The sequence below is a fragment of the Amblyomma maculatum genome, chromosome 11, assembly GCF_055883805.1.
Source record: "Amblyomma maculatum isolate TAMU_Amacu chromosome 11, ASM5588380v1, whole genome shotgun sequence".
NCBI lineage: Eukaryota > Metazoa > Arthropoda > Arachnida > Ixodida > Ixodidae > Amblyomma > Amblyomma maculatum.
In genome coordinates, this window is record NC_139354.1 from 103,771,456 (window position 1) to 103,915,634 (window position 144,179).

Below are 144,179 nucleotides of genomic sequence, written 5' to 3' on the forward strand. Positions count from 1 at the left end.
TCGTCATTTGTGTTGTTGCAAGGTAATAAGATCGCTAAGAGGCGGACTCGGGCTCATGCAAAGAAGCATTCAAAAGTTTAGCGCCACATGTCACTATCTCATACGTTTTGCGAATACATTCGGAGTATAAAATACACGCCGAGAAGCGGAACATACCCGTGCTATTTTGAGAGCATAGATTTGCAACAGCATTTGGCAGCACTAATTACACAAAACAAATATGCTCTAAAAGAAATATTATCCACGCAATATCACTGAATTATCAAACGCCGCGAATATGAAGGGCAGTGTCAAAATTTATAGGGTATTTGGTCAATACGGTATAACAGTTGAGAGTGAACATATTCCCGATGATGAAGAATCAAAATGACTCACTTCTGTGACCATGCCATGGCTCAAATCGGCGATATCAAAAAAGTCCAAGCACGAGGAAAAGGTGTACAAAAACTCAATAATATAATCTGACTTCGGAACATTTTCCGAGAATGCTATATAGGCCGTTACGCAGGTGTTCCACAGGATGGCGACACCAGAGGCGGCTACTGACCAACCCAAGACGTTGTCAAGCTTAGCTTTTAACGCCAATACCTTCAGAAGATTTAGTCTTATATCCTGTACAACTGCAGTGCGCTGAGGAATAGCGATACCAGCGGTTTTGGCTACCACGCTAGAGCGAAAAACTTCACGCTGATGGGCAATGTACAACATGATCACTTCGGTGCAAGGTCTGATGATAAGAAAGTGAGCCATGTCGTGCACGAAAAAGAGGAAGTTTCCTGCAAAACAGATTCCTTTAAGAAATACTCGTAATGCTTTATTTTCGGCACTGTTGTCAGAGAACTCAGATGAGAAGTAACCGCCAACGCAGACATTTGCGACAAAACACATCCAGAGTAAAGAACGAACGATGCAGCGAACCACCGGCGTCTCTCGTTGGTTTGATGGAGTGAAATTCACTTCCCGTTCATAATTGGCTGCTTCTTGAAAGACAGCGAGAAGATGCCTGGATTTCATGATGGTGCATAGCATGACAACGGCAAGTTTGATGGTGTCTACAGCGCACATGAAGAAGTGAAGAGAACTGGTGAATATTTGGTCATTTTGGACAGTGGCAAAATAAACCTGGTAAAAGTATAAAAACTGAGCTGCTGCGACAGTAACAACGCAAGCGGCGGAGTAGACGAGGTTGCATCTCTTCCAGAGTCTCCGGATGTAAACTTTGTCATCGTAGAGACCACAAGGAAATGGAATTCCAGAAGCTGCACAAATCCACCCATACCACCTGAAATGCTGCCGCATTAACGACTCCATGGGGACGATACTTTTTAGTATTTTTGGAAAAGCGGAATGTTTTGGTCCCTGCCAGTAGCAAGTCGAATTCTTCAGTGCAGAGAGTGGAGCCCTCTGAAAGAAAAAAAACAAGACATTTGTGCACAGATATGTCTTCAACGACCTCAAATAAAAGTTTCTCAGCTGCCACGTGTAAAGAAGATGCGGACAAAATATTCGGTGACGTCTAGTCAAGTTACCAATGAGCAAAACTGAAGATTAGGAGCGGCGAAAACTTTGAATTGGCTTCCACGAAATATATCACAGCCATTCGTAACGCATCTGGTTTGGCAGTAAATACGCATTCTATTCTTTGGCGTCTAAGAAGAAACTGCAAGAAGCCGTAAAAAGGATGTATTTGTGAATGTGAATGTAAATGTGAAGAGTTATCCTAGTTGGTTGGTTTGTGGGGCTTAACGTCCCAAAGCGACTCAGAGTTAACCTAGTAGGTGCCTAACTGCATATTAGTTGTTGCAGTAAGGCTGCTTGTTACGTGTTGTCGCGCTCTATGCATCGTGTACACATTACACCTTTGGCACACTACCCTAACCAGAAAGAGGCATGCACTATCATCATAGGGAATTTAGTTTGTTCATAACCAGAATACCGCATCACCTCTACGTGATGTCTCACGTGGTTAACTACGCCCAGAGAAGGTTCCCCTTCACTCCGACATCAAGCACATTCTGGTGTCCCGGTGGTCGAACGCTTTCCTACGCAAATGTACAGAGCAGGCACTCGCCTTTAGAAGCGCCTATCGCATCCGGTATTAAGTTGGGACTAACTGATCGATCAGAAACACAGATTCAAGTTTGGCGTGCACAAAAAGCGCTAGCTGACTGCCTACCTGTAGGGTGACTTCAACTTACGGTCGGTATGGGAGAGCGTACGGACTCTTCTATTATTGCTTTCCCTTGTTTCTAGGCGGAAGTTAATATTGTAACCCGCGCTAATATTTCCTGTTACCTTTGCCAAGTGTCACGATTGCACAGTAAGCGACATCTACGTTTGCCGGACATTCTGTCTTCACGAGGCTAAAACGATTGCATGCAATGTTCTGCAATCTCAATATAATTTCCTCCCTGCACAAAAAACTCCGCCTTTTCGATAATACATAACACAATACGCTCAATACTTTCCCAACTAGTGAAACGAACGCATTATAAAGTGCACAGCAGCGTTATCAGGCCATAAAAAAGATGGAAATGCTCATTTGTACGGGCGAATAGCAGATGCATACTGGCGGTCAGAGTGATCGAATTCTGAATATTGATTAAAATCTTGCTCGTTGCGCCGCTTTTCAAAACAACAGAAATGCAAAATGGCCTATGAAACCTCCTGTATGGGCATCCCCAAACTCGTCCACTTTAATTAAAACACTGCAACAAACCTGCACATTTATGCAGCAATTTACGTTACGTGCGCTACTTATGCAGTGGGAGGACGGAATAGAACAAGTTATCGATTATGCCAGCTGAACACTGTCGCGATCGGAGGAGAACTATTCGATGACGGAGGGGGAGTATCTTGCGGTAACCTTGCCCACCAGCTAGTTCGAAAATACCTGTACGGACGATCTTACTTTTTTGTCAGTAGCCATCGATCGTCATACTGGCTGGCAAGCCTTAGATACGCATCCAGATGGTTGGCTCGATAGTGCCTTCATTTACATTAGTATGACATCATTGTTGTTTAAAACCCGAGACGGAAGCACCAAAATGTGCATTGCTTGCCATGAGCGCCCGTACACTCAATTGCACAGAAAAGCGACGAAGATGTTCCCTTTACCAGAGCCATTAACCAATCCCGTAGGACAGCTTCAACGAACAGGCCCTGAGAAGCGCTGACCCACCTAGAAAGCAAGGCCAGAGTGCTCCTTTCTGACGTAATTGCATCACTGCACCAGGCCTGCTGTGCGATAAACGGCGAAATTGCTGCCAAATTGGATGCTGCTTTCGTAACGCGTCTGGCTCCACAACGCGTGCTTTACAAGCAACGGATGCAGATGCAGACGCGCGTTTGTAAAATACGCTGTCAAGTTTCGTTACACTAGGTTAACGAACGGACAGTGGACACTGAACGAGATAACCTGCCGTGGCCCCTGGCTAGAGTACCCGCCTCGGCTACGGGAGGTAGTGGGTTCGACTCCCATTGCCGGCCGGACACCCACCGGTTTTCTCAAATGGGTACAACCCACGGCCCGGCCTGGTGCTCGGCTTACCAGGGCTCGTGGCTTGGAAAAGGAGCCCGCGCCTTATAAGCCCAACTCTATGAGCAGTTGAGACCGTTTTCCGAAGGGTACTGGGTACAATCCCAAAAACGACCGATAGATTTGACTTCGGATCCAAGGTCACCCTTTCAAAATAACAGTTATCCAAGTATATGCACCAACCACTACTGCTGAAGAAGCTGATGTTGAGAGATTTTATGCGGACCTACAATGCCTTTTAGACCGCACCCCATCATCCGACGTCGTTTTTCTCATAGGAGACTGGAATGCTAAGGTGGGGAGTGACGAAATATCCGGAATTATAGGCAAGTTCGGTCTTGGCGAGCGAAATGAAGCTGGGCAGAGGCTAGTAGAGTTTTGTCAAGAAAACAACCTGACCATAGCGAATACTCATCTTCAACAGCACAAGAGGTGCCTGTACACATGGACTTCACCGGACGGTCTGTACAGGAATCAGATCGATTATATTCTTTGCCGACAGAGATGGAGAAGCGCCATACAAGCAGTAAAAACAAGGCCTGGGGCCGACTGTGGCACCGATCATCAGCTTCTCGTTGCCAAAATTAAGCTTCGATTGAGTAAAACGCAGAAAACTAGAAGGCCTTTCAGGTATGATCTGTATCAAATGCCATTAGAATATGCTGTGGAAGTGAGGAATCGATTTCAAGAATTAGATCTAGAAGACAGAGAGCCCGTAGAGATGTGGACTGATATGTTCGTGATATAATACAAGAAGTTGCTACTAAGGTAGTTCCAAAGCAAAAGAAATGCAAGAAAGTAAACTGGTTATCTGAAGAGGCTTTGCAAATAGCTGAGGAAAGGAGGATGGCAAAAGTTATGGGGGAAAGAGAATGGTACAAGGTTCTCAATGCGGATTTTCAGAAAATAGCAAGGAGAGATAAGAATGCCTTCCTGAACATACAGTGCCAAGCAGTTGAGGACAACAGCCAATTAAGGAACACAAGAGCTCTGTATAAGACAATCAAAGATATCAAAGGAAGCTTCTGTGCTAAGCTGGGCGTGATAAAGGACAAACGAGGCCAAGGACCTCACTGAAGCCTCAGAAATAAAGAAGAGGTGGCAGGAATACACAGAAGAACTGTACAAGAAGGACCCAAATGCGCAATCCCAACATAAGACGGTTGTGATTACTGATCTCGAGCCGAGCATCCTGAAGAGTAAGTTGAATGGGCCTTAGCCAGCCTTGCTAAGAACAAAGCTAGCGGAATTGATGGCATTACAGCTGAGTTGCTTCAAAACGTCAACCATGACGCTGTTAACATTCTGCATACATTATGTCAGAAGATTTGGACTACACTGCAGTGGCCACAGGTTTGGAAGAGGTCAGTTTACATCCCTATTCCAAAGAAAGGCAGTGCCAAAGATTGTTCCAACTACCGCACGATCGCGCTTATTTCGCATGCTAGCAAGGTGATTTTGAAAATCCTCCAAGGAAAGCTGCAGCAGTATGTGGATCGGGAGCTTCCGGGCGTGCAAGCTGGGTTTCGCAAGGGCAGATGAACTAGAGACCAAATTGCCAACCTTCGCTGGATCATGGAAAAAGCAAGGGAGTTCCAGAAACCCATCTACTTCTGCTTTATTGATTATGCGAAAGCGTTTGACTGCGTAGATCACAGAATATTGTGGCAAGCTCTCCACGAGATGGGAGTTCCAATTCACCTCATCTGTCTCCTCAGGAACCTGTATGAAGGACAAGAGGCCACAGTCAGAACTGGGCATGGTCTTACTGATTGGTTTCCGATTGAGATAGGAGTGAGGCAAGGCTGCATACTGTCGCCCTGGCTATTTAACCTATATGCAGAGTGCATCATGGGGAAGACCGGTCTGGACGAGTCTTCAGCAGGAGTGAAGATTGCTGGAAAACGTATCAACAACCTTAGATATGCGGATGATACCACTTTAATGGCAGAAAGTGAAGTGGAACTCATGAGATTTCTGATGCGCGTACAAGAAGAGATTTAGAAGTTTGGGCTTAAACTGAACATTAAAAAGACAAAGATCATGGCGTCTTGCCCTATCAAGTCCTGGAGCATCAATGGACATGAGTGTAAGCTGTGACAGATTTTCTCTTCTTGGGCTTCAAGATTACCTCGGAAGGAGACTGCAGCCATGAAATTAGGAAACGCCTGCTTCTGGGAAAGAGAGCAAGCGTTAGCCTTGACCGCCTAGTAAAGAGCAGAGACCTTAGTCTGACAACCAAGATCCGTATAACTCGTGCTATGGTCTTTCCAGTTATGATGTATGGATGCGAGAGTTGGACCGTGAAAAAGGCTGACCGCCGAAGAATTGACGCGTTTGAATTGTGGTGCTGGCGAAGACTCTTGAGTGTTCCTTGGACTGCCAGAAGATCAAATCAGTCGATATTGTCGACCATAAACCCTGACTGCTCATTGGAGGGTCAAATTCTAAAGTTAAAGCTCAGCTACTTTGGTCATCTGATGAGAAGAGAGGAGTTGCTGGAGAAAGATTTGATGTTGGGAAAGGTTAAGGGTCGCCGGAGAAGGGGTAGGCAGCGAACGCGATGGTTAGATGGCATCCTAGAGGCACTGCAGATGAAGTTATGTGATGTTAGGAAGATAGTGAGAGACCGGAAAGCGTTTCGTGACATCGTCCATAGGATCACGAAGAGTCGGACACGACTGAACGACTGAACTGAACTGAAATTCCATCAAGATGAGCGGAGAACCATATGGCTTGGCGTCTAATAATGAGAAGATTTCGTCTCCGTTGCATCGCCACGTGAGATAACCCTGCTTTTAAATTTGTGCATGATGAACACAGAGAAGCGAAGTACTCGTTTTTATTCAAGTTTTATTCACAGACCGAACAAAATTCACTGAAGGCTTACCAACTTCAATTGTGTAAAGGTGACCTCTTTCTGGAAGATAATCATACGAACAAACCAGGACCTTTGGGAATTACATGCCTATACCGATATTCGGAGAAATATAGCTGTTAAACTTATTCCTTAGTGGCGCACAAAAATATTTGCTCGAAACCTTATGTGCCCAGAATGAATAAAAAAGGTGTCAGTGACGAAGTTTGTAAATTAAAAGCAAAAACATTAGCTGTGGCTTAGCTCTGATTAAGCCTGAGTGATTGCAAAAGCAATACCTCCCTGGCTGCGCTTGGCTCTGCTGGTGGTTGGGCATGGCTTCGCCTTTTGTGCAACTAAATGATTTATTCTGGACACAACAAATTTCGCTCACTTGTAGAACGCCGCCGGGCTCGCCATTCTGTGGCTTAGGCGCGTTGCTTAGCCCAACCGCTCTTGCTTTTCTTCATCTGTCTCCTCGGCACGGCGCCGGCGTTTGCTAAGCAGAGCGCGCCTGCGGCGCCCCGTTTATCCTCTCCTAGCAAGCGCCCTCACGCGGCGGGCCGAAGAGGCCGTCACGTGGTAGCCGCCGCGCCGAGCGAAGGAACGACTACGGCCGAAGAGACGAGCTGGAGCCCCTGCTCTCCTGTGATCGTGACGTCACGCTGTCACATGGTAGCCACCGCGCCGAGCGAAGCAACGACTATGGCTGAAGAGACGAGATGGGGCCCTTGCTCTCCTCCGGTCGTGACGTCAGGCTGTCAGTGGTCGTGCACCGCAGCTACGCCGGAGCGAAGGAACGACCTTCACCGACGGCACAAAAGTGCTAGCAGTATTGCTTTCGCAATAAAACCTTCTGCACTAAATAAATGGCGATTTATTTTAGTAAATAGGTTCCACAGTCTACAACCGGGATGCCAACACGAGCATTGCTCCTAAAGCCCCTTGATACTTTGAAAGTTACGCCAACGATTGAACTTTGCCGCCGCCGCGCGACCTCCTCGCCTCCTCCTCGCCCCTTGCGTGCCCCTTCGCTGAGGGCCGGCTCTCCGCCCGATTTCCTGAGCGACGATTGGTCTCCCTGCCGTTGCCATTGGAAACCGACGCGCGTCCGGCGTTTACCTTGTGTTTTCTTTTTCCTTCGCGCCATTTTTCTCTTAGTCTCGGCTAGCAAATATTACACGCTGTGCTTTTATTGCAGCGTGCAAGCTCTATAGACCGTTTACAGCGAGTAGTTCAACTCTTCCCTAACAGGTGGCGCCACTAGGACGGCCGTCATTGCTGGCCTTCGGAACGCATCGGCGCGCAGTGCTAACTGCTGCTGTGTATCTTGTGTAAGAATACCAGCTGACTTTTAAACAGCGCTGCTTTGATGCAGGTGTCATGTGTATTATCGAAGTATTCTGCGAGGAAGTAGAGCTAATGACCCTGTTGTTTAATGGCGGAAGAACAGAAGACGCTTTCTACATAAGGTGCACATCATGGCCTAGGCAACCGTTTTTCTGGGAGATGTATCACGAGTTCATGTTCCTTTCTGGGACAAGAAAGCGCCTGTGAATTGAAGAGAATGGCTATACCTCACGCCCCAGCTCTTTTTAGCGCCAGCAGTAGCCATGGCAATGCGAGAACGACCCTGACGTTTTCTCAGGAATTGGATATTGAGTCTTTGCACTGCTGCCGAGTTTTTTTCGCAGGGCGTTAAGAGGTACCTTGACGTTGCTATTAATGTCTATGCAGTTATACGAATTGATTGCGCAGAGAAGGAAAGTTAGTGTGGGCATGTAAGTGAATCTGTTTAATTTAATTATGTACTATTCCCTAGGATATGCGGGATCGAATCTCGGCCTCGGCGGCTGCTTTTCGCTGGAGCCAAAAACCCAGGCGCCCGTGTTTTGTGCGATATCAGTGCACGTTAAAGAACCCCAAGGGGATGGGAATTTCCGCAGTCCTCCACTCATAGCCTGAGTCGCTTTGGGACGTAACACCGCACAAACAAAACCAAACTTTAATTATACAAGTACTGCTGAAATACATGTAATAACTGCTGCTTTTATGAAACTAATGCACGGGCCAATGATGAAATTTACCGTGATAAGATTTTTTTATATCCCCGCTTGCTTGGGCTGCGTACTGTGCGTTCTGAATTCCGGTGCAGTTTCCAGTCACCTTCGCCCGAGGGCAGGTGAACGCCGCTGATCGCCTGATGCGGCCTTCAAGCAGCGTAATAGTCTTTTGAAGCCAGGGCGTTTACAGGAGATAAAATTATATCTTATCAATTGTCGGGGATTACACGCGCGTCCATATTGAGCTGTAAGTATTGTGCACAATGTTAAATGAACATTCATAATGCGTCTCAGCCAGCATAGTCTGAGCATGCGTTCGCCCTTTGCGCAAAAAAATTAAAAAAAAAAGTTTGAGGGGACAATCAGTTTGTAATCTATTCAGTTTTACAGAAAATGTTTTCCACTGAGAGCGCTAGAGAGGGTATTGGTAAAAAAAACAACAAAAAAAAATGAGTCGACGGCTGACGGTTTGTCGAAACGTCTAGCCAATGCAGATAGTTAGGAGGATGCAATAAATGAAATACATGGTTAAATTAAACCTTTTTTAGCACCTACACACACACTATGAGCATTCACAGGAAGTTTTTCGGCTGTCTACAAGCTGGTTGTCCCCAGCGATAGCGGGTACGCCGCACCGTGCAGCCGAGTACTAGCGCGTCGAAAGCCGTCAAACCAGAAGGCCCGAAGGCCAGTGATGGCGGAAGGGTCACATGATCAAATATGGCAGCGCCCATGCGCTCGCGCTGTAAAGGGTCTATAGGCAACCTGCAATGGAGTTTGCTGAGACCTGTGGCGCCACCTGGCGGCCAACGCGAGCTAATACTGAGGCGGCGCAGATGCTGACGTCGTATATGTTGCGGCCGCTGTGTTCCTTCTGCGTTCGCGTTTTGTTATCCCAGTGAGTGTGATTTACAAATTTAGTGACTTCAGTGGTCTCGTGCGATGCTTCGACTACTACGGATGTGAACAAGAATAAAAATAAGCGCAAGGGTGGAGAGAAAGACTGCCACAATCACGAAGGAAATCTAAGCGTACCGCTTGCTGGGAGAACCTGGCGAGAATGATGAAAGAAGGAGATATTGGCTGCGAGAGAGTAATGTGACTGAAATTCATTTTGTTATGTGGCCATTGGCGTACAGACGCCAAGAAGATTAAATAAGACGATTGCCCGTGAGCGGAAGAAACGGCGTATAAACTTCTGACTCGGGGAGTAGCACGCTGGTTGGGGCACACTACTCAGCACGCGCTCCGCGCTGTAAAATTTGGCGTGTACTGGTATATGCTGTGGAAGATCGAGGGGCATACGTCCAGAAAAGCAACTAAGCCGTGCAGCCGCAGCATCGTATTCCAGCCGCATTTCAACGGTGGCGAAATAAAAAAAAGAATGTTCGTGAATCTGTGAACCGGATTTCTAATGCGGTGTCTATTCGGAACCACAAAGCCAAAATATCTTCAGCACTTCCAATTACATATTGCAATAAGCATATGTATTTGTAAATTAGTTCTTAAGGTGCTGAAAAAGTCGAAGTGGCGGAGTGTAGAGGCCCATGATACCGTGTATGCTGAGAATGGAACTTCGTTCTATCGTTCCGCGCCAAATATTTCTTTCACCGACTGCTCAAGCTACTCAAGATTCTCTTGTTCCAGACGATAGACTATTTCATCATTAGTAGCAACAGTAAAAATTCTAACTCTTAGCGACCTCCTTTACGAAAGCTTTGCCATTGAGTGCCAGCATTACCCGCCGGCTTTTCCCAAGATTAAGATACGGAGGTACAAAATGCATGCCAGTTGTTGTTGTTGTTAAAAGTTTTATTTTTCCAACGGTGTAGGAGGCCCCCTACTCCCCGCCTCCGGCACGCACAGTTTTCGTTGGTGACGCACGCTACAACCGCACAGTGCTTGCAATCGCCACATCCGTAGCGGGTACCGCATCATGCCTCCTGTAACTTCCGCGGCACTGTCGAAAGGTGCACCGCGAACAAGTGTTCGTCATGGTATTAAACTGTAAAGCAAAACCTCGAGGAAATTATTATGCTTCTCTAATCAAACAGCAAGAACAAAGAAGAAATGGCGATCAATCTCTTCTCAGGTTCTCTCTGCACTTTCAATGTTTGGGTATGAGGTGTGAACGCAATAGGTAAATGAAAAGCTACGTTTACAACATTTTTCATTCATTTAATTATTTCTTAATTCATCATCAGATATCCGACTGATGCCTTGAGAGAATAAACTTCGTTAAAAAAAAATCTCCGTCTACTCACGCGAAATTCAAAGCTGTGCGCGCGGGTGTTCTGTCGCGAGCGGCACGCACTTCGCGGTGACGTCGACACTGTTCACGTTTTAAACATGAGCATTCTCGAACAGGCGGTGTCCTTTCGTAAGTATTGGTTTTCGGAAGTAGCTCTGAAGACATTCGATTGCCTTAAAACCGCAGAAAATGAGAGCCGAGATGCTTCCAGCCGTACAACGCGAACGCAACCCGACCGCGCCGGCCTACTCAGATTACTCGGCGCCGCCATTGGTGGCGCTGAACGCTGCGCTCCACTAGCGCCGCCTGGCCACTGCAGGTTGCCTATGCCGTGCTGTTGCGCGTACAACTGCAGCAAGCAGCCTAAAGATGGTTATGCGGTATTCATGATATCTCAAGGTAAGCGTGACGGCTTGCGCACGAGTCAATGGATGCACAAGATTAGTCGAAAGGCGTTTATTCCTAGAAGCAACAGAGTTGTTTGCGACGTCGGGTGCCTTTCTCACTCCCCGTAATAACGCGTCACCTGACGCTGCGTTTTTTATTCCTGCTTGCTCCTCAATATTTTTGCGGCGGCAGCATGTTCATTGTATAAAAATAAGGTTGTCCTCTGCAGCATGCTGAATATTCTGCGAGGCTCCTAGGCTCTATCATTTAACACGCTTCGACTTCTGTAGAGTCAGAAACAGGGCGCTATAATCTGCTTTTTGCTGTCAGAACTAACAGGAAAATTACAGTCTCTCGATTGCATTTGTCGCGATTATGCTAGGATCCCTGGCCTCCTTCACTAAAAATCAAAATTCGGGCTTGTAGAGGAGCTAGCCTTTCCAGCTTGTACTTGTAGTGTGCGTCGGTTACTCTGGAGCAATGAATGCTGGCCCTGAAAAACTGTTTGGCAAGTAAACCCGAGGTATTGCGGGTAATCTGCACTAGTTAGATCGTACGGCATTTTTTTTTTCAATTCTTGAATGTGTCTTGCCATGCTTCGACGCACGCGTAGGTTAAAAAATATGCGTTCGTTTTATCAGGGATACGGCCAATGTGCAGGAGGTGTTCATATGATCACACACTTCTCTTTGACCATGACTACAAGGCGTTGGCAGGTTACCTTCGCTTTGAAAGCTGGAGCTCTAAAAGCGCGATTCCGCGTATTCATTTATCGCGAGAAAAGTTATCCCATTGATGTCAAATCAGCCGGAATCATTGCATCAATTTTCTGTATTTACGAAACTTAAACAATCAATAATGATTATAGTTATTATGTAAAAATAGGGGAACATTTTGCGATCAACAATTCTTAACACTGTAACATATTACTCATTTCAATTGTATGCAAGAAGATTTTTTTTTCCCCTAGTCTGAGTAATTATCTCATCGCTCTATGTTCTAGCTACATTTCACTGAAGACCAGTTTGAGCCGCCAGTATTACACGAACTCGGAAAAAAAAAAAACAGGCCAAACGCAGTTCCATCAATTTTCTGTCACCGACCTGTCCTGAAGTAAAGGAAGCCTGCTCGACAGAGACATGAACCTCGCGCTGATAGTAGTCAGTTATTTCTGTGGCTTGCTCTTTTCCCACCTCCATTTATGAGTAAACAAGAAAGTATAAGAATTAAAAGTCAATGTATAGTTGTCTCGTCAGATATTATGAGATAATAGAGATATGGCTGACAACGTAAGTCAATGAAAATTGAAGTACTATATCAGTGGGTCATGGGATGGCATCAGATTAAATAGTGATGGTTATGAATAGTGATAGGTAATGATGGTGACTGTTACGGATAATAATAGTAAATTATAGTAATAGGCCCGGATAGGGAGGTGATAGTGTTCGTTGCGGATAGTGAAAGTTACGATAGGTCTCTGGCATTAGTAGATATAGTGATAGATAGGATAGTGATAGTTAATGAATTGGCAGTTATATGCTTTCTCATTTCCTCACGTTGAAGACCTATGTGCACCTTGTAATTTTTTTATTTCATTGTTGCGTTCAATGAAATCAAGCTCTTTTACACAGCGCATGAGACCACAGCATGCTTGCCCCAGAACTTCAGTGTATCGGCAATAGGGCCCACCACTTCTCCCAGTGTACCCTGCTGTCTTTTAACCACACGCGACATCAGTGAGGGGCCGCGTACTCATAACATTATTTAATTCCTCCATCAGCATCATATCAAGACTGCCGTGGCAAACCTGTTCCTTGCCTCGAAGCAGAAAGGAACAGCTCGAAATTTGGTTTTATACAAAATTAACTAATGAACGCAGATTATCGCGGATCGCTAACTAGCACAGTGCCATTACACTTGGCCTAAGCTTTCCAACGGTATACGGTTCGCTGTTGCAGCTAAAATTTAGATTTTAATTGCAATTTACTAAATATCAATTAATTTTGCCCAGTAATTGATCGAAACACATGTACAATTAACCGATAATCCAATCTCATGGTTGATCACGTGACATATACTATGCTTAGAGAGATAGCTTGACAGTAGTGAAATAGACTAAGTCCTGCTTTAACCTTCTCTAATCTTGAACTTCAAAGCACCAGACTGGATTGTTTTCCGAAGTTTTACCGCGGTGACAGATTTCACGCTCTAGAAAAAACAAACACAAAGTCAGTGGCAGTACTAGATTAGGTGCACAAAGTAAAACCTTATCATGAGACTTAAAAAGTGTCTGTAGCACAGAACTCGCCTGAAAGCTTTGTTTATCAGTATTGCCCTTTCAAACAGTTCTAAGAAGAAACCAATCAATTCATGAACTTTACTTTCGGCATTCTCAATGCTTTTCTCGCAATTTTTCAAAAATTTTGTGCACTCCTGGAGCGCAGACCTGACCCAAAAGCTCGCGCTTCACTCACTGCTGCGGCCGGCCGGCGGGCGTCAAGGGGAAAAAGCGTGTCGTGCGCAGCGCTCGCCGCCGCCGCGCGAGGAGAATCGAGGAAGAAAGCGCGGCGCGGAGGATAGTGTCGCTACTTTGAAATTATCAAGGGACTTTACTTGCTCCTGGCTGAGAACGCCACCTAGTTATGTTGCTGCGTGTAGAAATGCGGCGAAATATTTAACAGTGCAGTTCATCGGTAACCAAAATATTCCAATGTTCTCCAGCATTAATCAACGAATGCCTAACTTATTCACTCATAATCGCACTACGTTTCTTCTTTCAAAATAACTGAAAGCATTTCATTCCTAATGGAACTACATATGATGTATTCCACTATAATTTAACAGCAGTCCAAAGTTCATCTAACGTAACCTATTGCGATCGACGTTAGTTAATCAAATGTACCCTTCATCAAACTAAATACAAATGTAGCCCACCCTCAATTCGCCTGCCGCCGTTTTTCCAGAGCAGTATATTGACAGGAGGGTTTACGTAGAATAATCTAATAAAGCTGTCTCATAAAACATTGCTTTACATCAAGCTATAAGCTCCGGAGTCAATTGCACGCGCAACTCTAAACTCACGCTGCCCTTAATGGCTCACGTAACGACGGGAGCGATCAGACCTTAATTGCTAGGTGATGTTGGCTAGCACTGATCATCAAGAATATGGAAGGTCGACGTATCAGGTTACCTTAGGATATTCCCACCTGTATCCTGGAATCGTGAATTTGGTTTTAGTCTTTTCTTTCTTTCGTATCTCATAAGATTGCTAACTGTTATCATTTTATTTCTCTTGATATGCACGTGTCTCAATTCTGGCTCTTTTTATGTATGTTTTATTGTTTTCGATATTTTTTTCATGACGCTTCGTTTCTGGTGCTTGGTTGCCATGAAAACGAATATATAATGAGTTGCTGTACTTATCAGTGTTCACTGGTAGGTATTTTCGCTGAATTAACTGGAACTGCTATATTGTCACGTTGTGTAGACAATGCCGTTGGCGACAAATGAGGATGCTTGGAATTCACTGGAATAAAAACATTTTTGGACTGACATCCGCCCGCAAAAGAACTAAGTAATCGGTGGCGGCGACACCGACAAGTGTGCTTGGCGGTCGTCTGTCTACGAAAGACCGTCGCATCCGTCAACGCTCAATTTACAAGTGGCAAAGGAACATGTAAATAATGCCGCAACCATTGACTAGAATTTCTTGGAACAATGTAGAAACACACGCGAGTGGCTGTAATATTCGAGATGCATCGCAGGGCCTCTTGCATGGCAATGAAAATGATAAAGCTGCATATAGCGGCAATGAGCATCTGCAGAGTACAGACTCCATCCATGCGCAACATCACAGTGATAAGACCATGTGCGTGCAGTTGCCGAAACATAGCAAGTAGATTTCAAAGCTTAGCGACAATATGTATGTGTGTGTTTGTGCGTATGTGTTTATGTATGTATGTATATACGCACGTACCGTCTGTTGCAGAAGTTTGCGGCCCAACGCGCCGGGCAGAGGAGCAGTATCGCTCCCGAGAGGCGGCGCTGCGCCCGCCGGCGTTGCCTGGTGACGTAGCTATAAAGAATGAGGAGGCTTGCTCTCTTCTCCTCATACCGCGGTTGATATCGCACATCTTTGCTCTCAGCCGCGGGATGAGGGGAAGAGAACAAGCCTCCTCACTCTTTATAGCTGCGTCACCAGGCAGCGCCGGCGGGCGCAGCGCCGCCTCTCGGGAGCGATACTGCTCCTCTGCCCGGCGCGTTGGGCCGCAAACTTCTGCAACAGACGGTACGTAAGTACGTACGTACGTATGTATGTATGTATGTATGTATGTATGTATGTATGTATGTATGTATGTATGTATGTATGTATGTATGTATGTATGTATGTATGTATGTATGTATGTATGTATGTATGTATGTATGTATGTATGTATGTATGCACGTACGTATAGTCTTTGTCAAAAGTGTAGAGCCCAGGGGACATGCGTCTGAGAGCCGTTTAGTGGCGCCTATTCAGCCCTGGAGGATAGGATAGGATAGGAAATACGTTAGTTTCTCTACGAGGGTCTTGTGCTAGTAGCGGAAGAGTTCCATCTTCCGTCTTCTCACAGGGTCGGTGCCCCTATTCCAGGGCTCCGCTGAGCTTCGCTGCTCGCTGGGCGTGCTGGATTAAACCTAGTTGGCAATCCAAATCGCCGCTGGAGAGCCGGCTCTCCCACTGTTCCGCACTCGGGTCTTTACGAAAGCTGTCGTTATTTTTACATTGCCACGTGATGTGGTATAGCGAAGGTTTGCTACCACACCATGGGCAGGTGTCTCGATATTGTGACGGGTAAATTTTGCTCAGGGTATGCAGGTTAGGGAATGTTCCTGTCTGCAGTCTTCGCCAGTACACGGCCTCTTGTTGTTTTAGATCCCGATGAGGCGGCGGATAGCGGATCCGTACCCCCTTATAGTAGTTAAGAATGTCGGAGTACGTAGGGCCGACTCGCTCGGGTAGATCGTCCGATTGGGAGGAAGCTCGGCTCGTGTACCCTCGAGCTACCTGATCGGCGCGTTCGTTCCCCGCTATGCCGGTGTGTCCTGGCACCCAGTAGATGTTGTGTTTGACTTTTGATGGGGTCGTGCTATGGAGGAGCCTGAGGGCGGCGCGACCTATGCGGCCGTTCATGTAGTTACGGCACGCTTCTCTAGAATCTGTAAGAATGGTAAGGGACGTGTTGCATCGATACCCGGCTACCACCGCAAGAGCAACGGCCAGCTCCTCCCCTTCGGTTACCGTGCATTCCCTGACTGAGGCGCTAGCTAGTTCCTTTAGGTTGGAATCAATAGCTACCGCCACGGCGCTATTATGTGAGCTTCCTGTATACGAAGCCGCGTCCGTGTATACCGTGGTGGATCTTGTAGCTAAATTTAGTTGTACATACTTCGCCCGGGCTGCTCTACGGGCCACATGCAAGTTGGGGTCCATGTTCCGGGGAAGGGAGCTAACCTTTAGCGTCTGGCGAATTGCGTCCGGTATGCTCGCAGTACGGTTCTCGATTTCCGCAGTTGCACCTAGCCCCAGTCGCCTAAGAAGCGAGCGCCCCGTAGGAGTCTGCTGGAGCCTGGCTATCTGCGTGACCAGTTGGGCTTCTTTGATCTCTTCGAAGGTGTTGTGAATCAGCCCTGGAGGATTTACTTCCTGTTGCGGAGGGTAGGAACAAAAATCTTGGAATCAAAAGATTTGCAACACTGGAAATGCATTACACGTCACACGAAGTGGCTCAGAAGCAGACCCCCTGGGCTGTATAATTTTTCCAAAGACTGTGTATATATGCACGTATTGCATCATCATCATCATCAGCCTGATTATACCCACTGCAGGGCGAAGGCCTCTCCCATATTTCTCCACTTAACCCGGTTCAGTGCTAGCTGCATCCACTTGACCCCTGCGAACTTCTTAATCTCATCCGCCCACCTAACTTTCTGCCGCCCCCTGCTACGCTTTCCTTCCCTTGGAATCCAGTTTGTTACCCTCAGCGACCATCGGTTATCCTCTCTTCGCACTACATGTCCTGCCCATGTCCATTTCTTCTTCTTAATTTCTACTAGAATGTCGGTAACTTGAGTTATTTCTCTGACCCACTCTGCACGCTTTCTATCTCTTAATGTTACCCCTACCATTTTTCGTTCCATAGCCCTCTGGGTTGTCCTCAACTTAAGTAGAACTCTCTTGGTTAGCCTCCACGTTTCAGCCCCATAGGTGAGTACAGGCAAGATGCAACTGTTGTATACTTTCCTCTTGAGCGATACCGGTAACCTGCTAGTCATAATCTGCGAGTGCTTGCCAAATGCGCTCCATCCCAATCGTATTCTTCTTGTTATTTCCTTGTCGTGGTCCGGGTCTGCGGTTACTACCTGTCCTAAGTGGACATATTCGCCTACTACTTCCAGTATTTCGCTACCTAATGTAAACTGCTGTTCCTTCCCGAGGCTGTTGAACATTACCTTAGTCTTCTGCATATTGAATTTCAAGCCTACCTTTCTACTTTTCCTGTCTAGGTCATCAATCATTATTTGCAGTTCATCCCCCGAGTTGCTTAGAAAGGCAATGTCATCAGCAAATCGCAGATTACTGAGGTATTCTCCATCTACCCTTATCCCTAACTGCTCCCATTCCAAGTCTCTGAATACTTCCTCTAAACAAGCTGTGAATAGTACTGGCGAGATTGTGACTCCTTGCCTAACACCTCTCTTTATGGGAATTTTGTTACTTTCTTTGTGCAGAACTATGGTTGCTGTGCAGGATGGGAGTTTAATACCGGCACCGCGAATCGATCCACAAGCAAAGCAGGAACAGTCAGCGTACAAGCAGGTCTAGCGCACACACCGTTATTGATGTCAGTGGAGACAGCGCACGGAATGTTCTTCACAACTGATCGTACATCATCATTTCAAGGGCCCCGGGGAGAAGAGGAGCCACTCAGGATACTTGTGACGTAGGCTAGTTGGAAGGGTTGTAGTATTGCTTAAGGCGCTGGATGTGAACAGTTTCGCGGCCCCGTCAGCGGAGCTCAGGTGAGGGCGCCATGAGTTCCACAGTGTAATTGGCAGTAAATATTCTCTCCAGGACACGATAGCCCCTAACGTGTCCTGGAAATGCCACGTGGAAATGATTTTAGAAGATAGTCCCGGAGTACCTGATGGAATCCAGAGGCTTACAAGACTGCCAGATGAGAATTGCAGTGTCTTGTGAGGATTGTCTTAGCGGATGTCTGGAGGTACTGAGGTTGTGTCGTGAGAGACAGGGCCATTTGGCGACAATCATCTTTGTGTCGGACAGCTTCAGAAGCAGCGGTATATTCAAATTCGTTTAATTCGTACCGAAAAATGGTATCTGGTGCAGCAGAATGGTGACGGTCGTAGAGAAGATAGAATAGAGAGAAACTGGTAGTTGACTAGGGAGCAATATTGTACGTCTACATCACATATAAGAAGGCGGTCAGAGTGGTCAGTGAAGGCGTACTTAGAAAGCATGCGGCCAAGGGTACGAACGATCCACTGGTATTTTGTGGCGAGTACGTTCAACTTAACGCAGTTATTCTGTTGTGCATTGTATTGTATACCCTCCCTATATCGACCCTCAAGCGAAGGTTAATAATATCAATAAAATGAGTTCGGTGAGTCTGTTAGTCTGTTAGTCTGGGAATGATAGTCGGTAGTGATTCGATGAATTATATGGCACTTCTTCAGTAGAGCTTTAATAACGTCAGATATAAAGTCACACCCTCTGTCACTGAGTAGATTACGAGGTGCGCTTTGGCGAAGGAGGAATCCCTGCAAAAAGAATGAGGCTAATTCTGGCACTGTGGAAGATGGAAGGGGGCGGTTTCTGGCTATCGGTTACCAGCGGCAGTGTAAGTAAGCGAGCCGCATAAATCAATATTGGCGCGAAAACAGGGACGTGATGGGCTAGATAACGGCTCCAACTCGCCAGCAGAACGATGTGGACGGGACATGCGAGTTTTACAGGCGAGGAATGAGAGAACGTATTTGAGGACGAAGTTGTATATGCCCCTCCAGCAGTAACGTAAGCGTAGCCGACGGTATGTTTTGAACACTTCTATACGGCCGCATTGTGGGTCACGCGGAAGCAGTCGCAGACTTGCGAGCGTAGGGGGCGGGGAAAGCCTGGCAACCATTAGTGGCATCAGCACTGTAGTTGCGGGGATAAAGGCGGTTGTCGCGAATGTCGAAGTGTGATGCTTGGCGGCGAAGCGCACGCGATCGAGAAGCAGTCGATGGATCGATAAGGAGATCGATAAGAGAAGCGACCCAGGTGTCTCTCCGCTGCGCGGATGGCGTGTCAGTGATGTAGAGTGACGTTGGAGGGGCGTCCAAGGTGCGAAGACTGGCGACGTCCACTGGAAGGGGACAACGAGAAAGGGCATCTGGGTCTTCATGCTGGCGGCCAGAGCGGTGTACTACGTTCATGTCATATTCCTGTAGAAGAAGAGCCTACCTGACAAGACGGCCGGATGGGCCTTTCAAGGAGGAAAGCCAGCACAACGCAAGGTGGTCCGTGGCCATAGAGTGGCCATACAGGTAAGGGTGGAATTTGGTTAGAGATCAAACTATGGCCAAACAATATTTTTCAGTCACCGTGTAATTTTATTCCGCCTTGTGAGCCTTCGGTTAGCATAGGCGGCGACGTAATCAGCAAAGCCAAATTTCTGCTGATCGAATACAGCGCCGATACGACACCACTGGCGTCGGTGTGTACTTCAGTAGGGGTCGTGACGAAATGACGCAAGAAGGGCGCTGTCGTGAGGATACGGCGCAACGTCACATAATGGTGATCAGGAACAGCTCTACATGAGCTGTGTGAAAGGGGCAGGAATGAAGGCGAAGTTTCGAATGAACCGACGAAATTGGGAGCAACAGCCTAGGAAGCTCCGCGGGTCTTTGATGGATCTCGGCTTGGGAAAGGCAGCTACAGCACGAAGTTCGGACGGGTCTGTAGAACTCATTTCCTGAAGACAAAGTATCCTAAAATGGTCAGTTAACATGCGGCAAAACGACATTTCCTTAAATTAAGCTGCAAGCCGGCATCAGAATTTCCTTCAAGAGGTTTTTAGTTGTTTTTGATATTTTCAGCCTCTGACCCGGCGTTTACAAGATTGCACAGGACTACGACGCATTCGACATAGCTAGTAAAGCCTTTGCCGACCTGCTGTCACCGTTCACGCTGCTCGGCGCACAATTTCCTGAAAGCCGGTCTACCAAAGACATCTGCGAGCATTATTTTTTCACTGTTCTTCCAACGGATGTTGCTTTCATTGCTGCGGTAAAATATTACGTTGCTCAATTTCTTTTCGCCAGCCTATTTATTGTAGAGGATCACTCGTTCGTAAGAAGCGAGCCAAGCTTCGACATCGTGCTCATCAGTTCCGCTGAAGATAACCGTGTCCCTATGGCGAAGGAGCCGGCGCCGGTTACAGATGGACCCGCGGACATGCCTTGATGTTGGACGTTGTCTGGCATTGCAGGTGTTGAAAGAGTGCGGCTATGAAGCTCCAGGACCAACGTTTCTAACCTGACTCTACAAAATGTAGGCTGGAGGTTTATTAGAGGTGCAAGGAATCGATCTAGAAGCGCTGCAAGATTATTCAGCATAGAAGCAGGTCCAGGGCTTACACCGGTAGCGATGTTGTTGTTTTTGGCTTCTTGAAAAATGGCACGTACCCACCATGGGGATTGGCCAAGGTATGCTGTTGTCCACAAACTTAATTACAAGCACAAGTTTGTCGCAAAGCGAGATTGTTAAGAATTATGGGAATGCAGGATAATAATTATGAACCTAAAGAAAAGAATCAGTGATGACACTAGTGACAGCGCACGGAATCTTATATTTCACCTTTGCACGTACAGCTTCATCTTTACAGTATGTACAATTGCGTCTGCTGTCTGCCGTCATTACTCAGTTTGCACTAATTCAATACCCAAATTGTAATATTGCTTAACGACATAAGCATTACAGTAGGCCTCAACATATCGGCTGACGCCCTCTTCATCGACTTCGAGAACCCTTTAGACAAAGCCCCTGAAAAACGCCTACTACTGATACTTTAGCAACTAAACCTTAACCCCCGAGTCTGCAACTGTATTCACGATTTTCTTGCTAACAATCAGCAATTATCAGAGGCCAACCATAAATTTTCTGTGCTCTCTAGTAAGACTCTCTGGTGAGCCTCAAGGCACAGTCCTTGGCTGTCTCTTTATCTTAATATACATCAATGACTTAAATAGTAAAGATTCATCAAGCATTCGCTTATTCGCTGACAATTGTGTCATTTCCCGTTCTATAATAGCGCTGCAGATAAAGATATTCTTCAGTCTGATCTACAAAGTTTTGAAGAATGGTGTCGTAGATGGCTGATGGTCTTGAACACTAACAAAACTGCGCTTGTTTCCACAGACCACAAAATTACCCTACCTTAATTTATCTTCGGAGCGGTTCCAGCGTCCCATCCCTAAACTTAATTAGGTATTTTGTAGTTAACACCTCGGGAAGCCTTAATTTGTCCACAAACATTACACGAATAATAAACAATGCTAATAGAACTCTCGCTATTGTCGTAATTTACGCCTGGCTGCACAAGTGGTTATATTACTAGCTTATAAAACATTAATTCGGCTGAAATTATAGTACGCATTTGCAATCTGGTGCCCCGCTCAACTTAACCTAACCAAAACCTACTGAACTTGCTCCAAACCACGCCGTTCGATTCATGTACTCAAATTGCTTATACTCTACCAGTGTTACTTGTCTAAAAAATATTGCATGCGTAGGTAACCTCCATCAATGCCGTCTTTTTGCAAGACTATGCTTGTACCATAAATATTTCAGAACGTTCCTTATAACTGTCCTATCCAGCCTGCTCATTGTTCATCAGCCCGCAAAAGCCAACACAAGGTCGTTTGAGCACCTTCAGCTTGCACCGTCACCCATTTTTACTTCTTTGTCCAAACAGCTCGCGACTGGCATTTCATAAAACCCTGGACCATTTCAAGAAAGGCATAGAGACACAGTTTTATTAACACCACGTTGTTTGCCCACCCCTGATGTAAAGCCCTCACCCAAGGGCCATTGAAGTATATGAAATAAATAAATAAAATTTGTCTACTTGGCCACTGGCATTGCCTATTTTTCTAGTTTTCTTTCGTTACTTCCTTGGCATCCGTGTTATTACACTGACTACGCCGAGCACAGATATCGAATTTGCCACCAAAGAATGCTTGAATACTTACAAACGAGCTTACCCCTCATACTCGAACAGAGCACCTGTGAAGAAAAGCAGATCATTTCCGACTATCCTATCCTCAAACTGCTTTGATAGTCATGATGTTCACTGAGTAAATTATATTTTGAGTTTCATTTTATATTGTATTAAATTTAGTTGACTAAATGTTTCAAAACATTGTTACGAGCAATGTTATATTGGCCGCAGGACGAAAGTCAAAAACTCGTCTGTGCCAACTGGCGAGTCCCAGCATGACCCGCTTTTTCATCACCCTTATTTTCCATTGCTTTTATTTCTGGGCGTCACACTTCTCCCTATAACGCAGAAGGCCGCATGGCGAATTAAACAGCGCCGCGTGATCTATAGGGCTTTAAACGAGCTAAGTGCGCAACTTCACTTTTCGCAGAGCAATGGTCGTGTGTGGTGAGGCGAGCTATGCTATAATTGAGCTCGCTAAGTTGGGCAAAGACGACGAATGGTCCATCGTTTAGCCACAGCACCTTTTGTGATAGACCCCGCTTCTTGGTAGGCCCCCGCAGCAAGACCAAATCGCCAGGATGGTAAGTAATTTGACAGTGATGGCAATCGTACCAGAGTTTCGAGAGTGCCTGAGAGGCTAAGGTAAGAAGACGGGCAAGCCGGCGGGCGTCTTCGGCAAGGCAACTGTCTAGGCTACCGAGGGATCTTCTTCACTACTAGCTGAAAACGAGAGAATGGTTTCCAACCTATATTGTGGGTGGCGAGCTTAGAGCAGGAATAGCTGACTAAAATCATTTGTCTCATGACGAGCGGTGTTGAAAGCGTAGGTAATGAAGTATAGGACTCTGTCCCAGTTCTTTTGATTTGAATTGGCGTACAGGCAGAGCATGTTAGTGATCACGCGATCGGTGCGTTCAGCTAAGGCGTTGGTTTGAGGATGACAAGTCGATGAATGGCGAAAATGACAAGCAAATAAATGAGCACAGCCACCACCATGACGACGGCGTTAAACTGACGAACACGGTCGCTGATTACTCGTGGCGGTCCGTGGCGAAACACTATCGCCCATAACACGAAGCAGAAAATTTGATACGCGTTGGCCGCGAATATGGCTGCTGTGTAATATTATCGAGTGAGTTATACCGTGCAAGCAACGATCCAATGGTTCCCATTTCGGACAGTGGAAGTGTGCCAAGAAGATCAACGCCCACTTGTTCATGTGGTGCGCAGGGTGGTGTGACGGGGTGAAGCTGCCCCGCTGCCACGCTTGTCCCATGTTTGTAGCGCTATTGCCAGCTGGAGACGTAGCTTGACTGAAGAGTCCCATTTATTCTGACGGCTCACTCGCTGGTAGTGAGTGAGCCACTCATCCACGTCTTTGCTGGATAAGCCCGTGAACGAGCCCGGCTCCCGGTTATGCTGCCATGATCTGCTAGGCACGACCCTCGGAATGTCGCTGTCAACAGACATCGTAGGCACAGATGGCGGCAGGCCAGCAAGACGGCGCTTCTGCGCGGTTCAAGCTGGGGATCCGACGTCGGGGTTTCTAGTGAACGTCTACCCCACACCTCTCAACAAGATGTTACGAGCGAGGTTTCTTTGGCTGGAGGACGAGCATCAAAAAAAAAAAAACTTTGTCAATTTGCCAGTCCCAGGACCAGCCGCTTCTTTGTCATTCTCATCTTGTCATACCTGTATCATTGGGAGTCAATATATTATACAATTCCTGAACATAATGAACAATTTCAAACAAGTTTGGCCAAAAAATTCACAGCACAGTGTTTACTGTGTAATGCGTATTCTTCTGTGGATTCTTTTCGGATGACTGTAATATGACTAAGCGAAACTCAATTATATCAAGGCGAATTTAGATAGTTTAACATACGCCTAGCTTTACAAGCAATTCCTTATTTGGGCGAACGCTTACCCTGTTAAGAAAATATACATTTTGAACCCCTAGAAATATCTATTCTGCCGAGCGATAGGCAATCAATAGTGTTATAAAACTATGTTAATCATTGACAACATACCGCGAAATTTCGATGGGCAATAAACCTTCGCGCATTATAGAGATGCATGCTTATGAGTTTTTATCTGATGTGCTGTGACGAATCCTGAAATGAAACCAAAATATTCAAGGTAAACATTTACCTGAAAATGAATGAACTCAAATGCACTAATGAAAAAAGCTAGATTTGCAAAAATTATGACGCGACCCAATATTTATACAATGTGTTGGAACACACTTCAAAGCAATTTGTGAGATGTTGGAAAGAATTACGTACCCAATATCACGTCGAGCTCTTCTACTTGTGCATTCCTGGTAGTGTAGCTATAGCTCAGTCACTAAAGAGTTGTTGACGTTTCTCATTCAAATAAATCGCATCGACGCTCGCTTTTTTATCACTGAGGAGATATACTACAACGTGTCCACGTATAAGCAGCCTTTGCTAGCTTTCGACAAAAAATTATGTGGACACCTTGCCGACAAGGGTAGTGGCCGATCAAGCCTGCAAAATCGAGCTCCAGAAAAGGCTATCTCCTTCGGCTTTATGGAGTTATGCAAAGATTACCCGCAATGTGTAAACGAAAGTGTCGAAATATACTTCGCCTAACTTCTGTCCATGATTAAACAAAAAAGCGCCGCTTGATGGTAAGAAAACAAACCTAATTTGAATAAGCCTTGCTTCTTCACGAAGTTGGAGCTTTTTGCAATGTATTTTTCAGTTCTCTCTGCTAAAAATAAAAATGATAAGCGGAGACAGTAACAATAAAAATTGCAACTCTACTATTAATTAATGATATGGCATTCAGTAAGCTTTCCAAACACACTTGTTCCAAAAAAATCAAAGGGAACATAAGATTATGATTTAGAACAGCGAAAAGCAGATGAAGAAAACGAAGAAAGGTGCGTTCTAGACGGCGTAGGCAGCTTGACAAGAACCACACTTCAGAAGAGACCTGGGCCAAGAGGGAAAGCCTTGACCGCTAAGGTGATTGCCTATTGCAAGGATAACGGTCTCTCCCTTCTGCAAGCGGACAAAGAAGGGAGCTTTGTTCTCATGCCTTCAGGCCTTTACAACGAGAAAGCTGTTCAAGCGATTTCGAAGAACTTCATGCAAGTAAAACCGTCTGCCACCAGGATAAAAGGCAAAGCTGTTGACTTGTGCAAATCCCTGGAGCTGCAGAGACTGGCAAGAGATGTTTTGAACTCACCTGTGAATAATTTGTCTATCTTCTTTTCATTGAAGACCCATAAACCAGATGCACCGTTTAGGGCCATAGTCAGCGAGAAAGGTACTTGGCAGCAACATATAAGCCGCTTTTTCCTTAAGAACCTGAAGGACTTGCATGTTTCTGACCCTTTTTCCACAAAAAATTCTTTTGATGTAGTCGGTGTGTTGGAGAGGGAAAAGCATGTCGGTTAGGCCTTCTCCGTAGATGTCGTAGACCTTTTTTACTCGGTGCCCTATAGCGACCTGTTCACTTCTGTTCGACAATGCATTGAAGCTAGTGGTACCTTTGCATTTGAAAATAAAGCACGGGTTAGGGTTGACAATTTCATGTCTCTTTTAAGTTTTATATTAAGTCTACTTTCATCCAGTTTGACAACCGGCGGTTCCTACAACGCCAGGGCATTTGCATCGGTTCATGTGTAGCGCCGGTCTTATGTAACATCTTTCTCGCATCTATTGACAACATTTTCGCATCACTAACTGACGACGGAACAGTCCTAAAGATTTTTAGATATGTAGATGATTTTTTTAGTGATTTTAAACAGACATGACACATGCCGCTATGAGGAGACTGCCATGAGAATATTAGAAATGTTTAAGCAACATGGAAAGGGGCTCTCATTCACATTTGAGCTTCCCGAACAGGACTGCCTCCAGTTTTTTGACCTGAACGTTAAGCTGGGGGACAGAAGTGCGCGCTGGCGCTACCTTCCTAGGGCTAAGAAAGATTTCTTACCATTCGATTCGGCCCAATCAGAAACTGTAAAGAGGGCTATTGCCGCCCTCTCTGTGGAATATGCACTCCTCAAGTCGTGCACTCACATGATGAAAGCGAGCTTCCAGGGTGAGGTGAGCAGACTGCGCAAAGCAGGGTTTCCAGACCATGTTTTGGCTAGCGTGACCGAGGCATTGCTACAAAACCTCGAGGGCAAGCCAAAGGGGCAACGTCGAAAACAATCCTTTCGTGGAGCCAAGCCAGTGGTGATACCGTATATACACAAAGTATCCCACAATTTAAAACGAGTTGACAACAAGTACGGAGTCGCCATGGTCTTCTCCGCCCCCTGCAAATTGGCCAAGATGTGCCCCAATGTTACCAGTAGGGCTCAAACAACATCTGGGTGTGGAAAGAAACACTCGAAGCCCTACGTAAAGTGTGCCACGGGAGTGGTCTACGAGATCCCCCTTGCGTGTGGCAAGGTGTACGTCGGTCAGACCGGACGCTGCGTTAACGAGCGTGCCGGCGAGCATAAGAGGTATTTAGGGAACGCATCAGACTCGTTCCAAAACCTACCCGCCCATTGCCGCTCTTGCCTTAATGAAAATAAAAAAAAATCTGTGAACCACAATTTGGAGAGATTAAAATTCTAACCAGAAGTAAAGACAGATTAGCTCGCGAGCTCGCAGAAGCCTTTTTTTATCAAAGTGAGGGGGGGTAAGTGTGTCAGCACGACTTCTGTATCTTTACGCGAAAGTGAATACAGATTGTTAAAGAATACGAGATTATGAGAAGGTTTTTTCCTTAGGGTGTTTGTTCTAAATGGTTTTTTCCTTCTTACTTTAGGGACATGCGCAAGCGTTCACTGTCTTCGGGTTATATATGTGCACATGAATCTTTCAATAAACTTAGTTTGAGTTAGCGCCTGTCCCGTCCGTCTTTCTGTGTGGTTCGTCTAAAACTTAGCGCTGTATTTCCTTTGGTTTAACGCAATGTCACACCAACTAGCCCAGCAAGAGATACTGTTGTCCTTATTTTAGAATTTGTTTTCTGCTCCTGCTTCTGTACTGCAGCCGGTTAAACCGATATCTAGCTGTACCAGCCTTTGCCGCCAATTTACTTCCGAAATGTGCAAATCGGTGTTCGCCGCTTCCTTAAAGGGCAGCAGCATCACTTTTTAAAAAGAAAGAGTTCGGAATACAGATATACAGTTTACGACCCCCTGAACACGAATACGACGGTAAATTTAGTCATAAGTGACCGCAAACTACATTTTAATCAGAAAAACTTGCACCAACGCCGTGGGTCGTTTTGAAAGTGGCGCTCTTGCCTGTGATTGGTCAAGCGCGCCGTGACGCCAATGACGGCGTGCCATTCAGTGGTAGCGGCGGTCCAAGCGCTTGTACATGCACGCGCGTGCTTTTCTGTGGATGTATGCTGCTGAACATGCAACGATCACGCTGCTCAGGGGAATATGATATTGAGCCGTACTTGTTCGAACCAGCGGCGGCTTCGGAGCAAGGTGACACTGGCGGCAGCGGCGACATGACGAGCGAGGAGACAGCGCTAACCTTTTCCCGCTTGGGAAATTCACACTGGTACGTACCGCTGCGCTGCACTGCTGTATGCGCCTGTGATCCGCTCTCAATTGAACATATCTGCGTTACTCGTGCCCTAAATCTCCTGCCAGACTCGAACGAAGCAGTGTCACGTCAATGCGCTTGATGTGACGATTGTAAACAAATGAACTCATCCAGACGAGCCGTCACCCCAGTTTTGTTGCGTGAATTTAGTCATTTATATGTCAACAAGAGCAGCAAAAGTCATGCTCTCAGCTCCCGCAAACTCGAGTACGTATACATTTTATTCTGGCGGGATTTAGCAAATTAACGCGGGAGCGCGGTATCGACGAGAAGCCAGGCCCCTACCTTGCTGCGCGCGCGTAATCCCATTTAGAACACCGGTAAAAATACCGAAACGCTAGGACAGCTATCGGCAGTCACGCGTTGCCATGTCGCGAGTTTAGCACACTTCATTTAGCTGCGCTTAACATCGCGACTTCGACCACAGACATCATGCTGCCCCGATTTCTTTTCTTAATTGGGATAGTTGAATTTCCCAGGAGCTCTCCAAGAACCTGAAAATAAGAAAATGGCCATAAGATGACATAAGAAACTTAATTTAACAAAGTAGAGGCGAGTTTAGGATGTGCGTTCTCCTTTATGACATAGGTTTCTGACTTCCATTTTAATAAGTTCATACTTGGCATGTGCAAGCAGAATCGGATCGCCAAGTGCAAAACGTATAGAGGTCCAAAACTGCTCGTTTACCTGAACAAAACTTTTCATGAGCAAATAAGGGCTGCCTTTCCATTCGTCGATTCAGCAGTGTGATGACTCTTTCTGGATCGCACCGATAGCCTAATCATGAAAAAAAAGAACAAAGTCCTACTCTCTCACAGTTTTCCAGCCGCGTCAGCGGGCGCAAATGCTGAATAGTTTTACTTTCACCTGTGCATTCATCTGCCTGGCCACCTATCTGCCCCACAGAACAAAAACGTAAACAGAACAGAAGAGCAATACGATGTATGGACCTCTTACCTCGAGTTTTCTTCTTTTTGCGAAAGCAGCTCTTGGCGGCGGAGAGGTGGTCTTGTGTTCCAAGACAGAAGACACAGCACCGGTTTTCAATCGCGCAGATTTGATCGGTATCCCAAAAGATCGCATCAACGACAAGCTTTGGTGATAGTCACTGTTGCGAAAATGATCTGAGCAGATCACCGACGATTTTGTAGGCTTGAAATCCTTCCTCTTGACCGCGGCAAACCAAAGCGCCGATAGCTTGCGCTCCTTTGGGAACTTATGAAACGCGACATCCTCTCGGCCGCCAGTGTTCGTGCAGCCATAGGCTGCACAGAACCACGGCATGGTCGTTCTTTTCGTGAAGAACGGTGCAAGATGCACTGAAAAAGCTTGCGGTAACGTTCGCAACAAGAAAACAAGCGCGAGACAAGAAAAAGGTTGCACTGCGTAGCCTGCAAGCGACAGGTGGTGCATGGCCTGCTCGGGCAATAGAAGCGGAAGAGAGGTAGACGCCGTCCTTGACGTCACTACCGCCTGTCGTACTCCTGTCGTCTGCTACTGACATCCCCCCCTCCAGCGCTGTGCACTGCGGAGAAGCCTGAACGGGGTAGCAACTTTAATCGATGATTACGTCACTATTTCAAAAGCTAAAGCCAAAATATTTCGTATACTTAACATACAAACCCTGCAGATTCGACCCTCTGAAGCGCATCAAATTCTAAAACCGGTGCAGCTTCCCTTTAAGGCACCCGTTTTCAACAACCCCCGACGAAGGAATGCGCCTTTGCTTCTGAAGCCCAGAGACTGCTACTCAAACCATACCGCGAATTGTCAACAATATTCAGCTATACGAAGAAAACCTCTTGCAGAAATTTTCTTTTTCATCTGCTGAGCCGCCTACATCCACTTGGTGGTCCCGCCATCCCTGGGCAGAACGGCTGTCGCTGTGCTTCGGGACAAGCCCGTCGAGTGTGTCGATGCAGGCAGAAGAGCTAAGCTTTTCATCAGTCTACGCGAAATGACCCAGCACCCGCCTGTGCCAGCGTGACTGTCGGGTAGTCAGACCCTCGCACATGTGCTCAATGCAAAAGTGCACAATTAGGGCTTTAAATAAACGCCGTGTTTCGATCAATCATTTGTGTTGTTTCCTTCATTATGTACCATGTAACCAACGGGAACCGCTCTCCATGGAACCGCATGGCATCGAGTTTGAGCGCAGTGCATAAAAAGGCAGTACATTAACATTCCTAATCAAGAACCCTGGGCAGCCGTTTTTATGATGAAAGTGATTGCTCATCCCACAGGACTACTGCAGGATCCTGAAAACACTGGGTCCGAAGAGAGACGGCTTTTGGACGTCTTCGCTTTGCTGACAAACTGATTGATTGATTCACTCTTTTTATTCAGATCTCAGAAAAATATACAAGAATTTCGGCCCAATAGCCAGAAGATAGCTGGGGTCCGATTATCAAAAAGTATTCAACAGGCACGACGTTGAATAAGCATTCACAATAAACTAAGATAGTAAAGACGGAATGACAGCACTTGTCACGAGCCGAGGACACATAATATATATGTAAGTGTAAAAAACATCAATATATATTCATGCTGCAATTATGATACTTGTGTTGTACACTGTGTCAGTGGCACTGCTAAAGAAAATGCAATTCAGGTAAATAACACTTCATAAGGAACATAAACTTACATGTAAACACACACACACACACACACACACACACACACACACACACACACACACACACACACACACACACACACACACACACACACACACACACACACACACACACACACACACACACACACACACACACACACACACACACACACACACACACACACACACACACACACACACACACACACACACACACACACACACACACACACACACACACACACACACACATATATATATATATATATATATATATATATATATATATATATATATATATATATATACATGCTGGACAACTGACAGTTCTGTACAGCACTGTGTGAATGTTACTGCTGTAGAATCTACAATTTTGAAAATAATCACTTTATGTACAACCGGTTGAGCTGTTTGTAAGGTAGTAATCCTTCATATTGTTACGGGGGAAATGGGTTTAATATTTACAGAACATTCGGGGAATGCATGAAAGCTACGTACAGTCTCAAGCAGTCTCAGTAAAGCTTGTCCCCGAACTAGTCTACGCGCCACCACTTCGTTCTCCTTTTTCACAAGCGCAACCGTCCACTTTGTCATTCTCTTGCACATGCGCAAAACCGCGCGGCGCAGCGTAATTGGCGTAAGTTTTCCCCGGGACAGATGAAGCTCGTTCTCGAGCGACTCAACCAGATTGGGAATAGCAGCGTTTCAGTCGTGCCACATGAGCCAGCTGAGTCGCCTGCGAGCATATGATTTGTCGTTGTTACTTTAGCGATAACGTAAGTTACTTCACTTAAACGACTTACAACAACGAAGGGTCCGGTTTATTGCCACAAGGACTTCTGGTACAGTCCGCGGCGTCGCAATGGCGTCCAAATCCAAACCGAATCTCCGGGTTCATAAGTTACTGTAGCATGACCCGTATCACACCGAACCTTTGTGCGGTCTTGGGAGGCGATAGTTCGCAAAGCAGCATGACGACGAGCTTCTTCAGCAAGACGAAGATATTGCGACACGGATGGGTTATCGTGCACCGAGAATGGAAGAATGATGTCAAGGAAGGTTGATGGTGAGCGCACGTAAACAAGGAAAAAAGGAGAATATACTGTCACTTCATGCTTAGCTGTGTTAAAAGCGTGAGTTACAAATGGCAAGACGGCGTCCCAGTTCTTGTGATTTGATGTTACGTACATTGACATCGGTAGCGAAGTACTGGAAGTAGTAGGCGAATATGACTACTTAGGACTGGTAGTAACCGCAGATCCGGACCATGAAAAGGAAATAAGAAGAATAAGATTGGGATGGAGCGCATTTGGCAAGCACTCACAGAATATAACTAGCAGCTTACCGGTATCGCTCAAGAGGAAAGTATACAACAGTTGCATTTTACCTGTACTCACCTATGGGGCTGAAACGTGGAGGGTAACCAAGAAAGTTCTACTTAAATTGAGGACAACCCAGAGGGCTATGGAACGAAAAAGGGTAGGGGTAACATTAAGAGATAGGAAGCGTGCAGAGTGGGTCAGAGAAATAACTCAAGTTACCGACATTCTACTGGAAAATAACAAGAAGGAATGGGCATGGGCAGGACATGTAGTGTGAAGAGAGGATAACCGATGGACTCTTAGGGTAACAAACTGGATTGCAAGGGAAGGAAAGCCTAGCAGAGGGCTGCAGAAAGTTAGGTGGGCGGATGAGGTTAAGAAGTTCGCAGGGGTCAAGTGGATGCAGCTAGCACAGAACCGGGTTAAGTGGAGAAATATGGGAGAGGCCTTCGCCCTCCCATATAGTCAGGCTGATGATGATAATGATATTAACATCATGTTAATGAGAGTCCGGTTTAGACGCTCGACGCTCGATAAGGCTGTTTGTCTGAGGGCGGTAGGGAGTAGAATTACGGTATATGGAGCCACAGAGCCGTAAATGTTCTTCCACGATATCTGCAGTGAACTGCCGACCGCGATCACTGATGAACACTCGGAGGGCGCCATGGCGAAGTACGATTTCGTGTAATAAAACGTTCGAGACATCGGCTGCCTTGGCAGAAACAAACGAGTGCAGACGTCTCCACATACCGGGTCAAATAGTCAATACCAACGATAATCCAGCGATGGCCGTCAGACGATTTGGGGAAAGGATCAATCAGTTCAATCTCAATTTTCTCGGAAGGCGACCAGGGGGCTTGACAGATTGAAGGAGGCCAGCAGGTGGCGCGGTGCTTCGTTTGCGACGTTGGCAATGATACAACTTGCTACAAAGCACTTCGTTGTCGTGTACAACCTTGGCCAATAAAATCGTTGTCGGACCCTCGCGAGAGTGCGGGCAAAACCAAGGTGACCTGAAGTGATGTCATGCATCGCATGTACGACAGCACTGTGGAGAGAAGCGGGGACAACAAGCAGAAGACGGCCACAATCAGTTGAGTAGTTCGTTTTGAGGAGTAGACCATCTTGAATAGTTGTAAATGCAGAATTGCGCGCCTTATTATGGTCTTGACTTTGCTCTTGCCGGAACTTTACAAGGTCTGGTAATGTTTCGCTCACAGGCGCCAGGCAGTCGTCCAGATCATATTCCCCGACTGCCGTGCATGGAAGAGGAAATCGGGACAAACAGACAGCATCGGCTTGGCGGCGACCACTCTTACAGGACACAGAAAAGTCATTTTTGTAGACGCAATGCCCAGCGGGCTAATCGACCGGAGGGGTCGCGCCGGCCAACAATCCCACACAGGGAGTGATGGTCGGTGATTACGTTGAAGTGACGGCTGTACAAATATGGATGGTACTTGGTAACGGAGAAGATGACGGCGAGACATTCCATTTCTGTCACTGTGTAGTTGCGTTCTGCTTTCGTTAACATGCGGCTTGCATATGTGATGACATGCTGGGCACCGTTCTGGAGCTGGATGAGAACCGCACCAACGCCCACGCCACTCGAATCGGTGTGAACCCCGGTAGTAGCAGCCGGATCGAAATGGCTTAACACGGACCAGATGTTAGCAGAAACTTCAGCTGTCGGAACGACGACTCGCATTCCAAGGACCAAACAAACGGAGACTCTTTTTGCTGGAGGGAAGTGAGCAGTTGGGCAAATTGGGGGAATCCTTGAATGAAACGGCAGAAATATGAACTTAGCCCCTGAAAGCTTCCCAAATGCTTCACGTTTTGAGGTTTTGCAAGGTCTCGCACTGCAGCAACCTTTTGGGGGTCGGGCCGAATACTTTGCTGATCCACTAAAAATCCAAGTACCAAGGTCTGCCGTTCACTGAAGTGATACGTTTTAGAATTCAAAATTAGTCCGGCGTTTCGGATACAGTCCAGCACAAGACTAAGTCGCTGATTATGCTCCCGAATTGTCCTTCCATAGATGATGACGTCATCTAGGTAGCACATGCATACTTCCCATTTTAAACCACGCAGAATTGTGTCCAAAAATATTTCGAATGTCGCTGGTGCATTGCACAGTCCAAAGGACATCACGTTAAATTCATAAAATTCGTCAGATATCACAAAGGCTGTCTTTTCTTGGTCCGATGGATGCATCGAGATCTGCCAATATCCAGGCCGAAGATCTACTGACGAGAAATAGGATGCAGATTGAAGACAAAATAAGGAATCGTCAATACGTGGAAGAGGATAAGCATCCTTTTTTAAGTGCGTTTAACGAGTGATAGTCCACACAAAATTTCCACTAGTTGCCCTGCTTCACCTAAAATGACAGGGGCTGCCCAAGGACTGGAAGAATCCCGTATGACACCTTTCTTCAACATGTCATGGACTTGTTCGTTAATGGTTCTGAGCTCGACTGTGATACTCAGTAGGGATTCTGTCTGATAGGGATCGCATCACCATTGTTGATCTTGTATGACATACGTGAATTTGGCGGAACCGAAAAATCGGCTTCTTGAGCAAAGTCAAGCACAGAAGGATAAGATGCCAGAACATCACATTACTATTGCTGGTCGGATGACAAAAACGATTTGTTTATCATCCGGGTTATATTCGCGTTCACAAAAATTGGCACTGGCTTAGCTCTGCTATGCCAGGATATACGTAGCGTGAACCTGGTTTACTTATCTCGGCTTCTCATGGTTTATGATAGCCGGTAAACGACCATCGGTGGTTTACGAATGCCGGTCTACGAACTACAAGTTACCAACTCCGAACCACTCTGTCATGGATGCGGTTGCGCTCCCTTTCTCTCTCTCTTTCTCTCGCTTGACACACACAGGTAGAAGCAACACCCTCTTCTTCTAAGTGGAATGTGACAGCGTTCTTCCCCTTCTTTCATCCATGCTAGAAGCGCTAGCATGCTAGAAGGTGTGCGAGCGCGGGTCTGCCAAAACCGGTAGTTTAAGAACGCTGGTTTACAAATGCCGAGCTACCAACGCCGAGCTACTGTCATGGTCACCCATTGCTCTTCGTTTCCTTTTCTATCACTCAGCACAGCCTCTCTCCTATTGCTCCTCTTTAACTATACTGTCATGGGCATGGTGGCTCTCTCTTTCCCTCTCTCTCACTCGACATACCCTTCCTCCTTTTCCTCCGCTGGGATTGCGCCGGCGGCGGTAGCACTTTCTCAGTGTCATAGTGCGACTCTCGCACACGGGCAGCTTGGTCGGCGCACAGGAACGCGAAACCCCTTCCAACCCGCGTAGCGTAGCTCACGCTACAGAATGAGATGATTGTTCCATGTGAAGCGGCGACTCATTCTAAACTTTACGTAGTATTTGCAGCGCGTAGCCGGACAAGCACAAAGACAGAGCAACATATGTAAAACGCAGAGGCGCTGAACTGCAACTATTTTGGTAATCAGCCACCCAGGTCATATATATCACGCAGGAACGCCCACAAATGGGACAAAATCTAAACACGTGACGAAAAACCAGTGCAACAAAATCAACCACGAGTATAAAACTATCTATAAATCTAAATGCCTTACGCACGATTAACATGAGAAAGTGACATAACATGATAATAGTGGCCATGGCGAAATTGCGTGAAAAATCAACAAAAATTTCCAGTCCTTAACAAGCAACAATGGCTTAAAACGTGGAGGCACAGAAAACATTCTATATAAGAGCTTGTTTAAAAACCGCAGATAACTATATGAGATGGACAAAAAAATAGAGAGCGATGAAAATTTTGAAACAGAAATGACAGCCAAACAATAATACTGAAAAACAAAAACCAACAATGAATTCAACAATGTGACTGACATGGGTATATAGAATGAAAGAAAATGAATTATTAAGCAATGAAAGTGAAAGGTTAAAATCTAAAACAGCGAAAAAGCAGACTGCAATGCAAAATGTATAAAACGAAGGCATGTAAGGGGTGCAAATAAAATCAAAGATAAAATCAAACACAATCAGAGAGAAAAGCAATTTATTTGTTGGAAATGAAAACTGAGGATGTGCTGACGCATTCCTACTTGTGCTTCGCATTCAAAGCGGCTTCCACTATTTCGCGTCTAAGCTTGTTATGGGATCTGCTTAGAATGGTCGTTTTCGCAAAGACAAGTGAGCATTTTCTATTGCGGTCGCATGTGCGACAATGCACTGGCAGGTTTTGGACGATGATCATGAAAAATCATTGCTATGCTCCAATAAACGTTTATTGATACATCGGCCGGTTTGGCCGACGTATGCCTTGCCAAAAGATAGGGGGCAAGAGTATATCATCCCTTCTGCGCATGTTACGGCGGGATTCTTGTGATTGTTATGCCTTGTGGTGTAGCCATTGTCTCTCTTTGTCGTTTTGTTCACCATGAGACAAAGTCTTGATAGGCGGTGCGGGGCTGAAAAGACCACATGAACGCCTGCCTTCTTACCAATTTTCTTGATATTATGACAAATCTTGTGAATATAAGGTAACATTGCTACCTTATTCCGCTGTTGGACTTCAGCTGAAGGGCCTGTCATCTTTCCTTTAGAGTCCTTTACATCTTTCTAGCAACAAAAAAAGTTCCTGCGGGTATCCCGACAGCGTCAGCCTGCACACTTGAGCTGAAAACCTATCCTGAAATTTGTGCTTACATGACTTCGTCAAGGCGTTACTAAAACTAGATTGCACAATATTCCTTTTGGCAACTTTGAATGAGCAGAACTATAAGCTAAAATGGGTTTCTTGCTCCTTGGCTCGAATGCCCAGCAAACATGATTAGGAGTAAAAAAAGTCTTAGCTCGAGAAAACGAATGATATTATTGTCTGGCACTTCTTGGGTCAGCTCAAGTGGCGCCATTGTGTTCACAAACACGGTCAGAACTTGGTGTGCCTAACATAAAATGGTTTCAATATTGCAATTTAAGATTACTAAGTAATCATCTACGAACCGGAAGATGTTTAAAACGCGTGAGTTATCAAAGCGTTCATAAAGACCTCTGTCATGCATGGCGGGGTAAAGGTCGCTGAGAACTGGGGAAATGCATGATCCTATACAGATGTATACAGGCTGATTACCAAAATAAAGTTGCAGTTCAGCGCCTGAGCGTCTTACATGTTCCTTCGTCTTTGTCCTTGTCCGGCTACGCGCTGCAAATACTATGGAAAACCAACTAGTTCGACAGCTTATCCTTTTCAAGTTTATTTCTTATTCAACGGGCACTTTCTCTTCGTTCTCCGCTCAACCCTACCATATTGTATCGCTTTTAGCAACTGCCTTTTGCAAAGAACGAATGCTAGGTTTCTGCATTCGCCAAAAAAGTCTATCTCCTGAGCTGTTAAAATTGTTTGGAGGCTTTCAGCCGACATCTGGTCCCGCTTCCCGCCTCTGCAAGATCCTGCGATGCGAATGACAGCACCAGGCTAGTCTTTAGCGGGAACACCTTCGGCTGTTAGTGCTGACATCCTCGCCGGGGTAAACGTCGTCAAGGATGTGGCGTGAGCTGTCCGCCATGGCTGACCGCGCCACTGAAGTTCCGTGGCAGCAGGTCCTTTCAGGACTTCGAGCTCTTGTGCCGAAAAGCAGGAATACTACCAGGAATCTTGTTCATCTCGTCGGAGGTGTCGCGGAAGTTCCTGATGCTGTGCAGCGGATCCTCAGCCATGGACCAAAGTACGCTGTGGAACCTAGGAAGACCGCTCCGGATTTGCTATGGTCAGGCAAGTCAGGCGATATAAGGGGTCGAGATCTGACGAGTACAACTTCACATATCTGTGTGCACCTTTTAATAGAAGACTAACACCGCCGCCGCGATAAGGCTAGTCACGTGGACATCACTCCATTGCATAGCATGATTGCATAGCGGGTGGGACTGCAAGAACGGTCATCATAGCGGAGACAACTGGAGACTGTCCATGATCGTCAATTGCCAGCTTGAAAGTAACTGAGCCATAAACTCACCACGGGGGCTTGTTTGGATGCCAGAGGACTATTCTTTTTATGCTTATGACCGCCGTAGGCGAATGCTCCCAATTTTTCGGCTGAAGTGCGCCTCCTACACTTGTTCCACACCGAGCGATGTGCAGCAGCAGGAGAAGAACACGACTGCGCCAGTCACCACGCCAGGTGGATGATCTTCCGACGCACGAGAGACAAGCGCGCCGAAGAGTTTAGGGGCTCTAAGTTTTGCTCAAATTGGACTTGGACGCCCTGTACATCCTTTTTACGTGAGAGCACAAGGAGACAATTTCGAAGCTGGCATTGCAGTCCTTATTGTCATCAGCACCATCCTGGGCGGTCGAAAAAAATCCGTGATTGCGCGACAGGATATTTAAGTTTATTAAATCTGAAGAATTGAGGGAAGGTGCAGACAGAGCAACAATGGGTGACGAGGATGCATCATAAAAAAACATTTTTCGAATTGGAGTCCCAGCCCACACCTCCTTCATGCTAGGTGGGTGTATAATGTATAGGCCACGAAGACATCTTTGCAGTAAGTGATTTATATAGTCGCGTCGAGCACGCGTTCTACTGCGCATGACTTACGATATTTTTGTTACGGGGATGGGTTTTTTATTTATAGAACAGACAGATGATACACGAATACGTGGAACTGTCATTGTATGGGCTATTACAGTACCAGGCCTCGCACTTCCACTTCGTCCGTCTATATGCGCTGCACTGCACAGCGTAACTGGCATAACAGCTGCCAAAGAGTGCGACCATGCTCTTCCTCGAGCGAGTCAACAAATCTATGATAGCAGCTTTTCTATCTTGCAACATGATTCAGTTCCCTGAGCAGCGATTCGTCGGTGTAACTTTAGTGATCAGAAAGGTTTCGTTATTCTACTGACTTAGAATTGCAAAGGTTCCGACGTAGAATAGCATGACTGGTGCAGCAGATGTTTAGTGCGCACTGATGTTGCAGTGACAATACTTTTAAAAGCATAACAGAATGGTCTAACAGAATTAAGAACGGACATTGCGAATTATTAGGCGGTGTTCAATGTACTACAGCACCTTTTCTTCCTGTGAAGCTTAAGCGTCCTCCCAATTTTTCGAGTTTTTTGTGTAGACAGGCTTTCACCAGTATAGAATATTAACGGTGAAACTACTAAGCGCCAATCATAATCACGAACTCCATGCTTATAAATTATAAATATATGTTGGTCGCTCTAACATCTTAATTAGAGCATTGTCTAACTAAAATTTTCAGGCAGTGAGGAGAGTTTGTTTGCTTTGGAGAAAAAATGCCTCCAATAAAATGTAATTAATGTATTTCTACATATTGCACTCAAACCCTGCCTGCTGCCACGTTGCTCCAATTGCAAACCTACTTTAGTCTGACAACTCATAATATTGCACGAACACAAGATTTAAAGATTCTTTGTACTGAACGAAAAGAGAGACCTAAGTACCACCGTAAGAGTATGAAGGATTGGCTCAGGTCCTGGTGTTATGATTAAAAAATTTCATTTACCAGAGCACACACAATACGACGTGACCAAATACACATTATATCCCTAAGTAATTCGTAGTCAGTCTGTAAAACAAAACCTTGTGACATTCACAACAACTTGCTTCGCAGCAATCGCTTGCTTCGTACAGGTACATGTCAACAGTTACACTCAGCTGGTGACAGATGTATCAAAAGTGACTAAGGTCCGGTCTTTACTGTGCATCAAGAGGTGATTTTCGAAAGAGGTCATTTCTGGAAATTGCAAGTAACAACAGGAGCATACCAAGTAAGGACACAGCAGATGAGGAGCATCGGGGAAGTACTCAGCGCACGCCTGGCATATATCGAAAGGCATGGCACAGTGTTCATTTTGTGTGCCATTTTCTTCTGCTGGATAAGTTTGGCCAACAACAACGGAGGTGTTGTTGGCCAAACTCCCGTCTGCTCTGCAAGTTTGTGAGCGGAGGGGGACTGTCCTGTAAGAGAATATACAAATATATAAAGAAATGCCAATGTGGAATCGAGATTTGTACCTATGTACAACGTTGCATAGGAGGTTCTTAGAATGGCCCGAAACATTACATTACTTGGTCTTTTAAAAATTATATAAACATGAAACTGAAAGAGACCACCAATAATGAAGTCACACTCACTGCCATCTGTGCACCGATAGCGTAACTTATTAACCTTAAAAAAAGTCTTGAGAGCAAGGAATCATCGTTTTTCTACACTTGTAAAAACAATAAATAAATACGCGAACGTAAGGTCTGGCAAGCATGGCTGCACAGGTGCGCTATAAAGCTATTATAGCGCAACCATGCATTCCTCCGTGTCTTAGCTCTAACGGTTAGACCCGCAATCCATCGGTGCAATACCTTCGGCAGCGAAGACGAGGTCGAAGCCGTTGATTACTACCACGCCTCGATATCTCGAGGATTCATGCGCTTTTTCTTCAGTCGAGATCTACATTGTTCTTCTGTTCCGGCTGCAAATATCTCCCGCATACACTTTAGCGATTCTTCACGGTGGGCTTTATGGCCTGGATCGTCAGACGCAGCCTGACAACTAAGTCAAAGACACTCCCGCATGGGTCTGACTCATGTTGATTCTGAAGAGGAAGCGCCAACGCAGTAGCCAAGGTAGTACTATAACCATCTTCTAGCCACTTGTTATCATGCAGAGGAAGCAGGGCTAGAGTAAAACCGATCAATGAACTAACTGTAACGCCAACATAAAAAGATTACCGCCAGCCTCCTCTCCGGCGCTCTCCTTCGGCGTTCGTCCCTCTCTATTGCCGAGCGTACTCACGTGATTGTTGTGCTTGTTGTGTTGGCTACCTCCTTTCCTCATGTGCAAAACAACGCGCGCGCTGCGCGGATCGTCTCGTTTTTTGCTAGGGCTCGCGCCTCTTTCGCGCTGTTTTTTTTTTAAATAGCGTAGTTAGAAATTCTATGCCGCTGCGCTTTTTGGTGCAGCACACGTGGGAATGATGGAATAGGGTTTTTTATTTTTTTTATTTCAGAAATTTACCAACCGGCATAGTGAAAAGGGAGCTGGGAGAAGCACAAAGTTAGAAAAAAAGTGTAAAGAGGACTGTTCACAATACCGTCCGCGAATCGAGATGCGGCGCGGAGGAAGGTTTGGCCGCATCGAATCAGCCAGGCGGACTTGAACTTAAAGCCAAGGACTCGGCTCTGTGAGAAGTGAGAAATTGCTCATCTCTAAACTAATATGCCGCCACACACTGTGTAAGGATTTGTTCATTTTTTAGGCTTGTGTAGTGTCATATGCCCGCGTGTCTAGTGTTTTTTATGCTTGTCGCGTTAGACATCGATTAAGTGTGGAATAAAATCCTTGGTTTGCTGGTTTGGTTTGTGGGGTTTAACGTTCCAAAGCGGCTCAGGCTATGAGAGACGCCGCAGTGGAGGACTCCAGAGATTTCACCCACCTGGGGTACTTTAACGTGCACTGACATCGCTCAGCACACGGACACCACTGCGTTTCGCCTTCATCGAAACGCAGTTGCCGAGGCCGTGATTCAATCCCACATCTTCGGGCACAGTAGTCGAGCGCCGTAACCACAGTGCCACCCCGGCGGGGCGAATAAAATCCTTGGTTTTTATCTTCTCAGCCATGCTTTCTGTGACGTTTTTGTCATGAGTTTAAGCAAACTGCATGTTTTGAGTCTTTCGCTGCATTTAAAGAAATAGTGATGGCTCTTAGGCGACCGGATAAAGCAACATAGTTTGCTTTTTTCTTTCATTTGGTATGCTAGTTCTCGATTTCGCACACAACGCACGCAAACTCTGATGAATCTGCAGCTAAATTTGAAAACACATGGAAGACAACTGCTGCCACGCTTCGCAAGTTTACTGACAGCTCGCAAAACAGTCAAAGCAGCAAAGAAACCATACACAGACTGTTCATAACTGTTTCTGTCTGCTACCTAGCTCAATTTTCTTGCATGCCGCTCAGTTTGGCCAACGGGTGACGGACGGCTCACGCACGGAGGTAAAGGCGAGTTGAACCAACGCCGAAATCGTATACGTGTGGTGTAAGACACTAACAGCTGAAACTATATTGACGGAAACTCTTTCCATATTCTGCATAGATGTTTCAGCAGCGAGTAATATTTTGACGTGAACACACTGCGACAAAAGGCAAGCTGAAATGCTCTGGTGAAACCCAGCGCAAGCGCCTTTACTCGCACCTGCTCCGGAAAGAGCGAGCTAGCCGTGCAAAGCGTAGGTGGAGCCACGGTCGAAAGTTGAAAGGAGGAGCGGCGGCGCCGGAGAAGGAGAGAGGAGTTGGCGCTACGTTTAGTTTATTGAAAGATTTTAGGCTCGACAGCCCATGGGCGCTACCCCACGTCGCGTCAGTTGGTATTACGTAACACATATTCACTCGGCGACTCAAGGGCGAATAGCGCAAATAACCTCGGAAGCTACTGTGAGAAGTGTAGAGCTGAGCTCTAATAATATTAAATATAAAAGCGCTGTGCACCGTGCTGTTCCGCCAGTTACCGGCAGACACTTCCTAGTATGAGGTGGTCTTCATATCAGGCGGCTGACTGCGGTGGGCTCATATAATGAATGGAGTTTTTATGGAACCGCATTGTCTCCTCAAATTCCGACAATAGGGGAGGGTCATGGCCCAATTCTACTAGCGTGGTCGGCGAATAGAGATTTCTGAGCTGGAAACTCAACTTCAACGAATTTATTCCGCTAGCTGAAGTTAGCATGGCAATTATTGTGATAACCAGCTGACACTACCACCTCATTCTGTGGATGTAACCCACGCAAACACAAGCGTCTATGCCCGTTGGATTCAAGGCTTCGCCCTGTGCGCAAAGACGCAGGAATACTGCAATGTCGTAACTAAGCTCTTTACTGCCAACATATTTATGCACCTTTATTTCTAGACGAATACAACACACGTTTAATTTGTTATTGGCGTGAGATCTCTCATGCAGATGTCCTACAACGAGAAAGAAAATTGTCAACACCTGAGCGTAGTCGCTGTACAAACAGTACTTTTTCTGGAATGCACGCCGGCATCTACTGCCGAGTATAGGCGAAGCGAGTGGGATTCGAAGAAGTAGCCCAGAAGAAATATCATGCGCGTAATAGAGAAGCTTCGTCTTGAATTCCAATGACAGGTTTCGAGCGCTCGGCGGCTCACAAACGCAGCATAGCAGCGCTCCGGGGAGCAGAGGTCCTCTCCTTTAAATTTTCCATTAGAATGCTTTCACTTCCGCAGAATCACGCTTTTCGGTTAGGGGCGGACGCATGCCCGCGTTCAGCGGACGTCGCCCAAGCAGCGCACTGAATTAGTTATTGCGAGGACGTCCTGTGCAACGACCGTAATCGCCTTCGCGCTATTGCGAACACGTTATGACAGTTTTCTAAACAAGGATATTTAATTGCTCGAATGTTTGCATTCCTGATATAGGATAACCAAATCTTGGGTCGATGCTAACACAGGGCGTCTGGTGCTCCATTTGGAAAAGCTGTCGTCGCCCAGCGCGAGGACATTATCATAAGCCGGACTACACCCACTGCAGGGCGAATGCCTCTCCCATATTTCTCCAATTAATAAGTTTATGCGCTTGTTGCATTCACTTGACTCATGCAAATTTCTTTACTTCATCTGCACACCTAAATTTCTGCACCCCCCTACTGTGCTTTCCTTCTCTTGAAATCCAGTTTAATACCTAAGTGACCATCGAATATCCTCTCTTCTCATTAAATCTCCCCCCCCCCCAACTGCCCATTTCTTTTTCATCTTCACAATTTCCAGTAGAATATCAGTAACGGGTTATTTCCCTAACCCACTGTGCGCGCTTCCTGTCTCTTAACGTTAGCCTTACCATTTTTTCTTCCATAGCCGTCTGCGTTGTCCTGAACTTAAGTAGAACCCTTTTTTGTTAGCCTCCATGTTTTAGCCCCTAGGTCAGTACAGGTAAGATGCAACTGTTGTATACTTCCCACTTTAGAGATACCGGTGAGCTGTGAGTCACAATATGCAACTACTTTACAAATGCGCGCCTTCCAAATCGTTTCCTCCTTCTTACTTCCCTTTTATTCTCCTGATCTGCTGTTATTACATGTCTTAACTGGACATATTCGTTTACTGGTTCCAGTGGTTCACTACCTTACGTAAGCTGCTGATCGTTTCCGAGGCTGTCGAACATTACCTTTGTCTTCTGTTTATTGAATTCCAAGCTTACCTTTCCGCTTTTCTCCTAAACACGCGGGGTAAATTCAAGTCTCTCCGCCCTGCAGTGATTCAGGCCCTTATGGTTTGTAATACAATTAACTTAAAGACTATTTTCAGGCCCTCTTCAAATGTCGGTTGTTATGCGTAACCATTTACGTGATTGCAGTGCAAAAATAATGTGTGCATTATTCCGCCCTATGGCTTAAAAGATTCTTCTCCTTCGCTGAAACAGCTGCTCACTGTAAGTGGGCGAAGGGTAGGGCGCGGCGGTCTCCACTTCTTCGATGCAGCCCGCCGCGCAAGACGTTTCCTTGCGAGAATGTCGCAGCGAAAGTTCCCTTCTTGGAGGGCAGGAACTATAAAATGCAGCGTTCATGTTATCCGCAGAGGCTCGGATCAATGCCAGAGACAGCAAGAAGCCAGAACGTGCCGGTCGTGACAGGGAACAGGAGCAGAAACAACACAAACGTCGCACGGCCTCCAGAAAAAAATTCACAGATTTTCATGGTGAAAATATCGCTGCTCCAAGGAGCAATCCGGGGTTGATAACCGATCTCAATCTGCATTTGAAACAAAATTGTCTTCTAGTTATAGAACTGCAATATATTTGCCCAAAACCGAAGCGAAAAATTTGAGCCTGATCTGTACCGCAACTGTCAGGATTTGGGTAGAATTTCAATGTATGTGTACCCTATTTTTATTGCAATTCGTTAAATTCTATGGCTCACGAATATCACACTATCAGGTAGAGTTTTGTTAAAGGTAACACAATCTCGAGCCAGGAACTGCGCTAGCATCAATTAATTATGCGCAGAGAAGGCACTATTTTTCGCACGTTATTGCCAGTTAGAACATATGAATATATGGCGTTGTGGCTGCTTACCTTTTTATGGCCAACGTTTTTAACTGATGAGGAAGTGTGTGGAATGAACAAGAAATGAGTTCAGAGAAAACAAAGTACTGTTGCGGGAAACATACATTTGCACCGACGTCTATTCGTTCTAAGTAACCCCAAATCAAAGTTTATTACTATAAGAGCGTGTGAAGTGAACGCCTGTAGTGTCGGGAAAGGCAGGTCTCATCTGGAAATAGCGTCCAGGTGCAAATGAGCAAGTGCTCTCCTTGCCTAGTCTACCACAGTTTGAAGGAATGAAAAGTATTAAATGACCATAAGCATGAGGCAATTATTATATTCAATGACACCAGGCGGTGTTATGATAGATCTTCTTAACCGCGGTTCCCGCGGCTTCTGCAGCGGTCGGCAATTGGAACCGAGCGGGTGCCGGCGAGTGACTCGCGCGGTAGGCAAAAAAAAGTTCAGTCACTTTAGTCTATCGTTATTGCGGGTTGGTTTGCTGCTTCAGAAAAAACAAACAGCACCTTGCCGACTAATTACGTCGCCTTGATATGTGACGAAAGGCACAGAGAAGGAAGTTTGGTAAGCTTGCACATGTTTCTTGCTGACAAAGGTTGCCGTAAACAGGGGCCGCCCTGGTGAAACAAGAGGGCTGGATACTGACGCCGGATCAGCGAATTTGTGGCAAGCACTTTGACACCGGAAATGGAGGCGGAAAAGTCCTAACGGGGAGACCAAAAATGAAATTGAGTTCACACTTTGTTCAACCTCCGCCATTATGCAAGAGGTAGAGGTAATCGGGAAAGTGCGATGCAGTGACCACAAGATGGTGAGGTCCCGAATTAGCCTAAATCTGAAGAAGGAACGCAACAGATTAGTAAGAAAGGAACCCATCAACAAATTAGCCGTGAGGAAAGAGCAGAAGAGTTCAGAACCTCCCTACAAAATAGATATTCAGCTCTAACCTGAAAGGGTAGATGGAGAATACCTCAGTAATCTGCGATTTGCTGATGACATTACCTTGCTAAGGAAATAGGGGGATGAACTGCAAATAATGGTTGATAACCTAGACAGGAAAAGTAGAAAGGTAGGCTTGAAAATCATTACGCAGAAGACTAAGGTAATTTTCAACAGCCTCGGGAAGGAACAGCAGTTTACGTTAGTTCACGAGGCACTGGAAGTAGTAGGCGAATATGTCTACTTAGGACAGGTAGTAACCGCAGATCCGGCCGATGAAAAGGAGATAACAAAAAGAATAAGATTGGGGTGGAGCGCATTTGGCAAGCACTCGCAGATTATGTCTAGCAGCTTACCGGTATCGCTAAAGAGAAAAGTATATAACAGTTGCATCTTACCTGTACTCACCTATGGCGCTGAAACGTGGAGGCTAACCAACGGAGTTCTACTTAAGTTGAGGACAACCCAGAGGGCTATGGAACGAAAAATGGTAGGGGTAACATTAAGAGATAGGAAGCGTGCAGAGTTGGTCAGAGAAATAACTCAAGTTACCGACATTCTAGTGGAAATTAAGAAGAAGAAATGGACATGGGCAAGACATGTAGTGCGAAGAGAGGATAACCGAAGGTCGCTTAGAATAACAAACTGGATTTCAAGAGAAGGAGAGCGTAGCAGGGGGCGGCAGAAAGTTAGGTGGGCGGACGAGGTTAAGAAGTTGCGGGGGTCAAGTGGATGCAGCTAGCACAGAACCGGGTAAGGTGAAGAAATATGGGAGAGGTTTTCGCCCTGCAGAGGGTATAGTCAGGCTGATCATGATTATTATGACAGACACAGCTAAGCTGGAGCTTATTCGCCTTTACGCCAAACCGATCGCCTTCCTCAAAAGTCACGAATGACTCGAGTTTGGCTTTCTTTGGACACGTAACGGGATATTTAGATGTCGGTGTGAATGCACAGGTAATATCTGTCGATGAGACAGCCAGCATATTGTAATATGCAGGCCTATTCCTTTGTTGGAGCGACGTAGATGTGTTTAGCTATGTGAAGAGTTCCTCAAACACGTTTTTCTTTTACTTTGATAGCTGTGCGTATTCGATGGTCGCTCCTGCGCGAGCGATCTGTGTTGTACCATTCCGTGGTTATGTTGCATGGCTATCCTTCGCCGTGATCACCTTAGTTTATTTTAATCAATTTCGTGATGAAGATTGCCAGTGCTCGTTGGCATCGCTAATTTGCTTGATTGGAGCAGCATTACCTATATATCGAGCGGTTTTAGTTGTATTCGCATCGGCTAATTTCGAATGTGATTTGTGGGGTTCAGCATCGCCAAGCGACATATGGGGTCGTGATTCAGACTCTGAGGATGTTTACATTAGCTATATTCGCACTGCGTGGCACTAGTCTGAGTTTTCCTTAATTAAAATGCGACTACGGGGATGTGGACTGAACTGTATCGCCCTAACTACGGAATCATAGCGACAGTTGCAGCTTGTAATTGTAATGGAAGGTAAAAGCGTGAATACTCGCGACGAAATTGCGATCGGTAACATTGACAGCCACACACAAACAGAGCGGATTAAATAGGCGCGCATGGTGGGGATTTTAACGAATAACGCGAGGATAAGCGAAACCATTCTGTGCTGAGGCAGAGTGCCTTTTGCTGCTGTTTTTTTGTTGTATGTACACCCTCCCACTTTTTTAACGGGAACGCGCGAGCGTCGACCGTCGAGTCAATAAGCGCCGTATGACGGAGCACCGCGACGAAATGAGCGAGAATACGCGCGTGCGCTCAATGAGCTCTCCGGTGAAGCTGCCCTCTGCCAGTCTGTTCTGGGAATGGGACCTCACCCCTACTTCTTTTGAGCACAGTTATCGTCATCATCCTTTTTCTTTTCTGAACACTTCCATCAAGTTGTAAATAAGCAGTCAGGTGGTAGCGCTAGCGCTGGATGGAATGCGATATCCGCCCGCCGATTATACTACATGCGTATTAGCATTTTGTTTCTTTTTGGTATGGGTCACTAGCACTTTCCTGCTGCAAATTAAAGGCTCTTCGCTTAACAATTCACTCAGCTTACTTCGCTTATCAATTCACACCTTCCTCTCATACAGGAGAGCAGGCGGTATCATGTCGCCTTTTCTAATCTTTTCCCAGCGGCATGCAGAAAACAGAAGAAAATGCGATAACGCACAAAAAGCAGGTGGGGTTGAATTCGGTTCCCGTAGCAGCCTGGCAGAGGACAGATGCACCGGAGTGCTTATTGCGCACACGCACGTATTCTCGCTCATTTCGCCGCTCTGTTCCGTCGTACGGCGTTTATCGACTCGACGGTCGATGCTCGTGCGTTCAGGTTAAAAACGTGAGAGAGTGTACACTGTCATGCTTACATAAAATCCGCGCAACACTTTTGAGGGGCTTCGTGCTTATTAACAAAACTTATTTGACGCTCATTTGCCGCTCTCGTGAAGAGTGATCGATCTCCTGCATCTTGAGAGATTGCCCTAAATACCCTATCAACACCGTTCAAACTTGGAGTTATTGATGAATTCGTTCTCTTTCTATCATCTGTTTTGCTGACTGCTCTGGGTAGCTTAATTTGTAGAGGGACGGCCTCTGAAAGGCTGTGGTCCCGGGTTTCATCCCCGAACATGGACGAATTTTCCATTGACTTCTAAGAAAACTGTATAGCTCTTTTTTGTGACCGTACGGCCGCGCTTTGGCGGATGTAAATGAGCAATTACCCTCTTATTACAAATCAACTACACCTTGGGGGATTCCCCTAAATATTTTATAATGCTTCCTTTTTCGGCAAACACCGCAAACCATTTTCCTATTGGCAGTTTCTGCGGGCGATAAAATGCTTGCCCAATGGATAAAAAACTGCACAAAACTCTATGTAGTCAAGATTGAATTGGAACGAATAACTTGTAATGTTGTTAACTTAAAACAAAGTCGCAAGACGAATATGGGCAATAAATAAGGCTCAGATTGAATGGCAGGGCGGACCTTATGACGGGTTAACATGCTTAAAATTGCTTCAAAGGGAGTACCTAAACACGTTCTTCGCTCCTAGGTTTGTCCTTTGTTCTTGCTGCTTCATTTTAGGCAAGTTTTCAAGACTGCTGAAAAGCAACGTACCACTCCTTGATGTCTTCAGAATGCCCTGCCTACCAGTGTTTGTCGACACCTGCTGATGGCAAGTGCTGGAGGCTATCGCAGAGTAGGTTGAATTGTGCGGTAGCGTCCACTTGCGTTCCAGCTGCAAGAGATAAAGCGATAGAGATGTTGCCCATCAGATGCACCAGCCAAACACTGGCAAATATTTTTGCTATGAATCTCTGCTGTTTTTATAAAGCCACATTGTAACAGCAGGGCATGTTATGGAACATACTGCATTATCTTGTCTACGGGGGAAGCCGAATTAGCCCTTCAAACGAACTAAACGTAATTTTGGTGTATATTTCGGCAAACATTGAAATTCTTTCATGATAATGAATTTATTTTATGCCTGGAAGAAATATAACTGTCTAATTAAGATGCATGCACTGGCTATGAAATGAAGTCCGTAACCATGTTTGCCAGTATTCATAATAGGATGACATATATGGTTACTTGATGTTCATTTCGAAGGAGAAATGTCAAGCAGGAGCGACTTGTGCCCCAAGTCATGAGAAACGCAAGACAAAAAAGTAGAAATTGGAAGGTGGGTCTCAAGATATTAATTTCGGTAGAAAAAAAACTGAATATTTTGCCAACGCGCCCCGTGCTAAATCATCCTACTTTCAAAGGGATACCTAGAGATGTCCTGTTCATTGCTTTAAGTCATGGAGCGTTACGCAATATGCTTTTTGGCATGTATGCCTTAAGGTTAGAATTTCGAAATGATGTCTTAAGGGTATATAAAATACAATTTTTCTTTCCTTAAAATCCAGAACCACTCGTTTACTGTCAAAATGTTTCCGGAGCAGTGATTTCGAGCTTTCGATTCAAAGAATAATAAACAAATAGTCCACTTAATGTGTGTAGAATAGTATAAAATATTTGCCATCGACTATGGTGTAGCACTTATCATTCGCGGCGTTTTGGTCACCACTATCCGCAAATCGCTTTAAGGTTTCCATCGAAATGACCAAGATGTCGATGCGGCTGTATCTAATTCTTGCATACATAGATATGATGTGGTTCATTCTAAACGCACGCGGCAGAATAAAGGCCAGTAACAGAGTGAAGAGCACAGACTGATGGGCGAGTTGATGTATTGCAGAAACGTACTAGCGCTTACGAAAAAGAACGAGAAAAATTTAGAGAACACGAGCACAAACTATCAACTGATATTTCATTGACAAAATTGTACATCCTTGTTCGTAAGCGCTAGTGCGTGTCTAGAGTAACGACGTCATTGGGCATACATAAAGGAGGTGACGCTTCACACTATACATGCTCGCCATTTAGTAGACTGGCCGAGCTAATGTCAAACTTTGGCCATCTATAATCGGCACTCGTATCTTAGTCTCAAAGTCACACCATTCCCTATCGTGTTTTGAAAGACCTTCCTTCTAGTGGGAATGTACCAATCTCTTTTTACGGACCGTGTACAGCAGAAGATACGGCGTAACGCATCCATGCTCCGGGAACGTGGTCAGCATGCTACCACATTGGGTACAGAGGGCAAAATGCATGTCTAGAACGACCGAACTGCGTGCTCAGGGCCACTCGGAGCTACATGCGCGACACCTAGCGATAACGCCTGGTTAGAGACGGGCGGAGTGTGGGCATGCACGGCCAAGCTGATAGCACTGCCTGTCTTTTCGGGGCTCGCAGGCCGCCGCGGCTTTACCTTCTGCTTCAGTCGTCAGAAGCGCTGATGTGTGCTGCCAGTCTGCGAAAGCGCATACGCGGCGGAGCGCACGCCACTGGCTTCTCTTTTTTTTACTTTCTTTTTGTGCACTATCAAAGCTCTGGCAGGGAGCATTTCACCGCATCATTCACGTGCCGGTGTACTGCATCGTCACCCTAGCCGCGAGCCTTATATCAGTGATCGACGTTTGGCAGTTTTCGTTCTTCGGCAATTGCAGGAAGGCAAATTAATATTAAAGGTGCCGCGAAGTAAGTGTAAGCGGCGGGTTTGTCTTCATTTCACTGTTCTTCTTTGGTCATTAAAGAAAACAGATTGCTAGCTTCTCATTTCACGTTCTTTTATTTTTTTCCACAAGTTTACTGTTTATTAGGGGATGGAGAGGACAAACTAATAGCGAATAGGGGCTCCCCCAGATTTCTTCAGGATCTCAATCCTCTTCGGCAGTGACTCGCAGAGGGAGTCGACGAGAGCGCGGTCATTGCGGAGGTGTCCCCACTCATTTTCAATGGCTTCCCATAGCCCGTCCGGATTGCAATTGGAGAGTCCAGATTTCTTGGATAGGCTTTTCTTCATCAGTCCCCACACGTTTTCTATAATGTTAAGGTCAGGGCTTCTTGCAGGCCATGGAAGGGTCATAACGCCAAGACTTTCAAAAAGGTCTCGGACAGTCTTGGCTGAGTGCACAGAAGCTCCATCTTGTTGAAAGTGATAGAGCCTATCCGGAAACGGCCCATCAAGCACATAAGGCAAGAGGACCGTTTCTGCCACCTCCGCGTAGACTTCTGCCGTCATACGCCCAGGAATGCGGTACAGGGGTCCTAGTCCATCGTAGCTGATGGCTCCCCACGCGCTGACTGAAACACCGCCGCTGCTGCGCATTTTATTTGTCGGAGTCGACGAGAGCGCGGTCATTGCGGAGGTGTCCCCACTCATTTTCAATGGCTTCCCATAGCCCGTCCGGATTGCAATTGGAGAGTCCAGATTTCTTGGATAGGCTTTTCTTCATCAGTCCGCACACGTTTTCTATAATGTTAAGGTCAGGGCTTCTTGCAGGCCATGGAAGGGTCATAACGCCAAGCCTTTCAAAAAGGTCTCGGACAGTCTTGGCTGAGTGCACAGAAGCTCCATCTTGTTCAAAGTGATAGAGCCTATCCGGAAACGGCCCATCAAGCACATAAGGCAAGAGGACCGTTTCTGCCACCTCCGCGTAGACTTCTGCCGTCATACGGCCAGGAATGCGGTACAGGGGTCCTAGTCCATCGTAGCTGATGGCTCCCCACGCGCTGACTGAAACACCGCCGCTGCTGCGCACATTCCAAATGTATTTTTCTTCGTCCCTGCATGGTGGTAGGGAAATCCGGTTTTATTAGAGGAATCAAATTGTCATCAGAGCTAATGATACCTGATGTGGTAGCAGTGAAGGACTGGAAACGACGAGAGTGCAACGCATCAAAGAGATTGAAGCCCATTATGGTTCAAAATATGGAGCGTCAAAATGTCCGTTCGCGAGCTCGTTAAGCTGGCTTTCCAGCATTGTAGATTTTTAATATGGCGTCGCAGCGCACAGTATAATACCCGAAATCAATCACACATCTTTTATATGATAAAATACACACGCTGTTTTAAAATTCGCCACATCTTAGCTTAAGGAAACAATTTTGTGGGTGTGCCATGCAGAAAAGGTAACCTAACGAACATATAAAAGTGTGATTTTGATGTTCTATACTTCAAAAAACATTGCCGATTTCGAAAACGTAAGAACTGAGCTCGCATTATGCATTCACGGCCTTTAATTCTGCGATTTATTGTTTCGCCCTGAAGCCGAAAATAAAATATACTAATTTAAGTTCTTTATGCGTGTTTCATCTCTATTGCCTACATAATGCCCACCGTGCTATACAGTTTAACAACTCAGACTGCACTCACCTACGTTTCACTGGTTTCAAAATATAAATTTAGCCTAAAAAAAAACTCCGGGTATATTCTCAGACGTGCGAGCACATTGAAACAGACTACAGTCCTACCGTGCTTTTTCCGGCAGCCACACCCGCTTCTGCTGGTCCCAGCGCGTGCAAAAAGTGGCTTCGTCGCTGAAGACGACTGCTCTCCAATTGTCTGGGGTCCAGTCTTCCACCACAGACGCGAATTCCAGGCGCGTGTCCCGATCCGCTTGTCTCAGTTGTGTTTTCTGCGCAGCTATTCTACTTTTCACACCTGCTACATGAAGCCTGCTCCTGATTATCTGAGTGGATGCGTTCAAAGCGAACATGTCACGAAGCTCCCTGGCGCTGAGGTACGAATCATCTGCTGCTCCTGCGACAACAAGCCTGTCTTCTTCCGTCGTCGCTCTTGGTGGCCGGCCGCGCGCAGCATCCTTAAGTCGGCCTTCTTTGTGGGATGCCTGCAGTACTCTGTTGACTGTGGCTAAAGGGCGCCCAGTAGCTTGAGTTATAGCTCTTTGGGTCATTGTCCGGCCCATCTCTGTGATGGCTTTCCTTTGGTCTACTGTGAGTCGCGGCGCCATCGTCGATGCCTTTACGCATCTCGTCTGTTCACTTGTAGGGATGAAAACTTTATTCAGGTTATCGCATATCTGATCTTGTGTATACGCCACACTTAAGGTCCAAGTATGCTTTCAGTAATGGCATGCCGATTTTGGCATTTGCCGGCAAATGCAGCCTGCCAAACCTCGATCACTGATATAAGGCTCGCGGCTAGGATGACGATGTAGTACACCGGCGCGTGAATGATGCGGTGAAATGCTCCCTGCCAGAGCTTTGGTAGTGCACAAAAAGAAAGTAAAAAAAAAAACGAGAAGCCAGGGGCGTGCGCTCCACCGCGTATGCGCTTTCGCAGACTGGCAGCGCACATCAGCGGTTCTGACGACTGAAAGCCTGCGAGTCCCGAAAAGACAGGCAGTGCTATCAGCTTGGCCGCGCATGCCGACACTGCGCCCGTCTCGAACAAGGCGTTATCGCTAGATGTCGCGCACGTAGCTCCGAGCGGCCCGGAGCACGCAATTCGGTCGTTCTAGACATGCATTTTGCCCTCTGTACCAGCGCATTGAGGTATCCCTGGAAATGAGCTAGCTAATAGACTAGCGCGAGCTCATCTCTACCGTGCTAGCCAGAACTTCTAAACTGCAACGCTATCAACCTACATCGTGTTGCCTACCTCACGGCAGCGGCCATCCCATCTTTATACCCGCACTTCTCCAGAAAGTATTTACGCTGCGAGAATAGCTCCTGTGCACAGGATACAAACAGTCACCAATGTTGCGCCTTTCTTACTGAAACATTTTTCCCGGGGCTGCACGTCACGGTTAATTATACAACCAAGATGTGTTTCACTCTATTACCGTAATCAATATGACAAATTCTAGCGGTATTTTCTAGTGACAGTGCAGATGTTCAAAGGCTAATTTTATATTATAATTTATGTTCAATGATGATGTCACTCACCTGTTGCGCTGGGAAGAGACTCCAGCTGTTTGCTAGGGAAACCGACCACAAAATGTCTCCGAAGCTCCTCATAAGCAGTGGGGCACTGTCCGCGTTCTTGTTCCGTTAGCCCTTTGCTAACCATGGAAACTGCTCTCTGGAAGGTCGATAAGAGCCGGTCATGACCCAAGTCCAAGAGAAACACGAAATTGCCGCTGAGCGCAGTGCTAAGTGCCGTGGTCACATCCTCTTGGCTTGCAATGGGCGGCCATGAGGGGAAGTGTCGTCCACAAGACCACGTAAACTGTGTCATGTCTGTCGCAACCAGAAATCCTTGTGCGTAACATCAGGCAGGCATAGACTATATTGCCGCGCAGCATGCAAGCATGAACGGCTTCGGTAGGATGGCAGCCGAGGTGTGTAAGTGACGACGCCAATCTTGCCACCGTCGCGGTGCATTTCGCCAGCGTCGGTGCTTCAGGCAAGCGGTAAAATTTCCACGTTCTCGCATCAATGGAGTGAATCAGCCAACAACGAATCGACGCAATACATCGTAGCTGCTCCAGCTCCGGCTGAACCGAATTCACACCACGAACAATGGCGCTTTCGACTTCGCGCCGATGGAGGGTCCGTAGTCGCGGGAGCCAAGTTGCGTTTTGGTCGTCCAAAAAGAGCAGCTATTCCGGCTTGAATTTTTGAAGAAGTACGCGAAGCAGATTGATATGGCTTGTCATTTTAGATGCACTATTAGGCCGCAGATATTGTTCAACTGTCTTATACTGAAGACGGCAACAGCGGGGTGCACAACGGCTCTCTATCAGTTGCAAGGCAAGCCTCGGTCGCACACTTGCACCGCCCTCGTACGCTTTCTGCGAGTGGGCTTAGATTCACTTCTACCGACGATGGTTATCAAGATGCAAGACAAACAAGCGATTTCGTGGCGTACTAGTGCATGTGTGACTCACGTGTCTATGACGTTTAGTTTTTTTTTTTTTTAGTTTAAGATATATTCACATCACGTGTGTCTTTACAGGCGATTACGATAACGCTGTACTTAGCGCTTGGAGATAATTTTATTTCACACTGACTGTTGGTAGAAAACAATTTCAAATGGGAAGAGGCAGGGTAAAAAACATGAAGGTAAAATTGCAAAGACCAGAAAAGATATTTATCAATTTTAACGCAGGCACAATCACATCGAAAGTATTTAGTTGTCTTCGCTTTTCCAGCAGTCGGCTATCAGTCAAGCGTGCTTGATTAGAGGTGAGTGCTCAAACGGCGGTGCTATTACTGAAAAGCTCATTGCCGCAATGTAAACTGAAAACGTGTCTTAATTGTGGCTTGCTTGGTTTTCGAGGACGTGAATTGTGTTTCTGGAAAGGGCCTAAACTGAAGTGGCTGTGATATTGGCAGCATGTTTTAAGTCGAAAGCGTTTCTGGCTCACACTCTCAGCGTTCTGTCAAAATATAGCTGTAAATCAAATGACGTCATGATAACGTAAACAGAAAAATAAAAATCCTCTCAACCCCGGGAATCAAACGACCATTCCTTAGATCCCCAGTCGAGTGCTTTAACCTACTGCGCCACGCCCGTGATTTTTTTTTCATTATTGGATGATAATATTTCAAGTGAGATTTACTATGTCGCATCTCGCAACTTTCATACACAATTTCACCAGCATCGAGCTTTCACTTTGCTCACACATAAAAAATCCAGGAGACATATATATCCATCAAGTAAAGGTAACCAGGCAGGAGGTCGATCCTGCGTAGCATATACCCCTGCTCCATAGCACTGTGCTCCTTGAACAGACTTCGATTTACGTGATGGGTTTGCGCCTCTTCCATGGGCTAAACAGACCAATTAGCGCAAAAAGATCACATGGAACCCCAGAGGCTTCCATGGTAGGCAAAAAACTTATAGTATAGGCCGTTCTTTAACTTGCCTATATGGGTCCTTTGAAGAATGTTCCGAAAAACACTGCATGACGGGAAGACACAAAGCAATGATTAAGAGTTTCTGGCTGTTGACACAGGCGACAGTCCACTGACCATGGCACAAAAGTCCGTTTTGCACGAGGCAAAGTTTTGACGTGCAAGGTTGACGTGTGATGTTTAAAAAGAGTCACTGCATCTGATTGTATATACATCGCTTGCACTCGCTTTAATACACTACTGTCTAGAAACGAAAGGTAAGGCTGCCAATACTTCGGTACAGGAAATAACATCTCAATCAAAACTCATGCCATCTGCCCTCTGGAAAGAATGTACAGGCATTCTAACGAGAACCATGCGTGGAGGAAGTGGAATGTGTCGGTCACTTCCTTAAGAAAATCGCAGAAAGTACCCGCACTCCTATAACCGTGAAAGCAATCCAATTGGGCAACTGGAATTTAATCGTCTATTAAACAACACTAGTATGAAGGGATGGCTTGCTGAAGACCGGCTACACCAGCTTCCAGAGGGAGAAATAAACTATCTCGATGGATAGGCCCCAGTTGACAGTTCCATAGAAAAGTTGCAAAAATTCTATGCATGGATTGTAATTTCTTGCACTATGCAACATCTGCATCACATAGATAAGTTTCGAAATCAAGAAGGCACTGCAAACTTGTGCTCGTGCAAATAGAAACAGCTCTCTACCCATCCATCGCCTAACTGATGAGATCTGTGAATCCCAGTGAGGCCCACCATTGCGATAGTGATGCAAGAGAACCCCAAATACTGTAAGTCTTCGCAGCCCCATCTGATGCCAGCGAAAAAATTAGGTTTTATACGTTAGCGACGAAGCTAGATCCCTTTGATTTATCAAGGTTAAGAAATGCACCCGAACCATTACAAAAACGCCCAGTTATGCGCAAAACATTGATCATACGTTTTATCAGAACAGAAAAGGGCAATAAAATCAGCATAAACCAAAATCTTAATTTCACAGTACAATGTGAGAACCAAGCTACTTTATTGGGCGACTTGGTACATATTCATTATTATTTTAAACAGCACGAACAAGAAGACAAAGGAAAAGATGAAAGGAAGCCACAGTACAAGCGCTTTCTCACAACTATGCCTAAGCCTTTACTCCAAGGCCCAGATAAAAACAAACATGTCGAAAACGAGACAATCACGTGAAACAGCCCCTGGGTTCACCTGCTGCACAAAACGTCACTCAAAAAAGATATCTTTTTGCTTGAAAGAGCAAGAGAAGTCTTGCTGACACACTTATTGTCCGTTGAAATAAAATATTATTCAACTATCTCGCTCGTCATCTTCTCTTTGCGGCGATACAAAATCCTAACCTGGTCAAATATAGGAATGCACTTCTTCTCCTTCTTTATTCTTTCACATTAATGGCAATGTGAGACCAGAAATGTGTTTACTTGCCACTTTCCAAGTTGTTCCGGTGTTCCAGTAGTCTCTTGTTATTACATCATCCTCTTTGTCCTATATTGATACGGACAATATTTGTGTCGGCACGACTTCTCTTGCTCTTTCAAGCAAAGAGGTGTCTTTTTTGAGTGACGTTTTGTGCAGCAGGTGAACCCAGGGGTTGTTTCATGTGATTGTTTTGTTTTTGTCATGTTTGTTTTTATCTGGGCCTTGGAGTAAAGGCTTAGGAATAGCTGTGAGTCAGCGCTTGTACTGTGGCTTCCTTTTTCTTGTCCATTGTCTTTTTTTTCGCGCTGTTTAAATTGATAATGAACATAGTGAGAACACACAAAGTGCTCTGTTCTTCATGATACTGCGACATAGGGGTCAAAATATAACGCTATTTTCACTAAATCAAATTGCTCCTGTTTTCGAAATGCGTAATCATAGGCTCCTGCTTTCCTACAGAGCGTTTGTGAAGTCCAGTCCTTTTTTTCCTCACGCAACTCGTCAAGCTGAAAAAGAACGACTCCATTCGTCATACCTGACATTGTGAAATATGGAATGTGCCGACACCACCAACGAACTACTGGAAACAGTAGTTATCATACGCCCTCCCTGATGTGTTAAATATGTGAAAATAAGCATCATTTCATCTGCTTAGTAAATGCAATGATGACAATAAATTGTTTTTGTCAAGTTTGCATACGTATGTGCATAATATTCTTTATTGACCATGTGCTGTATATTGTCATGTAACACTTAGTTCTCTTGTTAATTTATATCATGATATATAATTTTAAAAATTACTGCATACTCAATGAAGTAACACGTGTTTATATTATTTGTACTTATTCTGTGAAGCAATGATACGATGGCCGTACCTGTTCAAAAGCCAACTTGTAAGGCGCCTGGACCAAAGTCAACCCGTTGTCACAGCATTTTGTCCAGTCTCCTTCTCTCGAATGTAATAAAGAATTGATTGATTGATTGATTGATAATATGGGAGAGCCCTGTCGAACGGATTAAGGTCTTATACGGAATAGGTTTCGTTAAGTTTTGATTAACAATTAGTCACGTAGTGGCCGCTTTATAACATAGTTCAATGCATTTAAGCAGAACATCACCAATGTTTGCATTCTCCAATATAGCAAATACAAAATCATGATGCAGCTTATCCAAAGTTTTTGCCAGATCAGCCTGAATTAGGGTAAATTGACTGACCTCATCTCACGCTGTCTCCATCACGGAACGTGCTATATGGATGTGGTTTTCGATACTGCGACCTTTGATCCCACATGCTTGGTGTGCCTCTAATAAATATAATGCCAAAGGATGCAGACAACAGAAAGAACCATCGCAAACGTCTTATTATGCACGTTGCATAAGGATGTCGGATGATAACTTTCAACAGTTTTCAACCGCCATGCGTCCCTGGCTTTCGGGGTTAGTATGGAGCAGTATAAAACCGCAAAACCCTATGTCATAAGCTGCACTGAAAACTTCGGATAAGGCAGGTGCTAAGGTAAGTATATAGAACTCAAGACCATCCGGGCTAGGGGACCTCTGGCCCTGTAGTGAACAAATGGACTACTTGACCTCATCTAAGCTAACAGACGCCTCAATGGTTGCCGCTGCTTATCTTAAAATAAGCAAAATTTTTTTGAATCAGTGAAATTAGATCCACTAGTCGTGTTACTACTACCACTAAACTGACACTCATAATAATTTAGAAGGCACCAAAAATACCTGGCGTGTCAGAGTGCATATGATGTCTGAAACGAATTTCTACAACCTCCTTGGAAAGAGCAGCTTGCCTTTCATCATTACAGTCGCGACAACATGGTGTTTTAATATCAAACCTCCGTATTCGTGACCTAATCAAGACATCTTGATATTTTCTTCTTTAAACTTTCGTATCAGCGCTTCAATATTGTTTATATTATTAATATATGAACCCTGAGAAATTCTTTCCAGCTCATAAAGTTAGTTCAAGGTGCGCCTCAATTGACGAATGTGAAGACGCTTCAAGAATACGGTCCGTGATGATGCATCAGTGGCAAGGCTTAACGTCGTCTTAAAAAGATCCCACTTTTGAAAGATAGAGATGAAGCACGCAGCTACAGTGCGCTGAAACATTTCATGTGAACGAAGGGAATAGTTTTGCTTCCATAGCTCCCACTGCTGTTCGCTTTCCTGTCTGAACAGACACCACGAAGTGGCCACTAAAAAGATAGAACTCACCCAGTATTCATACACACTAAGTAATGTGCTAGCAGGAACGTAGATCCTGTCAAGTAGGGTGTTCGAAGAAGATTGGAAGTGCCTGAAATGGTATACTATTGCTACTTATTCGACCAATGTCAACACAGTTATGCTCACAAACTATGTCTGTGAGAATAGCAGCACTAGAGTCGCAAGGCTCATGGTAAACTGATTTCACCTTATTGTTACATACACAATTGAAATCTTCCAAGAGTAAAATTTGCCGATCCGTGCCAAGAGGTTTGCCAATGACAAGAAAAACGCTTCCCTGTCTTGCTGCTCAATAGGCACATACACATAAACCATTCACCCCTAATGACCCTAAATGGCGAGGTCATAACATGTGAGCCACCACTTACCATGAATGCAATATATCTAGTGTATTGCTCAGAAACAGCATGCACCCCGGGACAATTTGTTTCTAATTGATGACGATAATATTATATTGCGATACAAACATCTTGAGATCAATTTCTCTATCCTCGTTCGTAGCCAGTTGAGTTCCTTGAATTACAGCTAGATTGAAACAACAGCTTTCTAACAGGTGCTTTAACTAGCATTGGCTCCACGGAGTCTATACGCCTGTATCGTTATGGGTAGCGATATCAAAAGCTTTGACCCCCGACATATTTCTTACATACATTATTCAACTCTATCAACCGAAGCGGAGAACGTCGCTGTCAATTTCGCGACCTTCTGGATTGTAATTGCCCTCTTCTCAAAAGCCAACCTTCTTCTGCCCTGCGCCTCTGATACCTTGCTTGGATCTTAGCTGGCACCGAGGTCCTCCTCTGCGAGAAGCTTCAAAAGCGCGCTGCTGTCTTTGGTGACCTCCGAGATTGGTGAGGCTTACGCCCATGAGCTCTCGAGCAAAACGTCCCTCGCAGCACTAAGATCAATGGGAAGCTCTTTTCAAACGCCGGCGGTTGACTTCAGACGTGGGGCACTACACACTAGTGACACACAACCAGTAGAGCAGCATGAACGCGCATCTACTGGCTCTTCGGCATCCGCAGTGACAGATCGCGATGTGCTTCTGTGGCAGAACTCAGCTTTGTAACGAGCTCAAAGTCAGGCGCACCATGGTCAAGTTGGCCAGAGTCTGAAGCCTTTGGATCCGGAGATTCACTAGGTGGCGGTTTGATGTCCGGTATATTTTTAAGAGCCACTGCTTTATGTGGAAACGCGGTGTTCAGCTCTCCAGTAGCATCCAGAACATCCAGAATGTCCATGATGTGCTCTGACAGGGCCTCACTGCCTTTGGATTAGGAACCCTGACGTTGCCTATTGGCGTATGTCATTCACTGTGTGACCAAAACGACGGCACTGAGTTCATTGAGGCGTAAGGCACTGCCACCGGGCTTGTCCAATTCTGCAGCACCGAATACACAGTAGACGCCTGCCCGGAATGATGACCAAAGCCTGAATTCCAAACACACTCAGGGTTTGAGGAATGCTGGAAGACGAAACACCATCTTTAAGCGATACAGATATTTCCCGGTTTACTGTCTCTATGTGCACCATCCCTAGGCGGCGCCACTCTTCACGCTCCATGCACTGAACAGTGCTATATGGCTCCAGCGCTTCCTCAATCCAGCGATGTTCCATGTACCATGGGAACCAAAGCAGCTTTAGTTTATAATTTCTAGTTTCCGGATCAGATATGACACACATGAACTACTTTTCTCGCAGCTCCACCAAGTCCACGAGTTTCTGTTTTGAAACGCTACTCTCCCAAGTCACCATCCAAACATGGCTCATTTGATATTGTTCACTGCAGACGATATTCCGCACGTCCATGACACAGGAAACGACGCCTCTGAAGTCAGGCGCTTGGTAGGAAGAGCCCTTTAGACACCTTCCAAAAATACAGTGTTGGGCACTACATTAGCGGATGGCAGACGAGGTAAAATAATCTCGTAGGCGTCCGCAATACCATTAGAAGGTGCAAACCCTCGACTAAAGGCCGATGCGTTGTTTACACCAGAGCACGAAAAAAACGTGGCAGTTCCGAACGAACTTTACTACTCTTTGACGCCACGCCCAGGTTCGTGAAACTCACATCATAATTCTTTTTAACTACAATGAGGACAATAGTAACGATGACAATGACTGTGCACTTAGCGCTAATGACGGTGACTGAATTAGGAATAAAAATACCAATGCATTTAGTTGATAATGATAATGAAAGTAAAGGTGATGCATCATGTTGTCCAGCAGCGCTTATGCTTTCGAATTTTGGTGGTCTGGAGTCCACAGTGCTCTAGGAATTTTTTTAAGCGCAGATACGATCGTCTGAAAGGATCATTCACAATTTCTCATCTTCTATTGTGTCACAGTAACACGCTACAATGGTGCCACGGTAACACTGTGTCACACCGAGGGCTTGAAGACCTAACGCAGCGTAGCTTTTGGTACAGAAACTGCCTAGTGGTACCGCGGTAGAAATCGCCGAGTTCGTTGTCGAACCTGTTCTCTTGCTACACGGCGCCCCGGAAGTGCTTATAACAGACAGGGGAACGGTATTTATGGCAGAACTGACACAAGCCATCATGGCATTGTCGTACAAGACATCGACGAACCACTGTGCGCCATCCTCTGACAAAACGACTCACGCAGCATCTCAACAATATGACTGGGGGTATGATGGCAATGTATGTCGACGCCAAACACAAGGCATGGGACTCCATTCTACCCTACCTCATTTTCGCTTATAACACTGCCGTCCAGGAGACAACCAGGTCGACCCCCTTCAGCTTTGTGTACGGCAGGGAGCCCACGACGAAGCTCGACCAAATGCGGCCGCACGTATCCGACGAGGAGAACTTGGACGTCGCCGCCTACCTGCAGCGTGCAGAGGAAGCCCGACGACTCGCACTGCTGCGCATTAAACACCAGCAACACACCGGCGCCCGACTATACAACCTGCGACGACGCGATGCGGAGTACAGCCCGGGAGACCAAGTGTGAGTCTGGACTCCGATACTCCGCCGTGGACTGAGGAAAAGCTCTTGCAGCGGTACATAGGCCCAAAAAGAGTCCTTCGACGCATCGGACTGCTTGACACTGAGATCATCTCCGACGGCGGGACAACATCGCAGACACACCGGACGTGCCGACAAATCTTCAATTTTCTGGGCCTAAAGCCTTATTACGCGCTCTAAAGACCTTAAGATTTCTGGAATTTTATTTACATTTCTCTGTCTATTTAGTAAGCATCGAAGCGATGCCTTTTAAAGGGGGAGTAATGCTGTGAAGTATTGAAATCTTCATTTGTTCTTTTTCGACATCAATGGCACGTGGGCTCATCCCTGTGATTCCAGCGCGCAGATCGCTTCTGCAATCTTCGTTTCTTTGTGCTCGTTACCGCGAGATGACGCTGTATCATTTTCTTTGTGGCGCAAGATGCGTCGAGATGTAGCTCGAAGATCCCAGCCATTCGAGCGTGCTCCTACAGTGTTCCAGGTTATGCTAGCTACCATTGCACGCTTTATCTCGATGTTTCTGACCCGCCTTTAAATTTAGCGTTGACGTTTGTGACACCTATTCTCAGTTGAACGACCATAGAGCACGTTGGCTGTTATCGCCGCCGCCTAGGTGTTTAGTCCTTTTTTGCGGGCAAACGTCAGCCTGTCCTGTAGCGCACCAAACAACAATTAAAAAAAGCAACAGAAAGCAACACCGAAACGTGAAAAAAAAAAAACAGTTCATTCAAAAGCAACGCCAGTGTATTCATTTTTGGCCACTGGGCTTGTAACCACTACGTGACACATGTGTGAAATATTATTGAGGCTGTGGTGATCTTCCGATGAGTGCTTATTATTTACTTAGTTCTCCTACTCGCGCCGAGCATATACGTCTCCTAAAAAAACCACCGTAGAAACGTTTAGTGAAGGAAATAATATACAAAAATTACAAGCCTCATTTTGTGTCATGTACATAATTTATTTGTTATAATAGAAAGCTGAGTTGGAATAGCGGTGGCTTAGCGGTAGAACATCCGCCTCTCATGCAAGAGGACCGGGGCTCAAATTCCGGTACCGCACAATTCTCCACCAGCTTAAAAAAAACGCGTGTCCATGGAATTGCATAAACAGGTTTGGGGTGCGACCTGATGCCGGTGAACACCTCCCGGCAACGCACCCCCTCATCAGAACAGGAGGTGCAGTAATTGGCCGCAACCTCTCATATTAGTTCCATAAAACCCCGGCCCTCAGTCACCAGCGGCTGCGGCACAACTGACCACGGCGGCGGTCAGACCTGTGAGGCAGCAGGGGGTGCTAAGAATTCCTGGCTCCTCTGGACAGGCCGTCTTTGGAAACTGACCCTGGCAACGTTTAACACTAGAACCCTAGCTAGTGAGGCTAGTTTAGCAGTGCTGTTAGAGGAACTAGAAGTGGGGGGAAATGGGATGTCATAGGGCTTAGTGAGGTTAGGAGAGCGAATGAGGCATATAATGTACTCAAGGATGGCCATGTACTGTGTTATCGAGGTTTACCGGAGAGACGACAACTAGGAGTAGGTTTCCTTGTTAATAAGTATATAGCGAGTAATATAGATGAATTCTATAGTATTAAAGGTCCACGAAAACGGCCCCTAAGAAACCACTGATAAACGTGTTCAGTGTGTAGAACACATCCTTTTGAGCATTAACGCAAAGTATAACTCCTTGGAACAAAGCCAGCGATTTATTATTAATTTTTAAAAACAGCGTTTTTTGAAATTCGCGGGCAGAGTAACTGTCGCTTGGCGGTGTCGCATGGAACTATTTCCTAATCCCGTGACGCCACGGGTCGGTTGACTGGCAAGGCTTGCTAGAAGCTGCCATTCGCTGCGGTCACTGCAACCATGACGTCACGAACACACTTCCGGTAGCTGCGAAAGTCGTCTGCTCGTGCGCTGCTCGAACTCTGTGCGGGCTGTTACAGCTCGCCGCCCTTATCGGTTAGGTGGCCATTGCCCATTAAGTGCAACAACCGAAGCGACGCAAGGATCAGCAGAACGAAGCTGTATTTACAAATATCTTATTTATATAACGTGGTTTCAGGAGTATCGGAGTGTCGTCCGACGAGGCGTCAACAGCACGGTCAAGCACCGCACGATGGCAGCACCTCCTTGACCGCCGTAAACATCGCCGCTGTGGCCCCTCCTCCCGCATACCGTTCGCGAACCACACGGCGGATCGTTAGCACCGATGTCCGAAATAAAGCGTGCTAAAATTTGTTGGCGTCTGGAATACTGAGCCGAATATCAAGTATGAAGCCCTCGTGGGGATCGCTGACCAGCAGCAAATTGCTGGTAAGAGCGATAGCCGTGACACAAGCTAGTTTCTGCTCAAGCCAGCTGCCGCTGGTGCATTTCGGCTGATCCGATCTGCTCGTACTAGCTCTGCGATTAATGCGTCGGCAGAGTTAATCCTATAATTATTTTCAGAGAAATAACTCAATTATTTTCAGAGAAGAGTCAGAGAAATAACTCAAGTTACCGACATTCTAGTAGAAATGAAGAAGAAGAAATGGACATGGGCAGGACATGTAGTGCGAAGAGAGGATAACCGATGGTCGCTGAGGGTACCAAACTGGATTCCAAGGGAAGGAAAGCGTAGCAGGGAGCGGCAGAAAGTTAGGTGGGCGGATGAGATTAAGAAGTTCGCAGGGGTCAAGTGGATGCAGCTAGCACAGAACCGGGTTAAGTGGAGAAATATGGGAGAGGCCTTCGCCCTACAGTGGGTATAATCAGGCTGATGATGATGATGATATTTTACTAAGGCAGGATAGGAATCACTATAAGGCAGTTTCATAAGTAGACGATTTACGACAGCGTTGATCATGTTCCAAAGCGTCGACCGCCGCGGCTTCGAAGCGAAACAGTAGGCCTAGCGACGACTAGGGACGGTCACGCACGGCGCCGGCGTTTGCCGCGCTCGCACGTTCCACCCCCGCGGTAATTGTGTAACGTACCTCAGCCTGCTCGCGGCATCCCGTGCTGCAAGCGTTGTAAAGTCGTGTACTTTCATAGCTAATGCTGCGTATTTTTTGTCGTTCTGCTCAGCAACAAGCCGTTCAAACGATACTGTAGGCACGACAAGGCTTCAGTACGCAGTCGCTGCGCTGTCGGCCGTAATCGAAGACGTCGGGCGGCACCATAATCTATACATCGATCTTTAAACGTGATACATTGGGCAAATGAATAACTTTGTGAAGTAGACCCGCTCGTACGTTTCGCGCACTCGGGCGCCGACGAGTAGCTTCCGTCAACAGACGCCGTCATAACCTCGGTTAACGACGCAAACCGAGGTCGTCAAGCTCGGTTTGCGGTAACCGCGGTTAGTGGTGCAACCATGGTTTGGTCCGCCGTGTAACATAGGAAAACCACGGGTTCGCGGTTACACTAACCGTCGCTGCGCGAACTGGCGAACTCCTCAGGCGTGTGGGAGCGAGGACGGGTTGGCGCGAGTACGCCAGCGAGCGAGCGCTCGGCAACTGGAAGTTCGTCGAAGTGACGTATGTCTGGGCGGAGCTTTGAACTTGCTTGTATTCTTTGTTTTTTTATGGCTCCCTTCGGCGTACGAGTTGAGGGGGAAAATTGGAAGGGTCATTTTTAATCGCCGATATCTCTGGTGTTGCAGAAGCTAGATCGAAAATTTTTGCGGGAGAATGATGGGTGGTTCAATAACTATCAGTGTTATGGCGTTGTTTACCCTTCTTGGTGACCCCTTTCTGGGGACATTTAATGAGAGGGTGGCAGGCATCGTAATTAGGCTTAATAAGCGATATAAACTGAAGGTTGTAGGCCTATGCACCAAATGTAGTTATGATGACCAGGCAGTTGAAAGCTTCTACGAAGATGTTGAATCGGCAATGCGAAACGTGAAGACGCAGTATACTGTACTAATGGGCGACTTTAATGCCAAGGTAGGGAAAAAGCAGAAAGGAGATCAGGCAGTAGGTGACTATGGCATTGGTTCTAGGAATACAGGGAGGAGTTACTAATTGAGTGTGCAGAGCGCAATAACTTAAGAATCGTGAATACCTTTAGCAAGCGGAAGAACTGGAAATGGACATGGAAACGTCCTAGCGGGGAGACTAAAAATGAAATTGACTTTATACTGTATACAACCCCCGCCATTATGCAAGATGTAGAGGTAATCGGGAAAGTGCGATGCAGTGACAACAGGATAGTCCGGTCCCGAATTAGCCTAAATCTGAAAAAGAGACGCAACAGATTATTAAGAAAAAAAAACATCAACGAATTAGCGGTGAATGTTAGGGCAGAAGAGTTCAGTATCTCGCTACAGAATAGATATTGAGCTCTAACACAGGGTGGCAACATTACCATAGAATAAATGAACAATAATCTCAGAGATATAATTTCTCAGTGAGCTGTAGAAGTAGGCAGTAGGATAGTTAGAGAGGATACCGGTAAGCTGTCTAAGGAGACGAAAGATTTGATTAAGGAACGCAGAGTATGAAAGCTTACAATCCAACAGACCCGATAGAATTGACCGAGATATCAAAGCTAATCAATAAGCGCAAGGTGGCCGATATAAGGAAGTATAACATGAAGAAAATTAAGCATGCTGTAAAGAACGGCAAACCCTTAAAGCGGTAAAGAAGAAATTTGGCATAGGCAAAAACCAGATGAATGCGATAAGGGACAAGGCGGGCAACGTCATCACAAATATGGACAAGATAGTCAAAGTAGCCAAGGAGTCCTAAACAGATCTCTACAGCAGTCAGAGTAGTCAGGACCGTAATGAGATTGGCGGTAGGGAAAACAGTCAGACGTTCCACCAGTGACGAAGGACGAGGTCAAGAAAACATTAGAAAATATGAAAAGGGAGAAATCAGATGGAGAGGATCAGATAAATACAAATTTTTCGAAGGACGGGGGGATATCGTGCTAGAAAAACTGGCCCCCCTGCATACGCAGCGCCTGGTGTCATCGACGGTACCGGAACCACGGAAGAATGCAAACATTATCCTGATTCATAATAAAGGAGTCTCTAAGGACCTTGAAAATTACAGACCAATCAGCTTACTGCCTGTTACGTATAAGGTATTTACTAAGGTAATTGCTAATAGAATCAGGATAACCTTAGACTGCAATCAAGCAACGGATCAAGCAAGGTTTCGGAAACGGTACTCTACAATCGATCATATCCATACCATCAATCAGGTGATTGAAAAATGCTCGAAATATAACCAGCCCTTATACATAGCATTCATTGACTACGAAAAAGCATTTGAATCAGTAGAAACATCGGCGGTGATGCAGGCATTGCAAAATCAGGGGGTAAACAAGCCGTACGTGAAAGTGCTGGAAGATATATATAGTGGCTGCACAGCAACCATAGTTCTGCATAAAGAAATTAACAAAAATTCCCGTAAAGGAAAGTGTTAGGGAAGAAGACACAATCTCCCCAGTACTATTCACAGCTTGCTTAGAGAAAGTATTCAGAGACTTGGAATGGGAGCATTTAGGGATAAAGGTAGATGGAGAATACCTCAGTATTCTGCGATTTGCTGATGACATTGCCTTGCTAAGCAACTCGGGGGAAGAACTGCAAATAATGATTGATGACCTGGACAGGAAAATTAGAAAGGTAGGCTTGAAAATCAATATACAGAAGACTAAGGAAATGTTCAACAGTCTCGGGAAGGAACAGCAGTTTCCATTAGGCAGCAAAGTGCTGCAAGTATTAGGCGAATACGTCTACTTAGGACAGGTATTAACCGCAGATCCGGATCATGAAAAGGAAAAAACAAGAAGAATAACATTGGGATGAAGCGCATTTGGCAAGCTCTTGCATATTATGACTAGCAGCTTACCGGTATCGCTCAAGAGGAAAGTATACAACAGTTGAATCTTACCTGTACTCACCTATGGGGCTGAAACGTGGAGGCTAACCAAGAGGGTTCTACTTAAGTTGAGGACAACCCAGAGGGCTATGGAACGAAAAATTGGAGGGGTAACATCAAGAGTTAGAAAGCGTGCAGAGTAGTCAGAGAAATAACTCGTTACTGATCTTACTGATCAGTTCAGTTCAGTCGTTCAGTCGTGTCCGACTCTTCGTGATCCTATGGACCATGTCACGCCATGCTTTCCGGTCTCTCACTATCTTCCTAACATCACATAACTTCATCTGCAGTGCCTCGAGGATGCCATCTAACCATCGCGTTCGCTGCCTTCTCCGGCGACCCTCAATCTTTCCCATCATCAAATCGTTCTGTAGCGACTCCTCTCTTCTCATCAGGTGACCAAAGTAGCTGAGCTTTAAATTAAGAATTTGACCCTCCACTGAGCAGTCAGGGTTTATGGTCGACAATATCGACTGATTTGATCTTCTGGCAGTCCTAGCAACTCTCAAGAGTCTTCGCCAGCACCGCAATTCAAACGCGTCAATTCTTCGGCGGTCAGCCTTTTTCACAGTCCAACTCTCGCATCCATACATCACAACTGGAAATACCATAGCACGAGTTATACGGATCCTGGTTGGCAGACTAATCTCTCTGCTCTTTACTAGGCGGTCAAGGCTAACCATTGCTCTCTTTCCCAGAAGCAGGCGTCTCCTAATTTCATGGCTGCAGTCACCTTCTGAGGTAATCTTGGAGCCCAAGAAGAGAAAATCTGTCACAGCTTCCACTTCTTGTCCATTGATGCTCCAGGACTTGATAGGGCAAGACGCCATGATCTTTGTCTTTTTAATGTTCAGTTTAAGCCCATACTTCTCACTCTCTTCTTGTACGCGCATCAGAAGTCTCTTGAGTTCCACTTCACTTTCTGCCATTAAAGTGGTATCATCCGCATATCTAAGGTTGTTGATACGTTTTCCAGCAATCTTCACTCCAGCTGAAGACTCGTCCAGACTGGCCTTCCTCATGGTGCACTCTGCATATAGGTTTAATAGGAAGTGCGACAGTATGCAGCCTTGCCTCACTCCTTTCTCAATCGGAAACCAATCAGTAAGACCATACCCAGTTCTGACGGGCCTCTTGCACTTCATGCAGGTTCCTGAGGCGATAGATGAGGTGAATTGGAACTCCCATCTCTTGGAAAGCTTGCCACAATCTGCTGTGATCTACGCAGTCAAACGCTTTCGCATAATCAATAAAGCAGAAGTAGATGGGTTTCTGGAACTCTCTTGCTTTTTCCATGAACCAGCGAAGGTTGGCAATTTGGTCTCTAGTCTGCCCTTGCGAAACCCAGCTTGCACGTCCGGAAGCTCCCGATCCACATACTGCTGCAGCCTACCTTGGAGGATTTTCAACATCACCTTGCTAGCATGCGAAATAAGTGCGATCGTGCGGTAGTCGGAACAATCTTTGGCACTGCCTTTCTTTGGAATGGGGATGTAAACTGACCTCCTCCAATACTGTGCCACTGCAGGGTTGTCCAATTTGCGGACATAATGTATGCAGAATGTTAATAGCGTCATGGTTGAGGTTTTCAAGCAACTCAGCTGGAATGCCATCAATTCCGCTAGCTTTGTTCTCAACAAGGCTGGCTAAGGCCCATTCAACTTCACTCTTCAGGATGCCCAGCTCGAGATCAGTAATCACAACCGCCTTACGTTGGGTTTGCACATTCGGGTCCTTCTTATACAGTTCTTCTGTGTATTCCTGCCACCTCTTCTTTATCTCTGAGGCTTCAGTGAGGTCCTTGCCTCGTTTGTCCTTTATCACGCCCAGCTTAGCACAGAAGCTTCCTTTGATATCTTTGATTGTCTTATACAGAGCTCTTGTGCTACTTAATTGGCTGTTGTACTCAACTGCTTGGCGCTGTATGTGCAGGAAGGCATTTTTATCTCTCCTTGCTATTTTCTGAAAATCGGCATTGAGAACCTTTTATCTTTCTCTTTCCTCCATAACTTTTGCCATCCTCCTTTCTTCAGCTATTTGCAAAGCCTCTTCAGATAACCAGTTTGCATTTTTGCATTTCTTTTGCTTTGGAACTACCTTAGTAGCAACTACTTGTATTATATCACGAACATCAGTCCACATCTCTTCGGGCTCTGCGACTTCTAGATCTAATTCTTGAAATCTATTCCTCACTTCCACAGCATATTCTAATGGAATTTGATCCAGATCATACCTGAAAGGCCTTCTAGTTTTCTGCGTTTTCCTCAATCGAAGCTTAATTTTGGCAACAAGAAGCTGATGATCCGTGCCACAATTGGCTCCAGGCCTTGTTTTTACTGCTTGTATAGCGCTTCTCCATCTCTGCCGGCAAAGAATATAATCAATCTGATTCCTGTACAGACCGTCCGGTGAAGTCCATGTGTACAGGCGCCTGTTGTGCTCGTGAAAATGAGTGTTCGCTATGGCCAGGTTGTTTTCTTGACAAAACTCTACTAGCCTCTGCCCAGCTTCATTCGGCTCGCCAAGACCGAACTTGCCTATAATTCCGGATATGTCTTTACTTCCGACCTTAGCATTCTAGTCTCCTATGAAAAAAACGACGTCTGATAATGGGGTGCGGTTAAAAAGCATTGTAGGTCCGCATAAAATCTCTCACCGTCAGCTTCTTCAGCAGTAGTGGTCGGTGCATAGACTTGGATAACTGTTACGTTGAAAGGGTAACCTTGCATCCGAAGTGAAATCATTCGGTCGTTTTGGGGGTTGTACCCTAGCACTGCTTTGCCCATTCTTCTGTTTACTATGAGAGCGACCCCATTCCTTCTCTTGGATTCGTGCCCACAATAAAAGACATAATGGTCGCCGGAGTTAAATTCTCCCATTCCGGTCCACTTCAGCTCGCTGATACCCAAGATATCAATGTTCAACCTGTCCATTTCTCGCTTGACGACATCCAATTTACCTTGTGTCATAGATCTTACATTTTATGTTGCTATGTGATATATCTCCTTGCAACATCGAATTTTCCGGTAGCTTCCCGACAAATCCACAACTGAGCGTCCTTTTGGCTTTAGCCCAGCCGCTTCATTCGTCCTGGAGCTACTAGGAATCACCCTTTGTTCATCCCCAGTAACATGTGGGACGCCTTCCAACCAGGGGGGCTCGTCTTCCGGCGCCATATCATTAATGGTATTGTGACTGGCCATAGGGTTTTCTTGGCAGGAAATACTGGAGTGGGTTGCCATTACCTTCTCCAGTGAATCATATTTTGTCAGAACTCTCTGCCGTGACCTGTCTATCTCGGGTGGCCCTACACAGCAGAGCTCACGACTTCATCGAGTTTCGCAAGCACCTACGCCATGACAAGGCAGTGATCCATGAAGGGGTCGTTACTGATATTCTAGTGGAAATCATGAAGATGGAAAAATGAGCTTTGGCAGGACACATAGTGCGAAGAGAGGATAACCGATGGTCACTTAGGGTAACAAACTGGATTCCAAGGGAAGGAAAGCGTAGTAAGGGGCGGCAGAAAGTTAGGTGTGTGGATGAGGTTAAGAAGTTCGCAGGGGCAAGTGGATGCAGCTAGCACAGAACCGGGTTAATTGGAGAAATATGGGAGAGGCCTTTGCCCTGCAGTGGGTATAGTCAGGCTGATGATGAATAGAAAGTTAAAATATCCTATAAACTCACAATCACTGTCTCGGGCAGACCCAGGGCTAACTTACTATCGCAGCGCCGCCTATAGCACCATCACAGCTGTTATAAAAAGGCATGAAAATAATCTTTGCGTGCTCTCGTTCCTGCCACTATGTATTCGCCTCGGTCTCTCGGGAGCTTCACGTCACGATACATCTTAGTGTGCAAAATGTGTTTGAAGCTAATATTTCAATGCTTTCTTCTTGCTCCGCTACATCAGTTGGTCTAAGTATGCATCGGGATACCTCGAGTTTCTGAGCTTTGTTAAATTGTGGAGGTTCGTTTGTGAAAACGAAGCGGGCAAATTTATTCCTTTATTTAAATGAGAGAGAAAATTCAACCACGAACAAAGAGAGAAACACACGACAAGCAGTAACTTCCGACTCAAATAAAGCTACAACATCAAGTTAGAACATTGAACCCCCGATCGAATTAACACGCGCATGCGCCAATCTACAATACAAATGATAAGAGGCAACAATAATACAAAACAAAAAAAGAAGACGGGTGTGGAAGAATCCGTGACGAATTTTTTTTTTTTTGCAACTCAGGAACGATAGCTGTCCTGTGGACAGCGAAAGGTAAGGATTACTGAGACAGTCATATTGCAAAGTGGTGATCTGCGTGGCTTCCCCGAACTCAGCAATTTGATTTTCTCTGCTTGTCTCAACTACTGAGCATTTTTGCGTTAAAGACACGCTAGGGCACGTTTTGTGATGCAAAGCCAGATAGCTGCTTTTAGAAGTATTCGTGTCACTTTCCTAACCACGGAGGTTTCGCTCAGGCACCTACCCGACGGTCAGACATATGTACTGCTTGCCACAGGACAGCGGGATGTTGTAAACAATCTACGCAGTGCATTCGATAAGATATTTCAGGTGCCGGACGGTACACTGCTGCTTGAGGGGACGTTGTTCGGCGAGTTGGTTCTTTTTCTCAATATACCTAGTATTCCTGGTGCTGAATTAAAACCCATGCTGAAGTTTCTTTCCTAGTTCAGTTCGTGCGAAACGCAGATATATAGGGGATGGCAGCTAGTTTCCTCTTCGTTTCTTCCCTGTTATGTAGACAAACAACGAAATCATTGTGGTACACTACTTCGACGAAGCTTGAAAGTTTTTCGTGGGAGGTAGAGGTGATTATTTTTGATCTTGGGTTTTTGCATACTACAAACAAATGTGATTAATGCCTCTTATCACGTGTTTAAAATGGGTAGAATTTTATGCACAAAGTGATTTGCAAGTACGAGGTGAATTTCACCAGCAAACTTTGTTTTCCATGAATTTCTTACGAATGCCTAGAAACCGGATTTCTAAGACCATAAGCAATTCGCTTTTCAATACTAGCGTGTGAAAACACCTCTTGTTCATTGGCAAAAACACCCGATGTCACATTAATTAATGTACCCTTTTATAATTTTAATGACATTCAAATGCATTATTCTAAGCTAACGATTACAACTATGATCTTCTAGATGCCTGTCTACGGAGGTATTGAAGATAACAAATGGGCCAGCAGAAAGGCTCGAGCCACAGCACGCAAATTACTAAACGCTTCGAACGTACTTTCCACCATTCCTGGTACTTCCTCCCGACCACTGGATCCTTCTACGTTCAAAAACATCAGGGTGAAGCGACGCCGCAAAGCCTTTGAATAAGCTGGCAGTGATAGACAGGAAGGACGCTGCAGTACAACAGAATTTACCCCGAAATATATGACACCAACACATGCAAGGTCTGCCAGGCAAACATAGCAACACTTAATTTATTTGTTACAACCTCAAAGGCCCCAATGAACGGGTATTACATGAGGGAGTGGGTTTCAGGGCATATTATTGCTTCGAGTGATGATTTGAATAGTGATGGGTCAGTATGGAGCACGACTTCGGCAGGAACGTCATTCCAGTCATTTGCTGTGCGCACGATATGCGCAGATCTATGCGCTTGCGGGGGATGGTTGGTCTTTCCATGGTTCGTGCGGCTGGAGATGCGGTATGAAGGGATGATAATAGATTCGTGCGGAACATAATAATAGAATTTATGTAATAGACAACTTGCGATGCTACGCCAGTTAGCTAAATTTGATAGATGAGCATTACATTTTAGTTTGGGGACACTTTCATCATAAGAATAGGCAAAGATGAATCTAGCGTCGCGGTATTGTATTGCTACTAGCTTGTTAGACAGAATAAGTTGATAATTGTCCCAAACAGCGCATGCATATTCCAGTTTCGGCAGTACAAATGTTACATAGGCTAGTGTTTTTTAACGATAGTGGAGCTAGGCGTAGTGTTGGACGAAAATGCCCTAGAACTCGATTTGCTTCGTTAGAAATTTGTGTTACGTGGTATGTTCACTTAAGATGATGTGTTGATTAAAGGCCAAGGTATTTATATTGGTTACAGATGCAATTTCTGAGTTAGCGATTAAGTAATTTGAAAATGGTTCAGAGGGACGCCTGTGAAAGGAAAGTAAAGTTGTTTTAATGTTAACAGACATTAGCCATTTGCTGCACCTAGTCAAATGCGATATATGCCGGATTGAAGAAGCTGCCGATCACTGTGAATAATTATAGGACAGTACACAACACAATCATCAGGAAATGAGCGTATCTTGGGGCATATGTCAGTTGGCAGGTCGTTTATATAGATAAGAAAAAGCAGGGGCCCCAGGACTGTGCCCTGTGATACCCCAGATCCCGCTGCTCCAGCCTCAACTACAAAATTTGGGCTGTCCAACAGACCGTCATGGCGGCGAAGAGATACGTTCTCGGCATTCCCACGTGGGACACATAGGCCCGGTAGCGCTAAACCCTGCTGTACATCAAATAACGTTATTCCTCTCTCCTCTTAGACAGGAATGCACAGACGATCAGGCACACCTGATGCGCAGTATGCTGCAGGAGCATTCGAAGGCCACGCAGACATTAGTCTGCCAGCTGCCATGCAACGCAAGGTAAATGTATATACAGTGGTATCAAGGCTCCATCCACGCCCAGTCGTTCAAAACATGGCGGCTCGTGGGCACTTCAGCGTGCCCTAAAAACTGGAGGGGAGGTGGGTGGGGGGACAAGAAATGTCTGTGACGTAGAAGGACGGCAAAATTACGCATGACATTGACGCGAATTAAAAAAGTGGCATTTTTCTGTTATGCACCCTGCGGCATTTCCGAGGCTGTTCTTTTTTCATGGGTGCCTTTCAGAGCTCGCCAACATTTGTCATTTTGTCGGGATCAAATCCTGCTAATTGTGTGCAGTTTTTAATCAAACCTGGCGAAGAAGACTGCTCCAAGGAAGCAAACCAGCAGCACTTTCAAAGGGACACACTAAGCATGTTTATTACAGTATGACCTGTACAGCACTGTTTTAACCGGACAATTCGCAACAGAGTACCCAACAACTACATGTGTAAAATATTCCTGCTTTATTATTTCAGTGAAATGAAAACGAATGTGAACAAAACGTACAAAAAAGCCCCGTCATATAGAAGGATCAGTACGCACACATAAAGCAGACTGCATGTCCAGACGGGAGCGCACTTGTGGATCTACCCCGGGAAACAATATAGTGTGGCACCGTCGTTTATTTCTAGCTGTTGCACGATGCAACAGTCCGATGCATACAGCAAGCGCAGTCTTATAAGCGCCAAGCGCTTTGAAGGAAACGAAAAGCGTGCCACAAGGCGCAAGAAGACAGCGTTGGCAGCACGTAAAACGGGAAAACGACAAGATTACAAAACTAGGGAGAATCCTACGAAATGAAAATGGCTGACCCAGCTCAAGCAACGTGACGAAAGCGATAAAAAAACTGCTTCGTTGCTTCCTTCGTATGTACCTGACATTGCCTATGAAGCCACGAGCATCGCTAAGCGCCATACGATTTCCCCCGGGCAGATGACTCTAGTACTAGAGAAAATTAGAAATTAGGCTGCTCGACGATGGCAGCGTGTGAGGCAAGCCACGTTAACCACTTGTGTCTTGCGGGAACGGCGGGTATTCGCCGTTGCTTTGGCGACATAATTCACGTCATTCAGTCGGTCCAACACTATGAGGGGCCATAGCAGTCACTCCCCGATGACGCAGGTCGTAGTAGTCTTTCGCGCGGATCTGTGAGGCTAGTGTGCCTAAGAGGGCTGTACGGTGGGCTTCTTTGGCACAACATGGTATCTGGGCAACCGACGCATTGTCGCTTGGTGAAAACGGGAATGTGGTATCGAGAAAAAGCGTACAGCAAAAAGGGAGAATACCACGTACCCTCATGATTTTTCTTGTTGTAACCGTGTGTGACTAATGGTAGCACTACGTCCCAGTTGCGATGACCGACGAGACGTACATGGACAACATGGTTTTCAGGGTGCGGTTGGTGCGCTCGGTGACACCGTTGGTTTGCGGGCGATAAGATATGAGCAAAGCCTCTAACAATCGTCCTGAAATTAAGAGTACGACAACATCAAACGTATACTGTTTATGTAGCGACGGTAATCCTAAAACGTAGGAAACGCTTAATAATGAAAAGTGACAAGTTTCTACTGGGTCACAAAACCTCCCAGAACATCTTAACTGGTCTGCTCTCATTGACAACATGTGCACTTCTGCCCGTCGTAGAGTTCCAATACTGCCCCTCCCATATAGTTCCAATACTGCCCCTGCCATGTAAAGCTTCTGGCCTATCCCAAGCCGATTAGATCTCGATTACGATACGTCTGCAAAGCTTTAGATCCTTCCAATAAGAAATACGTCAGCAAAATTGATCAGGTTCAAAGTTCAGTAGTCTGTTTTATATATAACCGCACCTGTCAATATGACTCCCCGTCTTAATTAGAAAGAATCCACAAAACTTCTTGATGTGCCATGCGGCGCAGCGCAATAGGCGTAACAAGTGTCCTAGGGAAAGACGAAGCTCTTCGTGGATCGAGTCAACAAGATCTAGGGTTCAGTTCAGTTCAGTTCAGGCGTTCAGTCGTGTCCGACTCTTCGTGACCCTATGGACCATGTCACGCCACGCTTTCCGGTCTCTCACTATCTTCTTAACATCACATAGCTTCATCTGCAATGCCTCGAGAATGCCATCTAACCATCGCGTTCGCTGCCTACCTCTTCTCCGTCGACCCTCAACCTTTCCCAACATCAAATCTTTCTCCAGCGACTCCTCTCTTCTCATCAGATGACCAAAGTAGCTGAGCTTTAACTTTAGAATTTGACCCTCCAATGAGCAGTCAGGGTTCATGGTCGACAATATCGACTGATTTGATCTTCTGGCAGTCCAAGGAACTCTTAAGAGTCTTCGCCAGCACCGCAATTCAAACGCGTCAATTCTTCGGCGATCAGCCTTTTTCACAGTCCAACTCTCGCATCCATACATCACAACTAGAAAGACCATAGCACGGGTTATACGGATCTTGGTTGGCAGACTAATGTCTCTGCTCTTTACTAGGCGGTCAAGGCTAACCATTGCTCTCTTTCCCAGAAGCAGGCGTCTCCTAATTTCATGGCTGCAGTCTCCTTCCGAGGTAATCTTGGCGCCCAAGAACAGAAAATCTGTCACAGCTTCCACTTCTTGTCCATTGATGCTCCAGGACTTGATAGGGCAAGACGCCATGATCTTCGTCTTTGTAATGTTCAGTTTAAGCCCAAACTTCTCACTCTCTTCTTGTACGCGCATCAGAAGTCTCTTGAGATCCAATTCACTTTCTGCCATTAAAGTGGTATCATCCGCATATATAAGGTTGTTGATGCGTTTTCCAGCGATCTTCACTCCAGCTGAAGACTCGTCCAGACCGGCCTTCCTCATGATGCACTCTGCATATAGGTTAAATAGGCAGGGCGACAGTATGCAGCCTTGCCTCACCCCTTTCTCAATCGGAAGCCAATCAGTAAGACCATGCCCGGTTCTGACTGTGGCCTCTTGCCCTTCATAAAGGTTCCTGAGGAGACAGATGAGGTGAATTGGAACTCCCATCTCTTTTAGAGCTTGCCACAATCTGCTGTTATCTACGCAGTCAGACGCTTTCGCATAATCAATAAAGCAGAAGTAAATGGGTTTCTGGAACTCTCTTGCTTTTTCCATGATCCAGCGAAGGTTGGCAATTTGGTCTCTAGTTCCTCTGCCCTTGCGAAACCCAGCTTGCACGTCCGGAAGCTCCCGATCCACATACTGCTGGATCGGGAAAAAGGCTGCGAGGTTCGAAACTGGGTTTGGGCCCACTGCGGAGGAGGGGCGCGCAACGGGGTTTACGGAGCTTCTCCCAAACGCACACCCCTGGAAAAGCCGAGCGCCAGGCCGGGGGACGCTTGTACCCATTTTTACCGGTGGGTGTCCGGCGGTGGGTTTCGAACTAACCACCTCCCGCAGCCGAGACGGGCGCTCTAACCAATCCAGCTTCAATCGTTCCACGTGAGTCAGCTGCCTCCTGCGTGAGCAGCAATTCGTCGATGCCACTTTAGTGTTCACGTTGTTTACATCACTCGACCGACTTGTAAAAAGTGTCCGGGATATTGCTACAAGAACTTATGACACAATCCACCAGTTACGTAGCGCAGAGTAGCGCAGAATACCTATAGAATAAAACATGTTTCGGTTGTTCACTTAAGTTACAGTAAATACAGTAATAAAAAGATGGCAATTTACGCGAACAGAATTTGAAACAAATATTGCGGATGACTAGGCGGTGTTCTAGGTGGCAAAGTACCTACTCATCATGTAAAGCTTAAGAGTACACCTAATATTTAGAGTTTTAGGTTTGAAGAGAAACCGGTTTCACCGCGGTAGTTTTCCGGGGAACACTGTAAGCACCAATCGTAGTCACAACATCCTTCCTTATATATATAAAAATATGTTCGCCGCTCAAACATGTCTATTAGAACACTAACTAAGAACGTCAAGAAATGAAACCAATTTGTCGGTTTGTGCGAAAATGCCGGGTTATAACTGTAATAAATATTTCCACATATTGCATTCAGAACCAACTTGCTACCACGTTATCCAGTTTAAAAAATAATTTTGATTGACCACTTATAATATTGTACGAAATCATGCCGCAGAGACTCTTTGCACTAACGAAAACTACAAAACTACATAAGCATATGAAGGGTATGTTCAAGTACTTGTATTTTGATTTAAAACATCACAGGCATGGGGTGTTTACCGGAATACAAATTTTTATTTATCAGAGCACACACAATACTGCGTGCCTAAACATGCATGATATCATCACCTATCTTGCTGTCAGTCTGTAAAACGAAAACCTTTGACATGTCGGCTTCACGCCAACATGCTTCGTCCAATCCGCACAATCTCTGCTTTGTACAGTTACATCTCAACAGTTGCACCAAGCTGGTGATAGAGGTATAAAAGCGACTAATGTCCGCATCTTTACTATTTGCTGTGGATCGAAAGGTGACTTTCGAAGGAGGTCATTTCTGGAAAGAGCAAACCACAATAGGGGCATATCAAGTAAGGGCAAAGCAGATGCCGAGCACTGGGGACAGACGTAGCGCAGATCTCGCATATGTGCACATCCAAGGATTCCTCTTGTGAGCTTCTTTCTTGCTGTGGATAAGAGACGGAGGGGCTGCTAGCCGAACTCACGTCTGCTCTGGAGGTTTCGGAATGAAGAGTGTTTGTCCTGCAAGAGAATATACAATATAGAGAGATATACTAATGCGGATTATAAGAAATTTTCTTAAGGGATATAAGAAAATTTCTCCACACATGTACAACGGTGCGTAGGAACATATAGTGATCCGAAACTTTTCGTTGAGCGTCTTCTATAAAATGTTAAATCCCAGAGGTCATTGTTATTGAAGTCTCATTCCGATTTGGAACTCAATGTAATATATATGAGTGCTTAAATTGAAATCGAAGCAGTCATGTGAAAACATCATTTGTCTTCGCTAGTAAAACCAATAAAAAGGCATTGACGTATGGTCGGTAACCATTGCTACACATGTTTTCTGGTATTAAATTTTTATTGCTCAATCATGCATTGCTCCGTGTATTTGTGCCACAAGTTAGACTCACAGTATATCGGTACGATATCGTCGACATCGAAGACGAGGTCGAATCCCAGATTACTAATACACCTTTTTGTCTCGAGGATATTAGCTTTTTTTCTCCAGTGGAGTTTTTCACTATTCCTCGGTATCGGCAGTCATTTTTAGCCCGCTTCCTCTTTAACGCTTCTTCACGGTTAGCTATACGGTGAATTAGGACGCTCTGAGGGACTTTTCGGGTTACTAGCCTCCCACCAGGACAGGGAACGGTCTTCTGCGGAATTTAAGTCGTTTCACTGCAAGGAAGGCTCCAGTTAGGAGAGTCGAGTCTGCGACTTGTTTCTGCCTGTGTCCTTCGCGGTTTTACTAGTGAGTGATATAGTCTGAACCATGTGACGCAGCCTGATAACTAAGCCAAAGATGCTCCGGCTCCTGCATGTGCCTCACTCATGTTGAGTCAGATGAGCAAGCGCCAAGGCAGTAGGTGATATTCCCCTCTCCTAGTCACGTAGTATCATGGCGAGAAAACAGGGCTGGAGAGCCAAATGGCGCCTCCCCATATTGTGTCCCGTGGTGTGACGTGACACATCGCTCGGCGACTCAAGGTAAAACTTTGCCAATATGGACGGTGGAAGTTCGAAGATTTGCGCTTTGTTGTGATAAAAAAAAGGGCTGGAGTGCAGTGCACTGTTCCTCAGTTACTGCGCAAGACACTAGTAGGAGGAGGTCGAGCATCCCAAAGATATATCGAGATAACCTAACCATCTCCCCTCTTCCTCGAAACATGCACCCCATATACAACGCGGAAGAGACAAAAGAGAGCAGAAGCGCTCAAAAACCGCTTCGAGTCACTGGACAGCTAGGCAGTTCCATACGTTGTTGCGACGGTAACCTCGGTAGGCGACGGCCGAGGCACCCCAATATCGGCAGCCACTATCAGAAGCCGCAACTCCGAAACAGCTGAAGAAGTTGCGATAGCTCTCGCTTGCTTAGGAATGGAAGCAAAATTCATAATTAGTGACAACAAAACAGCCATCTACAATTACGCAAAAGACAGTATCGCACCGGAAGCGGTAAGAATCCTGAACAGCTGAATAGAAAAGTTAGCTTAATATGAACTCCAGGTAACAAGTCTGTTGCTGGTAACGAGGCGGCACACGAGTTAGCCCTAGCTCTCTACTTCCGGATAACCGTGGAGCCGCCGGATTGCCAGAACATGGACAAACGCCTCTTAAATTACACAGAAATATCCTCTAATGAGTGCTTATGATTTAATTTTTTTCCTCTGCTCTAAGGTTTCCACAGGGCGTAGATTAGCTTATGCGGCTTATGACATGCCTGCATAAGTCTGATCAAGCTCCTTTCTTTTAAGCCTCGGTCCTTAAATGTTATTCTCCTGAATATGTCTAGGACTTGTGTGGCGTAACCTTCCAGTTTCTTTAGTATCCCATTGTTGTATCCGTTCTCTTGAATGTATAGCCCTAGGATTCGTATTTGCTCAACCTTTGGTATAGAAAGTCTTTCCACTTTGATATCAAATTCTTCGATTTGCTTGCACCTCAACGATTTTGGATTGTAGACTAGTAGTTCTAATTTCTGAGCTGAGTGCGAAATTCCCCTACTTTCCGCAGTAGTCCACTAATGTGTCTGCCGCAGTCTTCAGTCGTCTCTATGCTAGCATCACTCCCCTGGTTTATCCAGAGATTGATGTCGTCCGCGTTCGTGCTAAATTTGAGCCCCTCGATGTTTCTCAGCGCTTTTGTTAGACCCCTCATCGCCGCGTTGAAGAGGAATGAGCAGAGAACATATCCCTGCGGTGTGCCCCTAGCTGCAACGTGGGAGACGCAAAGTCTTTGAATTTAATGCAGGCTATTCTGTCTGTTAAGAAGTATTTTACGTAGTTATATGTTCTGAATCCCACTCCGATCTCCTGGTGAATGCTGAAGATCCTCTCATGCCTGACGTTGTCGAAGGCTTTAATTAGGTCTAGTCCCAAGCTTCTAAGGTGTTTTCAATATCTGCTGCTTCCTGGCGAAACTCAACAACAGTCGTTGGCGGCTGGTGAAGTAGACCTGCAAATAATTGATTTGTCACACCGCGCATTACCAGGTTCACTTTCGTCTCCTCTTTTATGCCAAGATGTGCACGGCTGAAGAGGCGCTTCATATTCTGAACGTAGGCCAAGCCTGGCTCATTTGGGAACTAAGTTCTTGATTGGAGGAGTACCTTGGCTCTTTCGTTCTGGACAGAACTTCCAAAGGTCACCAAAAACTTCACTTTGAATGTCTCCCAATCGTTGAAAGACGTTTCTTGATTTCCAAATAAGACTCGAGCAAGTCATTGAAGACTACAATAGACTTGCCTGAGCTTCGCAGCGTCGGTTCAGCCACTAAATTTTGTCACACCCCAGGCAGCACAACAGCCCGGGCCAATATTGTCAGTGAGTTGGCAGAGATCAGCCCTAGGTAGGCCCAGCGTTGCCATCTTATGGCTGGTATTGGTTGTACCATTCTATAACACATCCAACACTGGCCCTGAGGATTCTATTGGTAACCAATATTGTTCGTACCTATTTATAATGATAACAACATTGGCCCGTCATATCCGATGCCCTCACAATATCGGTGGTACCATTATACAAGGATGGCAACGATGGGCCTGGATATCCGGCGTATCACCGGTGTTGGCGCTGCCATGAGATAAGGATGGCTATAACGGACAGCATTAGCCGTCAGTTCACTGATGTTGGCCAATATTCGACATATGCTGGACAATAATGTCAGCTCTGTTACAATGGCCCGCCAATGTCAGATATACACTGGCATACCTTACATATCAACGGTATTGGCATTGCCCTTTCATAAGGATGGCTATATCGAACAGCGTTAGCCATTACTCCACTGACGTTGAATATTATATGGCATATGCTGGACAATACTGTTAGTTCTATTACCATGTCCCGCCAGATGCATTGGCATACACTTTAGTCAACATTGTCTTGTCTATTTCACCTACTGGTCAATATTAGATGCAAATTAGCATGTGGCTGGAAATATTCCGTGGGAAACCGCATTAGCGTGCTTTTGCGGTTGGCAGGCTCATTTAATACTTGGAGTCGTTAACTGTGCTGTTATAATCGATGTTTTCAAGTTACCTTTGCAATTTTTAATGCTTCGGAAATCTTGTGTTTAAATAGTTATAGTTCCGCGGTGCTGGTTTCCGTCGTGTTTGCTTTAATTCCACCTAGCTGTTTTTTATGTTGCTTGGGATTACACCATGTTCTTTTACACTAGATCTTCATTGACTTAAGCTGGCACTGTAATTAATCCACATGTATACTGTGACGAATTTGGATGAGACCGACGATCGGTCAACGGCATCAAATAAGTTCACCACCGTTTGCTGGTCCGGGCGGCGGCGGCGATAAATAGCTCCACGCCGACCGAGAGATCAGAAAGAATCAAAACGACATGTCATATATCGTGCATAGGCAATGGTTGCTATTTTTTGTATTCTATTCGGCAATGGTCTAGGTTCTTCCATGGCTGCTCCCGTGGCGATTCCTGCTGCTCTGGGTGAAGAGAATTCCAAAAGTTTTAGCAAATTTATTTGCCCCCGAGTGTATCAGTTTTAACAACAGTAGCTTTAAACAGACGATTACCGCAGGACACGCATGCAGTGCGATGCAATTAATGAGCGATAAGCGTCGGCCTATTAAGGCTCGTACGTGACTCAGATCGTCTATGGCGAGCGCGGTTCCATCGAAATACACTTTAAAAATACACTTGGCCGTTCAAGCTATACGAATACGATGCATCGCAGCACATACTTTCGCTTAAACGATTCAACAATGGTGATCTAAATTAAAGCTGGGTTATTGAGCGGTAAATTAAACGTCGGTCCGCAAATGCATGAACGTTCCCACATATGGCAAATCGTATTGACGCTTCCTGCTTCGTTGTCGCTCTAAGAAGTGAAGTATTAGAAAAAAACGGAGAGAAAACACTGCACGTACAATCTCAGTATGAATAATATTAAGGTTATGCTGAAACAAATAACTGGGTTACAGTTTCACTTTTCTTCATCGCACTCGTTCGCACATTTGTTTTTTCTCAAGCGTCCGCTGTTGTTGACGACACACCGCGCACTTCTGTTCCAGTCCACTGAGGGCACTCACTCGCACCGAAATATGGACGCTCTGTTCGCTGCTTGCTAGGGTGCATTGAAAACATCACAAACAAAGGAAGAAAAACATTGAGGCACGGCGCCAGCAACAGCGGCGCCGACTTGCCCGAGTGGATGCGCTCTGCAGGTGGGGTTGTCGGGTTACACGCTGCGCGATGCAATCCAAGACGCAGGCCCTGACGCTCCACGTGTGGTTCAAGGTGCACACGGCCGCCGCCCGGGCGGGAATTTACGACGCAGTGCGTCAGCCGCTATACTTTAAGGCTCTATTTCTTTCATATACCTATTTGACATACGTGCAGCTAGCGTAACTGACGGCTTTGCAAGAGTAGACCATTCCATACGTGTAAAATCAAAAATACGACTACAATGACCATGGCGCATTAATCACTGATGGAATATCGCACACATACGGTACTGGTAAATGCTCTATGATTATCTTGAAACACTCATTCGGCAAACCAGTACGCCAGCTATTTGCTAAACAAGCCGCGAATATTCGAATCACTGCAGTGGCAAAAATGATCGCAGAGCCAGCTATAGAGTCGCCCGCGGCACGGCGGCGGGCCGGCTTCCACATTTCACAAGAACTTGAAACGCGAAATATATCCGCGGGGGGCTTTGTCACACTGAATTTCATAGGAACACAAAATAGCTTCGTGTAGCGGCCAGTATACAAGAGCGGCAGCTAAGCAGAACAACTTTGATTCGACGCCATGCCAAGTGCATGGATAGCATAATTTTAGAATTTCTCGTTTGTTTGTTCTTTTTTCGCACAAGTGCGAAAAAAAGAAGTCTGTAACGTTTCTCCGCTTTTATTCACACCCCCAATTTCGCGATTCCGTCGTCGTTCACTGCAATACAATGCTTGCGCTACATATGGCAAGAAGGAATAACTGTAGAGTTCAAAAACTAAATAAAGCAGTCGTTGTTTTACAATTAAGCTTAATTCGGTATCAAAGCTTATTTATTCTCTAACTACCTCCGTGGTGGAACAGTTACAGGCGTGCGCGGGGAAGGTAGTTTTTTTTTTTTTTTTTACAAATATTGTATATGGAGAGAAGATACCCACATGTAAACTGACTTGTTAGCATTTGAATGAAAAAAAAAATGTGAAAGAAAAGACTGGAAACACAAATAAAATACGAAAAGGTACAATGGGTATATTAACAACTGGATTACAATGACACATCTTTGTTTCGCACACGCTCGTTCGCACAGTTTTCCAACGCCTGCTCTCCGTGCTGACGCACTGCTCAATCCCGTCCTCGAGGCTCGCGCACTTCGCACTCCTGTCGTTCCCCGATCGCTCTCTCGCGCACTTCGCACTCCTGTCGTTCCCCGATCGCTCTCTCTTCACCGCATGCGATGCGAGCAAGGTCCGAGGTTGCATGCGCGCGTCGAAATCCATGCAGGTGCGCCAAAGCGGTGGACGGGTCGACGCACCACTCAGGGTCCAAGGGGCGGACGGCCGCCGCCCAGGGGAAGGAATTGCACAGTAATAAAAAGACAAACGCTAACAGACTGGAGACTTCTTTCAAACATTTCCGGGCTCTCACAACAGGTTGCATAGAGAAATGTGCTTTTACCGCATTTTCTTGGCCAATAAAATATACGCAAGAAACTAAACTGAGAAAGAAACAAGCGCCTAATGAATCGGGCCAACAAACGACTAATCTAGCAGATAGAATGATGCTGACGGTGCGGATATATGAGAAAAAATGTAAGCATGGTATGCAACTACCTTATAAAGAGGTGGCAAGTCGTGGTACTGAGATGCTTAGCTCAATAATTTTCAACAAACTTGCTTCAAATCCTCATTTCAGGGTGATTGAAATATTCCACTCGATTGAGCACTATTGTATGAAAGCATTTTCGTTGGTATGCTAAAAGTGAGCAAACTATTCGTAGTAGAACACAGCATTCACAAAATACAACTTGAACAGGTTTGGGTGTTGTAAACAAAACAGCTAGGCGCCTCTCCAGGGCGACGACGCGCTTCGCTGCTGGCACAGAGCCCTACATAGATGAGCAGCAACAGCAGCGCATCGTTCAAGGCTGATTCAAGTCCTGTCATCTAGGAAACGCTTGCTAAACGGAGGGTACAAAACCGAGACCATCGATCTGCTGAAAAAGCGATTACTAAAAAGCTCGAAGGATGACGCGACCATCGCTTAGCCGGCATGACGGCGGCAGTTGTATTTTGTTTCAAAGAGGGCGCTCGGTTCTTTTGTCCCTCCAACGGCCGCTCGTTCGCTCGGCTCGACGTTCGGTGGCACCGCGCACGGAAAATGCTTCTTTCTTCAAGAAATATTCCATGTAAGTTCTCAAATTTTTTCATTCAGGTTTTATAAAGCGTTTGTGTATATTGGAGCAAAATATTAGCCTCTTAGATTGAGCATTTTTTAAATTACAAGCGTTGTCTTACATTTCATTTTTGCTGCAGGCTGCGTAAGCCATGTGCTAGGGAGATTTGTCTCCTTTTAGCATATTTCTTACGTTGTTAACTTTTCAAAAGTGGTTCTCAAGTATGCGCGACTCGATTCCGATCATTTTGCAGCTTATTTCAAGTTAAACCGTTGCTGTTTTGCAGAGTACTGATTTCCTAAAGTAAACACTGCGTAGCATCGTAGCCCTAAAAGCCAACTTCGGATATTCACGGCGTTACAGTGGCTGGAACGGCGTATAGCCGTCACTTGGCTCGGCCGCTCGGGTGACCTCGGGCGGAGTCGGTGGAGTCCGGGCAAAAGCATATATTTTCGTGTCTGGTGCGAGAAAACGCTAACCGCATGAGTCGCGCGGCAGCACTATGCGCAGTGAGCTGAGGACCGCTAAAGCATTGCCGCTCGGCGCTGTCGCCCAGGTTCTGGGTTTTTAGAAATCTCTCATGATGCTGGAACCAGCTCGGGAGGCAGCCAATCGCAAAAGGCTTTGGGGTACTCACCTTCGTTGTTGTTTTTTTGTTTTTTTTTTTTTTGCATGCAAAGTTTGTTTCCCTTGTCCGGTATGAGCGAAAATCCTGCAGACGCTCATTTCGTCTGATCCGTGCATATATGAGCGCATCGAGACGGTTTAGTAAAAGCTTGGTAGGGTAGTATTGCAAAACAAAAAAGGCTAGTGTGGCTAGATATTGCTAATTTTCGAAAGTTGCAGAAAAACGCCACTGCTTTCAATCATGTCTGCATTAGCACGCCGCTGCGCTGGGACCATTTTTTTTGGGGGGGGGGGCGGGGGGGGGCGGGGGGGGGGGGAAGGAGTGGGGGGGCTCGACGCTTTTCAAGAAATTTCATCAGTGTTGCTGTTTAGTGCAAGAAACTGGATATAGCGTAACTATACTCATTTACTAAACGAAGAGGCGGCGCTAACAAAGCAAGGCTGAAAACGCGTCTCTATCGCTGAGGTCCTTCGCTCTGTGCGATGTGCACTAGCGGCAGCGACAGGCGTTATCGTCGTCGTCGCGCGATGCATCGCCAGGGATTGTGGCCTATTTTTTTCTTTCTGTATCGTTGCTTCAGCTGCAATAGATCAGTTGCAAAAACTACTCGTCAGCTTCCCGGTGCGGCAGACATTCCTGCACAATGGTGGCATAGACTTTGGGGTAATAGTTGGGTACAGTGCTAGCACATCGCCTGACGGGAAGGGTAATTCCCGCACCTCTTGCCCATTCGTCACAGTATCATTCGCGTGCCCATTGTCGCCCCGCTATTACCCTCTCCGGTTAGTGTCCCTTTTCTAAATTTTCTTTCTTCACCCCTAGTGTGACAGTGCTCCCCCCTTTATTCCAGTGTTAAGAATGCCTGAAAACCTTTCTCTGAGAATGGCCTGTGCGTAACTGCATCCCAAGCAGCGTGGACTGTGGTAGATGCATGTTCTGCACCTAACTATTATCCCTGAATCAGGTTCTGTCGCCACTGTGCATCAATTCCTGCCTCATAGGGAAGCCGACTTGTAGGTTTTGCAACTGGTCTGTTATAGCATGTCCAGCAGGGCGGGAGCCTTCAGTGTGAGCGCTGGGTGGGCTCAGACAATTTCAGTTCCACGCCGGGTTCGGGTTTGTAGCATGAGGCCCGGCTCGGGCTCAAAATTTATGCCCGTGCACACCTCTAGTCGCGTCGGTTGTGTAGCACACGTTTGGCGCCCGTGCATGCTTTTAATTTTGTTCTCCGCACCATGACACTTTGCTCTAGCATCAAGACTGCATGAAACATCAGTATGCATTTTCCGGTCGTTATGCTAACTGATCGCCCCACCGCCCTGGCACAGCTATGTTATACAATGTGTAACATAGAGTTGCAATTAGTACTTTTTTTGAGACAGCTTTCAATTTAAATTATAGATTAACTAAACAGAGAAGAGCCGTGGTATGCTTTTATCATGATTTAGAGGCATCGATTTAATGGAGACTTTCTTTCCTTGCATTTAGGGCTCTTTGCTCTATAACGCCCGCAGTCCAGCTGCTCCACTTGTATCATCGCACTGCTTTTGCACAAGCAATCATCTGCCATCAAAGGAGTGCTGCGTGAATGTGAGGCAGACAACATTATCATCATTTTGGTGCTGCATAACCTGTCAACAACTGTGGGAGCCTTGCCATGAAACATGCTGTGTGTAAGGAAGCATTGCCTCGGTAGGTATGACACGTTGCCTTTGTTTTGCTTTATATAAAGGCTTTAAAAAAGGCTCTGCTGGCTTTTCGCTATATGATTGCATGCTATGTCACTTTTTCTAGCTTTTTAGCTCAAGACTTACATTTTCAGAAGTCTTGCCCACAGTATGCAGAAAATAATATCCTTCATGTCCCTGACAGTGCTTTAATAGCTGGTGCTATATTTCGTTGCTTTATTTCAACAGTATGTGGCTATTTCAAGTTGAGGCATGATTGAGTGAACCTGTGGTGTAATAGCACAATAACAGACATAGCTTGTTGAACTGATGAAGTAGTTGTCATTTGCGTAACACGGGAGAGCAGGTGCTTTAAGTGATGGAATATTTAGCATACTTGATTATGCTTGCATTACAAGAATTCGCAGGAAGCCTGTATTGAGGTTTCAGAGAAGAAAGCCATTAAGTATTGCTCAGGTTATTTGCCTTCCACTCTCCCTTCATTACTGCTGCCTGCACTGTATGTATTTGTTCATACAGACATGCAGTTACTGACTGCTTGTACATTTCTGGTTGTCTACACTGGCTTCAGTCATGTAGATGTAATATTACTTTGATCTAAACCAGGCTATTTGCTCAAAGTGACAATTATAATCAATTCTCTCCCCAAGCCATTGAGATTTGCCATTAGCTCCCAACTCGCTTTATTCGCAGCTGCAATGAATTTATTCTGTAACCCTAGAGCAAGACATTTGCAGAAAGGAGATCATCATGCAATACTCGTGCAAATTTTGTAAATTTTAGAGGACATTCTGTTTGTTTTTGCATATGCTTCTGTGTTCGGAAAACAGAGCAGACTTGCTTACAGTGCAGGAGGGGTGGGCTGCAAGACAAAAGGAAATTATTAGTGCAGCTGCTCATTCAGGCGTGCATTCCTTGTGCATTTATTGCTCTTATATATGTGCACGCCTGCATGCTTGCCAGGGCTTTCCCCATAATGGGTGGCAGTGATCTTGCCGCCTACCTCTCAGGGGGACTGCCCTTTACCAACTACTTGCCCACAACCAACTCACCTCCTGGGCTTCAAATTTGTCATACTCAAGGACGATTTTCTGTGTTTGATGTTACCAGTGACGTCACTTAAGATACGCAGTGTACATCATTGGTCCATTAGTTTCATTTCGGGATGTTGTCACCCCTTATATTCCCTACTCATATTTCTTCTTCTACATGCCCTTGCAACTGCCAAACGAAATAAGACGTATAAAACTGCCAAACTCCCGCAATCTCTGAATGCTATGTCAACAACCAAAAAGCTTTTGCATGTCTTAATAAAAGCAGAAATGATCCGCCGATTATTTTTTTGATTGTCATGTCTAGTCAGACGGTTTAGTGAACTGCCACATGACCAAGCAAATTGCAACTGTAAGTGCACTGAGGAGTCATGCGTTAGAGCAAGCATATGGATCTTGTGTTGCTTAGCTGCTTAACTCCAAATATCCTCCTTTGTCAGACAAGATATTTTTTTAGAAAACTGGATGGGGAGCCAGAAGAAAGCAGATTGGATTCTTAGCAGCATTGCTACTTGTTACACGTGCGTTCCACCCCTGTATACATGAACTCGGCAGTATTGGGTCGAGTACATCTGTCGAGTGAAAAATCAGTTGTGGGGTTCATGTATACACAGTCGGGTCGAGTAAAATAGGCGGCGGAGCGGGTTGCGTTAACTCGCTTGCAGGGGGTAGGTTAATTCGCTTGACCAGCTTATCTAAAGGCATGTAGACGCTGTCCAGTCAGGGAGTCTAGTTATGTGGAACTCTGGGCTATGAAAAAGCCTCTGGAGCGGCGACGAGCGTCACTCGAAATGAATGCTTTTTAGCGCTCATTAACGATAAAAAATAATCGAAGCTCTCGATAGTAAAAGGCAATGGGATCAAATACGAGTAAGAACTTGCGCAATAACTTCGAATCTCGATGCAACGCTCTGCTACGATACTTACTCACTAGAAAGCGAGTTCATGTAGACATCAGCTGGGTCGAGAATGATGACCTTGCTTACTCAACGATGATTCAACCCGGTGCTGTCGAGTCCATGTAAACAGGGCTATTGTACTTGTAATTTTAGGTGAACTCTCATTTCGTGTATTGCACATTAAATTTGAGTGATATTGGTGCTTTCTTGCGTATGTGCTGTTTTGTTCTGCAAACAGTACTATTTCTCCAGACATAATCTTATTTTTAATTTGAGTACAAAATATTGTCCATTTTTGAAAAAAAAAATTTGTGAGTCTGTTAAGAAATTTTGATTTTGAAATATATTCACAAAATAGCAACGTTTTATAGATACTGAAATGTAAAATGTGTGCGAAACAACTTTTCAGCTCAGGATTAAACTGGTTTTTCAAGGAACTTATTGTGATAGGGTGAAAGTGAAAAATCACTGTTATGCTAGATGTATCGTTTTTTTATGATCCCATAGTCACATCAAGCATTGTATTTTATGGTGTGCTTAAGCAATGAAAATAATATTTGGCCTCAGATATTCAGGCAGATTACTATTCTCTATACCAACAACTACTATGAATTGGTTTTAAGAAATCAGATGCCCGAGCACCACACCTGTTACCTGGACATAAAATCACCCATGTATGCCTAACTGAATATAATCTTGCACGTGGAAGGTTGCCGATGGTATGGCCATATGATTAGCTGTGATGAGGGAAAATGCATACCTGGTAGGCTGCTAACTGATAGGGAAGTACAATATCATTGTACTCAGATCTAGCATAACATTTTCCTGCCTATGCAAAGTAAATTTCTAGTACGTGCTCAATTGCTCATTGCAGGCTGACTGTAATAATTTTAGCTGAACAAGCATGCACTGTATGATGACTAGAACTTCTTGTTGGGCTTGTTCGTGTTTATTTATTATAAACTGAAGGCGCCAAAACAATGCACGCACACAAGAAAAAAACGGGACAGAGTTCCACTCACAACTGATTTATTGTGCAGAACAGAGTACATATATATCTCACTGCAGGCACATGCCCAAGGAACACATTCAGCTACATCACATTCAGCATCATGTAGTTTAACATAAGCTATGTTCAAGAAATGATTTCTCAGAGAAAGAGGCTGTGGTATGAGGCATGGGCTTCTTGAACATATATTAAACTACATGATGCTGAATGGGTTCTTTGCGCATATGCCGGCAATGAGATATATATGTACTTTATTCTGCACAATAAATCAGTTGTGAATGGCGCTCTGTCCCGTTCTTTTTTTCTTGTTTGTGTGCATGCTGTTCTGGTATCTTTAATTTATAATGAGCACTGTATGATAACTATTCCTTGGTACATTACAATTAAGGCAATTGTTTATACTTTTTTTTCTTGTTTGTGTGCATGTTGTTCTGGTATCTTTAATTTATAATGAGCACTGTATGAAAACTATTCCTTGGTACATTACAATTAAGGCAATTGTTTATAGTAGAATGCAGCAAGCAATAAAGCTGTGAAAACTAAAAAGCTGGAACTTGAAATGGTACGGTTATCTTGAGAATATTATATGCGTACACAGCCTTGTGAATATCTGCGATCTACACATCTCCCTCAGTTAGCTGATTGAAGATAGCTTGATTGACTCTGTCAGGGCAATTATTTCTTTATTCTGGCCGCAGTAATGTATGCGTGCCTGTAACTGGTGTACTGCAGAAAAATATTCTTTAATGTGTTCTTTAATATCATCCAGTCTTGCATGCTTAGTAATCCATATTGTCTATTGCAGGAATGTTTAAGAATTTTTTAAAAATTAAAAGTTCTGGAGCCTGAACCGTCAGATTTTCAGGAACTGTAATTCTATATGAACACTAAGCATCTACCTGAAGTTATCGGTTTGCCGGAAGCAGGTTTTTACTTCCAAATATCTTTCTTTTGTATCTGGAATGGATATTATTTTGCATATAGGTTTATCATTCCTACGTCATAAGATGCTGCATGCCTTTGCAGGCCCAGAAACCTGTCGCAAAGTGCTCTAAAAGAAGAATGTGTGGCAATAGGCCTTCAATATATACAGTAGAACCCCTTTATAGTAAAGCCACTGAGGCCAGCAAAAATATTTACTATATCATGGTATTTACTGTATCAGTGGTCTGTGATGACATGGTCCTGAAAGTGCTGTCTAGTAGTTAAATAGGCACTTACTGAACACGTCTTGTTGCTTAATGAAAAAAAAAAAAACCCAAATACCTTCCATCTCGCTTTTATCATCTCTTAGTGTAATTTTTTCATTATAAAATTTCTCTACATCTTGTGGAAGTACCTTTGAAGCATGAAGACGTGATTACGAATGCAACCAAGTTCGATTTCACGTAAAAACAAAAGCCTTGCATGAACATGGTGTCCCTTTTTGCTCTTTCTGTCTTTTAAAAGGCAATAAGTGATAAATTCGCATGACACTCAAGTGCTGTAAGACCTTACTCGCTGCACCTCCACTTTCTGCCACCACTGCCTCATGATTTGTACTGCACATTGCAGTGAATGTTGACCCATTTCTTTCCCTTCCCTATTTCTTGCTGCACGTTTACTCCTTTACTTTCTGAATGGAACACGCTGCCTCCTTGCTATGTTTGTAGACAGCTTTACTTTCTTCTTCTTCGCGCTGCGCGCTTTCCCTCATCTGACTGCTGCTATGGCTAGTAGTAAAGCCACCTAAACGAACACTCGGGGTTATTGTTCTGTTTTCAAATACAAAAAGTCTTGGCTTCGCGACTCTAGGTAGTGCGCGGGAGTCGTCGCCATGGCCAGAAGCACTTTAACCGATTTTTACCAAAAACATCTTTACTATAAAGGGGGAAAATGTACAGTTGCCTATGGAAGATGAACTGGGACTTCATTTTCACTTTACTATATCAGAGGTTTTACTATAGCGGGGTACTGTATTTTGTACTCAATCGTATAGAGCACCCAGACTTCAAACATGTGTTTGGATAAGTGTTGAGAAGGTGAGTTTAGATCTTATTGTGATATATGCTTGTCTTCTGTGCAGATGTCATTTGTAAGACCCACGGACCAATCTCCTCAACAAACTGTTCCTGAATGGTTGTTTCCTGCGGGGTGCCCAGCTTACTACCTGGGCCATGTGCTTCCCCCGCCCCCTCAACCTCATCACTTGATCCATTGACCCTTAACTGCCAACTATAATGCTCAACACAGTCCACTGCCATTTTCCATCCATGGTGGACACTGCCCTGAAATGCAACCATGCTCAGCCTCCTATTCCTGCAACACCTCTCGCACTACAAGGCTATGGTGCATCAACCCTGCTCAACATGTCCAGCCCCTTCCATCATGACCAATGCACACTGCACCCAATCACCTCTACCTGCACTACCTGGTCATGTGCTGCTTAGTGCCCTGTTTCCAATTACACCTACTAGCCTCTCCCATATTAACCCTGTATCCAATGCCTCCTGCACTGCATTTTGGCCCTCTGATGTCCTTGTGGCATTTACATGTATATGAGCTCTCAATAAAATGTTTTCGGAAAATATTTTGCTTGCCTCATTTAATTGCATGGTTTTTATGGCTCCTTAGGGAGATGACATGCAAGGTGGTATTGGAAAATGACTGCATAAGAAAACCACAATTGTCAGAGTGACAGTTAAGCAAATGGCAGCAGTAAGGGCAAGGGTGAAATAACTGCATGGCTAAAGGTGGCTTAACAGTGGCAGGCCACGTGTGCCGATGAATACTTGTTGCATGCCAATAAATACCAATATATGATACTAGCGGCACCGCCGGTATATTGCCAATGTCAGATGTGCCAGTGAATACTAGTGGCATGCCAATACGTGACACTAGGGGCACGGCCAGCTGATAGCCTATGTTGGCAGTGCCAAGGCAGGTGCAATGTTGGCATATAAGTCGGACCAATATATAAAAATGTAGTAATTTCTCAAAAAGCCAGTGTTACGCCAATGTTGGTACCAATTTTTGTCGACGTTGGGCCGGGATTGGTGCGATGTTGGTGTGCTGCCTGGGACGGTCTAAAATGTTCATCCAGTCTTCCGCATCTTCTTTGAGCAGTACTTTTAAGTTGGTGCTCCCGGTGCTGAACGAAGACAACCGGTGCAGTAGACCGGGCCATTGTCGACATTGGGACCTTCTTCCGTTATCTAACGGAGTCCGGCAGTAGACCGTGTTCGGGTTGGTGCCCTTGAAGTCGGCGGCTGGCTCGGTGACCTGTAGACTGGTCCCCCGGGGCGACAGGAAAAATGCGGAAGTCTTCGCTTCAAGGGGTAGGCCGGATCTCAAAGGCCAGGAAATCCACTAGATGTCATGTGGTAGTGACAAGGCCGGAGGCACAACAGAAAAGGCAATCGTAGTAACTGTGAAGTCAACTCTTTATTGGGCTGACTTGCGCCCGCAAAAGAACTAAGCAACTCGGCGGCGGCGATAGCAACAATCGTGCTCGTGGGTAGGCGAACAAAGAATGCCGTCTGTGTCAGTGTGTTTCCCGCTGATTTATTTTTAAACCATGTATCACCAACTCGCCCTCTTTGCCATTCTGTTGAAAGAATGCCCGTCGCACGCGCCAACGCTCAATTTAAAGGCGGCAGGGAAACATCGAGATAAAGCCGCAGATCGTGACTAGCCTAATCTGAAACATTGCAGAAACACATGCTAGTCACAGGAATCTTCTGATTTCTCTCGAGGCATCTTGTGCGACAAAGAAAATGATAAAACAGTATCTCGTGACAACGAGCATGAACGAATATAAAGGACAGAATCGATCCTTTTGCTAGAATCACAATGATCAGGCTGCATGCCGGCGGCTGTCAAAAAAGAGCAAATAAAGACTTAAATAATTTGTGGCGTTAGTCCCTTCTTTGCGGTATTACTACCTCTTCAGAGCTGTTAATAAATAATAATATTGTCATTCGCGGCAAAAATAATTCAACTTCATTTCCACTTCGAGTTATTGATCAATTCCCTCTCGCCCTATCATCTGCTTTGCTGACCGTCTTGTTTAGCTCAGTTAATAGAGCGACTGCCCCGGAAATGGGGGTAACCGGTTCAATTTCCGGATCAGGACGAATTCTTCAACTAAGAAGTTTCTGAGAAAGCTGTGTAGCTTTCCTTTGCAGCCATATGGCTCCGGTTGGATTGGTGTAAATGAGTAATTCGTCCTCTATTACAAATCGACTCCACCTGGGTGGAGGGGGGATACCCTTAAGTATTACACGTCTTTCTCTGCAAAACTGTAAACCACTTTTCCTATTGGCTGTTTTTTTCTTCCGGCAATAAAGTGCTTGCGTAATCAGAAACACTGCGCAAAATTCTATGTTGTCAAGGTAGAACTTCTGTGCGCTTTTTCAGTGACGCCATTGTCAGAGTAAATTTTTGTTCGAGCATCAACACTTTTTAATTGCAATAGAATAGTCCCAAAGAACAACAGATTACAGAAAATGCTGCAGGAAGAGAGTACCATTGATAAGTGCTTAAGAACTACAGAAAATTGACGTTTACCATAGAATGTTTTGTCATATTTCTAACACAGATTTGTAAGTTCCTTCGACTGGGTGCAACGAATAACTTCAAACGCTGTTAACTTAAAGTCGCAAGGGCAAATGAGGAAAAAACATGAGGGTGTAGCGGAAAAATACGGCAGATGTAAAAAGGGTACAGAACACAGGCACCCTTTTTATGTTTGTCGTCTTTTTGTGCTACACTCTCATGTCATGGATCAACATTACCGACTAGCAAAAGTTTCCACCATTGTGATAAGTAGGAAATACGGTTGAAATTTCAGGGCCGGCCTTATGGCGGGCTAGCTTGTTTAACGCTGCTTAAGGGCAACACCTCAAACACACGTCGTTTTTCCATCGCATTGTCGTGTGTTCGTGCTGTTCCCATTTAAGCAAGTTTTTAGGGCTGCTGAAGAGGATTCGAGGCTTACGTACCGTTCTTTGATGTCTCCGGAAAGCCCAGCCAACCTGTGCTCGTCGTCTCCCTCCGGTGATGGCAAGTGCTGGTCATGAGGACTGCCGCAGTGTAGGCTGGGTTGTGCGGTAGCTTCCACATGGGCTCCAGCTGCAAGAGAATAATGCTAGAGGTTTCCCGTCAGTGACACCAGCCAAACACAGGTAAGATCTTTCGTTATGCGTTGTGGCTGTGTTTTTGTGAACCGCTATTTTAACAGCAGCGCACGCTACGGAGCATAGTGGATTGTCCCCTACACGAGGGTAGCCGAATCATACCCCCTAAGCGCACAAAACATAATTTCGGTATATATTTTGGCAAACATTCAACGTTCTTGATAATGCCTTTATTTTATTCCTCGAAGAAGTATTACTGTTAAGGCAAGATGCACGCATGGTAATGAAATCAACCATTCTCCGAGCTTTATCTTCTTATTTATTGTACACTCACTTCTCTTCGTTGCCATGTTTTCTTCTTCATAACACAAATAATAGCCGCTTTGTAGTGTGCGCATCATTGGTGTGAACGTCTTGTTGTAATCTCGTGTGTGCGTGTGCGTGTGTGCGTGCGTGTGCGCACGTACGTGTGTGCGCGCTTGCGTGTGAGTGTTTGTGCGTGTGTGTGTGTGTGTGCGCGCGCGAGTGCGAGTGCGAGAGTGTGCGTGCGCGTGTGTGTGATTGACAATGCAACGCCAGAAGACTCCAGGCTGTGGCATACGCTTTCTCCATGTCGAAGAAGACTAAGACAATTTTGCTTATGTATACATGCCTCTGTCTCTCTGATAACATTTTCAAGCTCGAGTAGATGGGCTGTCGTTAAGCATGTTTTTTTTTCTTTTTTTTTACCGCTCTGATGAATGTAAAGAAATTCGCTTGATTCTTAAATAAAGGTTAGACTAATGTTCAAAATACTTGAAAATTGGGCGACGCAACTCGTAAGGGCTATGGGCCTGTAGCTATTAGAAGTTGGCGGCTTTCTTCCTTTACGAATATGAATATAGCCTATGTTTTGCAACCTTCAGGTATCTTCCCCAACATCAATATTTTGTTAAATGATTTCAAAAGTGACTCTGCAGCAGAATGAGAAAGGTGGGCCAGAATTTCACTGTTTATTCTGTCTTGACCTGGGGCTGTTTGCAAGCGGACAGTACAGTTGAGAGTAAAAAATATTAGCACACGTAACGGATCACTAGATGACCGGAATCAGAACGCGTTCCGCTGCGGTTGGCGAAGAAGCTGATAACGAGAGTAACGGGCCGCTCGCATTTTTTCAGTATTAGAGAGATTCAGCGAAGTTTATTTTTGCTGACATAAAATAAACAAAAGACAAATCATCGCTGGTCACGACGACTTAGAAAAAAGGAAATGTCGCATGCACTTTCACATAAGCGCTCAACATCGAGGCTCGGGTGGCGGCACGTTTGATAAAGGTTTCTTTTTGCCGTCCGCCCCCGTGCTGCAGTAAGGAGAATGACCCAGTTGGCATGCCTGCGACCCGCCGTGCAGCATAGTAAGATATCACAGCTCTGCCCGTCAGTAATTTGTGCCAATATTGTTTACTCGTGACTGTATTCTATTGATTTCATGGATAGCAATTTCTCTGTTATAAGGCTCTTTTGTGCTGCCCATTGCTGGAAGTATGTTTTTCAGTGATGTTTTCGTATTTTCAAAATGACTGCGTGTAGTGTGAGCAACTAGAAACTGCCGCAAGATATTCGCTTAATATCTTTGCTTCTTTCTCTAAAGTTTTTGAATTCCAAGTGCTTTTTTCACAGAGAAGTTGTGAATAGTGAGAAGCTGCCTTTTAGCTTCTGGACCAGCGCCCACAGTTTTTGACGTAGTTAAGCAGTTTATAGAATCTATACAACTTGTCATTAGTTTTTTCGGCAATTCTTCGGATGTACCGTAGTTTTCCCCTTTCGTTTTTTAAGTTATGTTATCATAGATTGGGTACCTCCTTAAAATTCCCCAACCTTTTTTTTTATCTTTTTGTCTTCCCGGCATTTGCGTTGTGTTGTGTTTTGTGGCACATAGGCAGCTAAGGCCATCATGCGCCAAACTCGGGGTTTGCGTATCTGTTTGGTGAGAGGAAGCGAGCGATTATTTTAATACACTAGAGTAGGTTTAGGATGTTGGCATCTTTTAAGAAATCAATGAGAGAAGACGTTTTAATCAGTGAATTTTCTCTTAAGAGTAAGCTAGGATGTAGGGGAATGTAGTTGTCATAGAACTGTGGGAAATGCTTTTTTCTAAGTTGATAGAGTTTTATACAGGATATTAGGATGTGGTTTATGGTGACCACCTCTCCGCAGTGTTCGCAAATGGGTTTGTCTTTCTTTGCTAGGATGAAGTTATGATTCAGGTGGGTGTGTCCGATACGAAGGCGGCATAAGATTACTTCAATAAAACGTTCTTGATGGCTGCATGTTTTCCATTCTTTTATAACTGGCTTTACTAGGTGTAGCTTGTTATTAACTTCGTTATCCCAGGCATCCTGCCACTTTTGTCTCAGTGTTCTTTGTATGAATTTTATGGCATCATTATGTGGAATTTTCACCTTCTGTACTTGAGCATTGGAGGCGGCCGCGGCACATGCATCAGCCCTCTCATTACGGCTGATTCCAACGTTGCTTGGCACCCAGCAAAATTTGACATTAAGTCCTTGTGTTTTTGCTATCACTACATAATGGACTATGTCCCCTACTAAAGGTTCTACAGCATTTTTTTGATGTAGTGATGCGAGTACGCTCAGAGAGTCTGTATAGATGATACTGTTTCTGATGTTTTTGTTGACTATTTTATCTATTGCTAGGGATAAGGCTAGCATTCGGCAGTAAATATTGAGGCACACTCTGGTAACCTTACTGTTGTTTCCTGTTTCTCTTCTATTACTGCACTGCCTACATGAAATATTGTCTTTGAACCATCTGTATAAAATGCCTTGTGATCACTGTATTTCTCATTTAATGCCAAGAACTCTTGTATAATGTGTTCATGCGGTGTTTGTGATTTGCGAAATTGAGTTAATGTGAAGTCACATACAGCAGTGAAGTTGTACCAAGGTGGTAGTGGGTCAGGTCTCCGTGCAATATCAGGAAGTGCATCCAACAAGTTGAGTTCCCGGCACTGCTCTTCAAAACGGAGTATGAGAGGTCTGATGGATCGAGGTTTATTGATGTACAGTGTTCTTGAGGGGCAGTTTGTAAGTATGGAGTAACAAATATGTTTCGGTAACGAGCGAATTTTCAGGACGTATGAAAGTGTAAGCATGGTCCTCCTGTATTTTAGTGGCGGTTCGTTTGCTTCTACATACAGACTTGTCACCGGCGATGTCCTGTATGCGCCAGTTGAAAGACGCAGACCCAGGTTATGTACTGGGTCCAGCCGTTTAAGGTATGACGGTCTTGCTGACCCATAGACCGCGCACCCGTAATCTAAACAGGAGCGTACCACTGAGCGATAGATATGGAGAAGACATGTCCTATCAGAGCCCCAGTGTCTCCTTGAGAGTACTTTAAGGATGTTGAGAGCTCGAGAGGCTTTGACTTTCAGGCTGCTTATGTGTGGGAGGAACGTGAGCTTCTTGTCAAACGTTAGTGCTAAAAATTTGTGTTCTTGCTTTATCGGGAGTATGGTTTCATTTAGGTGCAGGGTGGGATTGAGCTGCAGGCCTCTCCTCAGAGAGAAAAGAACGGCAACTGTTTTCTGAGGCGAGAACCTAAATCCTTTTTTATCTGCCCAATTACTCAGTTTCTTTAATGCTAGTTGCATCTGTCGTTCACACGTCGATAGGCTGAATGATGTGCATGCGATTTGGAGGTCATCAACATAAAGTGAGTACATAAGACTGTGGGATTATTTTGGCTATGGAATTCGTTTTTACAATGAAAAGTGTAGTACTTAATATGCATCCTTGCGGTACTCCGTTCTCTTGTGTAAAGTTCCTCGAGAGTGTAGAACCGAGGCGTACTTGGAACGAGCGGTCGGACAAAAATCTTTTAAGCAGTTCAACATTCTGCCGCGGATTCCAAGATCTGCCAGATCGCGAAGTATCCCAAATCGCCAGGTGGTGTCGTACGCTTTTTCCATATCAAAGAAAACTGCGAGACAGTGCTGTTTATGTATGAAGGCTTCTCGGACTGTGTTTTCAAGCCGAACTAGATGATCCAGTGTTGAACAAGCTCTTCTGAAGCCGCGCTGGTGGGTATCAAGGAGTTCACGAGCTTCAAGAATGAACATTAACCTGGTATTGACTATGCTTTCGAATGATTTGGCAAGGCAGCTAGTTAGGGCTATTGGCCTGTAACTAGTAGGAGAGTTTGGCAGTTTTCCAGGCTTCAGGAATGGCACAATGACAGCCTTCTTCCAAGCACCAGGCATTTTTCCTGACACCCAGATTTTGTTAAAATTTCAGGAGTGCTTCTACTGCAGGTTCGGACAGATGAGCTAGCATTTGATAGTGTATCTCATCGGGGCCTGGTGCAGTTTTCTTGCCATTAGTTAATACTCTATGGAGTTCCTGAACTGTAATTAAGTTATTGTAGGGCTCGTTGGTATAAACATTTGTAGGAAGTCTGTTTTTCTGCTGTGTTTTTATACTTTAAGAAGGAGTCTGTGTAATGTAGGGAAATAGAAACATGAGAGAAGTGTTCTCCCAATAGGCCAGCCTGCTCGAGTATACTTGTTTGTGCATCAGGGGGTGTAAGGAGAGGAACTGCAAAAGGAGAGAATTTGCCATCGAGTTTGCGGACTTGCTCCCACATTTTCTTTGCTATGACGGAACTGTTTATTGAAGACACATAACCTTGCCAAGATCTTTTTTCAGCATCACGTCGAATATTTCGAGCCTTAGTCCTTGCCTTTTTATATTTAATTAGATTTTCCTGTGTAGGGTATCGACGAAAAATTCCCCAGGCTTTGTTCTGCTTCTTTTTGGCCTCTCTACATTCCTTTGTATACCATATATTTCCATTCCTTCGTACTATTCCCGAAGTCTGGGGGATGGCTAAATGAGCAGCGGCAATGATACATTCTGTGAACTTTTCATTTTGCTCGTTGACATCGAGGCTGTCCGAAAAGAGTTTTTCTAAAGCGGCATGTTTTTGCAAGAGTGCCCAGTCGGCTAGATACAGTTTCCAACGCCGTGGTTTAGTAAAGGTGATTAATGGTGACGATGTTAGACTGATAATGATGGGAAGATGATCGCTTCCATAAGGGTTGTCAATAACATTCCATCTAAAATCAGTGAAAAGACTTGGTGAACAAAAGTACAAATCAATGCAACTCATTTTTCCAGTGCTCGAAGAACAGTAAGCGTGTTTGCCCGTGTTCAGGAGGCAAACATTGTTGTTGAGAATAAAATCTTCTAAAATCCGGCCTCTGGCGTCCGCTTTTTCGCTCCCCCAAAAGGATGAGTGAGCATTAAAATCCCCTACTAAAATATATGGCTCCGGTAGTTGCATTAAAATTGCTTGTAAATTATTAAGTGTGATAGTGAAATGAGGTTCGATGTATAAAGAACATATCGTTATTGTTTTAAAATGCACCACGGTGACTGCAACAGCTTCAATTGAGGTTTTAAGGTTGATTCCTCGTGTCGCAACGCCACCTTGGACCACAATAGCAATGCCTCCGGAGAGCCTGCTTGAATTCTGTCGGTCACAACGAAAGACTTGATATTTTTTAAGAAAGTTTTTGTTCTGTGGTCCGAGAGTGGTCTCCTGGAGACACAACGCAACTGGAGAAAATGAATTTAAAATGTCAGTTATATCAGTGTAGTTGTGTAAGAGCCCGCGACAGTTCCAGTGAACTAGAAATGCCATGGTGGCGGATTAGTTGGGGATAGGGTTGAAAATCTATGTTGTTGGGTTTTTTGGACCCGTTATTGGGACTTTGTTCCTTCTTTTACGCTCGAGAGAGCTTTGCCGCCGCTGCTGCGGAGGCGAGGGGGGCGATGTGTCCATCACATCTTCAGATGTGCTGGACCTTCGTGCAGAAGGCACGGATACACTTGTTTTTGACATCGCCCCTTGGGGCAAGGCCTTTAGGCCTGCTGACCTGGGGGTCGGCGTGACCTGTTTTGGGGATAGTGGAGTAGCACTAGCTACCTCCACAGGGGGCGCGGATGGCCCTGCACCAAGGTCACTAGACGTGACCTGGGCAGATGCCGAGGTCTGCGATGACGCTGCGCCCTGTTGCGTCATCACAGAGTAAGTTGGATTCTGCAACAACGAAAGCCGCTTTCTTGCCTCTCCGAAAGTAATATTCTCCGTGACTTTCAAGGTTACAATCTCTTTTTCCTTTTTCCATGTAGGGCAAGATCGTGAGTAGGCTGGATGATTGCCTTCACAGTTAACGCAAACGTTTGCTTCGGTGTGACAGTTGTCAGTGCTATGTTCGTTGGAGGCACATTTTGCGCAGGTGAGGCGGCCTCGGCAGCTCTGGGAGCTGTGGCCATATCTTTGGCAATTGTAGCAGCGGCGTGGGTTGGGAAAGTACGATCTGAGCTTGAGTTTTTGGTAGCCTACTTCAACTGAGTCAGAAAGGGTGCTCAGTGCAAATCTTAGCACAATGTGTTTAGTTTGAATCTCGTTATTGTCTCTCCTAATTTTGATTCGATAGACATTGGTTACATTTTGGTCTCTTAGTCCTTCTAGTAGTTCCTCCTCAGTCACGTATTTGAGATCATTATCTGAAATGACTCCACGTACTGTATTGAGTGACCTGTGGGGGCTGATTGAGACAGGGATGTCCCCGAACGACGTAACGGTTGTTAGCTTTTCACTCTGATGGTTATACAGCACTTCTAGGAGGAGGTCACCATTTGGTAGTTTCTTAATTTTGTAGCCCTGACCTATGGTACCTGTGAGCGTCTTTGTCACTAGGAATGGCGAGATCTGTCGGGCAGTTTTTTCTGTGTGTTCCGAGTGTACGACATGGAAGTGGGGAAAGCTGTTGGCATGTTTCGTAAAGAACTGGTTTGTCACATCGGTGCGCCCTCTCTTACTGGGAGGGCGATCAGTTTTAGAAATAAAAGAGGCCATGTAATTCAATTTCTGTTCGGTTATGATGCCAGCCACCCACCATGGAGTCCAACAAGGGGACGAGACAGGAGCTTGAGCAAGCACCCTGCCCACGCCAGCTGTACATCTTAATTATAACCTAATATGGTGCAACACAGGGTGGTTACTCTACACAAGGTTAACCCTCGCCGCCGGGAAGTAAGGAAAAACTAAGAAGAGAGTAGAGGACAGGAGAGCTTTAGGACAGACGATAGGAAAGCTAAAGTTGGGGGGAGGATAGGAAAGGGCGACTGCCGATTTCCCCCGGGTGGGTCAGCCCGGAGGTGCCGTCTATGGGAAGAGTGGGCCAAAGTGGTGTGTTGCCTCCGCCGAGGGGCCCTAAAGGTTCAAACACTCGGCATCGGCTCAACCACCAGGATCCCCTTTTCCCCAGACACGACGATGCCACGCATGGCTAAGCGTGGGTGCTCGGGGTCCGTGGTGTCGCACAAAACACACAAACACCTGCTTTAACAGGTGCCCCCTGCGGGGCTTCCCGGCATTTGCATTATACAAAATTTTGTGGTTGCACTTCACTATTACTGAAGAATGAGGGATAGCAATGTGTGCGGCAGCGGCAACAAAATTTGTGAATCGCTCAGGTCATCAAGTTCTCGTTTTATGAATACATTTCGTGTAATCTAGGCTTCTCTTTAAAAGTTCTCCAATTTGCTAAATACAGCTTCCATCGCTGAAATTTCGTGGGAATGGCTGCAAGTAATGGTAGGGTAATAAAACTGGGACGTGCCCCCCCCCCTTCGCTCACATACACACACTCTCCTGTATGGATTATCAAAACGTACATTGCAAAATCGCTAAGAACAGACAGTCAACTAAATGACAGGTGTAAAAAAAGCCCATTTTGTCGGGTGAGGTAGAGCAGTAGGTGGGTTTACCAGCTTTGACGACACGTTATTGGAAAGCGTAGGCTCCTCTAAAATTTCGCCACTCTGTCCGTTTTCTCGCTTCCCCGAAAACCATAATGTGCGTTAAAATCCCCAAATACCAGTTATGGTTTTGGTGGTTGGCTTAAAAGGTCTTGCATTGCTTTTCCTGTTATTTTTTTCAAGTGCGATTGTAAGTATGTAGAGCTTACTTTAAGGGTCTTAAATGTAAGGAGGGTGGCTGCTATAGCTCCAAATGTGGTTTTTAGTTTAACCTAACGAGCTGCGATGCCACTATAAACAATAATAGCTACAACTCCTGACAGCCTGTCTGTGCTTTTGGTCGTGGCGGAAGACTTTGCATTTGTTCCGTGCATTAGTACAAGGCTACAAACAAAAATGATGCTAAAACGTCTCATATGTTAGTTAATTTATTCAACGTTCCTCTACTATTGCAATGAACTGAAAATGTAATCTCTATGTACGACACCAAAGAATTAAGTTGTTTGTGGCTTTGTGATTTGGGCCTTGACCTTTTTGGTCAATCCTAGGAGTGAACATTCCTATATCTAGAGTTGACGCAGCTTGTCGACTTCGTTCCTTAGCGGCGAAGCTAACGCTTTCAGCCTGGAACAAAGGAGAATTTTCCAATCGACGCCTCAGGGACCTAGACCCTGGGCTGCGCCTTCGTGTTCCCCCTAACAAAGGGCGGCGCGAAACAACACTGATGTGCCGTATGTGGCTCGTAGTTGCATTCACCAAAAAATACGCTTATGTGATGAGAATGGCGGATAGCCCTATAACTGCAAAAGATGCGGCTGCGAAGAGACCATACAGCATCTCCTTTGCGACTGCCCTGATTTTTCAAGCGAAAGACATGAGGTGCGTTCGGCTCTGGACCATCTTGACAGCCGTCCTTTCACAGAGGAGAAAATCCTCGGCCCATGGCCACAGAAGGCGTCTAACGGCAAAGCCTTCAAAACACTTATGTGTTTTATGAGAGACACTAACTTGATTGAGAAACTGTGACTGTGCTCCTCGCCGCCTTACCTTTCCTATCATTCTCTTCTATCTTTCTCCTTTAAACTCCTCATTCCCCTTCCCCAGTGCAGGGTAGCAAACCGGAAGCTTTCCTGGTTAACATCTCTGCCTTCTCTCTTTTTCTCTCTCTCTGCTAGAGTTCCGCCGTCTACGAGATGACAAAGGTACCTTGGGTTGCGTCCATTGCGTCATTCGAGACGTTGGATGTGCGTTCATGCATCACGCGTTCATGTGCAATAGGCCTTGCTTCGTGGGTGGAGGTCTCGGTGTCTGCTGGCTCTGGGGTCCACATGGCTTGCATCGAAGGTGGTGAGGCAGCATGAGCTGCATCCACCTGGGGCGAGGATGGACCTGCAATAGCCCCGCGGTCTGCTGTCTGAGCTGCTGCGGAAAGCCGGTAGCAGCCGGGGACAACACGTACAACCAACTGAAGCGCCTATCAACCATTTTTTGCACTTCCATCGACGCATTGGCACATACCATCGCGGAGAAATATTCGCTACAGGCGTGTCTGTCATATTTACACCGTCAGCAACATCTGTCCCACTGTTTTCCTGTGGCTACGCGCAGCGTTATTCTTGATACTTTGACAGCAGCAGCAGACACGCGTACAACCAACTGAAGCGGCTATCTACCATTTTTCAGCTTGGCCCTGACTATATTTGTAGCATTTCTTTTTTGGTTTCTTTGCTGCTGCTGCCGAAGTGTTTGTGACAGGTCAAATGCGAAAATACTAAACGTTGTCAAAGATTTCAGGCAAGAAGTTCGGTACCTGCTTAAAAGTGACCTGCAGCAACAATTTACCGACTTGCATAGCTCTCCTGAAAGAGAACTCGAAAAGGCGTCGTGACCTCAAGCAGCGCCTTGACTTCCTCAGTAAACAGTACGAGGAAATGGTAACAAAATGCACCCAACTCGAGGAAGGAAACAATGAGCTTAATGCTCACAATGAAGCCCTAGTTACTGAGCAAGCTTAAAACACTTGCTGCTCAAACAGACAAGAGAAATACTGCCCTCGAGCTGTACTCACGTAACAAAAAACATCGAACTGAATAATGCCCCCAACACTCCATATGAAAGGCTAACAGAAATCCTTGGAAACCTTGGCGAAGCTCTAGGCAAACAGATAGAAGACAGCGATATTGATATTTGTCACCGTGTTCCTGGCAAAGATGCTCCTTTCCCGCACATAGTTGTATCATTTCACAACCGGTCTAAACGCGATGCAGTGTTGTAAAAGGCACGGAAAATACGTTTATCTGCTACCGATGTGGGTCTCTCGGAAAAAACGCCATGTACGTTGACGAGCATCTTTGTGAGCAGCTGAAAAAGCTGCTAGGAATTACAGAGGAAAGAAAGAAAGATGAGCTGGCTGGATGCGTGGACGAAAGGCTAAAAATATTTGCCCGCAAAACCGAAAATCCGGATGTCCTCAGATAAGGAGCAGCAGTGATCTTGAAAAGATTGTTTAACAGGTTCGGTTGACGTCCTAAATATTTCTATGGAATAGTGGGATAACAGATTGCACCAAAAGTGTCACCCTTGCCGCTTGTTCTAGAAACGTACATTTCTTTGTTTCATAGAAACGCTCAGTCAGCCAGAAACAAAGAAGATGAAATAAAAACACTTTTTGCCTGTTTTAGTTTTAAGTTTCATGTAGTGATGGTATCTGGAACTTGGTAATTCAGAAGCACTTGGTGTGCGCGGCTATCAAACCTTCTACTTGAATCGGAATGGGAGGATAGGGGGCGGTGAAATGTTGTTAGTGAAATATACATTTCAGAGCAACATTGCTGACACTTCAGTAAAAGTTGATGATAAAGAAATGCTAACTTTGGGATGTAATATGACTTTCTTCCGCGGCATACCATCCACGCAAAGCTAGAAATAGTGCTTTTTTATTCCTGTACGCATTTTAAGGTTGGGTTAAAGAAAACGACTGCAACCTAATTCTCGGCGGGGACTGGAACATTTATTTACCTTCTACATTCGTTCCCACAAAGTGAAGAATTGTGCTTCACTTCGAAGCTAATGCTTTCACTAATCTCATAGAGCAGCCCACTCGTATACAGCAGGGTACATCCACAGTCACATTTTATCACCAGCACTATAAATATAACCAATCAATTAAGTTCTTCAAACACATATTAGTGGCCATTTACCTGTATATTTAGTGCTTAGTCATAAAAAGTTCTAGATAAAAGACGCGAGGTAGAATGTTTATATATAGCGGCATATGAATCGAAGCACCCTGCAGGCTTTTCATTATTTACTTTCTAAGATATCCTGGGAGAGTATTCGTTTAAGCAATGATGCGGAGGGGGCTTACAACACCTTCATAAACAAATTTATAAATATCTATAATGATTGCTTTCCCTTCAGAACCCAAAAACGGCCACGCTGAGCAAGCAACCTTGGAAAACTGCAGACTCTATCAAAGCTACGAAGTTGAAAAGTGTTCTTTATCGACAGCTTTTTTGAAACAGAGGAACAAAAGCTATTTAGATGAATTAAAAAAAAAAAACACAAACAGGACAAACAGCCTTTCACTTAAATGTAAAGAAGAGCACTTCGAAAACCTTTTCATTCAGGACACGAAGCAAAATCCACAATTCATTCGGAAAAATTCTAAATACGCTCTTAAACCAACTGCCTGGTACAAATGATAACCCCAACTACTAAGTGTAAATGGTTCCACTCTTGCATGAGAAAATTTTCTGTAGCTTTTATAATTTTTTTTTTCATATCAATAGGAAAGAGCCATCAATAGCCATTTTATGCACCAACGAACAGAAGAGGCTGAATTTTTATCTCCAGTAACTGAAGACAAGGTCGCGTCTACAATCGCGTCTCTAAACAATACTACTTGTACTGATATAGATCTGGTTTACAGATCTGGCCACTTAAGTATGTCGCTACTATTATAGCTCGTGGCTTAGAGTACATCATTATTCAAATATTTTCATGCAGTCAATTTCCACACTGACTTCAAGTGGCTAAAGTTAATACCATTTTTAAAGGTGGTGAGGCAAGTAACATGTCTAACTACAGGCCTATTTCAGTACTCCCTGTTTTCTCGAAAGTCATTCAAAAACTAACATACGCTCGAATGAGCTCATTCCTAACCATGCATCACATCATGACGTCGTATCGATTAGGGATAAAAAAAACGATCGACAGAAAGCGCTATGCTCGTGCAAAAAGAAATGCTGAATGCTTTTGAGCATGAATGTTATACACATGGAATCATCATCATCATCAGCAGCAGCAGCAGCAGCCCGACTGTACCCACTGTAGGGCGAAGGCCTCTCCCATATTTCTCCTCTTAACCCGGTTTTGTGCTAGCTGCATCCACTTGACCCCTGCGAACTTCTTAACCTCATCCACCCACCTTAACTTTCTGCCGCCCCCTGCTACGCTTTCCTTCCCTTGGAATCCAGTTTGTTACCCCAAGCGACCATCGGATATCCTCTCTTCGCACTACATATCCTGCCCATGCCCATTTCTTCTTCTTAATTTCTACTAGAATGTCGGTAACTTGAGTTATTTCTCTGACCTACTCTGCACGCTTTCTATCTCTTAATGTTACCCCTACCATTTTTCGCTCCATAGCCCTCTGGGTTGTCCTCAATTTAAGTAGAACTCTTTTGGTTAGCCTCCACGTTTCAGCGCCATAGGTGAGTACAGGCAAGATGCAACTGTTATATACTTTCCTCTTGAGCGATACCGGTAAGCTGCTAGTCATAATCTGCGAGTGGTTGCCAAATGCGCTCCATCCCAATCTTATTCTTCTTATTTCCTTTTCATGGTCCGGATCTGCGGATACTACCTGTCCTAAGTAGATCTATTTGCCTACTACTTCCAGTACTTCGCTACCTAATGTAAACTGCTGTTCGTTCCCGAGGCTGTTGAACAATACCTTAGTCTTCTGCATATAGATTTTCAAGCCTACCTTTCTACTTTTCCTGTCTAGGTCATCAATCATTATTTGCAGTTCATCCCCCGAGTTGCTTAGCAATCCAATGTCATCAGCAAATCGCAGATTACTGAGGTATTCTCCATCTGCCCTTATCCCTAACTGCTCCCATTCCAAGCTCATGGATAACGTTTTCTCACTTTTATATTCTTAATTTGCTTGATATTGTGTTCCTTAGCCTGCCGGGCAATAATGTCACCAGTAAGCTTGGAAGCCGCCTCTTGAAACTTGATGAGTCCCTGTGCGCGTTCAGCGGAACTTCGATGCAACGCCGCGAAACTCCTCCGTTAAAACAATGGCTCAAAAGCGTTTCACACACACGCAGGGTTGATTTTACACTTTTTATGGTACAAATCTTTCTTTTTGTTCTTTAATTTTTATACGCCGATATTTGGCATAGGAAAATATTGACTTTTTATTTCGATCATTTTGACACATTTGCCCCATCCTGTTTTTTCAATGTTTCATTTTTCATTTATATTAATCAACTGATCAATGCACGGTCTAAATTTTCATAACAAGCATTATCAAGGATTTCCTTTTCATTCTGAACATTTTGACACCATTGATTCCGCGTGTTATAATGCAGTCCTGATTTGTTCGGGGAAAGTAAGGGGGCGCGAAACGGCAGTGAGTTTTCACTAGACATCCACAGTACAAGTAATGGCTACACAGTCACAGCATTCTTGATATTTTTCTCATGAAATATCATATGCCCAAACAAAGGTTATCCCGGGCAAGCGAATGGCTTTTTAAGCAGACAGAAATCACTTCGCATAGTCCGGTGTTGTCCGTGGCCAAGAAAATCTCACGCCCGATCTCATGAGCCCAAAGCTTCCTACTGTTGCTATTATCGTCACCGCGAGGAATGGAAAATTACTTTTTTGCGTCTTCCGCACGGTTCCGGGCGCCGAAAGCACGGCAGCTCGGCGCAGCCGCATGTCACGCGTGTGCTGCAAAATTTGAGTTCAGAGATGTAACTCTTGCGTCCGCTTAAGCACTAAGTACTACACATACACTCCTAAAAATGCAATAGAGGCATGTGAAGTACTTTTTGCTTAACTAATCGGCCAATATCTCGCTGGCAAGCGCAGATCGCCGCGCACTTCAGCGGCGCAGCGAGCACCGCTGGACCCTTTGGGCGGAGCTTGGCGGCGAAGAGGTCACGTGCAGCCAACCGGCTTATCGGAGGGAGGGGCGGCTGGATCAAGACCCGTCGCTACCTTTAAAAAATGGTGGAGCCTTATCTGAGAGGAGGTTCCAGCACCACCCTTTGCAGTAGGCGACACCTCCAGGGATATCTTGTACCCTAGTGATTGGACATAACGACTGAACCTTGTTTCCCCAGCTAGGGAAGCGGGGACAACCTACTGTATTTAAGCGGTGAAATTTGTCTCCGCAGAGAGCTCCGTTTTCCTCTCTTGAGCTGTTAATATCAAACCATGTAAATAGTTGTATAAAACGTTCTTCTTTTCCTCTCCTCCCTGGTTGCTCCTGGTCCTTCATCTCGGCTCCTCATGGTTCGACTGCGGTGAAGCCTAGACCACGAACCCTAGCCACGTCACCACCAACATAGGGTACACATAAATAACTCTTGCTCCAGCTTCAAAAAAATTACTACACGGCGTTCCGCATGGAAGTATTCTCAGGCCGCTACTTTTCAACCTACATATTAAAGACATTGTTAACATGGATTTAAACACTTCATTTGTGTTTTATGCCAAAGATACACGCTTATTTTTCTCACATCACAGTTTACCCGTGCTTGTAAAAAAAGTGAATGAAGTGCTTGTTGTATTCAACACATCATCAAATTATTTCTTTGACTATAAACGTCTCAAAGACAAAACCATGCAGTTATTTTTGCCTTAACAATAGGCCAGTTAATTCAAATATTGTCCTTCAACTTGGTCTTTCGGTCATAGAGTTGGTACCAGTAATGAAAACGTTAAGTGTTCTTTTTCAAGAAAATATGCAATGGAGCTTGCATACTGACCTTGTTCCCTCCGAACTGTCGCGAATTGTAGGCATTATTGCACGCTTTCGTTACTTTATGCCAAAGCACAATAAATTACTCTTATAAAACTCCCTTTTAATGTCCGCGTAACGTATGGGTATTTGATACGGGGAACAAGGAGTTACACAAACCTGTGCAAAATCTATCGACTGCAGAAAAAAGCTGTAAGATTCATTTCTAATGAATCCAATGATGCACACACAGAACCTATATTTGATGATCTTAGATTGAAACCCTTACCGAGCCTGTTCAGCGCAGTTCTCTTAAAACGTTATCATGTTTATTGCATGGTCTTTTCCTTGAATCACTTGCGACACTGACTCCAGTGTAAAAAACGTATGGCACACGAAGTAGTCAGGCTTAAATGATTCCCAATACCCGTACGAACTATGGCAGCCAAATGTTGGCGTACATACAAATGTTGGTGTACGGTGGGGGCCGGAGCGCGCGCCGAAACCGGAGAACACGAGGAAAGGAAGGGGGGGGGGGTGTCCCCTCCCTCCCGCAGCGACTGACTGATGCCGCCGACTACGCTAGAGAGTCAAGGCAACGTGACTGCGTAGAACAGCGTCGCCGCCATGCAGAAAGAGAAAGAGGGCGTCCCCCCCCCCCTTCCTGCGTGGCGGCAGGGTGCTCTCCGGGGACCGAAACGCCGGTGGATCACGGTGCGTGCATCCCATTCCCGTTCTCACTCGCTTCTCTCGCAAGCGGCGTCAGCGGCATCAGTCGCTGCTATCTGTTCGTCGCTCAATGTTCCTAGGGGCCCACGCGCTGCCTCCCGCAACCTCCTGATAACTTAATTGCAGTCTTCATTTTTCCAACCACAAAGTTTCTTTCATGACGGCCAAGAACTGATAGTGGAGTGTAAATGTGAAAATTAAAAAAAAGGTGCCTGTTTTGTACATACGTGTCTTGCTCGAAATCTTTGCCTCAACCTATCTAAAAGGTGAAACAGTTGATAAGCTGCGCTCAAACTTCGCATTAGGAAGTAACGTAATCGTCAGCAATTTCTTTTTGTAACACTTAAGGGACCCTACGATGGAGCAATTGCCGGCAGAATAAGAAAGGCTAATCCCACCTGTAGCATAGAACTCAACTCAGTGAAAAAAACTTCAAAAATGGTTCTATTCTTTAACGAACGCACGAAAATCCTTTAAAGTACAGCCTTTCTTGTTATAAAACTCATGGCGCTGCATGATGTGTTCTATTGCGGATGCCGTGTCTGTGGTTTCCGCAGTTTAGGGTCCCAAAGCGACTCAGGCTATGAGAGACGTTGTAATTGAAGATACCGGAAATTTCGACCGGCTAGTGCTCTTTAACCTGCACTGACATCGTGCAGGACACGGGCGCCTTGCTTATCGCCTGCATCAAAGAGCGACCGCTGCAGCCGGAATTCGAACCCACATTTTTCGGCCCTGTAGTCGAGCGCACTAACCAATGCGCCACCTCGGAGGGGTCGCTCTAGAGTCGTACCCTTCATACAAGTATGTGTTTATATTTGCCGCGCTTGTTCGTTGTGTGATTTTGTTTTGCCTCGCTATACCCACGCATAGAATTCCTATAAACATTTCCATGTAAGCGCATGCCAGTGATTTCATTCTTCTGTCGCAACACTGCCTGCGCCGTAGTAAATTATCAGCGTTACTTCAACTAGCAAGAAGCTGCCGCCGTAGGAAACGTAACACATTTGGATGGCAGCACAAATCAGGGAAAAGTGTTTGTGCTGTCACGTCGATGACAGGTCAGAAACACTTGTCTTAGACGTTGTATCACTGAACCTGCCAAGACGGTTTTAAGTCTGTCGCAAAGGTCTCCCTGCCTTATCTGATCTTTGAATATGCATAGGATTAAACCTTCCAACTATGTGCATACAATCGTTCAGTTCAGCTGCTTAAGCTAGGTGCAGTACAGGCTAGACTATCTCTGTTCGCTCGTGCCCCGATTTACATTTGGTGCCCCTGAAAACAATAGCGGCAATTAAGCTCACTATGATTAAATCGCATGATTGGTTTTGCAAATGCAGGCTCCTGTTAACAAAGAAAGATCAAATTTCCCAGCCACGCATTTGGGTGCCGGAAAATCTGACACATCCATGGCTGAAAGGGAAGCTATATTTTCACCTTCCACGCGCATCCGGAGACGACAGGTTGCTGTTGCATTTCGCTTTAATTACTTTCAGTTTTCCTGGATGTTGTTTGCATCCTCAGACTGGCAGCGGAAGAAAGGAACAGGTCTCTACAGTAGGGCTTGATGTCAGGGTGTGGTCGGGGGTCTTAACACCCCGCCAGTATTTCAGAGGGGTCTGATACCCCCGTGCTACGAGGTATAGGGACTGCATGAATACAAAGCAGGCTGTCATCGTTTATTCCTGTCGGATTTTTAAAACATTTCCCTGTAGTTCCAGCAAATTCACAGTGAGTTTTAATAGAAGCATTATGTTCTATAACCCGCGACGGAGAAAAATAAGTCCTCCCATTTGTATAAAATCATGTGCGAACCAGCAACTTTCCTCTCTTGTTCTTTATTTCACCTTCCACATGTGCTGGAATCAGGAGATACCCCCCTCCAATGGTGCTGGACTTACGTCCTGCTTAACAGGCTGGCTGAATCTCACAAGCCACTTAAGTGGCAGTTCGAACTAGGTTATACAGTCTGCGCAGTGAACGATAAACTCAACCACCCACAATACTCACGTGAATCTCTACGCCATTCGTTTATGAAAATGGGCAACACATAACGTGCAATGCGAGCGAACACGACCTTTCACTGAAATTTTTTTTAAATATTGCATGTCGATAAAATTAATTTGAGGTAGGCAGAACTTTAATCGAAAGTACTTCGAATGCCATTCAGACAGCCTGCCGACTGTCTATGCGATGTAAGAAAGGCGTGCGCGGCGCGACATGTGAACTAACGGAAGATTATGCGTTGGCCACGTAATCTTTCACACTATTTGTGATCTTTCAGCTGCATGCTAATAGATATATCTGCAGAAGCCCAGAGTACGTGGTACTATTGTTTAGTACCTTAGGTGGTAAATGGCTGTGTTAGAAAAAAATTGAAATTTATTGTTCCCGTCGAAAACAATTGTGAGCATCCGTGATCCCTGGTTCGGCTCTCTGCCCACAATAACAAAATGCATGCTTTGTTGGCTGCTGCAGCGCTCAATCCAGATATGCCCCGCAATATTGTTGACTACGTTATCAGCCATTCCTTGATATACCAAGCTCCTATCAGTGATTGACTTGACATTTAGGCAGGAGGCATGTGGGCCGGCCTGCATGCAGCTTGTGGGAGAAATCTGCCCTTCTAAAAACAGTGTCCCCTTAAATCAAGTATATTGCATCAATCGCACCGAGCGGTAGGCCACGTATTCCGAGTTTCCAACGGCCCTACGACGCCATAAAATGGCCCTAGAAGGGATGGCCCTTACGCTGTCCACACATTGCCATACGCGCTACTCTGCTGACACCTGTGAATTGCCTTAATTTGCGCCATTCTCAAATCTTCTCGCATATCGCTCAAAAAAGAGAAATCTGAAGTTTTTTTTTTCACAAAGAAAAATGCTGTTTACAAGTCAGCTGCACTAGGCCGTCTTGTTACTCCCTCAACAATCACACAACACACAAATTAGCGCGGACTCTTACTTTTCGAGTCAAACCAGCTTTGAACCCACGAAAGAGCGGAGCTTCTTTTATATAAAGCATACGGTCCGCACGACGCAAAGAATATGCTCCGCAGGGTTACTTTTTCGAATATGTTTGATTATAAAATATTCGATGCGCATTAACTAGTCTTCATGGCAAATTCTAGCAGTATTTTCAAGTGCAGTCTATGGGTTGAAAGGCTAACTTCAGACTAATTATTATATTCAATGTTGATGTCACTCACCTGTTACGCTGGGAAGAGAAGCCAGTTGTTCGCTAGAGAAACTAACCGCAAAATGTCCAAGAAGCTCCTCATAAGCAGCGGTGCACTGTCCGCGTTCTCGTTCCGTTAGTGTTTCGCTAACCACGGCAACTGCTTTCTGGAAGGCCGGTAAGAGATAGTCATCACCCAAGTCCAAGGGAAACGCGACGTTGCCGTTGAGCGAAGTGCGAAGTGCCGGCATCACGTCCTTTTGGCTTGCAATGATTGGCCAGCGGGCGGCCATGAGGGGAAGTGTTGTCCACATTACCACGTAAACGGGAAAGTGTCTCTCGAACTCATAAAGCCTTGTGTGTAACATGAGGCAGCCATAGACCACACTGCCGCATGACATGGAGGCATGAACGGCTTCGGTAGGATGGCGGCCGAGGTGTGTGAGTGACGACGCCAAGCTCGCCACCGTCGCGGTGCATTCCGTCAATGTGCGTACTTCAGGCAAAAGGTAAAAACTCCACGTTCGCACGTCAGTGCAGGGAATCAGCCAGCAATGAATCGACGCAATACATCGTAGCTTCTCCAGCTCTGACTCGACCGAATTCACAGCGTCACAAATAACGGCTTTGACGTCGCGCGGATGGAGGGTCCGTAGTCGCGGGAGCCACGTTGCGTTTTGGTCGTCAAAAAAGAGCAGCTGTTCTGGCTCAAATTTTCGAAGAAATATGCGAAGGCTTCTTATAAGATTGACCATCGTAGGTGCTCTGTTAGGTCACAAAGGCTGCTCAGCTGCCTTAGACAGACAGCGCCTGAAGGTGGGTGTTGCACAAGGGCTCACTGTCAGTTGTAAGCCAAGGCTTGGTCGCACACTAGCACCGCTCTCGGACGCTTCAGTGAGCAGGCTCAGATTCTATTCGGTCCATGATGGTTATCACGATGCGTGAAGAACAAGCGCATTTGTAGCGTTCTAGTGCGAGTGGGACTCGCATGCCTATCACGCATAGCTTATCTTGGCATATGCGATAAGTTCACATCAGATGTGCCTTGACAGGCGATTGCGATTACGCAGTGCGTTATACACTCTTTACACGGCCGGCTTAACGACGGTTACGCTTTACCGAGATTACCGAACTTAAGCACGGGTAACCGCCAATCGCGGTTAGCTATGCTTACACAGCTCGCCGCCGTTCTCGGTTACGGTCGCCATTGCCCATAAAATAGAACCGAAGCGATGCGGTGCTCTGCAGAACGAAGCAGCATTAACACATATCTTATTTATAACGTAGTTTCCAGTGTGCCGTCCAACAAGGCGTCAGGGCGGTCAAGCTCCGCACGATGGCAGCACCTCATTGACCACCGTAAACACCGCCGCGTTGGCCCCTCCTCCCGCAGACCGTACGCGAACGACATGGCGGCTAGCTAGCGCCGACGTCAGAAATAAACCGTGCTAAATTTTTTGGCATCTGGAATACCGAACCGAATATCAGGAATGAATCACTCTTGAGGATCAGTGGCCAGCGGCAAATTGTTGGCAAGACCGACAACCGGGACACTATCTTCTCTCAAGTTTCTGCTCAAGCAAGCCGGTGTATTGCGGCTCACCGCTCTTTTTATACTAGCTCTGCGAATAATGCGTCGCCAAAGTTAATCATATCGTTATTTTGGGTGGCAGAATAGGATAAACACTAAAGAAGTTTCATGAGTACACCATTTCGACAGCGTTGATCAGTTCCAAAGCGCCGACCGCCGCGGATTCGAAGAAAAATAATTTAGGCCTATCGACGACTAGGGGGTTACTCCCCCCGCCATCGTTCGCCGCACTCGCACGCTTCAAAGCCACGGTAAGTGTAACGTACTTCAGCCTGCTCGCAGCATCCCGCGCTGCAAGCGTTGCGAACGTGTGCACTTTCATGATAAAGCTAACACCACGCATTTTTTGACGTTCCGCGGGCGCTCAGCACTAAGCCGCGCAAACGATACTGCAGACACAGGACGAGGCTTTAGTACGCAGACGCTTGGCTGTGGGCCGTAAACAAATACGCCGGGTAGCACAGTAGACACAGCCTATTCAATACGGCTAAAGGAGTACACACTGTTGAAGCAGGACAAGCAGCCTCCGTCAACAGACGCCGCCATAACCTCGGTTAACAACGCAAACCGAGGTCGGTTTGCGATAACCGCGGTTAGGGATGTAACCATGGTTTCGTCTGCCGTGTAAATGGGCTAACCATGGTTTCGCGTAACCGCAGTTACGCTAACCATGGTTAACTGTGCCCGTGTAAAGAGGGTATTAGGCTTCGAGATAACCTGAGGCGATATTCTGGACAATTCGCCATTCTCTTCAAATTTTGACGTAGGCGTGACGTGTGCGATAGGGTGGTGCCAGGTTACGTAAGCACACAATCGGGTTACGCATTTAAAAAAAAAAAAGAATTAAAGTAAAAGAAAAAAGCGCGCTGTCGTCTGCTACTATAAATTAGCGCCAAGTACGAAAAACGACAGTGCTCCTGCAGGAACCGATACTCTGCGGTGCATTCCGTGATTCGGAAGCCTCGGGTTGCACTGAGGCAAGTGAAGTATGTTGTGGCGTTGCGGTATCAGTGTGTCATGACATACTTGCGGTCGAACATTCGCCATCAGCTACGCACGGAAAGGCTGCGCGAGTTTCAGCTGAAGAGCAAGAACGGCAACGCAATATTCGCAGTGGGTTGGTGCAAAATGGGAGTGGAAGTTAGCCTTGATGTTCATAAGCGCCGATGACCTCTCACGTTCAGTTATCGGCGGCCTTTAAGTGCAGGAACTAAAACGTTTAAGGACTTGGTTGCTAACAAAAAAATCGACAGATTTCCAAAGTGGCAGCAGCACTGACGAAAAGGCGCCAGCGCAGCCCGTAATGTCCAACTTTGAGGACAACGCTCGCCGTCTCAAAGTATCAATTACTGTTAGGTACTGGCTGTGTTACCCACCTTTTTTGAAAAGGCTCGTTATGACCAGCTACCGACAGGTCACCAAGTATGCTTAAGTTTCTAACATATTGTGTCGGCTTGAGTTGTGTAGAGCGCGGAAAGCAGCGCTTAGAGAGAGATGGAGGCAGAGAGAGAGAGTCTTCCACACACACACACACACACACACACACACACACACACACACACACACACACACACACACACACACACACACACACACACACACACACACACACACACACACACACACACACACACACACACACACACACACACACACACACACACACACACACACACACACACACACACACACACACACACACACACACACACACACACACACACACACACACACACACACACACACACACACACACACACACACACACACACACACACACACACACACACACACACACACACACACACACACACACACACACACACACACACACACACACACACACACACACACACACACACACACACACACACACACACACACACACACACACACACACACACACACACACACACACACACACACACACACACACACACACACACACACACACACACACACACACACACACACACACACACACACACACACACACACACACACACACACACACACACACACACACACACACACACACACACACACACACACACACACACACACACACACACACACACACACACACACACACACACACACACACACACACACACACACACACACACACACACACACACACACACACACACACACACACACACACACACACACACACACACACACACACACACACACACACACACACACACACACACACACACACACACACACACACACACACACACACACACACACACACACACACACACACACACACACACACACACACGCGCGCACACGCGCGCACACACACACACACACACACACACACACACACACCAACTGGAAGACATACGCTGAGCCTTACAGCTAGTCGGTTAAATTTTCATGCGCTGGCGTGCGAAAAGCCCTTGCGAAACGCAAAATATCTCCGAGAAACAGAACGAAACAGGAGAACAGAATAGCAGGAAGGTTAATTAGTCGATTCTCAGGCTACCGTACACGTGCAGAGGTGGATGAACGGACAATAAGGAAAGAAAGCGAAATATGACCGACGAAATCATGGTATGAAGCTAGGGCGGCGCCGCGCGAGTGCATTCCTTACTGTCGAAACGGTAAAATGCAAATCAGTAAAGGGAGGTTATTTCCAGGCTGTATTAAAAAAAAAGCAATCAACACAAAATGTCGCTCAACTACATAATATGATTACAGCGTGCCGTCATAACGTGAACGGGAGGGTAGCTACGACCCTCGTGCGGTTGTAAATCTGCGTCTTCATAATATTAATCCTCTAAAAGATGACGCAGCTAAAACGTTCCGTTATGACGTCGTTTCAGTGCTGTATGCAATTACAACAAGGTGTGAAAGCTTACTTCACCACCCCCCAAACTCTCGACCAAGCTGCGGTGAGCTAACAGCCGCCTACATTGCACGTCCAATTCGCCATGTTTTTTTCGCGGCCGCCTGAAGTGGTTCAAAATGCGGCGCCCAACTTTAGTCATGTACAGCAATGGCAGAACAGTTTTGCGCAATAAAACGTCATTTTTACATTATCATTAAATGTTTATGCATGACGTATTTTCTGCCACAAAAACTCAGCCAATCAGATTTCAGGAGTCGGCTCTTGACAGTAGGTGGTTCAAATCAGCCCATCCGTAATATAACGTAAGTGCTTCCCTTTCTATCATATATACCTCTGTTTTCCCTCGACAGTTACTTATCTATACCCTCCATGCATCATGAATACCGCTGCTAAAAATCCGTTTTCACGCTCACATTATTTTTACGTCATCGCAAAAAGCCATTCCGACGCACAAAAATTTTGCGCCATCAATTTAAAACACGTGACTGTTCTGAGAACAAATCAGAGAAAAACAATGGCGCCGAGCGGCGGCCATGTGTGTCGATAATAGGGCTCCTGCTTTCAAACTGACTGCTCACAGAAAGCATTTTGCCGTATGAAGAGGTAGGGTAAAAACGTCAAGGCGAAAGAGGTGTAAAAATGTCTAGACCGAAAATGATATTGCATCAGATTTAACACGGGTGACATCAATTTGGCAATATTTAGTTATCTTCTCTTTGCCACTACTCGACTATAAGTCGAGCAATCTTGTTTAGGGGTGAGTGCTCAAACTGCGGCGCTATCATGAAAATCTCATTTCCGCAATGTACACTGCAAACGTCGCCTAAGTATGGCTTGCTTGGTTTTGGCGGTCGTGATTTGTACTTCTGGAAAGGGCCAAAACAGAGGCGTGTGTGATCTTGGCAGCGTGTTTTAAGACGAAAGGCTTTAGTGGCTCATAACGTCCGCGTTCGATGACAAACATCTCTCAATCAAATGACGTCATGATGATGTCAATACAAAAATGAGAATCATGCCTTTAACGGGAATCAAACATCCATTATATGGATTCCTGCTTGATCCAACTGCGCCACACCAGGGATATTTTTTTTATATATTGCATGGAAGTACTTTAGGCCCAATTTACCCAGGTGGCATCCTGCAACCTGTCATACACAGATACTCCGGCATCGAACTCTCACTTTGCCCACACATCAAAATTTCAGGAGACATATACATGCTTCGATCGAGTAAAGGTAACCAAGCTGGAGGTCCATCCTGCGAAGCATATACACCCGCACCATAGCCACACTGTTCTCTGAAGAGAAACTTCGATGAACGCGGTGGCTCTGCGTGGCAATACGGCTCCTTACAGGCTGAAGAGTCTCATCAGCACGGAAACATCCCAGGAATCCTCAGATGCTTTCACTGTAGGCAAACATTTTATAGTATAGGGCGTAATATCAATGAGTTTTTGAGCGTCCATTGAAGAATGCCCCAAAAACACTGCATTAAGGCAATACAGAAAGCAATGATGTATAGTTTCTGGCTGCTGTCACAGGCTGCAGAGCACTGAACGGGGCTCAAAAGTCTCTTTTGCACGAAACCACAATTGATAGGTAAGGTTTACGTGTGAAGTTTAAAAAAGAAAGCATTTGCTGATTGTATATACATACGTTGCACCCTCTTTAATACACTATTGGCTAGAAAGGGGAGGTAATTCTGCCAATACATCCGTACAGGAAATATCGTTTCAATCAGAAATGTTGTCATCTGTCATTGGATAGACTGTATAGGTGTGTAAGGAAAACTGTACGCTGAAGAAATGAAATGTGTCGCCAATTTCTTTACGAAAACAGAGAACCCTAACTCCTATGACCAGTGAGTGCAAATAAAATAGCAAGATGGGCACTTAATCGTCTATTATACAAAACTAGGAGGAAAGGATCTTGTGCTGTTTTAAATAAAAATACTTTGAAGCAAGCTTATGAACAAACAAGTACTGAACAGCAGCTCTGATGAACAGTGATGAGATCTGAAAATCCCAGTTATGTCCAATATTGTTATGCTGATGCAAGAAAACCCCCAGTTACTATAAGTCTTCGGAGCCCCACCTGATGCTAGAAAATAAATTCGCTTTTGTACCCCAGATGCACGGATCCCTTTTGCTTGCACGGATACCCAGATGCAGATGCAGATACCCAGATGCACGGATACCCTTTTGTTTTATCATGGTTAAGAGATGCAACCAAACTACCACAAAAACGCTCAGTTTCGCGTAAAAACTCGCTACCCTCCTTTTATCAGAACAGAAAATGACAATTTTATCAGCATAAGCCAAAATCTTGTTTTCACATTGCGATAATGAAAAGCCACGAGCTGCTCTGATCTTGATGGTATTACGACTTAGGGTCTCAAGGTAAAACGCGAATAACAAAGGTGATAGCGGACAGCCCTCTCGAAAAGGTGATTTAAGCTGTGTTGGCTTGGTAAAGTTTTGAGTCACAATCAGTCCTATAGTGGCCGCGTTATAGCATAGCTCGAAGACTTTAAGCAAGAAATCACCAATACTCGCCCTCTTCAATACAGCAAACAGAAAATAATGATGCACCTTACCGAAAGCGTTTGCAGATCAATCTGAATTAGGTCCACTTGATTGACCTCAACTGGCATTGTCTCTATTATGGAACGTACGATATGTATATAATTTTCAATACTACGGCCTTTGATACCACACAATTGGTGCGGCCCAAATAAATATAATGCCACAAGCTATAGACGAGAAGAAAGAACCTTCGCAAATATCTCATAATCCACGTCGCTTAAGGCTAGCGGACAATATCCTTGAACATTTTTGAACCGACGTGCATCCGTGCCTTCGGGATTTGTATGATGTGGCCAATACAGAACGTGGGAGGCAAAATATGGGCTGTGTTTTAGCTTTAGTTAAACCCGGTAGGATGCGTAAGGAAAGCCGAACTAGCATCTCTTGCTGTTCTTCTATTGCGGCGCTGCTTGGCTACCGACCAGGTTTACCCGACGGCTTGAAGAGGGGCTCCATCTGCGGTTACTCTTAAGGTCAAACGTGGCTACCGGTCCGGTTTATGCGACGGGCTCAAACCTGGCGTAGTATTGCTTACGTATCCCTTGCATAACGGATTGCTAGAGCCCCTTTGGAAAGACCAGCTTGCATTTCATCATTAAACGTGCGACGGGATGGTTGTTAATTAACGAACCTCCGTCTTCTTGGCATAATCGAGGCAACCTATGACGAAGAAGATTTGAGCGATTGTGATCAGGAACGACGACGTTGAAGTGTGTGTGCGGTTAACTGTGTGCTACTGTGCTAACTGGGTTGTGCTGCATTAACTGGCCATATGAAGGCTCCTATAACAATTTTGTTCTGCACTAAACTTTTGTAACTGCGCTTTACTGTTGTTGACATTATCAAGATAACGCCCCGGAGAAACTCTTTCCATTCTCAACTCACGAATGCGCTTCAACTCGCGAATGTGAAGGCGCTTCAAGAATGTGATAAGCGATGGTGCTTCAAATGCAAGACTCTTAACCTCCAGCCTAAAATATCGCACTTTTTTAACGACAGAGCGATCGCATGCGCGAACGTGTCTTTGCAGCCGGTAGCTACAACGCGCACAAATGTTCGTCAAAAAGAAGAAAGCTACTTAGTGGTCATAGCTCCCGCAGCGACTGAAGAAGACACCCAGGATAGTGAAACAAACGCACATCATAATGCTCCTTGTATACCGTTAGGAAGATGGTTAAAAAAATCCTGTCTTCACCGAGAATTGAAATACAGTCCCTTGGATCCCCAGCCCAGCGCTTTAACCAACTGCGCCACACCCAGGATCGTGAAACGCACAATTCTTCTTGACTACCGTGAGGATGATAGTGGCGATGCAATTAGTGAGAATCACAATGACGACATTAGCAAAGATAATGAGGTTGCATGTAGTTGATAATGATAATAAGAGAAAACTTGATGCACTGTCTGGTCTAGCAACGCTTAGGTGTCGAAACGCTGCAGTGTACATTCCACAGTGCTCTCAGAGTGTTTTAAGCCCGACCACAATTTGTAATGATTATACATAATTTCTCGCTTAATTAGCTGCGTTTCGATTGAAGCGAAACGGAGAGGCATCCGTGTGGTGTGCTATGTGAGTGCCCGTTTAGGATCCTCAGTTGCCCGCATTACTCCGTACCCATTCATTATGGCTCCTCTTTCTCCCTTTCCAGTTTCAGTCCCACCTTCCTTTCTTTCCTTACGGTGTGGGTCAGGTGTCCACAGAAACAAGTGTAACAGATACTGCGCCTTTCCCTTCCTGTAAACCATTTATTATTACTACTGTTGTTATTATTCTAAACTTAATTCTATTGCAATAATAATAATAATAATAATAATAATAATAATAATAATAATAATAATAATAATAATAATAATAATAATAATAATAATAATAATAATTATTATTATTATTATTATTATTATTATTATTATTATTATTATTATTATTATTATTATTATTATTATTATTATTATTATTATTATTATTATTATTATCATCTCACCTGTTTTGGGGAGTCATGAGAAGGGAGAAGAAGCGTGTGTGTGAAAAAGAGGATCATCATTTCCACGAAGGGGGTACTCCTCTAAAAGACACACGCACAAAAGAAGTGGTGGACAGGACGTGCGCAGACTCACAACTGGTTTAACGGCTGAAAAATGGCATATAATACAGTGACAAAAAAGGAATCATCATTCCCCGAGGCCATCCAAATGCACAATAGCGCTACCATTAAATTTCTGCTTCCAAATACTTCACCTCAATGTCTACAAGTGCAACCGAAGGATCGCTGATGTTGATGTTGATAAGGATCCATGATGAAAGAGCGCTTTCGTGTCGTACTTGTCCAAGCGCGATTCACGCGTCTATGAAAGGTATATCTTCGTGGGATATGCTATATATTCCCATCACGTGTGTCATAACACGCGATTACGATAATACAGTACTTTATGCTTCGAGGTAACCTGATTTTGCACTCACTATCAGAAAAAACTATTCTCCTGTGGAGGACGAATGGCCAAAACTGTCGAGGCACACTTTAAAGGTATAGACGTAACCTGAGCGAACAAACATTTGCGTCACTTTCAACACGGGCCCAATTAGTTTGAAAATATTTTGTCTGCGAATTTGCCAGCCCTCGAATATCGCTCGAACGTTCTTGTTTAGTGCTGAGTGCTAAAATTCGGTACTATCACTGAGCAGCTCATTTGTGCAATGCACAATGCAAAAGTCTCCTTAGTGTATCATTTTTGGGTTTCGCGGCCGTGATTTGTACTTCTGCGAAGGGTTTAACTAGTGAGGATGGCGGTTGTGCTTTTGGAACCGTGTTTTAAGCCCAGTCATGATAATTTCAAAAGGCTATTAACAATTTATCTTATTTCTTATCTATCTGCTGATTTTTATAGTACAAATTTGTTTACTGACCTGCAGCTATTTTAATTTTCACAAACACAAGAAGTAGGAGGATGTCTTAGCTTCGATTTAATGTGTATACACGATACCGAGAGCATTCAATCGCCTAATTCTAATGCTCGAACCTTGCCATCCCTCCTGGGCTTCTGCCTACTCCTGCTTCGTATCGAGCGTTCTTCTCCACCGGAAATCTCAGCGTCCATTTTACGATGTTTTCCCGGATGCCGAGTACCATTTTCACCAGAAAAGAAATCATCAATCGAAGCATCAACACTATTACATGCACCGGGTTCAATATCAGAGGATGTTGCTGTGCTAGTAGCAGTAACAGGTTCCATAACGCGTATTCAAACTCAGGAGCAGACACGCTAGATTATTCGTTCACATACCATTAATTCATTCGCTAATCACCAGTCGCTACTCGCTAATCTAACAACGAACAAGCTACACTATCAACCACCGTCCGATCACGCTACTTGTATCTCATACACTCAATAGAAGGAGCCCATTATTTTCCTGCACGAATTTCCATTGTTGTGGCCAACTGGCCTGTTATATGGCATTCACATTAAAAGATGCATGGATAGATTCGTATCACAGACGAAGATTTCAGGCATGAAAGGAACATTCTAGGGTCTCTGCAAGTTGGTAATGCAGTCTTTGTGACAAAAATACTCTTTCGCTGCGAGTACAACTTTCTGGAACATCAACTGCATCTCTGAAACAATTAGGAAGAATTGTATTGCACATGTGTTAAAATGTCTCTGAGGTTGCGGCAATCTTCCGATGTGCGCTTATTGTTTGCTTCTAAGTTTGTCTTTTAGTCATATGTCTCCTATGAAAACCACAGTGAAAACGTTTAGTTTAGGAAACAAATATCAAACAGTATAAGCCTCCTAATATTTATAATACTATAAATTTCAAATATTCGATAAAATTATGTTCATAAAGCACTTTCGCTTGAAAACGTGCTTGCCTAATATTTATATGCTTTCTTCCTACACTATATCAGTTGGCCGAAGAATGCATCGGAATGCCTCGTATTTATGTGCCTTGTAAAACCGCGGATGTTGATTTGTGAAAATGCTGCGATCACAGTTATTCAGTCACTTAAACAACAACGAAAATCCAAGGCACGGCAAAATGATTGCAACACACCACAAGCGCTAACATCCGACTCAAATTAAGCCAAACCTACAAAGGTAAACCAGGCTGACCGAATTCACAAGCGCATGCGCCAATCTACAAGAGAACCAACAAGAAGCAACAACAATACAAAACGAAAAAAAGAGGGATGAGGAAGAAACCGTTCATTAAAGGCTGACGAATTCTTTGAATTCAAGAACGATAGCTCAATTTGGAGCACAAAAGGTAAAGAGTACGGACCCAATTATTTGAAAAGTAGGGATCTGCGTGCCTTCCACGATTGCAAGAGTACGATTAAGCTCTGCTTTTTTTTACTGCTGTGAATTATCCAGAAGAGATCGGCACGCGCAAGTCTCGTAGTGTAAAGCCAGATTCCTGCCTTTATAAGTATTCTTGTTACGTTCGTGCTCACGGAGTCTTTTATTCACACATCTACTGGATTGTCCGACGTATGTGCTGCTTGCCACAAGAAGTGGGATGTTATAAACAATCTCCTCAGTGTATTTGCCAGGACATGTCCGGTGTCGCACGGTACACTGCTGCTCAAGGGGACGTTGTTTGGCGGGCGGAGTTGATTTTCTCAATACACCTAGCATTGTTGGGGATGAAACAACCATGCGTAAATTTGCCTTCTTTCCTACTTTCTTCAGACTAAGCACAGAATACAGTGCATATAAGAGATAAAAGGTAGTTTGTTTGTTGTTTCTTCCCTGTTATCTTGTTCCGATGTAATTTCAATCTCAGCGAGCTTTCGGTCAATGAAACAATGATATTAGTCTAGTACCCTATACTTCGCCCAAACTTGTAAGTTCGTGGAAATTTGAGGTCGTTATATTGGTTCATGACTTTTTAAGGCATGTTTAATTGCAAAAATAATATCTCGTCGTATCACGAGTTTAAAATTGGCAGAACAATATGCAACAAGTGATTTGTTAGTGCGAGGTGAATGTCACACACAACGTTGTTTTTCATAAATTCTATCGAATGCCTAAAAACCGTATTTCTAAGATAATAAGCATTTCGCTGCTGAATAGTAGCGGACGAAAAAACCGTTTGTACAGTGGCTAAAAAGCCTGATGTCACGTGATTAAGCCTACCATTTTATATAATCAGTGACTTCTTTACATGCAATTTTCTATTTCTAAGCTAACAATTACGGCGAGTATTTCCTGGCTGCCTTCACACGAAGGGTTTTAAGGCAACTAATAGGCCAAGAAAGAGGAGCGTACTGCAGAACACAAATTATCAACCTCTTCGAATGCACTTCCCACCATTCCGGGTATTCACACCTTGCTATTCGAACCTTACGACATCAATGAAATCGGGACGAACCGACGTCGCAAGGCCGTTGGGTAAGTATGAAATGATAGACAGTAATGCACCAAGGACGAGGCACGCCCCGTTCGCCTTATACCTCATCATTATTCGAGGCCCAATCATTAGTCCGCCGGCTCGCATGCTACACCAAGTAACGTAGACTGGTAGCGAAGGCTCCATGGATGCCCATTCGTTCAAACCATGGCGGCTCATCAGCACTCCAGAGCCCTTGAAAACTGGGGGGTGGGGGGCAACAAAAGAGTGTGACGCTAAAAAACGTGTTAACTAAGCATAACCTTAGTGCAAAATATAATGTGTAATGTTTCTAATATGTACCCTGCCGAATTTTCGGGGGTGCCTTTCAGAGCTCGCAACCTTAGCGGTTTAACTGTGATCCCGACCCGCTGTGTCGGTACAGTTGATAATCAAACGTGGCAAAGCAGACTGCGCTAAAAACGAAGCAAACCAGCAGCTGTTCTAAGGGACAGAATAAGCATACTTACTACAGTATGGCCTGCAAAGCGCTGGTTCGACGCAAAATTCTCAAAATAGTGTCGAACAAGCATGCTTTTAAAACATTCGTGTTTTACTGTGTAAGTGAAATTATAAACCATGTCAACGAAATGTGCAACACAGCCAGCACCGACCAGCATATAAAGCAGAATGCACATCTAGATGGGAGCCCATATATGAATGTCCAAGTGGAAAACCATTAATGTGACACCGACGGTAAGCTCTTCGTTGCTGCAATTTGCATAAGGTTGTTGCACACTGCAAGCGCAGTTTTTTAAGAACCAAGTCATTTGAAAGAAATGAATAAATAGCGTGCCACAAGGCCACGATGTAAGATATGTCGATGGTGATAGAGGACGGCCAATACTCTCTACGCAATGACGAGATAAAGGACAGCCATGCTCCTCAGAACCGGGCCCCTGATCGCAGCGTCAGCTTCGATATAGCGGGGAACCTTCGCGGAAATTCGAAAACACATACATGAACGCCGCCGTTGCGGTAACACTTTCAGCTGATATTGTATCTTGAATCTGTGCAGAAACAGTCCAGACTATTTTATTAGCTTTCCAGTACTGTTGACGCAATGTGTATCTTACGTATCAAAGAAAAGGTTGAAGTTGCACTTTCGGTTGAACTTTGGTGCAGTGAGCAGCACATCACCCCACTACTTAGCCATGGTTATTCCAACGAAGGCGCGACAAACAGTGTTTTTCACTTTAGATAACGTTTATATGGCACTGAACATGAATCTCGCGTTCGATAAGGTGAAGGCTAGAGGCTATAGAAAGCCTCGGGACATTCTAAACCACTTATTTAACGAAGGAAATGCGACAGCGGCCCTTACCGCTTATATATGATACAAATAACTCACGTGCAAACGACTGAGGGGACGAACGGGATAAGCAAGCGAACGTACGACCGAATTACGTGCACAAAAACCGGAAGAAATGCTGCTTTGATTTAAGGGCTTTTTTTTACCTCAAGCAAGCCAAACAGTCATCGATATTATGAACCTCGACTGCACGATCACTAAAACGCCAAACCAATTGCTCCTGCCATGCCCTCTTTACATATCTTGTCAGGGTTGGAGACATGCAGGCCATTACGAAGCCAGTTGGCAGACTGCTAGTTCACCGCGTGGCTGTCGCTGCTGGAGCTTCCGTCAACGGAACAAACCGTCGGCGCACAGCATCTTGCCTCTAGGCATACGGCGCGAAAATGAAGAACTAGTTAGCTAAGGAAAATAAACACTGTAAAATAGATTTCAAAGAACAAGGCACCCTGCATGTATGGTACGAGCAGCAAATAGCACCTTCTTATCGTCGTAATCACGAGCAAAATGTTTCAGTGCGCCGTTCCAATACGTTGACCTGAGCAAATCGTGTTTTTTAAGAACCTGTATTGATGGAATACTCGACCCGTATCACTAGCAGAACCACGTTTAACTGAAAAGGTCAATCAATGACTAGTTCTTTGATTTGGAGGAAAATGCCTACTTAGTACCATCTTGCTCCAGTTTCGAACAAATTTTTGACTGACCGCTTATGGAATATCGCAAGCAGTTACCAGAATGATTCAAAAATACGCATGCAGAAACACGCACCAAATAATTATCGAAATTTAATAAAAAACTATATTTGTGACTTCACCTTCAACTTACAATTATGACGAGCCGGCTCATGTCATGTCATTTTAGAAACATCTGAGACCCAGATACTTTTACTTTGCAATGTTTATTTACAACACACAAAAACAGTACGACGAAAGCATGCATATCATTATCGCGCAAATCGCAGTCAGTCTGTAAAACAATCCTCTGACATATCCACTTTATACCGACATGCTTGGTCCCAGCCGCCACAATTTCGCTACTTTGTATAGGTAGATGTCGACCGTTATTCTCAGCTGGCGAAAGAGACGTAAAAACGACTAATCGTCCACATGTTCAAGTATTAGTGTGCGTCAAAAGGTGATTGTGAAAGGTGATGATGTCTGGAAACTGCACGAAACAATAGGGGCACACCAAGTAAGAGGACAGCAGATGTGGAGTATCGGGGGAGACAGTGGCGCAGAGCCTGCATATCTGAAGAGGCATTTCACAGTATTCATCTGGCGTGGCTCTGTCTTGCGTGGGTGGAGGAACGGAGATGTTGCTAGCCGAACTTCCGTCTGCTCTCGAGGTTTGGGAAGGAAGGGGGTATGTCCTGAAAGAATATGCAAAATAGACAAAACCCAATGCATGATCTAACAGAACATTAGTACATATCACCCGAGGTGCAAAAAACAACATATGAATAACGATTTGTGCCAAGAATTCAATTATAACGGGAGCAAGAAGATGGTGAAGCCTCAGTTCGCAGGTCAAGCCAACGTTTCGGCACGCAGACCGTTTCCAGCGAAGAAAAGCCCACTTTATGAAACATTGGCTCAAACTTCGAACTGAGGCTTCCCCCTCCCCCTCTGCCTTTATTCAGTGCTCTTTCATTTGTGCTGAAGGTTACACAAGATAAAGCGAAAGCTTCCGGTATCGTTATAGGAATGAACGAACCTAAAAACACGGTAACGAAGGTAAATTCACACTGAAGCCACCGACGTGGACCCCGCCATTATGTAAATGCTAGTTCCCCAACGTACAGTCTTGTGCAAAAGTCCTGATGTCAAAGGATTTTCGTCTCAGCCGCTAAATGAAACCGTTATGGCGTCATTAAAGAATAAGCTAGGGTGAAATCCTATGACACATTTTCGAAGTGTGCTAACAAGTCATTTGTAGGCAATTTAAACGCCTTTTAGCCTTCAATGATGATTTGACGGCTCAATTTTGCGGCTGATATGAAAATCGCTTGGCTTCCGGACTTTTGATCACGTGTGTACGTGAGAGCCCGTTACGGTAAAGTCAAATTTCGGGGAGCTTGGATCATTGTGCGCGATAGCTTGGTCCCGACTATATCGTCCGCTTTGTCGTCAGTTGGCTGGGAAAAAAATGTCTTTAAAACCTGCAAAGCAGTTTCGCTGCTGTCTCTTTCTGGTGAAAATAAAATGCTTGATTAGAATGATTTGCTCTAAAGCTGTTAATTGAAAACAGAGTCGCAAGATAAAATTAGCTGGAAAAAATTGACATTTCAACGCTTCAGAAAAAGCTCTCGGAGCATACGTACTGGTCCGTGTCGACTGCAGAATGCTCTCCCATGTCGCCCGCCTCGGCAGACGGGGGATGCTGCGTAAGATGGCTGCCAGATAAGCTGGAATGGGCTGTAGCGTCAACTTGGATTCCGGCTACAACAGGTAAAGAGGCGGAGGATTTATGTCAAACACGGCAAGACAAGGCGGTGGTATTTTACTTGCCATTTTAAAAGATATTCCATCTTCATGCATCCAAATCTCCAACGAGTTAGAACCAATATTTGCGTCAGTAGTAATAGATCACCTGAAAATAATTATTGGCGTCTGCTACCGTTCTCCTTCCTATCCTTGTACATTTACTAACGAGCTTCACGATGTCATCAACCTTGTTCGCACACGTTTGCCCTCGTCTCCGCTCTTTCTTCTGGAAGACTAACTTTCCAAATATTCTGTGGACGGCGCAGCCGCCGTACTATCATTGCATTCGTTACAAGCTAATTAATTCTTAGACCTCTGTACATTGCTTTCACTAACTCAGTAATGCAAGCCACTAGGTGTGCAACAAATACTGTGAACACCCTTGATATAATTCTGTCAACTAACCCGGAGTTAGTTATAGACCTAACATATCTACCAGGTATCAGCGATCATCGTTTGCTTAATTTTTGTATTAATACACCGCGTCCAAAAGTAAATAAAAAAAAATGATCCTAGATTACAAACGTGCTAACTTCGTCGCTATCAATAATAACTATGTGTATTTATTGATCACTTTCTTAAAGATTTCGATACTCGCTCTGTAGAAGAGAACTGGTTATTATTTAAAACGAATGTACACCAACTAGCTGATAAGTACATACCTAAGCGCATAGTCTCTTCTAATCCCCAAGCCCCTTGGTGGAATTCAAGTATCAGGCGATTATCTAATAAAAAGAAACGTTTGTACCGTCATGATAAACGTTCACCTTCTAATGAGTGGTGGACTACGTATAAATCTGCTTCTGATGAATATGCGAAAGCACTTAAACTTGGAAAGAATAACATTTTATCCTCCACGTGGCCATCTATTTTGAAAACATGTTAAAAAGTTCCGGCGCGTTATACACCCTGCACATGACTCTTCAATTACGTTAGAGAATACCTTCGGCAACCTTATACCTAGTGACCTTTGTGCTACTTTACTAAATGCTGCATTCATTGAGAGCTTTTCCTCGAGTTCGGCTAATCAACTTCCCAATATACCGTACCATGAATTCTCTAATATGTCTCCTATAACAGTTGATGTACCTGGCGTTACTAAGTTAATTGAGTCTTTGAAATATGATTCTGCTGGAGCTGATGGAATTAGTTCCAAGTTTTTGAAGAGTACTTGCGCCTATAGTTCAATTATACTAACAAAACGAGGAGTCACTCGACTCATCAAGCCTCCCTAACGATTGGAAAATAGGGAAGGTGGTTCCACCTGACAAGTCCGGTGGTAAGCACTCGCCTCAAAATTTTCGTCCCATTTCACTCACTAGCACATGCTGCAAATTATTGGAGCATATAATATTCAAGTACAGTGTTGCCTTTCTTGATTACAATTCCTTTTTTACATCTGCGCAACATGGTTTTCGGCGAACATATTCATGTGAAACACAGTTGCTATCATTCGCTGATCACCTAGATCGCATACTTGACAAATTATCTTGCGCAGACTGCAGTGTTTGGGCTTCTCTAAAGCCTTTAATAATTGCTGCTTCACAGGGGAAATAATATTTATCTTGATACTCATGTCTTCCGATGGATTGAATCTTCTTAACCGATGGAAATTTGTGTTCGCTAAATGCATTACCTCACCGCTTACTAACGTACTGTCTGGTGTACCACAAGGTTCAGTCCCTAAACCACTTTTGTTTTTATTTTATATTAATTTCTTACCTTCCTCCGTATCTTTTAACATCCATGTTTTCGCAGACGACTGTGTAACGTTCCAGAAATTAAGTAACCAGAACGACACTGACTTACTCCAGTCCGATCTTAATCTTGTCTCCAACTGGTACCAGAACATGGAAAATCGAATTAAACGTTAATACATGCAAGCTCATGCTCATTTCTCACACCTCAAATCCTTCTTCATATTCCCTGAATGGCATTCCTCTTGATTCAGTTAACTCATAAGTATGTAGGGGTCCATGTCACATGAAATATATCATGGCATACCCATATCGAATACGTGATTAATACCGGTAATCGCATGCTAGGGTATTCACGTCGCAACTTCTTCGCCGCTCCATCCTCCCTAACCATTTCTACTTTATAAAATACTAATATGTCCAAGACATGAATACGCAACATCAATAAGGGACCCTGCGCATGATAACATAGCATATTGTCTTGAACTTGTTCAAAATAATTCCGTCCGCTTCATTCTCTCAAATTTTATTCGTACTCCGAGCATCACAACCATGAAAGCTAATCTTTCCCTTCCATCCTTACAAAATCAATCGCTTAACTCTATTCCACAAGATATATTATCATTACACGACGACTTCATCTCACCACCAGAATACATTTCACGTCGCGTCGACCATCGTCACAAAGTCGGAACCGCTAAATGCCGTACCAAAGCTTTTTTGCAGTCATACCTTCCCCGGACATCCATCGAATGGAACAGCCTTCCCGCCGACATTGCAACCATTGAAGATAACGTTTTCACGACGCTCTAGCTAATTTAGTTTATTCTGAAGAAAACTGACGTTGCATCCTTGTAACATTAACTGTATTGTATTTACCTATGTGTTCTATGTAACCCACTCCCCTCTGTAATGCCTTTGGCCCTGAGTGTACAATAAATAAATAAATATTTATCGATATACATTGCAGCTGTATTATTTTGCGCGGCATATTGAAATACCAGACAATTCTACGAAACATACTGCATTCCCTCCTCATCCGAGGAAATTGATTTCGCCATGCAAGCGTAGAAAACATGACTTTGATGTAGGTTTTATTACAAATCGTAATATAATTCATAATAGTGCATTGATTTTAGCCGCAAATTATAATTTCTATTTAACGACGACACCTACATGGGTTGCGAAATGAAACCTCTTACCATGTTTGCCAGTATTCAGCAAACAGCAAAACTACATCTTTGTGTAATTGAAACATCATCATTGCGAAAGACAAAGCTCGCAGAGGAAAGCAAGTGAAAGCAGGAAACCTACAGAGGCAGTCAAAAGTTCCCTGACCGCTCTGAATAGCCGTGGACCGGATTCTCTCCGCTCTCGCGGCGCAGCTCTTAGATGCGCGCCGGGTGTAACGGTATGCGCTAAGAAAGGCTGCGGTCCCTTTGCTCTCGAATAGTTCTTGCTATGGTTTATGGCACAGTCATCAGACTGATAGTGGGGCGCACGCCTTCACAGTTCCTTCCTTTGATTCTGCTGCTCTGCAGGCTGTTTTTCGGCAGACGATCGTTCGCCGCAGTGAAGCGTGATGCTGACCTCAATATCTGTTTGAACTATGTGCGCTTTTCCGTACTTTTCGGCTTCTTGGCGTAAGAAAACATACACTTACCTTCACATCAGCTCTATTGGTACTCGCATGACAATCACAGTGCATTTTGATGCAATATACATCTCCTGCTGTTTCATTTGCAGGAAATGTATTGCTCACGAAATGAGGTAGAGAGTGCACTGTTTATTTGTGCTTCTCAACAGTTTTAGTTGCTGCGTTATTTTCGGTTCGGCACTTCGGGCCTTCTATTTGTGAATGCGTTCAGTATCTTCTCGTGCGCGAATACCCGCGTATCTTGCTTTTCAGCACATTTTGCTGACGCTTATGCAAGAAGTCCATGCATTTTGGGCACAGTATGAAATGTCAGGGCTACGTTGTCAGCGCTTGCGCTAACCTTCTCTCTAGTCTTGATACTGAAAAGGCTAATTTTTAATAATATTAGAAAACAAGCGGGCAACAAGTGCGTTTCTCGACTGGCTGCCACGTCACAAACTTTCTTTGATTTTAGGTGCTGCGGTTCTCGTCGAGAGGATCGATACATTCGTCACTACCGTAGAAACAAACTAGATATCTGCATTAACTGCAATTACGGTTGGTGTCACCAGCGTAATATGCATATCTTTGCTCTCAAGCATGTGGAGTTCCGCTCGCGAAGGAAGCTACTTTTTTGGTGTTTAAGCTGTCATGTCCATATTTAACGTAACGCACGCCGTTCCTCACAACAATGGGCGTATAGCTCCGCGTGGTCACTTTAAGTTGTCAGCAAAAATACATACGACGGCAAAGCATTGACAACGTGAAAACGGGATATATGCCGATGGATATGGTCTTACAGTATACATCAATAAGCTGCCAGAGAAAAGCTTGAAGTTGGACATGCTCAGGTCAGTGTACGTAACCGTGAAAGAAACTGAACTACAAGCCGTGACACACATGTTGAGTATGGCCATTTATGAACAGTTCGCTGATACGCCACTGCTCGCCTTACGAAATCACACATTGTCATGAACACCTGGCTCATTTTTCCATACGCCACTTCGGCATTGTATGAAGATCTCCTGCACAAACATAAAATAAAACCTAAAAACACTTTGCTTTCAGCAACGCGTACGAATATCTCAGGAATGCGTATAGCTGCCTAGGCGCGAAGTACGTCGCTCCATTCACGAGTGCAACGTAACATGCTTGAGCGCGGAATAGTCGATAGCACGAAGGCAGCACGAACAGCCAACACATCCTTGCAGAAAAGATAATCACTGATATCGAATATGTATCTGCGACAGTGACAAATATATCGATCTGTTCGACGGAAAGCGTGGAACCTAAAGTCTGGGGACAGGCCTACTGCTGTTTAGGCCGAAAGCCTTTCTAGGCTTATGGAACAAAATCCCGTGCGCCAGCGTTGTGCCCCAGATGAGTGCGTCGGAGCTGTGAACTGATGTGTCAGTTGTCAATCATCCTGATGACGTCATAGTAAAAATAAAACATCCCAACTCCAAAGGGAATCTAACCTTCATTCCACGAATCCCCAACCGAGTGCTTTAACCAGCTGCCCCACGCCTGGTATCGTGAAACGCACATAATAATTCTCCTTGTCTACCCTCAGATTATAGTAGCAATGACAGTGACACTGCAATTAGTGATAATGACAATGATGACAGCAGTAATGATAATGAAGGTCTATTTAGTTGATAATATGTTGAAATCAAACATGAAGCACCGCGTGTCTACCAGCAACACTCCGGCTTTCGCATTTCTGCACTGTAAATTCTGCAGCTCGAATTTTTTTACTTTTTACCTTTAGGAACGTACAGGCATTTCATAGGAGAGTGCGCAGAACGAAATACAGGGTAAATGTAAAATGCAGGTACATACATAATGAATTTTATATACACAATCTTGGCAATATATGAAAGCGACAAAATCTTTATTTGTATATTTAAAACTGGCATCTTATACAGTGGAAGCTAAAACATCACGAAAATTATTCCTATGAGTATTATTTATAGTTTCATTTGAAAGACCGTTGATGCATGCAGTGAGAAATGCCATACCAAAGCTTAACAGCGGAAGACTATGAACAGCGAGGACATTGTCGCATAACGCGTGACTGCGCATACAGAAAACAGATGCGTCAGATGAACCCTTTTTGTCTCCCTTCGGGTCGTTTTTTTGTGCTGGCGCGCGCATACCTTTGTAATCATGTGGTAGCTCATATGCAGCCCAACTATAATAGCTTACTCACATTTTCGCCGACAACAGTGGACTAAAAGCACTTGCTGCTGGGCTAGTTGGTTTTGGTTCACAATTAAAATAGTTTAAGGCGCAAAAAACAGACAAACACAAAGGAAGTGACGCTCCGTCTCGTCACTTACCTTTGTGTTTGTTTTTTGCGCCCTAAACTATTTTAATTATGAACAACAGTGGAATTATTGTTCTTGCATTATATATTGTTTTAGTCCCGTATTATGCCTGGCCCAAAATGTATTGTTACCATGCCTCGTTCCTGGCAGACTGCATAATTCGCAGCCTCTCCTATGAGATCCTTTTGTAATGTGCTCCATCTCCGAAATACGATCTCCCCTCCCTGTCGTACATGGCGCATCACAGCGCAATATTCTCGTGCTAGCCGCCAAAGACGTGTCAGATACATTTTCGCACAGAGCAACAAACACGGACTTGACAAACGTTGACAGAAGCAGCCTTTATCTGAGCCAGTGCAAACTTTCTTGCGCATCCTTTGACAGAGTTGGCCTGTCTGGAGCGGAGTGCGGGATTTTTCGCACTTCTCTCGAGACGGGGAGTGACAGAACGCTCTGGAGAGTTTTATAGCGCGATAAATTTAGCTCTCACAATTTTGATTTCCTGTTTTCGTGCCTCCTTCCACACCTCGAGAAAGTGAATAACAGCGCTATATAACTTCAATAAATCAGGTAAATATCATTTGCATTGACGGTGTATTTCTTATGAAGGTTCCTGTAACAAAACAAAATTCACTTGGCAATAAATTTACAACTACTCGCATAGCGTGAGAATTGAATTCAGAGCACACGATCTCAAACAGGAGAGTGCTGCCGGCAGACCACGAAGTTTCCTTTCTTAAAAAAGTTGGACATAGTTATTGTCCGATCAGAACGGTAGGTAGAATAACGCAATGGTATTCAGCAGTGAAAACAACATTGAATATAATTCCATTATTTCACAAATGCTTAAAAACATTAAAGTTCTTAGTATTTCTCATTGCAAAACACGTGGCGTGCCTTCATGATGCGTTCTTTTGTAAGAGCACTTCCGTAGGCTTTCCTTCTTGACATCTCCACTATCGCAAGTGCTTGTAGTTTCCGCGCCTCTTGTGAACAGTTTGTGAATCGGGTTGATTCGCCGTTTAAATACAATTTCTCTCAACATTGTCACGTCATTGCATGACAGAGTAATTTTTCTTTCAGTCAAAACAGTGAGTCGCCCAGAACAAATTATGGGCGTTGCTTGCACTTGCAAGAATCGTTCGTAGCCCAAACACGTAACATATTTTGATAGTGGAAGATATCAGAAAAAAAAATGTTTCCTCCGTCCGGTCGTTAACAGCACAGGATTTCTTGACTTACGCGTTTAATCTGTGAATCAGCCATGAGGGCGCCTACATATGTCCAAAACGGCTGTCTTTGTTCTTATCTTTGGATGTGCATTACATCAAAGCATCCAACAATGCGCATGCAGTCTTCAGTTCAGCGGCCTAATCTAGGTGTACCTCAGATTAGACATTATTTTTGTGTTCTCGTGCACTGCTTCACATTTGGTGCACCTGATAACAGTAACGGCAAAGAATACAGATAGTATGAAAATAATCGGATGTAATTTCTTGCAATTTTGACCTCCTGTTACGAACGAACCTTGGGGCATAAATTTTCCAGCCACTCTCTTGGTTGCACGAGAACCAGGTGACTCAATGACTGAACGTACCGCCAAGTGAAAGCGATCTCTACATGCATCCCGACGCGATAAGGCTACAGCTGTTGCTTTTCAGCGTTAGGCACAATCTGGGGTCGTCGGCTTTTTGCAGCGTCCCACAGGCAGCGAAAGGGAGGGGAATCGGCCTGGGAACAGGGGCAGCTGCGCTATTCTCGCGAGCCACTTCACTAGCAGTTGAAGCTAGGTTGCATTGTGTTTGCAGTGCAAGACGTTCAGGCATTCACCCTCGTACATCTCACCACTGTACCAAATGTCTAAATATTTGCAACACTCATGGGTAGCAAATCACCGCAAACACCGCTTTTTACAGTCGCATTGGGTCCAAGGAAAAGGGTCTATCACGACGATCAGTGGGAAACAGGCCATGCTAATAACCGTCGGAGAGCACTGCAGAATCTTCAATGGAAAAATGCGAAAGCCTGAGTGTTGTTGTTGCACAGGGAACATCTAGGAACAGCAGGGCTCGTGCCGAACAGTGGAAATTTTCTTTCCCTGGCATGAGTTCGTTAAAGCGATTTTGCAATTGTCGTATTGTAAGACACACCGTCGCTCCCATGGCGTGCTGTTCTTGGGCACGAGTTTGTGCAGTACTTCTGCAAGTGCGGAACTGGTGATACGGTCTCGCACATTATCGCGCCCTCTACGTTGCCATGGAGACGGCAAGAGCTCTAGACAAGGAAAGCACATCTCGCGAACAAATTCTGCTAACAGATCTCACCCGCGCTAGATTTTCACCAGGAGCTAAGAAAGGCTTTCGGCTTGGAATTACAACGCCACCCGCCGCAGTGGTCAGAGCGCTCGACTGCTGTGCCGAAGAATTCGTGGCCGAAGTCCTTGCGCGGCGTTCGCTTTTAGGTGGAGACGAAAAGCGAAGTTCCCGTATGCTGTGCGACGTCAATGGTCTTTAAAAACCCAAGTGGTTGAAATTTGTGGAGCCCTTCACTACGGAGTCTCATAGCCTGAGCCGATTTGGCATGCTAACCCCTTAACCAAACCACTTACCACGCGTCCTCGAACAATGCAACTGATGCGTCCAAACCACGGGTAATATAGACAGGAGCGCCGAATTCGCCCTTAGCAAGTCGGAAATTTTGCTACATCGGAGAAAGCTTAGCGGCGGATCCGATAAATGGCGCTAGCATTTATCACAGACAAGGTTGTCCTCTTTCACCGCTCCTGTTCATGTTTCATATGATAAACCTGGAGCGGAGGATACAAGAAAGTAAACTAGGTTTTAACTTGTCATATCAGATTAGGCGGAAATGCGATAGAGCAGCGCCTCCCTGGTTTGATGTATGAAGACGATTTGTGCTGCTAGCTGAGAGTCAGGAAGAATTGCAAACTCTAGTTAAGTATTGCGGAGACTAACGGGACGCTCTGGGCTTCAGTTTTAGCGCAGTTAAGTCGGGTCTGATGATTTTCAACGGCTCAACTGATCAGGGTCTTAAAATACAAGGCCCTAAAATACCCAGAGCAGCAGAATATAAATATTTCGGTGTATGGGTGAAACTAAGGATTGGCATACATTGAAAAGGATGAGCAATCAATTCATGCAAAAAGGCGAAGAAATGCCGGGATAATGAAGCATAGAGCATTGTGGGGATACAACAGGTATGCTTTGAGGGGTATTTGGAAAGGAATTATGGTGCCCGGGCTTACTTTCGGAAATGCTGCTTTGCGCCTAAAGTCGACATTAGGAATAAATCAGAGACCCGTCGGATGATTAGCACTAGGTGCCCACGACAAAACCACGAATGAGGCGATACAGAGAAATATGGGCTGGGCATCTTTCGAAGTACGGAAAGCTCAGAGAAAAATATTATATGAGGAACGCCTGAGGAAATTGGACAGTAACAGATGGGCAGCTAAAGTATTTGAATACCTGTGCCTAAAAAGCGTTGACTCACAATGTAGGAAAAGAACTAGGAAACTAACCAGTAAGTGTGCTGGTCACAAGGACGAAGAAATAAAGAGCGCTAAGCAACAGGTGAAAACTACAGAATGTGAAAATTGAATACATTCGATGGAAAAGAAACAGTGTCCATTCGAAAGTTGATGCAGGCGCAGTCACTGTTCCTGAAGCTCTGGAGTTTCGAGATACCAGTGGCCGGGTGAATAAACCTGTGGTGGAAGCTAGCAAAAAACGACTGGATTAGATGCAGAAAAGTGATATAATGTTGGTAATGTAGAAACAAAAGTTCAATAATTAGAATGTTGGCATAGTTGACCAATCTAAAACAATGATTAAGATATAGGGGGTAAAATGAGCATGATAGCAAATGCTAGCAAGCCTCCGTTTCAAAGAGGACGCTCCTATATTCCATCCATCCAGCCATCGACCACCGACGCGGTTAAAGCGTACCGCTACCGCTTCCGCTTTTCTGTGCTGCCGTCGCGTCTGTTGTCTGCTTCGTGTCACTGCACTTGCGCATCGCCTGCATCGTCGCGGGATTATATCCCTCGAAATTGCATTGTGTGCATCTTGGAGCTGCACTGAAGTGTCGTCTGTTACCTGCCTCATCTTCGACACATTTTCAGTCGCGTTACGCACGCCTGCTAATACAGCTCACATGCCGCGTCCCTATTCAGACAGCGCGTTTCACGTTTCTATGTTTTCTCTTGCGTTCTGTTGATGGAAGGTTTGTAATTATTAATATTAGAAAAATGGTACGCGATGTCAAGTTCAGTGTCCGGCGCCTCCATATGGCCGAACATAGGTCGCAATGGATGGTTCTGGATCAATTTGGGCAACCTAGGGCTCTTGAATGTGCGTTGACATCACAATATGAGCTGCGCGTTTATTAAGATCAACCTTGCAGATGCAGTATCGATGGGAGAAGGATAATTCACAGCGGAGCGACCAACTATGGCTTTATATGACTGAGGGTAAGTCTCGCAAAATAAGCGCAAGCATTTTTCGGCCTTGTAGCCAAGGACAATAAACACACACCGGGGAAAAAGTAACGCAGAGCCATCGCTGAAAGCTACTGTTCATATTTTAGAAGTTTATTCTAAAAAACAAAAACCGGCCACTACTAGTGGATGATGTTCACCCATCATACAAGAACAGCGAGTAGCTAGGACACTAAGAGACTAATATTTTCTTGTACACTACAAGCGTCATGTCAAGTTTTCCCTCTAAGGCCGAGTGCACAAACAGGTTTTTGTTCTTGAGTTTGCTGAAATACGGTAGGAATCGTGCCCTTGATATAGGGGAGTCCGTTTTTCTTCATCAATCCATGTATTTGCTTTATAGCTGCTGTAGCATTTTAGGGCAACAAATTCATCCTTGAAATGCCGCGCACACATCCTGTACTTTTGAGTTATTTCTCGTTCCATCGGGCGAATTTTCTGCTTCCACAGCTCTAAAAGCTTATAATAAGATGGCGGCCGAAACAAGGGGACTTCTTCGTTTCCTTTGCCGTGCCTTGAATTACGGCCAACGACAAAACACTTCTCCTACCCTACCATCCGCATATATGTAAAAAAATTAATGGGTGTCTTACATGTCTCTTAAGAGGAGAATGGCGAAAGCCTACTCTTCCTCTCCTATCATTTGCCTCTGGTCGTTTTCTTCTTATCGGCGTTAGTTGCCGAGCTACATATAATTGGTTTACAGGAAAGCAAAGGCGCCGTATCTGTCACACGTTCTCCGGCAAGTGTTAATTTGAATGTTACACTATCGCTCCTGTCACGTGGGGTACCTTGGCGCGCTTTCAAGTACGGCATTGCAGATAGCAGGAACGCTAGATAAGAACACATCTTGCTGAATATGACAGATTTCGCGCACAACTCACGGCCACCGGATTTATTTTCACGAGCCAAAAGGCTACAACCTTAAAAAATAGCGCACTGTATGCTCTCCTCCCACGTCTGCCGTGCTGTGTGCCTTAGCATCCGCGTACTGGTGATCCCGCTGCGTTGTTTGTCATCTGCATGCCCCTATCGACTCATTCTCAAAGGAATACGCAGACGACAAAACGACACTGGCGGAGCTTTATCTTAAAGAAAGACATAGGTTGGCATGCGCGAAATAACTACGATTCAAGTTGTGCGTGTTCCGGCTAGCAGAGACGCACAAAGCTGCCTTTCCGTCTGCTCTCCGAACATTGTTCGCGACTGTGTTTCGCGACGCTCACGCCTGGATCGAGCTGAAATCATTTCGTTTCGCAAAAATCTCGAGAGGCGGCACACCAACTTGTCTCTCTGCAAGGAATATAGAGAGAGGAGGAAAACGTGACCAAAGTCGCGTCGGCAAGGAAAAGAAAACAGAGGGAGAGAGTACAATGCGAACCTGAGCGCAGGACACGGGCTCGGCGTTCCCGTAGCAAACTCGTCCTAAGTCGAATGCATTCCAGCGGGCCGGAGCCGCCGCTCCTGTCTTATCTTACTCCGTGGCCAGAACAAACACAACTATGAAATGCCATGCACATTTTTAAATCAATCTATGCCCCATCATTACCACCGTTTTAAGGTACTCCTCTATATGGACCAAAGAAAAGTCTTGACAGCGCTCCTAGGCATCATGAAGGTTGTAATGAACTTTCTTGAAATATTTTCGGTTTCTGCAATATTCAATTTACTTTCATATAGACATATATTTGTTCAATATAAAGTCGGCTTAACTATGCGATTTCCAATATTAATAACTTTGCGTGCAG

At 45.1% G+C, this 144,179-nt stretch overlaps 4 protein-coding genes and 1 long non-coding RNA gene across 6 annotated transcripts in view; 1 reads left to right on the plus strand and 4 right to left on the minus strand.

Annotated features, from left to right (window-relative positions):
- Positions 1-38,854: 38,854 nt before the first annotated feature.
- On the minus strand, positions 38,855-55,155 carry LOC146174535 (uncharacterized). Its single transcript, XM_084584945.1, has 3 exons — positions 54,269-55,155; positions 49,088-49,208; positions 38,855-39,892 (listed from the first exon to the last, which is right to left on the minus strand). Exons 1-3 carry the CDS (start codon positions 54,338-54,340, stop codon positions 39,663-39,665), a joined length of 423 nt encoding a protein of 140 aa, XP_084441071.1. The 5' UTR covers positions 54,341-55,155; the 3' UTR covers positions 38,855-39,662.
- Positions 55,156-79,566: 24,411 nt separating this feature from the next.
- Positions 79,567-117,006, minus strand: LOC146174536 (uncharacterized). Of its 2 annotated transcripts, XM_084583678.1 has the most exons (4): positions 116,059-117,006; positions 106,343-106,525; positions 97,171-97,300; positions 79,567-80,053 (listed from the first exon to the last, which is right to left on the minus strand). In XM_084583678.1, the coding sequence occupies exons 2-4, from the start codon at positions 106,388-106,390 to the stop codon at positions 80,013-80,015; spliced, it is 219 nt and encodes a 72-aa protein (XP_084439804.1). In that variant the 5' UTR covers positions 106,391-106,525; positions 116,059-117,006; the 3' UTR covers positions 79,567-80,012. The 2 variants fall into 2 exon arrangements, with proteins under 2 accessions (XP_084439804.1, XP_084439803.1); XM_084583677.1 differs by lacking the exon at positions 106,343-106,525.
- Positions 86,846-94,755, plus strand: LOC146174537 (uncharacterized). Its single transcript, XR_014701881.1, has 3 exons — positions 86,846-86,924; positions 89,029-89,232; positions 94,254-94,755. It is a non-coding gene; the product is annotated as an uncharacterized LOC146174537 (long non-coding RNA).
- Positions 101,346-104,231, minus strand: LOC146174538 (uncharacterized). The gene is made up of 2 exons (XM_084584266.1): positions 103,246-104,231; positions 101,346-101,385 (listed from the first exon to the last, which is right to left on the minus strand). The coding sequence occupies exons 1-2, from the start codon at positions 104,229-104,231 to the stop codon at positions 101,346-101,348; spliced, it is 1,026 nt and encodes a 341-aa protein (XP_084440392.1).
- A 13,597-nt stretch (positions 117,007-130,603) lies between the features above and the next one.
- The window catches only part of LOC146174539 (uncharacterized), a 14,756-nt gene continuing 1,180 nt past the window's right edge, over positions 130,604-144,179 (minus strand). The window contains exons 2-3 of the mRNA XM_084584946.1: positions 132,087-132,204; positions 130,604-131,135 (exon numbers count right to left, since the gene is read on the minus strand). Of these exons, the coding sequence (XP_084441072.1) occupies positions 130,877-131,135; positions 132,087-132,204 (377 nt within the window). The 3' untranslated portion in view covers positions 130,604-130,876. The remainder of the gene's footprint in view (positions 131,136-132,086; positions 132,205-144,179) is intronic.

What these genes read in the sequence shown, in the direction of transcription:
- LOC146174535 (XM_084584945.1), bottom strand. Translation starts at nt 54,340, where the DNA reads ATGAGGAGCTTCGGAGACATTTTGTGGTCGGTTTCCCTAGCAAACAGC. An exon ending in GTCTCTTCCCAGCGCAACAG is followed by an intron (nt 49,209 to 54,268) that starts GTGAGTGACATC and finishes TATCTCTTGCAG; the next exon opens with CTGGAACGCAAGTGGACGCT. An exon ending in TCTGAAGACATCAAGGAGTG is followed by an intron (nt 39,893 to 49,087) that starts GTACGTTGCTTT and finishes ATTCTCTTACAG; the next exon opens with GACAGTCCCCCTCCGCTCAC.
- LOC146174538 (XM_084584266.1), bottom strand. Translation starts at nt 104,231, where the DNA reads ATGGCCTCTTTTATTTCTAAAACTGATCGCCCTCCCAGTAAGAGAGGG. An exon ending in CAGGTCACGCCGACCCCCAG is followed by an intron (nt 101,386 to 103,245) that starts GTCAGCAGGCCT and finishes GATACCCACCAG; the next exon opens with CGCGGCTTCAGAAGAGCTTG.
- LOC146174536 (XM_084583677.1), bottom strand. Translation starts at nt 116,782, where the DNA reads ATGGTCAATCTTATAAGAAGCCTTCGCATATTTCTTCGAAAATTTGAG. An exon ending in TTCTCTTCCCAGCGTAACAG is followed by an intron (nt 97,301 to 116,058) that starts GTGAGTGACATC and finishes ATTCTCTTGCAG; the next exon opens with CTGGAGCCCATGTGGAAGCT. An exon ending in TCCGGAGACATCAAAGAACG is followed by an intron (nt 80,054 to 97,170) that starts GTACGTAAGCCT and finishes ATTCTCTTGCAG; the next exon opens with GACAAACACTCTTCATTCCG.